The 118,202-nt window shown below is 40.1% G+C and overlaps 4 protein-coding genes and 1 pseudogene across 7 annotated transcripts; 2 read left to right on the forward strand and 3 right to left on the reverse strand.

The window, feature by feature from the left end:
- Positions 1–9,733: 9,733 nt before the first annotated feature.
- On the reverse strand, positions 9,734–11,396 carry LOC118455234 (uncharacterized; annotated as a pseudogene).
- Positions 11,397–51,168: 39,772 nt separating this feature from the next.
- On the reverse strand, positions 51,169–69,428 carry txndc16 (thioredoxin domain containing 16). Of its 2 annotated transcripts, none has more exons than XM_087836514.1 (20): positions 69,010–69,428; positions 67,751–67,921; positions 66,407–66,489; positions 66,251–66,324; positions 65,181–65,255; positions 64,838–64,959; positions 64,256–64,346; positions 62,749–62,917; positions 60,931–61,100; positions 60,787–60,847; positions 60,582–60,696; positions 60,314–60,460; positions 59,915–59,974; positions 59,331–59,529; positions 58,963–59,099; positions 56,813–56,891; positions 56,224–56,365; positions 53,818–54,005; positions 53,503–53,693; positions 51,169–51,753 (listed from the first exon to the last, which is right to left on the reverse strand). In XM_087836514.1, exons 2-20 carry the CDS (start codon positions 67,905–67,907, stop codon positions 51,563–51,565), a joined length of 2,451 nt encoding a protein of 816 aa, XP_087692640.1. In that variant the 5' UTR covers positions 67,908–67,921; positions 69,010–69,428; the 3' UTR covers positions 51,169–51,562. The 2 variants fall into 2 exon arrangements, with proteins under 2 accessions (XP_087692640.1, XP_087692639.1); XM_087836513.1 differs by having other exon boundaries at positions 60,549–60,696.
- Positions 69,429–70,780: 1,352 nt separating this feature from the next.
- gpr137c (G protein-coupled receptor 137c) lies at positions 70,781–85,721 on the forward strand. Its single transcript, XM_006804074.3, has 8 exons — positions 70,781–71,466; positions 78,444–78,493; positions 78,747–78,854; positions 79,007–79,145; positions 79,820–79,969; positions 81,406–81,531; positions 81,623–81,747; positions 81,836–85,721. Exons 1-8 carry the CDS (start codon positions 71,092–71,094, stop codon positions 82,116–82,118), a joined length of 1,356 nt encoding a protein of 451 aa, XP_006804137.1. The 5' UTR covers positions 70,781–71,091; the 3' UTR covers positions 82,119–85,721.
- A 391-nt stretch (positions 85,722–86,112) lies between these two features.
- acp2 (acid phosphatase 2, lysosomal) lies at positions 86,113–98,331 on the reverse strand. The gene is made up of 13 exons (XM_006804071.3): positions 98,158–98,331; positions 96,139–96,234; positions 95,730–95,816; positions 95,411–95,471; positions 95,229–95,320; positions 95,042–95,140; positions 93,620–93,709; positions 92,928–93,011; positions 92,787–92,835; positions 89,764–89,852; positions 89,482–89,588; positions 89,191–89,366; positions 86,113–89,081 (listed from the first exon to the last, which is right to left on the reverse strand). Exons 1-13 carry the CDS (start codon positions 98,245–98,247, stop codon positions 88,936–88,938), a joined length of 1,266 nt encoding a protein of 421 aa, XP_006804134.2. The 5' UTR covers positions 98,248–98,331; the 3' UTR covers positions 86,113–88,935.
- A 5,708-nt stretch (positions 98,332–104,039) lies between these two features.
- On the forward strand, positions 104,040–117,689 carry LOC102787408 (insulin receptor substrate 2-like). Of its 3 annotated transcripts, none has more exons than XM_006804072.3 (3): positions 104,040–106,942; positions 107,128–107,609; positions 114,785–117,689. In XM_006804072.3, exons 1-3 carry the CDS (start codon positions 104,271–104,273, stop codon positions 114,787–114,789), a joined length of 3,159 nt encoding a protein of 1,052 aa, XP_006804135.1. In that variant the 5' UTR covers positions 104,040–104,270; the 3' UTR covers positions 114,790–117,689. The 3 variants fall into 3 exon arrangements, with proteins under 3 accessions (XP_006804135.1, XP_035769425.2, XP_035769424.1); XM_035913532.2 differs by having other exon boundaries at positions 107,131–107,609; XM_035913531.2 differs by lacking the exon at positions 114,785–117,689 and having other exon boundaries at positions 107,128–107,617.
- Positions 117,690–118,202: the final 513 nt, after the last annotated feature.

Genomic DNA, 118,202 nt, shown 5'->3' on the forward strand with positions numbered 1-118,202 from the left:
CTTCGCTGAAAAATAGTTTTCTGCGGTGCCGTGTTTCTCCTTCCTTTGCCAATGCTGCGTTCACTTACGCTCGGATATCTGCGCTTCACTATGAAAACATAATCGTACATTTGATATTTAATTGAATTTTATTGTTTTAGCTTCGGAGTGGTACCTGGGGTGGCCAGTCTGGTTGGGGGGGGCCCCCCCCAGGCCACTCCGCTGGACACGCCACAGCTGGCGTGCAGAGTGAAGCGGAAAAAAAGTGCGAAAGAGAGGGTGAGAGAACGGAAAAAAAAAAAACACAGCTCCCAATAAGGAGCCGGCTCGCGTTGTCACTTCAAAGACCCGGCTCTAAGAGCCGTTTCATTCGCAACCGACACATCACTACTTCCGATGCTTCTTCAGCACAGCCAGCAAAAACTGGTCAGTTGATCTAAGCGACGCAGACAGTGTCCAGGTGCAGTACCTCACAGAGGTAGTGGGGTTGAGACCACTAAAGTCTTTAAAACAATGTTGCGGGGTCCTGTCCTAAACCTCTCCCGAACAAATGCAGGCATAGTCAGGAAGTGTTCAGTCACTTTTATCTGCCAGCCTCCCAGGTGCACAAAAGATCATTTACAAAGAAAATAAACAACTAACTTAGTTCAAAACAAAACAAAAATCTATGTACAGAACGCAATCGGCTGAGCCAGCCGACATGTTACCCTCACTGTAACATCTCTCAGACTGCCCCCGGTGGGCCTCAATGGCCTCCCTCTATATCCCATTGCCCCTCCCACTAGGCATAATAGTCATCCCTCCATCATTTCTTTCACAAAACACTCTTTTTTTCCCTCAACTTCCAGCCGTATTTTTACAATAATTCACAAATACATTTATGGCCACTTTTAGTCATAATAAAAGAAAACCCAAACAAAAAAGAATGCAGAATTCTGGACAGGCGGCCAGTGTTGTGAGGATAAAACAGGAGTAATATGGTCCCTTGAACTATATAGCAACATCTTATGTAATATTCACTACAAAAACACTATGAACATCCTTATCTTGTTGAATAATTATAATTAGGGATGGGTATCCGGTGCCATTATGGCACCAGTTCTGACATAAATGGTAGTAACCAGACCGAAAAGCAGTGCACATTTCGGTGTTTTATTTCGGTGCTTTTTTTCCTGAGATGTCATACACTTTGGATTCCAGCCAATCATTTTACCTTTCCAAGGATAGTAGGCGGGCCCAGGTACGTATGTTCTTTTAGAGCAGAGCTACAGATTAAAAATGCCCAAGGCGAAGTGGTCAAATTCTGGCTGTACTTCACAGCAAAAGATGCAAACTCAGCAGCCTGCAACAAGTGCTTTAAGCTGATACTGTGATACTGTCAAAGGAGGTAACACCTCAAATCTGATGAAACACATGGCGACGTATAGCATTTTGTTAAAAGCCGAGAAATGCGCCGTATTTGATAGCTTGCTGCGAGACCTCACACCGAGCACATCTACTGCTCGTGGGTTGCTTGTTATCGGACCCGGAGTTAGCAACATCCCCCAAAAACCCGAAGAGGAGAGTCCTGGCCCCTAGCCCTGCCAGTGTAGCAGAAATGATGACGGATGATGATGGCAGCAACAGCCGTTGTTCTCTGCGTGAGAAGTTTAATGTTGTTCGTGTGTAATTTACATTGAGTAGGCTAACCACGTTATTAAATTAATGCATGTAAGGTGAACTAGCAAACATCATCATAGCTACATGCGGCTGTCTTCTTGTTTGATGGCAGATACTCCCTTCACCCTGGCCAAAAAGGCTAAAATGACCAAAGAAAAAGTGGAAAACAGCTAAACATGAGAGGTTTTTGGACAAAGTTTGTGGTTTTCCATTGTTTAAGCAATGCTTCCAGCCAAAAGTGATACCATATATGCCCTATAGCTGCAGAAAAGGCTAACATTGTTATCTTTTTACAAAAAAACAGCTAAACATGAGAGGTTTTTGGACAAAGTTTGTGTTTTTTCCATTGTTTAAGCACTGCTTCCAGCCAAGAGTGATGTCATAAATCCTCTATAGCTGCAGAAAAGGCTAACATTGTTATCTTTTTACAAAAAAACTGCTAAACAATTTTGGACCAATTTTGTGTTCTCCATTCTTTAAGCACCGGTTTGAGCACCGTTTAAGCACCGGCACTGTTTCAAAAGTACCGGTTTGGTACTGGTATCGGATAAAACCTAAACGATACCCATCCCTAATTATAATATGTATGATATTCTGACAAGGTTGAAATGTAAATGTAACTGATTTTGTTCAATAATGATTTTCAGTGGGCTTTATTTTTTTATTAGATTTTGATTTCTTTGTTAGTTATTATTTTGTTTTGTTTATGACTTTGAATAAATAAAGTTGGAAGGAAAAAACACCAGTGGTCGTCTAATTTTTCATGTGTCTAAGCGAACACACAAATTCCCTGAGCGGTCCCTTGGACCAGCGGTCCTCAACCCCCGGGCATCGGACCGGTACCGGTCCACGAGTCGTTTGGTACCGGGCCGCGAGAGTTGAGGCTCAGGTGTGAAATGTGTGGTTTTCAGGGTTTTTATCGGTTTTCAGCGTTATTTTGTTATCGTTTTTATCGTTAACTCGGTTTTCCTGGGTCTTTGTGTTCACGTGTGTTATGAATAACTCTTCTATTTTTCAGTAGCGGTACTAGTTTTATTTTGTTGTATTTTTCCGCGTCACCTTAAAGGCCGGTCCGTGAAAATATTGTCGGGCATAAACCGGTCCGTGGCGCAATAAAGGTTGGAGACCGCTGGCTTGGACCACTGTGAGCAACAGCAGACATGTGCACTGTGGTTACGCCAGCATCGAATCCATCCAAGTTACATGGTTTATTAAAATAATCAAATTACAGCATTTACATTTATGTTAGACTACTTTTAATTAACTGCTTTATCCCACTTACAATGAAAATTTAAAAAAAATCTTGTTCGTGACTTGTGTCAACACTGTCGGAAGTAAAAATAACTCGAACTCCAATTTTGAAAACACAACTTTCTTTTTTTTTTTTTTTTTTTTTTAATATATAAAGCTCTGACTTGTATTATGAGTCTGTGGTCTGGGAGAGAGTCCTGTAACTCTGTCTGCAAATTACAGTAAATAATGACCAATGTTGGGCAATTAATTATATAGTTACTTCTTCAAAAAAGTAACTGACTTACGCAAACAACAAAGTTTTTTGCAGCTGTTTACCTAAAAATGCAGCCAAGACGTTTTTTTAAATAAACATTTCAAACTATTTACAGAACAATCAGGTGTTCTGCATCAAACTTGATGCCACACAAATTATTTGTGCCACTCCAAAAAATAATTTCTGTCCACTATGAGATAAAGGAGAACAACAGCCTGATACCTGCAGGCCTGACAACAGGAGATGTGTCACTCCTGTAACACCTGTAACATTCAGCAGTCGCCTCATTGTTCTGACGCACACAACAAAACTATTGACTACACTACACACTAACTACACAGGATTTGCGCTAAACGTCGCAAATCTCTCACATCTCAAAACACCTCCGTCGCTCCTAAAACTTCCCCCTTCCTAAACAACTACATGCCATGTTGCCATATCATTTTTTGATTGGTCGCATAGTACTTTTTTTCTTATAAAAGGCCTATTTTACTGTTTCTTCCCGCAGTAAATATAAACAACGATAGTATTCAGGAAGAAAACCAAACATTGCAGATATTTTTATCATAACTCTGGTTTTACGTGGCCTATCAACACAATTCAAAAACTGGTATAAAGTCCACACTTTTTCCGTCAATTGTTCCGTCTGTCCTGCTCACATCTCCAATGGTTCTACACGTTGTCATTAACGTAGCTTCACTCCACATCAGCCACGCCGCTTTGCTAGCTAAAACACCGGTGTCGGCACATAAGGACGCTGTTATAGCCTGTCAACGACGTTGATTAGCTGCGTATATACGAATGTGAATCGCATTATTGGCTGGAGCAGCCAGTCACTGACTGACTCACACTGCAAAACAGAATGAATTGTTAACGTATTTATTTTAATTTCAATTCAGGTCAGATTTTTGTTTGTGCGCAACGCAGATTTTCTGTGCGCAGAGACCGTGCCAGCAGTGCGCAATTGCGCACGCGCGCAGATTAGAGGGAACATTGGTGGTCGTTATCCTGCTGGGATTTGTGGTTCATGAAATATTTGGTGTTGATTATTGAATTCACTTCTGTTACCTTTTGAAGTTGAGTCAACTTTGGATACCATCAGTGCATCTCTCCGAGTTCTCGAAGACGAGCATTAAGCAGGACCGGAACAAACGTCCCTCGCATACCAAGGGTAAGAAAAAAAACAGCTTTCTTCAGCTGTTTCATTTGTACCTGGTGGTCAGTGGTAGTTCTAGTAAATCAAAGGACTTTCACAGTGTTTTATACTTCTCTTTGTGTTATTTTCAACTGAATTTATATTTCAGGTCCCGTTCATCTTTAAAACACAAGACGAAATGTCTGTAAATTTGAAATATCTAACTTGATTATCTTTATTATTGCTACTTTAAAGTATTTCATCTTATTTTCAAGCTAAATTTTTAAGGTAAATATGTGGTTATTCATCTATGTGTTTGGATGAGAAGTCTTAACATCAGTGCTGTTTTTATGGCAGTAATTGGATCATTTTCTCTAACTTATTATCTTTATGTTTGTCAGAGCTGATTCAGTGATGGAGAAATTTGTGGAGCAGAGCAGAGCTCAATTAGCTAATTTCAAGATACGCATACTGGAGAAAAACCATACTACTGTGATGACTGTGGAAAAAGCTTCACTCACTCAAGTCATTTGAAGATAAACCAGTGCATCCCACGCAGGAGAGAAATGTTAGATCTGCCACAGGTGTACGAGGCATTTCAGCAACCCATCCTCTTTAAAACGTCATCAGAATTCCTGTCCTGCCCTGTAACCTAACCTAACTTATTATCTTTATGTTTGTCAGAGCTGATTCACTGATGGAGGGATTTGTGGAGCAGAGTAACACCAGCAGCCAAATGCTGACAGTGGCAGAGGTAAGTCACTTTAACCTGACACATTAGATAAGAAGACATGGCATTCCAAGAAAGCTGAATAGAAACCTATAGGAGAATCCTGTAAAGATGCCCTAACCCCAAAAAGCCAATCAAAAGGCCAAAACATATATAAATCAAAGCCCTACTTCTGTCACGAATGTGGAAAGAGCTCGCTCAGTCAATTCATTTGAAGATACATCAGTGTACCCACACTGGAGAAAAAGCCCCATTACTGTCATGAGTTCAACAAGAGTTTCAGTCACTCATCAGCGTTGAAGCATCATCAGCGTATCCACTCAGGAGAGAAACGTTAGATCTGTCACAAGTATAGGATGTGTTTCAGCGACCTGCAACATCCCAAAAAGACCTCAGGATGAGAAGGGGGTAGATGTTACTGAAGGACAGCTGGATCTTCCCAGGCAAGATGACAGCAAGCTATTCCTCTGTGAGCTGTGTGGAAAGAGATTCAATAGATTATCACATTTGAAGATACACTGGAGAAAAGCCCTGTTGTGAATGTGGACAGACTTCACTCAATCAAGTCATTTGAAGATACACCAGTGCATCCCACACAGGAGAGAAATGTTAGATCTGCCACAGGTGTACGAGGCATTTCAGCGTACACCTGAAGCGTACAACTTCCATCTGCTTTAAAACGTCATCAGAATTCCTGTTCTGCCCTCTAACATACATCATCATTTCAACAAACGTTTGTTAAAATATTTAATGAAACCATTAAACTCATTTCCAAGCATATTAAAATGTTGGTATTCTAATTTCATTTTCAAATGAAAGCCAATGACAGAGAGATTTTGAAGCACTTACAGAGGTACTTAGAGAGGTAGAATTTTCGGGTATCTGTACTCTACTCGAGTATTTCTTGACAACTTCTACTTTTACTCCCTACATTTTAAAACAAATATCTGTACTTTCTGCTTTAATATACTGCGAGATAGCTTGGCCAAAGTGGCTGAAGAAGGGCAGGAGACAGATGCTGTCCATTTTCAATCATTGCGACCAAAAAATATTTAAAATGGACTCTAAATGGACAGGCGGCCGGTGTAGTGAGGATAAAACAGGAGTAACTTGCTTCCTTCTCTGTGTACCAGTTAAAAGCTGCTGACAAGGATGACTGGCTAATACCAAAGTATGAGTTACAGTAATCCAGTTGAGTTGTAATAAAAGCAAGGATTACTGTTCTGATGTAAAACCCGCTATTTTCTCCAGAATTTTAGAGAAAAAGGGAAGCTTAGAAATACAGTGGGGCAAAAAAGTATTTAGTCAGCCACCGATTGTGCAAGTTCCCCCACTTAAAATGATGACAGAGGTGACCTCTGTCATCATTTTAAGTGGGGGAACTTGCACAATCGGTGGCTGACTAAATACTTTTTTGCCCCACTGTAGGCCTAAAAATTGATAAAACAGAGGGATCCAGGATAGTTTTCATAAACAGAGGTTGAACTGTAGCATGTTTACACAAATAGCAAGAACAGATTGCTATAATAATAACTGAGGTGGAGCAACATCAGTAGAGGATATGGAGGCTTCAGATGACTAACAACCTCATACACAGCAAATCCAGCATGCCCAAATTAACACTGTCAGTTTTGATTTCAACATTATTACAGTGTCTATATGGGTCCACACCAGTGAGTGTTAATTTAACTCTTTTTGGAGAGTTGGTACATTAACTCTGATTTAGTGTTAAATATCAAATGTGTCTGGAGCTGATAATTCAACACTCATTAACACTAACTAGGTGTTAAAGGTTTGTAATAAAATACTCTCACAGAGTATTTTATTTTAACTACAAAAGAGTTATCTTCTAATTAATTCTAAAAGGTGTAAATTTTACTGGTCTGATCTTTTAGAAAAAAACATGAAAACAAGCCGATGTTTTTCTGAAAAACATTTATTTTTATATGCAACACAATTTCAAAACATTTTCTAAAACATGTAAGAATATGGATTAATGTACATGTTCTCGCTTTCATTAGAATATTGTTTATCAAAGGGTCTGACATAGGTGAGCTGGTCAATGCAAATAATAGCATGCTCATTACTCTTTTCTTCAATACAGTTTGCATGAAAGTGTTCATCAAAGTACAAGGTGTTGACAGTACAGCCTATTATGAATTCATGTTGTTCACGTATTATGATATAGCAAATTTTCTTAAAGACTGGTAGATCGCTGGACATTCCAGTACATAAAAACAAGCCAACCTGGTATTCAGTGCTATAATTTCTAACCCAATTTGTAGTTGAAACATTTAATGAATCAACATTTAATGACTCGCACAATAGATAGGGCTGGGCCATATTATACCGTTCACGGTAATACCGGTACAATGTTAGGCAACGATAAGAAAATGAAATATCGCGATAGAATATGGGTCAAACGCACATGCACAGTGCCTTTGTTTTCATACGCACATGGCCGATTGTTGAGTGAAACGGATGAACCGTTGCAAAAATGGTGCAACTTCAGTGATGTGGAACTGGTTTGGTGTTTGTCCGTCAGATACACAACAAAGATTTGGAAGTACAGGGATGCAGCTGATATCAACCCATTTCAAGAACTTGCAAAGGCTGCTGTGTCTGTGTTGTCCTTGCCACACTCAAATGCTGAAGTTGAGAGAGTATTCAGCCAGATGAGTGTGGTAAAAAGCAAACTGAGAAATCGGATGTCCTTGCAGAGCCTTAACTCCATCCTGTACATCCGATATGGACTGAAGCTGTCTGGTGAGGCTTGCTATGAGCACCAGCTGCCTGACAATGTTTTGCAGCTTTTTGGCACATCAGCTGCATACTCATTTAAGTCAAGTGCTACAGTTGCTGAACCTGCAGTAGAGAATCTTGACAAAAATGAGGAAGACCCACTCTTTCTGTGAGCCAGCACAGCCTGGATGTCTGGAAAAACAAACAAACAAACCCAATCAGTCCCCAGCATTTTTTCGCATTGCCACTGTTTATTTCTACTGTCTGTTTTTGGTCCATTTAGATTGCTAATATAGTTTGTTAACAACATGATGGTTAAAAATGTTCTTCTTTTACCTTTATTCTTGTGTGGTTAAAAAGGAAAAAAAAAAAAAGCCAAAAAAAAAAAAAAAAAGTAACTCCGCCAGAGTGCCTATTTTGGGGCACTTTTGCCGGTCCCAAGCCCGGATAAAGGAGGAGGGTGGGAATTATGATATTAAAACAATAATTGCTAAAAGAAATGTAACTTGTAGTTGTAAATATAAATGCATTTAGGATGTTTTTCACTCACTTTATGTCTCGTCCATGGTGCTACTTCTCTCTCCTACAGCGTAGTTTACGAGCATGACCAATTATGCAAATTAGGCGATGACGTCATTTAGCGACTTCTAGGACAGCCAATAGCGATTTTCCTTACTGAGGAGTTGGCAACACTGCTGGGAATAGTCTGGGTCCTAAACTCCCTCCGCTTCTGGTCCCAAAGTCAAACAAACACTGCAGCATCACTGAGAGTAAAAATCTGTCTAAATTCTTTCATCTTTAATAAAATCATCAGCATTGCTGCTTTACTAAATGTAACTATGAAGTTTAACATCCAGGCATCCATGAAAACAGAATTTATTACATTTAACGGAGTCAGAAGTTAGCAGGAAGCTAGTTGAAGTTAGCTCGCTAGGTTCGCTAGTTACCTAAGCATGATATAGCATGTTCTGACTGAGAGATTTCAGAAAAAATTTAAACATGCTCTGCTATTAATTCCAACATAAATGAAGACAGGAAACTAAACAGCAGTGACGTTTGTAGGGTTACTGAAGTTGGGCTAGCTGGTATATAATGATGTGCTACGTGATCGCTAGCAACACAGCTATGTTAGCATAACATAAACAGTGAAGCTGGAGGATGAATGCAATAACACTTTTCCACTCGATAAAAGTTAACGTGAAGGTTCCTGATGGTTAGAGACAAATGCAATCGCATGGCAGGATGCTGTAAATGGACCAAACGTCAGTCAGTCAACTGAGATAATCTATCCACAATACGAAGTTAGTCATTAATATACTGCAACAACATGGGAATAGAGCAGCTGTGATAGAATACAGCATTAATGAATCAATGGTACAGAAGTGGAGGAAGCAAGAAGAATGAGTTGAATAAAGTTTGATTTATCTGACTGCTTTGTTTCACTTAATGTGTCTTATAATCAAGTGCACCTTATGGTCTGAAAAATATGTATTTGACCTTTTTATTTGGCACACTGCAGTTTAATGTTGCAAAGCACCTCTTTTTAACTTCATTGGATATTATACATGGTTATGCTCAGGATATGTCAGCCCATTTCTACTGGAAATGCCTTTTGGTTAAACTTTCAGCAAGGAATTTGCATTTGCACTGTTAAATTTTTATATAGCTTTAATGCATATAAAAAAAACAGCTGCTTGTTTAAGTGAAAATAAATGGATGGTGTGTTTTTGCGCTAGTAAAGTTGTAGAGTTGTATTTTGTCTCGCATCAATTATATTGTCAGTTATATCGTCATCGCAAATTTTCAAATATATATCGTGATAAATATTTTTGGCCATATCGCCCTGCTCTAATTGTAAGTACAAAAAGATGAAAGACATCACTGCTCTCCACATTTTAAATGCAGATTTTTGTTTAGATATAAATCATGTTGAAATTTTAAATGTTAAATGTTTAATCCCTCCTTTAAGTTTGTGGACCTTTTAACGGTCTCGCAGCAGACGTGCTCTAAGTTCCTTGACTCGAGGGATTTCTTTTGTGTTTCCAAAATCAATGTTGTAGATTGTGGTTTGAATGAAGGTGTAGAAACTGGTAAGAGCTTCATCATATGAGAGGCTGAAGACAAAGTGTGCTTTGAATAGCCCATCAAAAGCAGCCACTGAAGTTGGAGCATCACATGGTATAGCTTTCTGGTCTGCAATGATGAAGAACCTCTGAAAGTTCTTCTTTTGCTCACCAATGCAGAGAAGGAAGGGCTGCCTGGTGTCAGCTTTCTCCAGGAAAGTAGTGAGGCTGACGCCTTCCTGGAATTTAAATAGTACATTTCAGTCATGAGTAAAATTTTCTTTTCAACTGTTTGGCTTTCATATAAGGTCTATGGGCCCAAGCAAGTAACCTGTCTTAACACAAATAGATCCAAGTAGAATAAAAAAGAGTAATGCTTTATTTGTTAAGTTCACATTCTTCTGTTTGCAGGAGCCACGAGTGTGCACTGACCCCAGATCTGTCGATTAACTTCTTTTGGAAAGGAAAGCCCTGACAGATTTTATCTCTTCTCATATCTATAGATACAGCATGATTTCATTTTTATCTTGGGGCTTACCATGTTACTAACTTGTGCAGCAAACAGACCAAAAATCATTAATTATAAAAAGTTGTTACAAAAAAATGCTAATAGAGCATACCTTGACAAATCTCACAAGATCATTGGCTGCCTGTGCAGAGCTTTTTTTTGTGAAACACTGTCCAAATTTACCCCAATCATTTGAAGGCTCTGGATCAAAAGATGCCCCTCAACACAAGGACCGGATGGAAGACTTTCTGCGATGACTTTTTGCTTGAAATATGAAGGCCACTTTGTAAGAAATCTTCCAGAGGCTTCATCTCCAAGCATAATTGCAAAACTCTGATCAATCTATTAATAAGACAAAACAGCAACCAAAAACTGGTTACTTAACTGTTCTTGGCTAAATGTTATATTTAGTTTAATATCATGAAATGTCTATAAATATACTCACCAACCCAGGTGTATCAAGGAAATGAGGGAAGACATCCAAGATTGATGATCTTGCATCAAAAGTGGCTCTCATGTTCTCTTTAACCACAGACCTATCTGTTGAGTGTCTAATAACAGACAGAGCCTCTCTGCACTCCTCACCAAAAAACTGTCCACTAACAAACAAAGATTCTCTTCAGGTTTTGGACTGTCCTGAAGTTTGGCCTGGGACACCCACTAGCACCATCATCGATACTGTGTTGGACAGTCTTGAGTCTCCAAGCAAGATAGCCAGTATTGACCTCCGGATCATAATAATGTTCCTGCTCATGCATGCACATCAGTCACACACACAAAAACAAACAAAAAACATACCCAACAAGAAAAATGGAGCAAAGGAATACATATTTAGTACCACTGCATAAATTACAGAGATGTTGCGTTTCAGCGCTAACACTTACGTAACCATTTTTTGAGTACTGATCTTGGAGATATGGAAAAAGTGTTGCAATCCCCAGTGCACAGTTAGTCAGTCCTCATTTCAAAAACAAAAAAAGTGGACTGATTGATTCTTATATAGCGCTTTTCTACTCTCACGGAGTACTCAAAGCACTCTATACAACATGCCTCACTCACCCAATCATACCCATTCTCACAAGCACTTTATCTACACTTAGTGCTTTGTAACAACATTCATACACATTCATACTCCGATGGATGCATCGGAGAGTAAGTTGGGGTTAGTATCTTGCCCAAGGATACTTGACATGCAGACTGGAGGAGCCAGGGATCGAACCACCGACCTTCCAATCAGTAGGTGACCTGCTCTACCTCCTGAGCTACAGCCACCCAAAAAGTGTATTGCTATTCTGCTCACTCAACACTGCTTTTTAAGATCATCAAAGAATTCTTACCCGTGTGATTCCATCATATCTGCAACCAGTATGTTGACCATTTGTCGACAAGTTGGATCTGACAGTGTTTCAGTTTTGTCGTATTCATTGAAAATTTCCTCACCCTTTGGGTTTGACCTCAGGACAGTATACATTTTCTGTTAAAAAAAAAGATTCATACTCATTCATACAGGAAAAGACATAGGGAAACATAGTTAACATTAAAAATGATTTTAATTTTCACACCCAAGCCTCAACTCTCGTGGCCTGGGGGTTGGGGACTTTAATTTTATCCAACTGTTCATTACTTACTTACTCAAGAATAGGCATGTTTTTGGCTTCACAGACACTCCTCTCACAAATTAAAACTAGCTAGTAATTAAGCTGCTACAATTTCAGATCCTAATCCTATAAAAATGGATTTGGAGCTCTACCAATCTGAATTTTCCTACTAGGTGGCGATTTAAAGGATATTTGTTAAAAGCCCCCGAATGTATTACTTTTATGAATATTAAAATAGACATGTATCTGGAATTAAACTTAAATACCTCCTCACATTCAAATATACAGGAAGCGCTTAAAGCTTATATGAGAGGTCACATATTTCATGTGTCTCATATAAAAACAAACACAAAGGGGAGCAGCGTTTTCAATTAGAAAACGATATAAGGCCTTTGGAAATAGATCATTCGAGAACAAAACAAGCAGAATTACTTAGTACCATAAAACAAAAATTAATTTTATGTGATGATATGTCAGAACTAGATATCATTATGATGAATTTGGTTGTAAGGTTGCCAAACTACTATTGTGGCAAATCAAAAAGGAAGATACTGAAAGATACATTTACAGTATTAAAACAGATGATGGCAGAAAGAAATTCAGAATTTCAAAACTATTATCAACCGTTATATACAACTGACCATGACAGTGACCATAATACGTCAATTAACTCCACCAAAGATTTGCACATCTGGTCAATACATGCTAGAGAAAGAAATATCTTGCTGTTAAATTGTTAAAAAAAACAATAAAGCCCCAGGCCCCGATGGATATCCAATTGAATACTTCAAAACCCATTGTGTAACATTGAGGACACTCACAGAAGAACCCGGGCTAACCTCAAAGCACCCAGAGGTGGCAAAGTACAGACTTTGTTTACTTAAGTAGATGTAAAGATACCTGTGTCAAAAAATACTCCAGTAAAAGCTGAAGTACTGAAGCAACTTCTTTACTGTTTACGGCGCTCAATTTTAAATTAGCTGCCACTATAACCCAACTGAATGTTTTAACTCAACTTATTTTATGAGTCCTCTTATCTGTAAGATTTCATTCATGTGGGAGGTGGAATATTTTCTCTGTATGCATGAAAACTAGGTTGAGTTAAGGTAGCGCTATGACCTGAACTGTTACAACCTCAAGTTATCCGCTACAGGTGATCCTGACTCATGAGTTTGTTGCAAAATGCCAACTTCCCTCTGGTAAGTGTCTCTGCACCTGGCCTGTGTGAAACAGATGAGCTAATATCTGGAGCCGAGCCAGCATCCTTCTACGAAAAAGATGAAACTGTGAAATAAGCTATTGTATCGCTCTTTCCTTATGACTTTCTGTAAGGCTATATAACACATAGAGTGTCGGACACTCGATACACAGTCTTGGGGTGTGGGTGTAATCTTATGTGTGGAATTGTGTTAGCACTCACGCCAAGAGTGAGCCTTGTCAGGACCTGTTATAAGAGACTGCGGTCTAAGTGATCCTGGTAAACAAGCTCAACTAGGAACATGCACACAGACAGTGATACTTTGGGAACAAACCCTGAAAGGACTATTTTAAAAAAACAAACAATCAGAAAGTGTCAAAACGAGTTGTTTGAAAAAAGTTCTCTCTCTTCAGCTGTACCACCAAACTAAAATTGCCACTTTAGGACTGTCAGTCGATAGATAAATTCCACTACCAAGCGCTCTAGTCCCCAGATAGGAAATACTTGCCATCCTGATGGTGCCTGGATGCTGCTACAATTTCTTTGTTCATGTTTTTGTGGCCACGCTGAGGTTCAGTGGATTTTACTGATTGCAAGTCACGTCTCCTTTCCGGTCTAAATCTCTGAGGAATGAGGGCTCTAGTGACGCGACAGCAACTGGAAGAAGATTTCCACAGCAAACTGATATTTTAGCTCAGAAGTGAATTATCTTTCAGTTACAGATACGTTGGTTGGTTAATACATCAGCATCTTCAAGGGTAATTATATGAGCAATACTGCAGATTTGTTATTCCATCACATAAATAATCACATTACATGGTAAAAAGATATTTTATTGTAACAAGTACAGCTTGTGGTGTTTTTCCAGTTTCTTGGGGGAAAGTAATTAAAAATAAGTCAGATTTGCTTCAGTTATTTGATTTGAATATGAGATTTTGTTGGAATAAAACTGAGGTTTCCGTAGAAAGAAAGAGAAAAATTTTGCTTTCTTAATTTCAGTGCGAAGCCAAAAAAAGGTCAGAAAAGTTTGCTTGTACACACTCATCCCTGAACCTTGTGTTTCTTTACATTGTATTGTGTAGTCACGTTGTATACTATTGTACAATAGTACAGTAAGTAGCTTTATAAGTGTTAGGCCCTTTTTGGAGTCTTAAAGTATTATTTGTGTCATGAAACGTCTGTGTAAAGCATGCAGGATAGCATCCAAATGCAGACTCATAGGCGAGACTTTAACTAAAAAAAACACAGCTTTTATTGCTGAATGGAAAATACTGCAAAGAAAAACTGGGGAATTACGGGAAACTAAACAAACTGAGAAACACACAGCCATGAGGGAGACTGCGACGCAGGACAGAGGGAGACACAGACATAAATACACACGAGGGCAAATGAGCGAACACAGCAGAAGTTGACATAGACTCACACAATTCGCACAATATGACACCGGAGGAAGGAACGAGATGGACTAGAGAGAAAACAGAAGGCGATAACGGAATAACAAGGGGAGGGTGAGGAAACAGTTAAGGGGGTCGGGACACATAGAGAGAGCGAGGGAGACATGACGGGCTGAGGAAACATGGATGAACATGACCGACACGGGAGACATGGAATGAAAGACTAGGACGGGAAGGGAAACAAGACACAAGGACACACACCAAGAGGGACACAGGGGACAAAGACACAAGGGGACTCTAATAAACAAGGAGCTATAACAGGGCAATATACAATAACCTCAAGACTAACTAAATGAACTTCAATCTAAACCATAAACACAAAATCAGAACAAAATACAAGAAAACTCAAAACGCTGGGTTAAATGACCCAGGACCATGACAATTTGCATAAATTAAGTAATTATGATCTAGTAACACTATATATATATATATATATATATATATATATATATATATATATATATATATATATATATATAAATAATAGTAATAAACATGAAGTCAGGGATCAACCCTAGTAAATATCAAAAACACAATAAAATAATTCTGTAATTGTCTTATCTTATGATGATTTCAGAGGACTTATAAATGATACAGATTTAGTTACTATTTCAGTGCAAAAGCAACCAAAGAGCATTTTCATCACAGATGATCTCCCTGATAGCAGAACATCCGTACAGCCCAGCAACCACCAGAAAACAATCACGTAATGAGACTTTACAATCAGCTCAGAACTGAAACCTGCTATTGCTTCCATGTTTCTGTGTCAGCAAATTATAAAAACATTTTACTGGTGGCAGCCTTTGAACCACCAGCTGCTGTCGGAGTTTGCAAAGATACGTCTGCAGCTACAGTATCACAGCATGGCAGGAAGTGATATAATGAGGTTTAATCTAAGATACGTATTTAGTGCCATGTTGTCCAATCCATCTGAATCATATATCTACAAGCTTGTCAGTTCCAGCGTATTTTTCTATCAGATGCAAAACAATGATGTCAAACATCAACGACCTCAGTCACACGAATAATAATGAAAGCATGACTGTGTTTTTACACTACGTCCACACAGAAAACTGATCAGAAATCAAGAAAATAATCATTAAGGAATTGCAACCAGGAGTATCTTATTGTTGTCCATCCCTTAAACAATATTAAATACAACATTACAAAAAAGCTAAACATGACTTAAAAACTTTATAAATAATCACAAATAAAAGTCAAGATATTCATATAAAATAAAATGATGATTTTAATATTTAAATAATATTGCATTTTGACTTTGATTTACCGTCTTACAGTTGAATATTTTGTAAAACTGACCTACTGAACCATTCGCCTCTGTCAGTGGTGGCTGTGGCTACAATGTAGCTGCCATCACCAGTGTGTGAATGTGTGTGTGAATGGGTGGGTGACTGGATGTGTAAAGTGCTTTGGGGTCCATAGGGACTAGTAAAAGCGCTATACAAATACAGGCCATTTACCATTAATGTGCAGTGTTTACTTTATGCCCAGATCACGCTTTTTATTTTACATATCAATGGTAAGGTGCTTTAAAAGATTCATGCAACCCAAATCCACTTCAGTCAGAGTAGAAATCTTTGGAAATCTTATTTTAGATAGAACATTTTTATTGATTCTGCAATTTCTTTAATTTTGCTGTTGGACATACAGTACACTGAAGTGCCCTTTGTCATACGGCTCCTGGGAGATCATTTCTATAGAACTGAACGCACTCTATTCATGGTTTCCTGCGACTCAGTGACAAGAGAGTTAATTAACCCTGAAAGGGTCCAGTCGATGTCATCCTGTGACCTTAGACAATTCAATTAGGATTTGTCAGGTTATGTAAATGTGTCCATAGCAGCAAAGACAGAACATTAAAGGACTTCAGATTATGTCAAACAAATCAATTTTGTGCACGTGAGTTATGTGGAGATTTTAATGCTTAAATGGACACTGATGTATCAGTTGAATCTATTCACAAAGACAGGCAAATAGAGAGAGATAAATAAAATAGAAATAAGTACATGTAGACTATAATGTTAGTAGGATACATCTAAACTATATTGCCAAACGTATTCACTCATCTGCCTTCACACTTAAGTGGCAATCCTATTCTTAATCCAAGGGGTTTAATATGATGTCGGCCTCGGCTATGTGGGAAGACTTTCCACATGATTTAGAAGTGTTTGTGAGAACCTTTGACCACTCCAGAAGCACATTTGTGAGGTCAGACACTGAAGTTGAATGAGTCAAGTTCTTCCACACTAAACTCACTCATCCATGTTTTTGGACCTTGCTTTGCTCACTGGTGCGGAGTAATGTTGGAACAGTACAGTGAACATCCCCAAACTGTTCACCAAATTATAGGCTTTAATTGCAAATCATTGCAGGTTTTAGAACTCAAGTAGGGATCAAGTGTAGGGACTAACGCGTTATTAAGTAACGCATTACAGTAACTACATTATTATTGTGGTAACGAGCACGGTAACTAGTTATTATGCCAAAATCAGGAACGTGTTAACCCTTTAAGACCTACCATAGAACCAAGTCCACCAGAGCTTACTTTATATTTTTACATGCTGTAGTGCCATTTTTGGGAGCATTTCAAGTTGCTATACATCAATACAACTGTTATAGCCCAAATTTTAATAATATGTATGCATTAAGTCCATAGTAACTACATAAATTGCAAAAAAAGTGCAATAAACTACAAAAAAAATGAAAATCATTTTTGGCATGGGCACTATGAATTCAACCCTCAGGTGAGACATTCAGAGCTAAGCTCTGATGTATAGTCCTGAGTCTTCTGGGGAAGAAAACTTAAACTGAGGTTTGTGAAATTGTGTACACAAATCGCGAAGTGCTGGACCACTGGATAGATTACTTGACTCCTTGTGACTTTATCCAGAGGTGCAAGAGAAGATCAGTCTAATTCACATTAACCAAACTGAATCCAAGACACAGAACTTTTTGACAAAGCCACCTTACACCAACTGAAACTGTTTTACTTTTTAATTGTTCCTGAAGTTCCAGAAATCATGGTCTGTCTTTCAAAAGGACAACTTGTCACATCTGGGATGGCTGGTGTGTTTGAGGAGCAGACCCAGAAGCAGGAAAAATAAGGGACAGAACTGAAGTTAAACAAAAAGTGAGCCTTTAATTCTGGCTGTTAGAAAAACGTAGGAACAAAATGGCAATGGTGAAAACTAAATTATAATCTAAACTGAGAAAGCTAAAGCTAGACAGGGAAAAGTACATACAAACCTAAAACATGTGCATGAAGCTGAGAAAACCTAGACTTGAGATGACATGAAATCCAGGAACATGAGATGAGCTAAACAGACGACCTGACAATGAACAGAGGGAGACAGAGGAGTCAAATACACCGAAGGGTGGAAACACCTGGGGGAACACAATTGACACAAATGAACATGACGCCACGGGGGAAGCAAAACTAAACACACTGAACATGGAACATGACTCTTCGAAGTAAAACAGGAAACATAATGGGACATAGACAAGACAACACGAGCTTGACAGTGTGGAACATATGACAGACTGGAGAGACACATGAGAACAGATAAAGGAGACAAAAGCACAGGCATAACTAAAAGTTCAACATAGAGGAGAAGGCAGACTACACAGTGAACAGGCAAAGACTCAAAACTAAAAGGACCTTGATCATAACATCGACTAGACTAACCCTTAACTAAAAATAACACAGGAACTTAACATATTCAAATATAACCTAAGAAATCAAAAGTGCAAAATAAGCTCAAAAATGCTTGGTCACAGACCCAGCACCCTGACACAAAGCAATCTTTTTCAGATTGCTTTAAAAAGTATGGAGTTTTTTTTTTCAAGACAACTACAGTAAACTATACATTTTTAGAGCAAAACCTGAGCAAAACAACGAGCTCTGATGTAAGCCACAGTCGGACACAAACGGCACGTATGACACTGAAGTCAGGTTTGCAGTCTTGTCATTGCAGTCACAATGTCATTTCTTTTGGATCCTGGGATTCTCTCATCTATTGTGTATAGGAGAAGCTATATACACTAAAGAAAGCAGGGATTCATCAAAGCATTTACCAAGAACAAAACATCCTTCTTATAGGGCATCAGGTCACACTGTGTGTCTTTGAGCTCCGCTTGCAGCAGCAACACTTGAGTGATTTATGTGCACCAATTTACTCTGACCACTTCATCATCTCTGGTATGCAAAGGCACACCTGCATTACCAATCAGGCACCAGCATCCTCAATCGATTGCACACAAACGCGCCATTTCACCGGCCAACAGGTCTTTTTGCAGTTTTTTGGGAAAGACAAAATTGCTTCTTTATTCCCACTTCAGTTCATCATTCCTTATTTATAAATGCACCATATCACGTGTTTCTTGCACGTTAGCTAACCAAGCCACACATCAAGTTATGAGTTTTAAAGTCCTACCGAGTTTGTGATTGCTGGATATGCGTACATTGTAATCGTTCAGTTTGGAGGATAAAAATACTTCTGGAATGCAAGAGAACAAGGAGCGTTTATGGGCCTGTGGGGTGGTATCATGTGGCTTCTTTTCCTGAGTTTTTTTTTTTCTGAAATGGTCAAAAAAACATGCACAGTCATTCCCCACAAATTAACTGATATTTTATTGGAAGAATGTGTGTTAAAAATGTGCTGATTTCACACATACTATTGACCGGGGGAGGGGGATATGTCTGCAACACAGACATGTGGGTGCATGTTTAAACCTCAGTTGGCTCCTCTTAATGTGGAGGAGCCCCTGAAAGGTCAAGATTTTCACCTTGTCTGTCAGGGGGAGCCCAGACAGCCTTCAGAGGAAGCTCATTTTCATCTCTTGCGTCCAAAAGAATGTGTCTCATTTGTTGAGTCAAGACCCAGAGCTCATGGCCATAGGTGAGGGTAAGAGCCAGTAGATCTGCCAGTAAATAGCTACATACTGATGCCTCTGTCAATGTTCCACTTTCTCCTTTCTTAACTGACCAGATTCAGACTGTAATGTTGTATGACAATAATAAAATAAAGGAGTGTCCACATAAAATAAATGTATAGAGATGGGAGTTGAAATTAGACTTGTGCATATTCAAGAGGTTTACATTGCAAAACATGACCACGCATAAGCGCGACATATACATCTGCCTTTGTGCATGCACACAGTTTGGTCATAGTTCCTCACAGATTTTAGGCATCAGGCTCCTGATGCATGCTGGTCACAACATAGGCCAGATTTGAACGTTGACCACACATGTGTTTTGTGTTTTACCTCACTGCAAAAGCCAAACTTTGTCCTCAGGGATAAGAAAAGGTTGACAAAGGCCAAACTAATTATTTTCAAGGAGGTTTCACTTTTTTTGATCTATAGGCAGTTATTTCCGTCACATCTACTGTGAACAATCGGTGGCTATGTAACAATACTAAGGCTGTGCATAATTAAGTAAATATGCAACACTTGTGCTTTTAAAGGTGGTGGTAAGTGGTACAAACTATTTGGTGTGGAACATACTCTAGTACTAAACTTTTTTAAATCAAAATCAAAGAGAGAAAATAATAATTTCCACCAAATCACAGCCGTAAAACCTCAAAAATTGAAAATCTAAGAAAAAAAATTAATATTCAGGTTTGTTTCATGTATTGTATGAATGTGAAGAGCTTGAAAAGTACATTTTTCCAACTGCTCATCACACATGCAATATTTTCACCGGCTCCCGTTTGCAGTCTCATCAGCGAAGCAAATAGTGTCCATCAAAACTGAATTTTATTGCTTAAATAAATAAATCAGTTCTCCATCTCAGAAACTTTGAAGCCTTTTTTTTGAACATTTTTGGAAATGAAATGTGGAAAAATGTGAAAAACATGCACAGAAATTGGTAAATAAAAACACAGTAACCATAAGATTTCAGGTCATTTTGAAATTCTTCTCTAATTTTACTTAACTTAGTGGACCTACAGCTGTAAAACAGGAGGAAATCATCTTTGACTATAATCCACTGAGCTATATGTATTGGAAAAATATTGTCAGTTACTTTTATGTAATCAACCAATAGATTAACTAATCCAGTGGGAATACAGGATTTTGTTGGGTTGCCACTGGCAACGCAGTACATGCTGAAACACAACAATCTAAGCGTGTGAGGTTGAATTGGAATGTAGACACAAACGAGCTCTGACATCATTAAAGTTGCCACACACACGAATTTGACAAGAGAGAGTTGCCCGGGCTTATTAAGGATGACAGGCACAGACACACACACTCACTCACACACACACACTCACACACTGTCTAATCATGAACATAAGCCCCTTAGGACATTCCTGAAGAACAAGAAAAGAGGAGGATGTTTACCAGGCTGTGCATGTGGAAACAGAGAGCGGGACAAAGAGGAGGATTTCTGTCTTGCAGGTATATATATAGCTGGGATATACTAAGAAAAGCTGCAGGGGTCTAGGGCACACACAGAGAACACTATCAATCCCCCCCCTTTCCACCTAAATGCATTCTAATAATATATGAAAGTGCAGTTTTTGTCAGAATATGTAGGACTTGCCTCCATATTGATCCAGCAAAAACCTCTTAATGGGAGCAGATGTTATTAAAAAGAGGTGTGTTACACTAATGCAGCATTTCTATTATAGAAAATGACATGTACTATAAACAAAACATTCATTAATAAATCAAATTCAACCACTTCCTGCTTGGGTTTCATGTTGATGATCCAGTTTCAGGGAAACCTTGCTAAAATCTCTAATGATTGGGTAAAGGTGAAGGGGGGGGGGGCTTCTCTTTTTTGAGGTTGATGCTTTGTTTTGTGGTGGCTTTGGTATTCCTGTGAAATCGCTGGCATTTCTTCCGCCAACAGAAACATCCAAGCTCTAACACATCTGGATTTTCATGTTAGAGTCATAATAAAGAGACACACTGTGGATGTTGGGATTTTTTGGTCTTTCTTGCAGATTTTATGTTCATGAAAACCAGAGGTTTACTTTTTTTTTAAGCAACACAATTTTATTGCAAACAGATTACTGAATCCCAGTGTCCCTGAGTCTAGGGCTTCATTTCAGCTTTTTGTTTTTTTCTGCAGATATTTTTGCGCATGCCAAAAGCTGCCAATGGAAGATTTTGTAACAGCGACAAAGGTCTGTAGCCTTAGGAGCAATCTTGACTCCTGTCAATCAGAAACGAAGAAGGAAATCAAGCAGCATTATTATTAGCAACAATGGCAACTATAAAAGAGGATGGAAGAGGGGACCCAAACTCAGGACAAGTGATGATGCACATCAAGTAAACGATCAACACAGTGAACAATTCTGATAATCTGTTGGGGAAAAGGCATGAATGAGGACAAAAGACTTTAAATGTGAACAAAAGGAAATGCCCGGAAAGCTGCCCAAAGATAAAGTGGTAACTGGAAGGTGAAGAATGGGCGGTGTATATAATCAGGACACTGGGTTACTGAACACAGGCGGTACATAGAAAGGCTGGAGGCACGAGAAGCAATTATTACAGAGTGAAGTAGGAGGCAATTTCAGGAGAAAACGTGGCAACTTTTTACAATTTCAATTGCAGTTTTTAGGTTCAAATCATCACAACATTCATCTCAATGTGCTTCATATTGTATGGTAAAGACATAATAATACAGAGAAACCCCAACAACCATACGACCCTCTAATAGCCAGCACTTTGGTGACAGTGGGAAGGAAAAACTCTTTTAACCTGAACCAGAGGGGCAGCCATCTCCCACGACTGTTTGGAGATGATGGGCACTATGTGCCTCAGCTCTGTAAGTTTATATGGTCTCCCACTTAAACACTTCGAGACTGCAACAATGGCACTTACAGTTGATCCCTGATGGGTCTTGAGGCAGCGTTCTGTGTTGTTGGACTCGGTTGAGTCTTGAGTTTAGTTTTTATTTGTATTTATCTGATGAGAATGACTTTATAGCTGCTTGCAGTTATTATTTACATTTTATCTTACTTCCAGTAACGTTCTTTGTATCTTATTAAACCTTCACCTCTGGTTTCAGTGTTCTTTTGCTGTGTTACATCCTGTGTTAATTTGATAGTCATGTTTTAAGTCCGCATTTGGATCCGCATTCATTACTAATTGCTAATCACAAGCTTGTGCTTACGGACCAACACAAATTAAAGTATAAAATGACCTGTCAGCTGATAACAAGCAAAGAAAAATGGATGTATTTGGCCACTTTGTAATTATAAAACGGATACACTGGCCAGAAGCCTGGATGGTAATATTATGTTTTTCATGCCTGCGTCATAACCAATTTCATTGTGCGGGGAGTGTAACATTCAGGACACTATGTCATCTGGAAAAGAGGCCAATTCTAAACTGTAATTTAGCCACACCACCATTTACAGTCAGTGAAACTAAACTGAGCTCAGCAGTGACGGCTGTGTCTCTGACAGCATATTTTAAAGATTAAACTACAGAACAACAGACAACTGATGCATCACAACTTCACTGCTCTAAATGCTAAAAAAGTGTTGTGCAAAAACAGTTCAGCTAACAAGTTTAGGGGTTTATCTTGGATCCATCTTGGATGACCCTGAGCAGTCATTTTACTCATCCAAGTGGTTTGAAAGTCTTCTTTTGAACAGCATGCCCCTTGTTTTCTTCTGTTTCATGATGGGATTCTTTCCAGAGTCTCTGAGGATGAGCAGGAATGCTGACCTCTGCTCTTCTTCATTTGGGTTTCCTCCTCCCTTGCTTTCCAATGAGTTTCCAATAAAAACACAGGCTTTTTAATCCTCGCTGAATTTGGAGAGCTTCAAGCAGTAGAGGTTTTAATCTGTCATGCTTCATATACTGTTATTGCAGCTGAGGGAGTAACATCAGCCACGAGAAATAAACTGGAGCAATGTAACCAAGAGAACAAAGACACCAAAATGATTGCGATAGTGTCTTTGACCTCCAGTTCTTGGGATAATACGTGGGTTTTCAGTGCTATTTATCATTCTCTTCAGTGGAAGCTCACTATCAAAGGAACAATATGGACATTCAGACCATCAGAATATGGCCTCAGGTCAGACCTCCTGTCTGACAGGGAGCCACGCCAAATTAGACGTCTCTGAAGCAAAACGAATGTAAATGTTTGGAGAAGATAAAAAGGTTACTTCTCCATTTTTAGACTTTATTACAATGATTTACAGGGTTCCTCTTACCTTTCCTGCTTCTTCAAACGTGATGTATAAACTTTCATTAAAGGGCTGATTTGATTTCGAGCAAACCAGCACTTTAATGAAGTGGTCCCTTAGGAACAATAACGGAGATGTCAGATAAAACAAAGGGCCTGAGAGGCTCATAACAGTAAGTTACTCATCAGTAAGGGTTTAGGCTGAAATGTTTCTCATACAGTGTTTTCAGCAAACACTGTACACCACTATAATACTATAATACTCTACAGAAACTATGACTCTATTTAACATTTAAGCAAAACTACAAAGTTTCCATAACCTTAACTAGGCTTCAAATGTTCCTGCTGACTGAGTCTAACCAAACAGTGGCCATCAAAGTGTTGCTTTAATTAAAAAGAGCTGTTATTGAACCCCAGCTGGAAGCGGCAGATGGCCGCCCCTCCCTGAGCCTGGTTCTGCCAGAGGTTTCTTCCTGTTAAAAGGAAGTTTTTCCTTCCCACTGTCGCCAAAGTGCTTGCTCATAGGGGGTCATATGACTCTTACAAAATAAAGCACCTTGAGGCGACTGTTGTTGTGATTTGGTGCTTATAAATAAAATTTAATAAAATTGAATATAATCCACTTAGCAGTTGAGAAGTAATAATAAATATCTGGACATTAAAATTTAGGAATAACAGTATAACAACATTGCTAACACCACCTTACATCTTGGTTCAGCTGCAGGACATAGTACAGAAACACAGGAGCAGATTTTTGGCAGGACACAATAGCTTATTAATGTGTATTCTTTCACATAAACAAAGACATTACCACCATAAATCGATACAGAAAAAATAGAAAAATAGTGCATAAAAATTCACCAGAATGCTGAAAACAAAAATGCTTATGAATTTCACTGTGCTACATCTCACTCTATGCTCCATGCTCAACAAAAATAGTGCTCAGGTTTAGAATAACAGTGTTCTTTCACAGCAGGCTATATAAACATACATCAGTTCTCTTAATCACTTATTGGAGCTTGCAGGGGTTGCACAGGGTGAAAGGCAGGCTAAACCCTGGACAGGATGATAGTAGTCTATAAATATACTGGTTGAATATAAACTTACATTTAGTCATCACAATGTTAGCTTTGGTTATCTAATACATATTTTTTGAGCAAGCAAATGATTTTTTGTTGGTCTCCACAAAACACTGTTTAAGGACTGACTGAAATTATGCTGCAAAATAAAGGCACAAAGGAAGCAAAAAAAAGCAGCCTCCCTGTATAGTGGGAGCAGTAACAGTTCACTTAACAGATCTTGGACCGCATCCCTCTCCCACACATCCTTAAATCACTACGCTGTTTGGGACGGTGACCCCACAGTGATTTCTGTAACACAAGGACATGACATGGACATGCACAAGTAAAGACAACATGCATGTACTCACGCTGTGGGTCTCCCTCAGTGCACTGGCATGCCAATGTGATGACAACTTGGTTTATGAAGGAGTAAAGATCCCAGAATTAGTCAAAGGTAGACAGTCCCAGGGCTTTGTAAGTGGCCTAAAAGGATTTGGAGTTGGCTAACTGAGTGACGTGGGAAAAACTTTAAACTCTGAATACAGGTGTGATACGGTGGTCTCGCCAGTGGATCCTTGGGTGTGAAATAAGTGCAATGTCACAACTGTGTCTCAGCTCTGCGTCAAATCAAAACTGAGAAACCTGTAAGATACAGGGCCAAAATGTAATTAGGCTGGATGAGCTGAATGTCTCAGAGAGTAGGAGAGTCAGTATATCAATAGCGAAACTCTCAAGTCATTGCTTCAGTAGCTGAAGTGCAAGTGACCTCAGCACACTTTGGGGTTGAACTGTTGTCCCACTGAAGAGAAGTTGAGTAAAGCAAAAAGCATTGCCATTAATTGATGCTTGACGTTCAGGCCGTGCTGTCTTTGATTGGCTTTGTTTGTAAGTTCTGCAAAAGATCCAGGAAGTCTGCGTAGAGTCAGCCTTTGACTGCTGATGTCTCCTAGGATCACTTTGCAGACATCACTTCAAATCTTGATTTGTTTAAAGGACTGAAAAAATCAGCCTTTAAAAATATTGTTGGCTATATTTGATATAATTTTTGGGAAGAAGTTTTTTGGGGGGTTTTTTGCTATATTTTCATTGCTGGAGAGGGAGAGAAGACATCTTCATCATCATTTAAAACCCCCAAATATGATTTAAACAGCTAAAGAAAATATAGCTGGAATACTCACCAGTACTACAGAGCCTTTGTAGTGACACTGAGAGCGAAGTGAGGACAGATAGCTGTATTTTATTGGGGAATATCACGTATCTCGCAGAACAGTTGCATGGTGGTTAGCAGTGTTGCCTCACAGCAAGAATATCCCACAAGGTTAGCTTCCCACAGCAAGAAGCTAATACATGTGCATATGAATTTAAACAACAAATTTATAAATACTTGTATAGTTAGTATAATTAGTATAATTGTTTTGTTTTTTATATAAATACTATTTATATGACTACTTTTATTTCAGGTGTCTGTAATATTTAAGGCAGCTCATAAAAATGTCAAGAATTATGGCTAACATGGAGCTAACAGCTGGAATCTTGGGGCTTTCAATTCATTGTAATTACTTTTTCTACCCTCGCAAACAGGATACACAGCACTTGGTTAACGTATAGACTGACATATGTAGACTATGTAGATTGAGCTAGTTACTCAATACAGTAGCTGCATCACCTGTTGTATGCACAAGTTTTACTGATTATAAACGGTCATGTGCAGTAGAGGAGCATTTTTCTGGTGACTGTGCTGTCTCTATTTCTGTTCATCGTGTAAATCTCACTTTCAGTCATTACCTACACTAATACCCTAATGATTCTGCAGTGCTTTGATGTATTAATGATGGGCAACAGGAAGAGTACAGAGCACTAATGATGATGTTGCGGGGAGTTCTGGAAGGACTCACCAACTCCTGAATGTGAATAATGTCAGAGCGATAGTGCTTAACTTGAGAAGGAAGAGGAAAGCTGCGTGACCCATGTTTATCCTGGAACAGGATGTTGATGTGATGGAGGAGAAGTACCTGATTGCCCACATCATCAACAGGCCAGCACAGAGACTATATACAGAAAGGATGAGTGTGCTCTATTTCCTTTGGAAAATGAGATCCTTCAATGTGGAAAGAAAAATGTCAGAGATTTTCTATCAGTTGTGAAGGTCACTAAACAAACTGTCATCAATCACAGATAATGCTGACCACCCTCTGCGTCATTCTGCGTCATTTACTGGACAGGCAGCCTTCTCTAATATTCAGCTCCACTGCCCAAGGACAGATACAGTCAATATTTCACGCCTTTGGAGCTTGGAAAGAAAATCATCTGGACCTCTTTAAGTTAAGAGTGACGTGGACCCCCGATTGATCCTTTACCTTGGCTGATTGTGACCTACACCCATTTTCACACCTTGGCTTGTGTGATTAGGTAGAGGATCAATAGGGGGTCCATGTCCCTCTTGGGGGACCCTCCCATAGGGCTTAAATCTGGGACTCCACCATTTGACCTTTGAACTGAAGAAGCTTCTCGGATGAGAGGTGAAACGTCTTCAAGCAACTTAAAGAAGTCCAGACGCTTTTCCTACCACATCTGTTCTCCCATTAACAAGTATTTCAAACCTGCACTCAGTAATTAACAAACACTAAGACATTTTATTGAACTGTCCTCTTCCCACTGTTATACTGGCCCACTTTAATTTGTCTGTATGTGTCGGCCCTGTGATGGACTGGTAACCAATGTGTACCTTGACTCACAGCCTATGACAGCTGGGACTGGTTCCAAGCCTCTGCAATCTAAGGTTGGATAAGCATGGATAAATTTAAACCTAATGTAACTCTCATCTATTAATTGTCTCAAAATTCCATTAGATTGGATCTCCTAATCAAATAAATATGATTTAAATATGATTTAACAGCTCCCAGATTCCCCTGGAGTTGAACATGGGATGTGTTACCAATTCTAGGCATGCCTGAGCACTTGCTGAAAGGCAACAAAAATATTCTGTATTAGGGTGTTCCTTCTGAAAATCTTTGTGAAAAGCTTTAGACAGCAGCTGCCAGCCAGACTTTCTTCTCTGTGCCACTGACAAACACTGCTTTTGCTTCCCTGTTCTGAACTCAAACACACACACACACACACAATAGAACTTTTGTCAGCTAATCCAGTGGGTGCTAAAAGGTGTTGTATTGTGTGGCTGCCAAGTGCTGGAGAAAGCAGAGCATTTCTTTGTGTTGTGGTGAAACACAAGGATCACGGATGATATTTTACCTCTTAACCAATTCATGCATTTTTGTATTTCCTGACAGTATTCGGCACATTGTTACCATAGATCATCTACCCCTTGTCTACAACTGAACATTGGATGAGTTTGACTCCGAGTACCCGGAGAAAGTAAACTCCACACAGATGGGCACCAGACTGGATTTAAGGGAACTTCTTGCTGTGAGATGACTGCACAATCATGCTGCCCAGTCAGCAGGCTATCCAGTAATAAATAGGAATGGCAGCCAGCATTATTGAGCCCTCTGATATAACCAAGACATGTGAAAACCAGATGAAACAGAACCATTCAAGTCTTATTTTCCTGAGGGCATGTCATTTTTTATGACTGCATCAGCTGATAGATGTTTGGAGATTGTGTTCTGTACTTGTAATCCCCTCTTTGCCATCAACACAAGGGTTGCATCAGAAAGGGCATCAAGCCTAAAAGTCTGCCAACTCAAACATGGGGCTCCATCTGCTGAGGTGATCCCGTATGAAAAAGAAGCTTCCTCTACTTTGTACGGAAATCTGCGTCCACAAGTATTTACCCGTACTGAATCATTATAACCAACATTATATTCATCTTTGAATTCCCCATTCATCATTATATATCAATGCTAATACAAAAAGCGTGGTGGAATATTAGATTTATAATATTTAAAATCATTTGGTCAGAGAAGCGAATCATTAACACCACAAATGGACATTTTGGCCAATAAGTGGAGGATTTATTTTATCCATTTAACCATTAAGACAAATATCATTATGATATAAATCACAATTGTATCTATTGACATTTTCTGTCAGCTGTTTGAAATTAAAGTCTTAAAGCTCTATTTCGTTTTGAAAACATGAAGCATGAAGCATCACATGAGTGATTATCTGCAGCTGAATTCCTGAAAGGAAACCTCCTGAAAAGGTCTGCTTTGAAAAACTGCAGTGCACATTACAAATTTGTTTTGGCCCCAGAACTCTTTAACCATGTTACAGAGATGCTATCACAACTCAAAATAACAACTGTTAAACTAATGTACTACAAAATGTGAAAAATGACCACCCACACTGTATTTGTAACATTACAGGAATAAAAATGCATCAAGTTCTGGAAAGGTGAGAGAGGACTTATGCAAAGCTGAGTTACCGTCTGCCGTATTGTCTCTATTTCTTTGTTTTTCTCTCTATTACTCACCAGACGCTCACACAAAAACACCAGATTTCCTCCTCTGCTCCTCTAAGGCCAGTTATTGTGTTTCTCTTCCCAGAATCGTGTGACACACTCAATAAAAGCTCTTAGATATCTCTCTCTCTTTCTCTCTCTCTCTCTCTCTCTCTCTCTCTCTCTCTCTCTCTCCCCCCCCCCCCCCCCCACACACACACACACACACACACTGAGTATCATATTCATGAGACTAGAGGGGTAGGCACAATCAGATTATGAATGGTGTCAATTACGACAGGTCATCAAAACAATTTAATATTGAAATTTAGAATCTGTGAATTTGTGTTTTTCTTAATTTATTTAATACCTTCTAAGGTAAACACTGCCTTGGTACAGACTGTAATTATTGATAGTTTTTTTTTTTTTTAAAAACTAAAACTAAAAGTTTAATCTAGTAAGGTCTGGTACACTCTTTGTTTTTAAGCTTTTAACAAATACTAGTGGTCAAAATAGGCATGAGTATGTGAGTATGAGGTAAAGGATAAATATCTCACATCAAACCTTCTTGGTCAATGACTGCCATGGTAAAAACTGTCATTATTAACAACAACAAAAAATCACTAAAACTTAAATTAAACCTGGATATGGGTGGTGCTACAGGAACACGTTTACTTCACTAGAAAGGCTTTTTTTTTAAATCACAGAAAGCATATTTATAGATCATGTTTCTTTCAACTTAGTTTATTTTTATATAGTTAATTTTTAAAACTTACAAAATTAGAGCATGGACTGAACATTGAGATGATGTATTATAGAATAGATGGTGTAACTGGTTCCTGCTGTGGACGTGAACTATAAAAGGGCGACCGAAGAGCTGCGGTGCGGGGGGTGTGGCAGACTTCCCGTGCACTTGCCTCAGGTCCAGACGGAGCAGCCGTAGCAATAGCTATTTGGTTAAAAGGTCAGGCATGTGTGTGAAGTGCGGAGCAAGTAGGGGTGAGCTGCCAATTATTTTGGGAAGCCTTCTTTTCTCCTGTGTTTTTAGACCAGGGAGGTCAGACTGTGTTATTTCTTTCTTTTCTTTTCCTTAAACAGGTCAGAGGGGAACCGAAGCCTGGGTTGAGTTTTGTTCTCGTTTGGCTCTCAGTGAAGGCGGTCGATCACTGCAGTTGTGAGGTCTCAGAATCAAAAGAATGACAACACCACGGAACAGAAGTTTGATACCATCATGGGGAGGCTCGCGGCTCTCCAACGGGAGATTGAGAGACCAGCGTCAGAGTGTTAAAGAACAGCTTGAAATTCACCTGAGCTGCTCGCATAAAAGAAAAATCATCAACATCAACATCATAATGCGGACACCACCACGGCGCCAGCTGCAGGCCCAAGGCTGGAGCCGAACAATCACTCCCTGATAACGACTGTGTGATGACTATTCTTCCCATCCCATGCAAGGCCACCTGGGTTGGCTGGAGGACTGTTTACTTGTCTCAGCTGAACTATGGACACGCACGCACAAACACTTAGACTGATAAGCACGCACTCATCCCCCTCCCTTTCCAAACGCCTTCGATGCTTGTTTCCTGCGGGGGAACACGGCGGGTCTGTGTGCCGCGCTGGAATGGTAGTGTTGTGCAGGGCGGCTGCTGTGTTCGCTTCGTATTATTCCTCACCCCCCACCCAATCCTGTGGCTTGTCATGTCTTTCACAAAGTTGTGCTGTGGACATTCATGTGCTTTTTGTGCAGAGGAGTTTTTTTGTTTCCTGTTCTCGTGCTGTCCTTCCATGGAAGCACAGCATGAGTAGAGGTCTCTTTTTTTCCTCTTGTACCTTCCCGTTGTTGTGTACATTTCAGTGTTTTTCTGTAACGCTACCGATCTCCGACTTGTAACCCCATAATGTCTGTGTTATGTGTGTAAGGCCGGGGGGGGGGGCAATAAAGCTTTGATTGATTGATTGATTGATTGGGTTTGTTGTGTTGGCCTTAGCTCACCCCGAAATTATACACTCCAACAAAAGTAGCCATATTCCCCACAACACTAAGTGCCGAGCCCCTGCACAGGTGAATTTGCATACGCACATTAAGAAACAGATAACCCACCAACACAGGCATGTAACAGATGGTGAATTCACAACTATTTCAGAAGCGCATCTTACTGTAGTGAAACATATTCCCCATTGCTGTGTAAGCTATTGTTGTTAATCTAAATGACATTAAGCAATGCTCGCATGGACTGCGGGGGCCTGGCTAGCTACATGATTATTTTCAATGGTGTGGAGCTGAGACTCCTGTCACAGTCTGGCTGAAGCTGACTGTGTGGAGTGAGCAGGAGGACCCAAGTGCAGACACTCAAAAGGAAACTTTGATTTAAATAAGGATGAGCCATTTATTTAAGGCTGACTCCATTAAAGCAAGTACTGAGCAGGCTGCCACGGGAAATGTGAAATTCACAGAGAAACCCAGACACTGACATGACCGCTGCGGCACCAGGCAAACATCCACCTGCTCCACTCCTGCTACACAGGTGAAGATAGAGTTAAGAGCGACAGGACTTAGTGCCGCTGAATCTTTGATTTTATTTGTTTGGTTTGTTTTACTTGCATCTATTTGAAAGAGTGAATGTAAACACAAAACATTATTTTATTTTATATGCTGGAATATGCAGAAAATATGTATAAATGTTAAAGAATTTTTTCAAGTCAAAGACTGTTCTATATAATTTAATTTTTGCTTGACGCAATGTGCATAAAGTTAAAAGATTAAGAGACTTTTTCATTTGATTCAATTATATATGATGGATTATGCAATAGAACTGGGCTGAAAGGTCTATTCCTTTATTACCCATTCAGGTTGTGTATCATGTTTTTAAAAAGTAACTAAGTACACGACTTACAACCTGAATAGGTGATAAAGCGATAGATCCTTCAGCCCAATTCTACTTTTTCTGCATAATCCATCATACAAAATGTAATCAAATGGAAAAGTCTCTTTTTAAAACTTGTTTTATTAGTTTTAATCTTTTAACTTTATGCATCAAGCAAAAATTTAGTTATATGCACCATTCTCTGACTGGAAGAAATTTGTTTAATATTTAAACCTATTTTCTGCACATTCCAGCACATAAAATAAAATATTTTTTTGTGTTTACACTCAGTCTTTCAAATAGATGAAAGTAAAACACAGCAGAAAATAAATAAATTTAAAGACTAGCGGTCCTGTTGCTCTATTTTCACCTGTAAAGCAGGAGTGGGGTAGGCGGAGGTTTACCCTGGTGCAGGTGTGCCGCAGCGGTCAGTGGAAGAATCCGCGAGTTTCTCTGTGAATTTCCCATTACGTCGTAGCTACTCGGTGCTTGCTCGGAAGTTTGGGGTTTTTTTCGGTGTAAAAAGAAGTTTTCTTCCCACGCACAACGGACACTAATGTTTTTGTCACTTTTTATGGAATCAAACTTAAAGTAAGGTCAGTACTTCCACGCTTTAAACGCTGCACGCTCATACTCTCTCCCGCACTCGATATATGATCCATTGTTGATGTTGTCACGAACGTCGCACTTGCTTACGTCACTGTCATGAGACATTCTCGCAAAAAAAATCACGGTTTTAGCAACGCAGTAACGCAGCGTTCCTACGGGAAAGTAACGGTAATCTAATTACCGTTTTTGCAATAGTAATCCCTTACTTTACTCGTTACTTGAAAAAAGTAATCGGATTACAGTATCTTACAGCTCTGCTGGTGACAAACGTAGCCAAAAAGTGTTGGTGAGACAGTTGTTGCTGCCATGCTGCTGGTGCAATTAGGAGCTAAGCTAGGCTAATAGTCACTTTAAACTAGCATGTTACTTTAGACCCCGTGAGTGAATACTATAAACAGCAGAAAGTGTGCTTCTAATAAAGCACTTATAGGTTACACCAACAGAATAAATAATACTGTAGAAGTTAGTCATTAATTGCTACACAAATTAAGCAGGAATAGATATGACAGGTATGACAGTACTACAGTGAGAGCTAGTATAAATACATACAGCTGGCTTTGACTATCAGATATTATACTGAACATTTAATATGCAAACTCCAAGAATGTGACTTACGAGAAATACCACAACAGGAGCCTCTGTCATTCTTACTTGAAGTCATTCAGTCTTCTGGTCTGTCAGCATTTTCTCTAATGCCATCTAAAGACAGTACTTTGCTCTCAGGGCTTGTGAAAAAATCGATACGTACTTACCATGCTTTTACTGCTCAGCTGAAGCTGTGGCTTTTTGTGAAGACCACTGTTTTTGTACAGTGTTGTCACAAGTTTTGATACACTGGTAGGCATATAATTCTATGTGTTATCTCTATGTGATTGGGAGCTATTTAGGTGAATATGGTTATTTTATTGAGAGGCTGTTTTTTTAAAGAATTGGTGTCATGTTCTGCTCATCCACAAGCTTTGTTCCTCTCAAAAGAATCATCCATTCAATTACAGGTTGTGGGGAAGCTGGAGCCTGTTATGGTGAAGTACACCTATGGCCAATTTAGAATCACTTAGCGTTTCTTTAGACAAAAGCTGGAGTACTCAGATAGAACCCACACAGACACAGGGAGAACATGCCAATTCCACACAGAAAGGCATCAGGCTAAATTTGAACCCTTCTAACTGTGAAGTGATAGTGCTGACCACTGCGCCACCATTCCACCATATATAAAATTCAATTAAACAAACATCTTAATTACCACCAATCACATTAATCTTGTATTACTTTCTCTATTTTACATAGATCGACACACTCTGTTTTCCATGCACGTTCCAGGCATCAGCTGCTGTAGTGGTCTCTGTCCAGCTTGTTTTTGATGGTATAGCATTAACCACAAAGTAAACCACTAATTAGGCCATTTCCATGCACATCATCCTCATTAGAAAAAACTCATGCATGAGCGTATCCATGGTCATAATGTAGCAGCCAAATCTATCTTCACATTCTCTCTATTGCACACACACATACAAGCGCAAAAGTAATTGCAGATAACAATAATTAATAACATCAATAGCATCATTCTAGATTTCTGTCTGCATTATGACTAATGCAGTCGACGGCAGGGTTAATGGACACATTTATCTAAGCTAATGCTACAAACTCACATCATCATCTTCAAATATGCTACCAGCTTGCTGCAGTCTACATGGAGGTTTTCACCTTTCCACACTCATTCCTGGCTAAAGAATTGTAAAAGAACCACTAAATATCATTACTTGGGAAAGTGCCCAAAAATAAGTGTGTCAAGCTTGTTGCAAAATACTCACACTGAAAAGTGCTTCAGCAAAAATACTGAGCAAAGGCTGTTGATACTTATGTATATATTATATTTTTGTTGTTGTTTTTTAAATTTAATTTAAACATTTTTACTTTGTCATTATGAGGTATTGGTGTAGAGTTTTGAAAAACCGAAAAAGGGGAAACTGAATTTCATCTATTTTGGAATAAGGCTGCAACTTAAGGGGTGGCTGTAGCTCAGGTGGTAGAGCAGGTCATCTACTGATCGGAAGGTTGGTGGTTCAATCCCTGGCTTCCCCAGTCTGCATGCCAAATATCCTTGGGCAAGATACTAACCCCAAATCGCTCTCCCATGCATCCATCGGAGTGTGAATGTTACTTAGAAAGCACTTAGAAAAATGTGCTTGTGCGAATGGGTGTGAATGGGTTAATGTACAAGTTGTGTACAGCGCTTCGAGTGCTCAGAAAGAGTAGAAAAGCGCTATATAAGAACCAGTCCATTTACCAACGTGACAAAATCCAGAACAAGTAAATCACTGTGAATATTTACCAAATGCACCGTAATTTTATAAATTGCATTTGTTGTGGCCTTCCCGTAAAGGACTATGTAAAAGAAAAAGAGGGGGGAAAGTCAATTACAATAAAATCTGTCATGTTCTGGGTATTTGACCGAGCTTCTTGGGTTTCTTGTGTGTTTTATGATTGTTATGTATTATGATTATGATTTTGATTTGATAAAGACATGAACACCATGTCTTTATCCTGTTTCATGTCTTAATCCTGTCTTCCTTCTCTCACCCCAACCGGTCACAGCAGATAGCCCCGCCCCTCCCTGAGCCTGGTTCTGCCGGAGGTTTCTTCCTGTTAAAAGGGAGTTTTTCCTTCCCACTGTCGCCAAAGTGCTTGCTCATAGGGGATCATATGATTGTTGGGTTTTTCTCTGTATGTATTATTGTAGGATCTACCTTACAATATAAAGCTCCTTGAGGCGACTATTGTTTTGATTTGGCAATATATAAATAAAATTGAATAGAATTGATTGGGGCAGCACAGTGGTATGGTGGTTATCACTGTTGCTGCACAGCAAGAAGGTCCTGAGTTCAATTCCACCATCAGGCTGGGGTCTTTCTGTGTGGAGTTTGCATGTTCTCCCTGTGTGGGTTCCCTCTGGGTACTCTGGCTTCCTCCCACCATCCAAAGACATGCAGTTTGTGGGGATAGGTTAATTGATTAATCCAAACTGCCCATAAGTGTGAATGCGGGAGTGAATGTGAGCGTGAATGGTTGTCTGTCTCTGTGTGTTAGCCCTGCGACAGACTGGCGACCTGTCCAGGGTGTACCCTGCCTCTCGTCCTATGACAGCTGGGATGGTCTCCAGTGTCTGCTCAGTTTATTTTATTTAGTCATTTCTCATTTTGCACTTTGTTTTGTGCCTTTAATAAATGGTTCACCTTTTGTTTAATATTACTTTTTTCTGCAAGTGTCTGCTTTTGGGTCCACTCTACACTCTACACAGTCTGCCAGCTCAGACTGTGACAAAATCACTTGAATGAAAAGACGTGAGTAGTGTGTGGCACGGTTAACTGTCAAAATCTACAGGGGAGATTCAAAATATTATTGAAAAATGAAAGTGGAGTGTTGCCAGAGCAGATGGTTAAAGTTAATACATTCAGGTATTCTAGTGAGCTCTCATGCTAATCTCAGATGCTAATCTGAAAGTTCTTCTGAGCTTGTATTTGGTCAACCTTTATAGAAAAAGTCAGAGTTGCTGTCCCCTCTCTATCATTGTCAGTGCTTTCATTGATCATGTATTAAAGGAGTTAACAACTTTTTTTACCCTCTGAGGAAACTCCTCTGTTACTATGATAAATCCCTAAAGCCTGTTTACTTGCTAAGCTTGCATGTGGTGGTTCCACATAAAGAGCAGATCGTAACTGATCTCACAGCAGTTAAAGCAAAGCCAGCAGCAGCTTGCCTTGCATGCTGGTCTCACATCAATTTAGAGTCAGTGACTAGATGTCAATCCACAATGTGCATGCACTAACCGCCCGAAGAAAGCTGCTGGCCTCTCAGCTTACCCAGCTTAAGTCACTGTTCATGGGAGACAGACACATCCATAAAAAACTACTACAGACACCACTACACTTTCCTATGAGAATGAAATGAGTGTAGCTTTCAGCAACAACAGCCAACTGGAGTTGGCAGCAATGTAAATATTGCAAACAAGCACTGCCTGCCTTGCTTGTCCTCAATGAGACACCACTTGCTCAAATCCAGATTCCTAGCAGTATACTTATTATGCTCTCTTCACCACCTTTTTTCTTTGCTTTGCTTGCTAAAGATAATTTAAAATGCTTGTAGGAGCCATAATTAAATGTATTGAATTTTTTGATGATCACTGGGTTGTCATTTGTTTGGTTGCTATGGTGATGTGTAATGGGAGTCACATGGGTGCTAGCGGTGACATTAAGAGGGCGTTGTCAGTCTGTCATTCACTGGTTTTGATTTTGACAGAGAGGAGGGCTGGGTAGCCGTAGTTTTTGTTGACCACTGCACAACATGTTTCGCCTTGTTACATTAGAGCCTGTGACGTTGTAAGAGTCCAAATCGCGAGATGATCACATTACTCTGTAAACTCGCAAAGCACTTTAATAAACAAGCAAACAATTCCACCTCTCGCATTATTGCGTAAAGTTGACAGCGCGTCAGGCAAATAGGCAGGCTCCATCCCCGGCCTCTAGCGACCCTGGAAGTCGCTACAATGCTGCTGAACCGACTAACCAGTTTTAGAAAATTGTTGCATAGTTGATGTTGTCAGGTTTCTGGGCATTTTGGACAAATCACAGAAACCAAGGTCAGGAAGTACAAGTAATTTATTTCACTGAATGGCCCGCTGCCATAAAAACTGTTCAGAAAAGCTTCCTTTTTTAGTCAATAGAGTATAAAATGACTGTGTAAATATTTGAAGACCTAAATTATTTGTTAAGATGAATGATCTGTTTTATTATTAGCTAAGTCAAGGAGCTTAGTGGTGGGAAAGTCTGTTCTTTTATAAGACAAAAATAGAATTTTACTTCAAAATAATAAAAATCACCTGCATCAATTTGTGGAGTTCTTGCTGAACACAACATGAACTATTAAATTATATTTTCAACAAAGCTTCTCTGAGTTGTCTACAGAGTTAGTCTGCAGAGACAGAAAGAGAACTCACACCTTTATTCAACAGTCATGACTGGGTCAGTGTAATAGGCAAAATAAATCACTCAACTCATTATGTCATTAGTGCGAATTTACTAAAATTGACTCAACAGGGTTACCCCGCCATTCTGTCAGTCTTTTTATGCCTTGGCTTAAAGATCGGAAATGGTGGTAGGTGTTTTCCAGGGTAACATGCGTCACCAGTGACATTGACATTGGAGTTTAAAAATAGAAAAAAACACATACAACACTGATGCATACCTTTGTCATTCCTTAAGAGAGAAAAGAGAATTTCCTTGGAAAACTCATGATAAACATACTAAGTCACAGTATTTGGAATTTCAGTTTATGGTGTGTAATAAAATCGTTCTCAGCAGTCAATTTTATAGGTCTGCACAAAAAGATAGATTACAGAATGAAAATACAAATTTAAATCACAGCCATTCAATAGCCACACCCTGAAGCAGGGGAACCATAGGACAATTTAAACCCAAGAAAACAGTTCTGCTAAGCAGCTGTAACAAAAATACACCCTGGCTCGTTCCTTCGCCCCTGAGGACCCAGGATCTGGCAGATATTCCTGTATTTATTGGAAACAAATCCAAAACAGAACAGAGGAAAAATAAGTGTATGCCAAAGAAAAGTTGCCTTGTAACATCTTTCAGTCTGACCTGACTGTAAGACAAACCATCACTGCATTAAATATGATAATACGTGAGATTAGCACGTGTTAAATGGGTCATGAGGATGACTTTAGGGGGTTGCAACATGAACAATGAACCAGGAAGGAGACACATTTTCTTAAGCCTTTGGGGTATGCCAACATGAAAATGTCTTTCACCTCCCTTGGATGTGTCTTTGTGGACAATAACCAGACCACATATAAAGCTCTGCTTGCCCTGGTTCCAGTTGAAAACTGTAGTTTGACTCCATTTAATGGATGTGTATGAGTACTTGGACCTCTGAGTCCTTGATTGGAGTCTTCTCATCTCCCTTGATCCCAGGACCAGTTTTCTTCATAGCAAAGATAAAACTTGGAGCCTTGCAATTGTGGCCACAAGTAAGGAATGCACACTAATCATGCCATAGATATATAGCAGCATAGAAATTTGAAGTGCATTTTTAAAAGGTAAGCTGTTTTTCTTTAAAAACAAAACAAAACAAGAATGTATGTCATCAGCACACATGAGTCAAACTCACCTCTTTAGTAAAACATGTTGGCATATTCATGAATAAATTAGTAGATTTTTGATAGGCTAACTGATGCCTGGTGATGCTAGCAAACACATAATGAGAACCAGGAAAAATTAATTAATTGTAAATAATTTTATCTTGTGCTTTTTCATCCAACAACAATTTGGTTGGTTGACTGAGTGAAATATCAAATAAAATATAGCATTATGGCATGTGGTTTTGTGGTCTATTTAAACAGGTTTATTTGCTTAACCAATACATCTGTGAAATATGGCTATAAATAAGGCAGAGAGCACATTTAAGAAGTCTTGTAAATGGTTTTTCCAGGCTTTGCTGTCCTTTTGACCGTGAGTGTCTGACGAGGTGGAAAACTCAAATGAGACTGAAAATACTGAAAACAGAAATTTAAAATAAGCCACCAGTTGAAAAAAAGTAATTGTGTAAGGCTAACTAGCCAATTATACCAAATAAACTAAACTAAATAAATAACCACACCTCATCTCCTAATGCATTTACCTGCCCAAGACTACATTTTTTTTCCTCCTTTCTGTCTCAGCCTGTGGACTTTCTGCACTGAGACAGCTCCCTGACCCTACCAAGCTTTACCTGCTACTTATTTTCAATAAACTAAATGCTACACTTCCCAATGGACTGATTTTTGAAAGAAAAAAATATGATATGTTTACATTTTTTATTTGTTATAGTTTTAATCCATATCTAAGATTATTTTTTTAAATGAAGCCATTTTTCACTTCGTGGTGTCAGTTGGATGACTGTACATCCATGCTTTTAGCTCTGAGTGACTGGAGCATGCAGCACTGCACACAGTGGAGACTGCAACAACAACCCTGGGGCAAGGACACACAATAATTGTGTCACATGCTGTTCATTTTTCTTAGTTTATTATAGATTTGCATGCTAAAAATAAATAAGCATACATATCTGAACACATGATGGAAATAATGTGTTTTAATGCAACCTGAAATCTGTGTCCTAATTGAATAGCAGATTATGTAGAACAGAGAAATTCCTGCCTCTGCCAGCAATAAGGGGACAATTGTATTTCTTAAACAAATACATGTATGACAGTCTGACAGAAAACAATTATTTTTTTACTATTTCATCAAAATATTTAAAAAATAATAATTTTTGGTAATACAGTAGATATTTATTTAACTGCATAAATAATAATATATTACAGTTTTTCACACAGGTAAGAGTACAGCAAGCTGCAGGAGGCTGTCGGTGTATTTAAAAGAATAAAAGACAGGCAGTACAGAACAGTATGTTTTAATGTGGTACAAGTTGTGTCTGTGCTTTCCATTCTGTAAAACCACATGCCACAGAAAGAAGCTGTTTTTGGTTCCAGTTCAGGCCCTTAATTGTGATAAAGGCTTTAATGTCATCCAGTGATAATGTTGCAGTAATAAACACTTACTGATTATCACGACTGAGCTTGGGGAGGGGTGATGCGCGTCATCTTGTAGATATGCAGTGTGGTTTTGGCAATGGCATCTGTGTCTGTGAGAACACAGATTATCTGACCTCCCGGAGGAGTTTTTTGTGCAATTGTGGTTGAGATTTAGATACACACAAACTTCGGAGTATATATTCCCAGCCAGATAAACTTTACTCACACACACACAGAACACACAGACTACGATCCCAACACAACTCCTTATCTCTGTAACCTGCAGAACTATGACACACAAATGGACTGGTTCTTATATATAGCGCTTTTCTACTCTATCTGAGCACTCAAAGCGCTTCTTTCACCCAATCACACAAGCACATTTTTAAGTGCTTACTAACTAACATTCATACACATTCACATGGATGCATCGGAGAGCAACATGGGATACAACAAGGATATTTGGCATGCCTGGGATCGGTTAGTAGCTGACTTGTTCTTCCGCCTGAACTACAGCCACCCACAAGCACACTTACATGCTGAAAGCACACATAAATGCTGAAGTCCTGAAAAACAGGACTAATAAAAGTGAATAATGCATGAGCTTTGGTTTGGATATAAAATATACAATCACAGATAACACATCCTATTTCCAACAGACAAGATTAAGCTTATAAAAAGCATCCTCCTCTCTCTTCTTCTGTATTTCTCCGTCTCTATCATTGGATTTTTTCTTTGCCTTTTTACATGCTTACATCTGTCTGTCACTATGCCATAGACTACACATAGCATATCCTGCACTTGTAAACAAGCCAGATTCTTCCTTTACGCGCAAATAGCTGGAACCACAGGCTGTGGTCGATGTTATGCAAACCAGAAAAATACTTTGAAGCAACAGCACATGAAATTAGCCATTTTTTCCTTTACAACTATGGCCTGCTTTTACTCAAAGTACTGTATGGTGATGTGAGCATAAAAAAAAACATGACTTCTTTTAAGTACAACCAAGAGAACAAACAAACACGCAGGCAACATAGAAATGTGGTCTGTGTGTGTGTTTTTAATTTCCACAAATGTAATGATACACACAGTCTGGGGACGCTAATGTCATCACTCGCGTGTGACACGGGGCTGTGTGATTAGACCATAATCTAGTTATATACCTGAAATATGCACGGCCATTTCCTTTTTGAGTGATTATGCTGAGTCACTGTGCCATGCAAAGCTCAAATGTAATTCAGGGAAGTGATACAGACTTCAGATTGGTTTCAAACCTGGTCATCACTGAGTGCTCTACAAAATGAAACCGTCCTCTAACATGTCCCTCCTGAATAAATATGAAAGAAGCAGAGGATTTTTTTTTTAGTTCTAAAACTAACATTATTCAGGCATGTGTGTGTCTGTTGTTTCTTTCTTTGTTTCTTCAGCGTGCAGCCTCTATATATTCACAAAGTATGAATCTTAAGTATGAGCGGACAACTAATGATTTGGAAGAACTAAAAGGGAAAAAAAGGGAGGAGATCTAGTAGGTCGACGTTTTTCACAGTGAGATGTTGTTTTGTTTTTATTTTAAAAGTCTTTCTTTTTGGTCGTTTTCCAAGAAATCATAATCTTGAATGATTAACAGTTCATTTATTTTTTTAACCTCCTAGGACCACATATGTGGACATCACATTTTGGGTTATTTAGACCAAAATACTCAATTTTGCTCTCCTAGGGCCTGATATCCACTTACGAGGACATTATACTGCTACTGTTCTATCAAAATTTTAAACGAATATCCTCATATGTGGCTCTTATTTTTCTTAAAAACCAAAATAAGGTAAAAAAAATAAATAAAAAAAATCTGGTAATTCTTTCTTTTTACATTCATCAGGCCCCAATCAGCCCAAATATCAAAGAGAAATTAAAAATGCATGGTGTGGAAGAGTTCGGGTCTTAGGAGGTTAATGTTCTTAGAAAAGAACAGGCATCCTTAGATAAAATGACCTGCTGATGCTTCAAATACAACATCAGCATGGGGAAGAAAAGTGATTTAAGTGATTTAAGTGAACGTGGCATCGTTGTTGGTGTCAAATGGGCTGGTATTTCAGAAACGACAGATCTCCTGGGATTTTCCTGCAAAAACATCTCAAGGTTTTACAGGGAACTGTCCAAAAAAGAGAAAATATCTGGTGAGCCTCGTTTAAACACCACAGTCTAGCTAAATATTGTTGCTAACCATGTCCATCCCTTTATCACCGCAGTGTACACATATTCTGATGGCTGCCTCCAGCAGGTTAATGTGCTCAAATGACCTCCACAATCACCAGATCATAATCAAATAGAGCATCTTTGGGATGTGATGGAACATGAGATTTGCATCATAGATGTGTAGCCAACAAATCATTAACTACGTGATGCTTTCGTGTCAGTATGGACCAAAATCTGATGTTGAATCTGTTGAATCGATGCCATGAAGAAGTAAGGCAATGCTGAAGGCCAAAGAAGGTCAAATCAAATAACTTTTTTCTCTCACTGATTGAGCTTTAATTTCTTTTTTGTACTTGTTGAATGGGCGGCTGTAGCTCAGGAGGTAGAGTAGGTCATCTACTGAGCCGAAGGTTAGTAGATGCCTGCCTCCCCCAGTCTGCATCCCAAGTATCCTAAGTATCCTACTAACTCAATAACCTTCCCAAAGGAGTGTGAATGTTAGCTAGGAAGCACCGCACATAGAAGAAAGTGCTTGTGTCAATGGGTGAATGTGGCATGTTGTACAAAGCACTTTGAGTGCTCCAGGAGAGTAGACAAGTGCTATATAAGAATCAGTCTGATGTCTTTCTAGTACATTTGTGAACTGCGAAACTGAAGGCTGAATAAAATAACAACAAATCCAAATTGTACTGATTTTAAAAATCTTGGCCAATACCAATATTGTCTTTTCAACTAACAATTCAGCTGTGTTCATTTGTTTATCATGCCACAGTTGAACAAGCACACGATCACTCATACAAATATGTGGAACTGGATCCATATGCAAGGATGGAAAAAAAAACAAAAACTCAAAGGATTTTAACTCACTTTTGAACAACAAGCATTTTCCTGGATACATTCAGTGACAATAGGAAAAGCATAGAAAAAAATCTAAAACCACGGAACACTGGAAACCGTCACAAATTTGTTTTCTCTATCATTTCTCTATCATGTACTGTCACGTTTCTGTTTAAATACTCTCCAAATTCTGTACAGTAAAAAGAAAACAAAGAGATATAAAACAAATCGCCTCATCAGTCCCGTCAGCAGTTTTTAAAATGGTAAATGGCCTGCATTTGTATAGCGCTTTTCTAGTCCCTAAGGACCCCAAAGCACTTCACACTACATTCAGTCATTCACCCATTCACGCCACAGCTGCCCTGGGGCCCACTGACAGAGGCGAGGCTGCCGGACACAGGCGCCACCGGGCCCTCTGACCACCACCAGTAGCCAAACACGGGGTTAGTATCTTGCCCAAGGATATTTGGCAGGAGGCAGCCTGGGATCGAACCACCGACCTTCTGATTAGTGGCTGACCTGCTCTGCCACCTGAGCTACACCTGAGCTACCCATTAGTTAACACTAACAGGGATTTTTCTGATGGTGCTCCTTGAATTATATATGACACATTTCAGTCCAGGTCACTCTCTCACCATCATAAATAACACATGAGCAAGTGTTAATGTTTCCGTTTAACTCGAGTCAGAGGGGAGAATGTGTCATTGATCGAACTTTTGATCCCAATTTCCATGGAAGCATTTCCACAGCAGGAATCAGACCTTTAACCCATCTTATCATACATCATCTTTTCCCTCACAGTACCACTAAATAAGACAGGCGCCCACATTTCAACATTCCACAAACACTCAAAGGGAGAGTCGAACTTGAGCTATGGAGCAACATGTGAAGCCCATTACCAGAGACATACTATAAATATTGAATATTGGCTTTTATAAACATCCAATAATTTATAGAGATTTATTTTCAAGTGATTAAAATCAAGCTGGACTTAATTATTCAGTCATTATTCCTGATTGGATGACTGCAATGAAACAATTAAGTGATCTAACTTGAATCACTCAGATCTCTCCAATGTAGAGGTCAGAGCATTCCTCGTTGCACTGTACAGCATCACTATGATCATCATCACTGTGTTTGGGAGTTTTGCCTTTGGGATGAACCAGTTTTTCTCTGAGTGTTCGGCTGGACGGCTCCTTGGACCCTATTGAGATTAAAGAAATCTACGTCTGCCTGTGGAAAATCACCTCAGTAACACAAAACATGATCAGGCATCAGTAAAAGCTATCAGTTATCAGTCAGTCTTATATGACTGATGAAATAAGAGCACAAGCACATCACACAGCAGTCTTTTTTTAAACTGTGAGACATTATATGTAGTTGTGAAGCATATAGTGACTGATCTAAAGGGCTGCACACTTTGGTAGTGGTTTTGTTGTTGAGGCTGCCCTCTTTGTGACTGACTGGGCTGGTGCATGGCTCGTTCAATGTGTGGCCGTGCCTCTGCAGAATGGCCAGATTATATACTGCAACTTGAGAATCTTGAGAACTGCTCAGTCGGAGGGTTAAGGTTTGACCGTAAAGCTTGGTTGTAGGGTTAAAGTTAGAATTAGGTTTAGGTTAAGAGTTTAGAATTTAGCTGTGATGATCAAACGAAGGGGTAAGAGGCTTGTGTGCACAACATAACGTTAACAAATGTCCTCACAAAGAGAGCTAAACAACTATGCTTGTGGTGTCTGTGGGCCTCCCCTCTACACACAGAGCAGAGCAGGCAGCAGCCACTCTAGGGGAAACACTGGGAACAGAAAATAACTTTTAGCCAAAATATGAGAATCTCTTATTCAAAACTCTGCATTGCACCCACTTAAGTCCTCAGCAATACATCTGTCAAGTCTGAAGTGGATAGGACGGAGAGTGGAGAGATGGGTGGAGAAAGGATCCTAGAAAATCCCAGAAAACAAGAAAGAGTTTAAAACAAACTCATATTGTTCTCCAAAAACATTAGATCATTTCCATTTCCAATCCATCGTATAAATAAATAAACTAACATGCTAATTTCTTCGCTAACGCCCCAAATTAAATTGAACGTCCAGTTTGGAAAGTCCAGGGCCAAGCAGGGACAACATCTATGTCACTGCTGTGACATCACTTTTCTCCCTCAAGGGTCACTCTGTTTTCACATGGTGAATAATGCTTCTCGTGGTGAGTGAACTGCACTGGATGAATGCCCCTTTAACGGCTGCACTGTCATACTATTTTTATTTATTTATTTATATATATATATATATATATATATATATATATATATATATATATATATATATAACACAGCAGGCAAGACCTCAGGTGCAGGCTGTGTAAAGATGCCCCTGATCCAGCACATAACAGCACGGTGTAAGATGCTAGCAGGCAGGGCATACATGGAAGGCCATAACCAAGTGGCCAACAGAGTATACAGAAACATATGTTGGCTGGAAGTGCCGAGGTCAAAATGGGAGACACCCTCTAGGGTGGTTGAGAATGACCGAGCTAAGATCCTGTGGGACTTTCAGATACAGACGAACAAAATGGTGGTGGCTAACCAACCGGACATAGATGTGGTAGACAAGTGGAAGAAGATGGCCATAGTGATAGACGTAGCGATACCGAATGGCTTGAACATCAGGAAGAAGGATCACGAGAAGCTCGAGAAATACCAAGGGCTCGGAGAAGAGCTCCAGGGGCTCCAGCAGATCCCAGGAACAACATCTGAGGTCTTTGTGCAGAAGAGCGCAGTCCTAGGAACAGCTAAGATGCTACGCAGGACCCTCAAGCTTCCAGGCCTCTGGTAGAGGACCCGAGCTTGAAGGATAGACCACCTCTGAAGTGCTGGGTCGAATGCTGGGGGTGGAGAAGCAAGACACTGGGAAAGGCAGTGATTGGCTGGAAGGGGATGGCATTGCCCGGTTGAACGGTACAGAGATCGATCCATTCGCCGCAGTCAACCACACTCATCTCAACTTCGGTGAAGACTGACTCTTAATGTCAGTGAGAGCAAATCATCTGATGATAAGTAACACTTGATTACGCTGTAACATTACACTGGGACTCAGCTGGTCAGTTCTTTGCTTTCTTTCTGAAAAATAAATTTGTCGGAATGACACATGCAGTAGTTTTCTGTGCTCATCTGTTGCTTTAATTAACATGTCTCAATTTAAATTTTAACAATTTGCTAAAATAAAAGGAAGAGCTACCTTAAGCAATAAACACAGCATCCCCTACTTTATGTCCCTCAAGTTTTTCACAATTGCTAAGCAAACCTTTTGAGCAGAAGCAGAAGAGCACCACTGTAAGGCTGCTCTGTGCTACTGCACCGTGAAAGTTGTCAGACGTCAGTTGGGTAACTGAGCATCAAATGAATATAGCAGTCATCTATGAATCTAATTCACTGATCATATCCGTGTTCTTCTATAGAAAATGATCCTTGTTAGCACTAACTACTCGAGAGACGTAAAAATCTGCAGTATAAAGAGCATAAAAATATACCAGTCAAAGGCAACATTGTTATAAAGAGCACAAGAGACGAATCATTCGGTTTGTCACAGATCAAATCGGTGTTATCTGCATTTCCATCAGTGTAAAAGACTCAGCATCTGATTAGAATCAAGTATAGTAACATTTATACATTTAATAAATAATTAATACATGCATGTTCCCATGACAATGGGACTACACTGTTTGCTGTTCATTCACTGATGAGTACAGCAAGCTTCACATATATTCCCAGACCATATCATCCCTTCAAAGATGCTATAAATAAAAGACGGAATGAAAACTGGACTCATGTGGACTTTCCAAGGACAAACTGGTAACTGTACACAGCTATGCTGAAGTAAAAATGCTATTACTAAAACACACATACTGTATTATGTTAGAAGGTGGTTCCCTTCTTACCTGCTGACCTATTGGTTTTCCTCTCATGGTTTGTTTTAACACTGGTTTTGAGTTGATTTGCAGTCAGTTGTTAAGAGTGATGGGAATAACGGCGTTACAAGTAACGGCGTTACTGACGCCGTTACTTTTTTCAGTAATGAGTAATCTAACTAATTACTATTCCTATCGTTACAACGCCGTTACCGTTACTAAGAAGAAAATGTGGTGCGGTCGTGTTACTATTTTTCAACAAACAGACGGTTGAAGCTGTCTTCAGCTTAACGCAGCTTATATCAGTTGCACAGAAGTAGCTGTAAGTAATCTGGGCGCTACAGCTTTAAGCAGCTGCGCGCGCTCCCGCGGGCGGCAATCAATTTCTGCCAGTCGATCACTTTTTGGCACAACAGCTGGAGCTGGGGGGGCAAAACAATCGCATGAGTGCTTCTGTTTGGCTGAGGAACAATAAAGTAGTGGTAAGCCAATCACATGACCATTTCAAAATGACAAAGCAACAAGGTGATAGTTTTTAAATTGTGTTGATGGGCCACATAAAACCAGAGTCATGATAAACAATATATCCGAGTGTTTTTTCCTCAATAGTTTCTTCAGGTTTACTGACAGTAGTGATGGGTCGTTCGCGAACGAAATGGCTCTTAGAGCCGGTTCTTTGAAGTGAACGACGCGAGCCGACTCCTTATCGCGAGCCGTCACGTGGTTTGTTTGTTTTTTTTTTCTTTCTCTCAGCCTCTCTCTCGCACTTTTTTTCTGCTTCACTCAGCACGCGAGCCTTGTGCTTTACGCTGGGCAGAGGGGGGAGGGGCGATAGTTACACTCAGTAGCACAGGAACAGAGCAGGAGGGAGAGAAAGAAAGCCAGGGACAACAACGTCACATTAGAAAGGTATAGTAATCATCCACAACTATTTTCAGTTGCAGATGATAAAGGATTCAGAAAGTTTATTCATGCAGGTCCATATGACAGAGAATATGCATCTTCTTTTTGTTTTCATATTTTAACTTATATTTAATTGTGTTGTGGTTTGCAGTGTTTTGTGTTGTTTCACTTTAAATTTGTAAAAGGAAAAAGCTGAAAATTTAAATAGTTAAAAGTTGAAATGTGAATAGTTGATTTTTGTATTATATGATTTATTTACTACATTTTATGTGGAGTGAATAAATAAAAGTATATTTACGGTGGCCCCTACAGACAAAGCACGTACAAACTTCAAATCACGTACGAACTCTGAAGCACGTACAAGCCCTGAAGCACGTACAAACTCCAAAACATGTAAAAACACGTACAAACTCCAAAACACATAAAAACACGTACAAACTCCAAAACACGTAAAAATACGTAAAAACTCAAAACACGTACAAAAGACAACAGAAGTGCTCCAGGATGCTAGGTGCAGTGTTGAGCTTTTGTTACCTAGTGGTTACACAAGCCAGCAAGTACCAACGACCGGATTTAGTGTGTGGTAGTAACAGGTAAATGAACATTGTTTTTAAATTATTTGAATATATATGAGTGTCTGTGTATAATAATATAATTATGTCTCTAGGGGCCACCGCATATATTTATATATGCTTTTTCTACGTTAGTAATTCCTTTTGTGCATAATTTTATATTATTGTTAATAATAAATAAATTAAAGCAACAAAACAACCTGAAGAGCCGGTTCGAAGCCGAAAGAGCCAGCTCTTTTTAGTGAGTCGAACCAAAAGAGCCGGCTCTTTTTAGTGAGTCGAACCGAAAGAGCCGGTTCTCTAAAAAAGAGCCGGAAATCCCATCACTAAATGACAGCGCTAGCAAGCACTCTCTGCTTATGAGCAAAAAAATTTAAAAAACAAACAAAACAAAAAACAGCCCGTTGGTGTTGGTGGAAGAATGCACCATGTGTTAGGATGCCTGGGTCGTTGACCCAGGGTTTTTGAGTTTATTATATTATTTATCATTTCTAGTCTTTGGTTTCTTTGAGTTCTGTCTTATGGTTTATGTCTCTGTCTTCTCTAGTTGCTCTGTCTCCCTTGTCAGCTGTATCCCCTTGTCAAGTTCGCGCCTCTGTGTATCCTTAGTTGCTATATCCCCGTGTCCAGTCAGTGTCTGTCTGTCCTGGTCCCACGTCTCTGTTCCCTCTGTTGCAGTGCCTGCATGTGAGTCTGTGTCTTTAGTTCAGTCTGTGTTATGTTTCCTGTTTTACTTTGAAAGTCCGTGTCTCATGTATATGCGTCTGGTTTTGCTTCCTTTGTCTCGTTAGGCCTGATTTGCTCCAGCTGTGTTTCCCTCCTGTTACCCATTCCCTGATTGCTCCCCTGTGTATTTAAGCCCTGTGTTTCTCTGTGTCCGTGTCGTGGTCTACCCTCATTTATGCTGTGTGTTCTGTCTGCCTGCTTATGTAACTTTATTTGGATTTTTGTTACGTTTTGCCAGCAATAAAAGCTGAGTTTTAAGATACACTTTTGCCTCCGAGCATCTGCACTTTGGGTCCTCCTTACCACCACTCCTGCCTGCACACAGCCCTAACCTGACACCATGTCGACCAATCAAAAATGATATGGCAACATGACATTTGGATGTTTAGGAAGAGGGGGAAGTTTTAGGAGTGACAGCGAGAGAGAGAGAAAGAAAGAAAGACAGCAGAAAAAGAGAGAGAGAGAGAGTTTTGAGAGATTAGTGACGTTTAGCGTGTTTGTAGTTAGTGTGTTGTCTTATGTAGTGTGTAGTGTTGTGGATAGTTTTGTGTTGTGTGTCAGAACAATACGGTGACTGTTGTCTCCAGGTAGAAACAGGAGTGATACACCTGCTGCTGTCAGACCTGCAGGTATCAGGCTGTGATGTTCTCCTTTATACCGGACAGAAATTTTTAGAGTGGCACAAATAATTTGTGTGGCATCTTATTGAAAAAGGGGTGAAAGGTAAATGGCTGCAAAAAACTTTTGCAAAACTTGTGCATATGATTTTAAAATTGACCATTTATATTTGCATTTAAAGTTATGAAATATGATTCATTAAATATGTTTGTGGTTGTAACAGCAAAAAATATAACTTTTTCAAATCGGATTTTATGTTTTTTGTCTGACTTTAGATCACAGTGTGTCAAAATGAAAACATAACTGTACATAACATAACCAGAGGGTTAAACTTTTTTTTTTGAAGTAACGCAATAGTTATTTTTCAAGTAATTAATTACTTTTAGAATATTGTAACTCAGTTACTAACTTAGTTACTTTTTTGAAGAAGTAACTAGTAACTATAATTAACTACTTTTTCAAGGTAACTTGCCCAGCACTGGTTGTTAAGCTGTAATCAGCTTCTCTGATTACTTGATTGGAGTGCTCTGGGATCTGTATCAGCCAATAGCAGGGACCGAACACTGAAGTTTACATAAAATAAACTAAGCCAAAACAATTAAATGCCTAACCAGCCTATTCCAGGGATCTGTGTCAGCTGATCACTAGGACCATGCACTGAAGTTTTAGATAAAATAAACTAATCAGAAACCATTAAATGCCTAACCAATATGCAAGCTTTAAATCTGCCGTTTATCAGGCATATCAGGCATAGTAGAAACAGTGTGACAAACTGCACACAGAGTTTGTGTGTTTGCTGGTGTTTGTTGAGCTGATAGAAACGCTGAATTTGAAATTAGCTGCAACTAAATAAACATCACTGTCTTCATGCTTCCTCCTCTTCTGCTGCTGCTCGAGCTAGATTCTGACACCTGCACTCCTTCCAGCCCACTTTAACTCCTCAGTATAAACACTACAAATGAAACTGCTGAACCTAATGTAACGAGTCTGTTTTGAAAACGTATGTCGTCGAAAGTACAGATATTTGTTTCACCGCGTAGACGATATGACACGATGATAACATAAGACTGGTTTTTGAGTTAATGAATGGAATGAACACATTTTTATGGATGCGTTCATAAAAACAGTTAAACACACTTTTTGTTTTCCAAAGGTTTATGAGTTACAACGAAATTAAGGGACAGTTTACTGACTGACACATAATTATTTCAGTTAACTGGCATATGAGCAGCTTTAAAAATAAAACCAAACAAAAACAGCCAATCAGATGCATCTACAAAGTTAAGAGTCACAAAATCACAGCAGTAACAAATCAGACAATAAAACAGTCTCAATAAAAAAAATAAAAATAAAAAATAACATCCAGGAACAACTGAAAGGTTTAATGGCCAGCATGTCACATTAAAACACAATGGCAAAAATATTATTATTACTATTATTACATTATTATAATCTTTCATTAAATACTCAGTAACCCAACATTTAAGCTGTATATTATTAATAGAAAAGAAAACTTCAAGATCAGCAGTGTTCTTTCCATCTGATGTTCAGAGCTCAGAGTGAGCGTGACGACTGTCACCTGTCATGTCCTTTACCACTACATGTTCTTTCACATTAACCTCTTCCTCCTCCTCCTTAGGAGTTTGCTGCTGGGCAGAGTCAGGTTCCTGCATGTCCATAATTTTCAAGAAGTCATAGAACTCAAAAGCAGGTGGCCAGCTATCCTCATCCAGCAAACCTACAGAACAAAAATATTTAATTATAATGTGAAGTTTCATACAGAATTAAAATGTAAGATAAATCATATTATTAAAAGCATATTTGTCTTAAGATTAGAAAGTAAAACACAGGAATTTTCACAGGAATGTTGATACCTGGTGTCAGAGTGCTGTAACATCAATTTCTTTTGTGTCTTCTTTACTCATCAGTCATTTTAAATGCCAATAACAATATATCAGCAAATAGCTAATATTGGCTGATATATCAGTCGGGCTTATCTTCTCCAGTCTTCTTGAGTTTATTCTATATAGCCCAGGTTGTCCTGTTTTAGCTCCTTGGTTATTAGGTTTCCCTTGTGTCTTTGTCCTCTGTGTCCCTCTCTGTGTGTCTCTGTTTATGTGTGTGTCCTTGTGTCTTCTTTCCTTTTCTCTTCCCATGTTCTCCTCCTTATGTTTCATTTCATCCCTCCCCATGTTTCCCCAGACCGTCATGTCTCTCCTCTCGCTCTCTGTGTCTCGTCTCCATTATCTGTTCCTGCGTCCCCCTCGTTATCTCCTCCGTTATCTCCCTAATCCATCTTGTTTCCTTGTGTGTCCTTTCCTCTCAGTTCCCGTGTCATGCTATGAGTTAGTCTGTGTCTTAGTGTTTCCTGGTTTATTATGATAGTCTTGCGTTCCATGTTCAGTGTGTTTAGTTTTGCTTCTATTTATTTATTTATAAATAAATATAACTTTATTTCTATAAATAAATTAAATAACATTTTATTTATTTATAGACCATTTTTGTTCCTGAAGTTCAATTTATAATCGTCACAACTTTTTTCACTTTTATAAAATGACTTCAAATAATAATTTTAGGACTCACTCATATATGACAACCATCTCTACCTGTAAACTAAATGCGAGTCTGCAAACATAATACAGGTTTAACAGCATTTCCAAATCGATGATTAGTAAAAATGAATACATTGCAATCCAGCAGAAGAGTTTTGGTTAAAACAAGATTACAGCCAGTCAAAAATAGAACCTTAAGTCCTGCTGCATTAGTAAAAAGGTTGTTAGTCTGCAGTTTGTGTACAGAGAATCAATTAAACGTGGTGCATTTCAGTGATGGAGACCAGCATCTTATCTCGGCTCTTGCCTCTATACACTCCAGAGCTAAAAGAGGACTCCAGATAGTTCGGGTTTCATATCTGAACTACATTCAACAGTTATATTAACAGTTCTCTCACTGATAGAGAAGACTGCTGAATGTGTAGTCAGTCTTTATGGTGGGAATGTGCTGACCACAGGTATTATTTCCATTTAGAAATATGACTAGTACAAGTGATTTCTCAGATTAACTGTTGTATGTAGAAAGGCAAATGTAAATAGACAGAAGGACAGCCTCTTAATTGTAAAGGTCAGTCAACAATCACACACAATGTCTGCTTTTGTCATTGCATCCAGTCTCATTTGATGACTTTGTGCGAGATTTTTGACTAGAATCTACAAACTGCTAAAGGTAAATCTGAGGCATAGTTGAATTGTTTATTATTGATTTTGTTATTGACTGGAAATTCCATCCAGACTGAGGTGACCTAAACATTACCTTAAAGATTTCAATCTTTAAGGTAATCTTGCACATTTCTAATCTCAATTCTGCTTTTAAGAGTGACCGGTTCATTAACTGTCTGTAATAAGGCAGAATTATAGCTGTATAGCATAGCTGTCTTGGAATTTATGGGACTGTAAACTCAGCTTTAAGCTTTCTGTTCTCTCCTCCTTACCTGTTGGTGACTCAGTACCATCCTCGACCCTTTGCAGCCAGTGAAGGACTGAGGAGGCCACTATGGGGGTGTTGGGTGGGTACTGGTATATTTGGTCTCCGGAGGGCAAGTGTGTGAGGACTAGTGCAGGAAGAGGGGGCATAGAGCCTACGTATGACCCCAGGACGGACATACCAGCTGGAGTGCGTCCACTGAAACAAAAATATATAATAATTGTCAAGATAACATGGACAGCATTAACAAAAAAAGTGGGGATTCTGGATTGTTTACATGATGGAAAAATGGAGCAGCAAATAAGCAGAAACAGAAACGTACAGATGGATCCAGCAGGCCAAATATCGCTCCATCGTTTCCCCTCCCGACTCTACTACTGTTCTCATCTCCTTCACCAGCGCCCGGTTCTGCCTCCGCCCAATCTTGTCCTCCTCCTCTCCCACAAACAGAAGGAGTAGGGCTTTGCCCAGCAAGAGGAAGGATGGCAGATTTTCTACAGTCAGCTCAGGCTGGGGATAGAAATCATGAAAAGAGGACGAAGAAGTGCCAAATAACACAATGACTTCAAATATCTGCATTTTCACAAACTCACAGTCATCACACTACAAACCAGATAAAACACAGGCCAGTGAAATAAACAACATCCCAAATGAAAAAGAGAAGGTTTGACTTTAACACAATCACCACAAATCTTGAGTTTCGGCTAATTATCCAAAGTTTACGCATCACTGATTTTTGCTGCACCTGCAACATCCTGAAGAAAACCTGCTTACAAAGGTCAGCACCAAGCATGTTAGAAGCAGCTGTTTACTTCCTGTGAAGAAGACTGCAGCTGGAATTTTAAGAGGGTCTGTCAATTAAATAGTGAGATGGCTGAGCCAATATTAAGTAATAAAGATTTACTAAGCAGAGCACGAGTGCAAGGCTGCGACTGCAAAATAAACGTATCCATGAGAGTGGACGGTACTGCGAGTAATCTGCTGACAATGCACAAATCTGATTTAATGCTGACCTGTACAATCTGCAAAGTAGATATAAAACAAAGCGCCTCATCAGTCCCGTCAGCAGTTTTTAACACTAGCGGGGATTTTTCTGATGGTGCAATTCTCCTTGAATTATATATGACACATTTCAGTCCAGGTCACCCTCTCACCATCATAAATAACACAGAAGCAAGTGTTAATGTCTCCATTTAACTCGATTTATCGAGTCATATTCTGTGATTGATTGGTGTGAGGTCATCAGCACAGCCAGAGGGGAGAATGTGTCATTGACTGGACTTTTGAGCCCAAGCTCCATGGAAGCATTTCCACAGCAGGAATCAGACCCTTAACCCATCTTATCATCCATCAAGGATTACCGAAGCATTACTCTGACCTGGCATGACCTCTGTATTTGGAAAGCCGTAACTAAACCACATGTGAAGCCCAATACCTGAGACTATGATACTATGAACACGCCATAGTGGCTTTTATAAACATCCAAGAATTTATAGCAGTGTATTTTCAAGTGGGATTACGGAGGTCCTCAAAGGCTTTATCAGGCGACACCCTCCAGCTCGCACTGGAACGGTTCGCAGCCAAGTGTGAAGCGGTGGGAATAAGAATCAGCACCTCAAAATCTGAAGCCAAGAAAAGGATGGAGTGCTCACTCTGGGTCAGGGACGAGTTCCTGCCTCTGGGGTGCCTTTGGGGTGGCTGTAGCTCAGGAGGTAGAGCAGGTCACCTACTGATCGGAAGGTTGGTGGTTCGATCCTTGGCTCCTCCAGTCTGCATGTCAAGTATCCTTGGGCAAGATACTAACCCCAAGTTGCTCTCCGATGCATCCATCGGAGTATGAATGTGTGTGAATGTAGTTAGATAGCACTAAGTGTAGATAAAGTGCTTGTGAGAATGGGTGTGATTGGGTGAATGTGGCGTGTTGTATAGAGCGCTTTGAGTACTCCGAGAGAGTAGAAAAGCGCTATATAAGAATCAGTCCATTTACCATTTACCATTCAAGTGGAGGAGTTTAAGCATCTCGGGTACTTGTTCACGAGTGACGGGAGAAGGGAGCGGGAGATCGACAGACGGATTAGTGCGGCTGCAGTGATGCGGACACTGTACTGGTCCGTCGTGGTGAAGAGAGAGCTGAGTGTAAAAGCAAAGCTCTCAGTTTACTGGTCGATCGACGTCCCTACCCTCACCTATGGCCACGAGCTGTGGGTAGTGATCGAAAGAACGAGATCGTGGATAGAAGCAGTGGAAATGAGCTTCCTCCGAAGGGTGGCTGGCTTCTCCTTTAGAGATAGGTGAGAAGTTCAGCCATCCAGAAGGGCCCCAGAGTAGAGCCGCTGCTCCTCCATGAGCAACATGAGCGCTTCCTGGGTGAGGTGTTTTGGGCATCTCCCATTGGGACGAGGCCCCGGGGCAGACCCAGGACACACTGGAGAGATTATATCTCTCGGAAGGCCTGGGAACGCCTTGGTGTTCCCAGGCCAAGATGGAAGAGGTGGCCGTGGAGAGGGAGGTCTGGGCTTCTCTGCTTAAGTTGCTGCCCCCACGACCCGGCCCCAGATAAGAGGAAGAAGACGGATGGATTATAGTGATTAAAATCAAGCTGGACTTAGTTATTCACTCACTATTCCTGACTGGATGATTGCATTGAAACAAGTCATCCAACTTGAATTTGTGACTAGTTTTGCAAAAAATGATAAAGACAAGTGTACACACACACACTATGGTTTACCATTGGGTGGAGCAGCGCAGTGTTAATGTGTGTGAGCAGCTCTTCAGCAGACGAGGAGACAGGCAGTGTGAAAGGATGAGTGTGTGTCCTCCAAGATGGAAACACTAACACTGCGGGAAGGTCTACAGTGTGGTCTGCAGCCCTGCATAGTCACCATGCACGCACGCACACACACACACACAATATAAGTAAAACTAATAAACAATATTTTAAATGGTTAAAGTTCAAATATTAAACATTGGAAACACAGCTAAGTTTTTAATGACAGGTATGTCTAAACCTTTACAAAATGTAACTACAACATTGATTAAAGTGTCTTTCCAAAACCAGGTTGGATTATAGTAGGTACGTGTAGGATTTCCACCCCTCAAAAACAAACTGCTTAACCGTCCATCTCCTAAAGCCTTTAAAAGCAATTGGAAATCCTACATTTCAAAGTTAAGAAAAACAGACAACTCATAGAACTATATTTTGTGCTTTTCAAACTTCAGCTACAGTGTGTTTTTCAAAACGTCCAGTAATTTAGGACTTTAAACTCGAAGAAGCAGTTTGCCAATTTGCCTAAACCTTGAAATGGTAGAGCTCGTACCATTTCTCTGCCAGTTCATCTGTCAGCAGTCCAGTCAGTGCTTCTCCTCTCAGGGACTTTGCTGCTTCGGTAAACGCTGCTAAACATGGCAATAAAGAAAAATTTGGAAAGAAAGAGTAAGTAATACGGGATACTGGAAACACACCGTCTATTTAAAATAACAAAGAGAAAAAGACTAAAATCAACAATGAGCAGACTCTGAACTCATTCGTCTGTGTTGTCCAGAACTGAATGAAAGCACAACAACGAGCTGCATTGTTAGATCAGGTGATATAGTTCCACATTACCATGAACACTCACACTGCAATTTATTTTGACCGATCGCTCAACTGTCGCAGTGGATGCACCAAGCAAGCAGCCTCAGTGATATCAATGTGAAAATCCTGGGTGACTTCCTTCTGGAAGATTATCTTGTTAATAATTTTACCTCCTCATTACGTACGACTCTCAATACTGTAGCTCCTATGAAAAAGAGAGCTTCCCTTCATTGGCTTCCTGTTAAATCCAGAATTGAATTCAAAATCCTGCTCCTCACATACAAGGTCTTAAATAATCAGGCCCCATCTTATCTTAATGACCTTGTAGTACCATATGATCCTATTAGAGCACTTCGCTCTCGCTCTGCAGGCCTACTTGTTGTTCCTAGAGTATTTAAAAGTAGAATGGGAGGCAGAGCCTTCAGTTTTCAGGCCCCTCTTCTGTGGAACCAGCTTCCAGTTTGGATTCGGGAGACAGACACTATCTCTACTTTTAAGATTAGGCTTAAAACTTTCCTTTTTGCTAAAGCATATAGTTAGGGCTGGACCAGGTGACCCTGAATCCTCCCTTAGTTATGCTGCAATAGATGTAGGCTGCCGGGGGATTCCCATGATGCATTGAGTTTTTCCTTTCCAGTCACCTTTCTCACTCACTATGTGTTAACAGACCTCTCTGTATTGAATCATATCTGTTATTAATCTCTGTCTCTCTTCCACAGCATGTCTTTATCCTGTCTTCCTTCTCTTGCCCCAACCAGTCATAGCAGATGGCCGCCCCTCCCTGAGCCTGGTTCTGTTGGAGGTTTCTTCCTGTTGAAAGGGAGTTTTTCCTTCCCACTGTGGCCAAAGTTGGGTTTTTCTCTGTATCTATTATTGTAGGATCTACCTTACAATATAAAGCACCTTGAGATGACTGTTGTTGTGATTTGGTGCTATATAAATAAAACTGAAATTGAATTTATTGTGACAAAGCAGACAGACAAACGCCTTCGATGCTTGTTTCCTACGGGGGAACACGGCGGGTCTGTGTGCCGCGCTGGAATGGTAGCGCTGTGCAGGGCGGCTGCTGTGTTCGCTTCAGATTACTCCTCACCCCCCACCCAATCCTGTGGCTTGTCATGTCTTTCACAAAGTTGTGCTGTGGACATTTATGTGCTTTTTGTGCAGAGGAGTTTTTTTGTTTCCTGTTCTCGTGCTGTCCTACCATGGAAGCACAGCATGAGTAGAGGTCTCTTTTTTTCCTCTTGTACTTTCCCATTGTTGTGTACATTTCTGTGTTTTTCTGTAACGCTACCAATCTCCGACTTGTATCCCCATGTAATGTCTGTGTTGTGTGTGTAAGGTCAGGGGGGGGGTGTCCCATTTCACTGCAGGGCAACCTGCATGTGGCGAATAAAGCTTTGATTGATTGATTGATTGATTGAGACAACTACTTTCCCATTTGGTTGTTTACCACTCCCATTCATATAGTGATCATGTGTAGTGATCTGCCCCTTATTTATCACCCCCACTTTCCAAACACCAAGATAGCAATAGTAAAAACACTCATCTCATTGCTTTAAAACAGGAGTTCACAAACCAACAGAGGTCACAGTAGCTAAATGTATCTTTTATATATTAGCCAGAGTGAGTATTAGCTGATTACACCTACTCTGTTACTGTAAACACAATGCTAACATTGAGATAGCTATGAATGTGAATGAGTACAGACAACAGTGTTAATTCACAGCTACAAAACACCTCCAAGTATTTCTCCTCCACTCCCTTAAAAGTTCTTGTTTTGATTGCAGCTACTGGGAGATCTTCCTAAGCAGTATAACCATAACTAATAGAAGTTTAGCATTTGCACTTTGGCTTCCCTTGCAACAACAATGCACAATAACAACATCTTACCTGTTTGTGTCTGGGCCTCAAACAATCCCACAACTCTGTCAAGCTGGTACCCTGCTAGCTCAGGATGAGGCACTTCCAGAAGGAATGATTGCGCTTCCTCTAGAGTGGACAGACGAACAGGAGAAGCTACACGGCTTCTGGTTAAAAAAATCAAGTCCACACAAACACACGTGTACATGTAAGTAGACTGACATTAAAAAGACAGCGCTACAAAACTAAAAACACCTCTATTTCTATTTCAGGTTAAAGGGAAAGGATTGTACAAGTACACTAACTGCTATTTCAATAACTTAATCAATCCTTGATTTGGACCCGATTGAGGTTAAAGGCTTATATATGACTTCAAAGTTATATTCATGTTTTCTCACATCATGATGAAGCGATGTAGTGACTCACTACCCAGCATTCCTCTGAAGTGGTGGGCCGGATGCTGGGGGTGAAGAAACAAGACACTGGGAAAGGCAGTGATTGGCTGGAAGGGGACAGCACTGCCTGGCTGAGCGGCGCAGAGGTCGGTCCATTCGCTGCAGTCGACCACACTCATCTGAACTTCGTTGACCTCTGAGTCTTAAGGTCAGTGAGAGCAAATCATGTGTTGATGAGTGAATTTTCTATTCATTGTTGCTATTAATCAAGTTTTGAAATAAGTGCAAATGAGGTCTGAATATTACATCTGCCTAGATAACAACCCTTTGTGGTTAAGGCAGAAGGGTAATTCATTCAGTACATGGATTTAGACGACTGTATGTTGGTTCACAAGGGGGTTTCATCTTCTGTGAATTTAGACAAACTGTAAAGCACAATAATAGGAGTCATAACTGACGTGTTACTGCCATCCAAACACTCTTCTGTTCAAATACAGATCTCTGTTTTGACGTCTGCTAAAATAAACAGTGGAAACATAGCCCCCCCCCCCCCCCCCCCCCCCCAAAAAAAAACCCTGCTTGTTTACCTGCAAGTCTCTCTGCAACTTCAATGAAAGAGCTGAGAAAAGCCATTGAAACAGCATCCCCTGGTGGGAGAAAACAGAAACTGCAATTCACTTGCATTTCATGTTCAAGAGGAAAACGGTTTTTTTTTTACATAAAGTATGCCTGGTTCATATAAGAGACATTATATGAAAGAGATGAATTCCAAAACAGTAAATATGGTGGTAGAAGTATAACTTCCAGGGGAGGGAAAAGGCTTCATAAAGACTGTTAGAAGTAAATGAGCAACATTTTTTAGAGTTTTAAATCAGATTTGTCTGATGATTCTATACATGTAGTTTCTCTTTCCTGGTAAATACTGAATTTGTTGTATTAACTGCCTAAAGTGCCAAGACGCCTCTAAAGCAGTGACTCTGTCTTACATTTGAGGTAGAAGAGCACCACTGTGAGGCCACTCTGTGCTACTGCAGTGTGAAAGTTGTCTGACGTCAGTTGGGTAACTGAATCCATGTCCGATAAGGTGCCTCTGTTTTCAAAAACTGCCGCTGCGATTTCATCGTCCAGCTTGCCTGGAGACAGATGCAAACACAAAAAAGTTGAACTCTTGTTCTCATTCTTCCTTTTCTTCACGCTTCTTTCACTCTTGAGTCCCTTTACCAAAATGTGAATCTTCCTCATTGTCATCCACACCTTCGTTGTCTTCTTCATCATCCACCTCCTCCTCCTCTTCATCTTTTTCTTGATCTGCGAACAGCACCAACACCTCATCGAGGCTGTTTAAGGTCAAATACTTTACTTCTAAACTCTGGAGGTGCACACACACAAACAAAAACGTGGGTAAGAATAACAAGTACTCTCATTCTGTGTATTATCTTGTGCCATGTTAGTGTCACACCTTCTCAGGCAGCCTGTAAGCAGCATTGTACTCATCAGGGGTTTTCACTGCAGGGCTCTGCCTGGAAACACACAAACCCATAAAAGAAATGATCTTAATGTCTTCATATCCATGCTCGTACACGTAGCTGAAGCTGTTGCACACCTGTGTACAAGCAGCAGCAGGGCGAGGCCTCGCAGCCTCCAGGCCAGCGTGGTGGCCGTATCGAGGTCCAGGTGCTCAGTTGCGGGATGAGAGAAGAGGAAGACCTGGGGAGTCTGCTGGTAGGGGAACTGGGGGGGCTGGACTGAGGAGGGGTCGTCGTACACCTCGGTCTGGTAAGGAGGAGACACAAAGTGTTAAGAGATTCTACTCATGGTGGTAGGGTGGCTCTTTTGTGCACAACATGCTCATGGTTACTTTTTTTTTGGTATATTTGGTAAGTTGTACGTTGCTTTTTTCTAAAGGTCTACTTACAAAACACAGCTGCAATGACAGCACAATAACCACATGATCTAATATGCTGTGTTCCTGTTAAAAGGGTGTTTTTTCTCCCCGCTGACGCCAAGTGCTTGCTCATAGGTGGTGATCTGATCGTTGGGGTTTTCTCAGTATTACTGGAGGATCTTTAGCTTACAATATAAAGCATTTGTTATGACTTGACACTATAAAACTAAATAAAACTAAATTGACTTGACTTGTGAACTGTGAAGAAGCTTGCGTAGTGAGTCTTATATTGTTATTAAAGCTGCTTTTACAGGAAGCATCGAGTAAGTCCAACTTTTATTCACACCTCAGAAACGTTAGCCTACAGGTAACTGAAAGAAACGTCACGATATGTGACTACTATAAACAAAAAGAACAGGAGGCTGTGTTCTCCTCTTTCTTATGTTCGCTAGCCCCATCAGCAACATCTCCACTTAGAGACACATCAGTAGTTTTGTCTCTTGCATTATTTCATACACTCTTGTTGCTTCTTAATGACTGAACTCCTGAATTTCTTTTTGATCCTGCTCTTTTGTTTTGGACCGCTGAGTTTAACAGGTTAAGAAGCTAAAATAAGGTTTAATTGTCAGTGTCATGAAGGTTGGTCTATTTTACCCTTGCTAAATCACTGTGGTAACTTATGCTGAAGTCCAGCTTCTCACAGAATCTTTCACAATATATTTTAGAGCAGGGATGCCTACTGTGAGGCCCGGGGGCTAGAAATGACCTGCCAAAGTGTCCAATCCGGTCAACTGGAAAATGTACTACGGTGGGGACATCCCTGCTTTAGAGCTATAAAGATTCAGTGCTGAAGAAATACACTTTATACATGAAAGTTGTTAAGCCGTACCTTACTAATCCCACTGATTGAAGCCCAGCCAAAGAGTTACAGCAGCTGGAATTGCACCTAACAGAGATCAGATTAGAAAAGTGATCAGTTACATCTGTTGGCCACTTCTTGCCATTAATCTTCATTTATTAAAATAAATTTCACTTTGACCTGGCAACAAAATAAAGAGTTCTCAATTTTTCCTCTATGAGCTTGTGGGAGAGTGAACACGCTGACTAAATATTTAAATGTATCTGAGGTGTCAGAGCGCTGATGTGCAGCTGTCACATTAGTAACAAACAGCAGGAATGAGAGGGCACTGAGAAATAAAACACTTATACAACTCAAGACAGTATTCTGGGTTTTTTTGGCGTGTTTGTGAAGATCAGAAATTGAGAAGATTAACAACCAACTGCAGCACTGCTGTCTGGTCTTATTTGCATAGATCTGTATCACCAAATGAGCACAGACACTGAGCCTAAAGCAGAAAGAACACTGATAACAACCCTTATCTCTGACTGGGGTTTTGTCAAGTCAGCTAACGCAAAGAAAACTGAACCATGAACTTCACTCTGTTTGCACAACGCCAACAGCTCGATGACATTTTATACGCCAAATAACCTGATGAATTTTGCATGAATTTACAAAGTAATCCTGTACCAGCTTACAACTAGTGGAGCCTCCATGAGCTGCAGGAAGGAGTGGAGGCTTAAGGTGGATAGGGGTTTCCTCATGCGGGTCAAAGGGCAGCGCTCAGAGGTCATTGGGGTCATGAACCCACTGTGAACTCTGCAGTGAAGGAACCACACTCGAGACGAAGGAGACGATTCGTTTACACTGAAAGACACACAGAGACAACTTCCTGAAAACACAGACTAACATCAAACACATTCATACTGTCGGGTCTTTAGTTTAGAACATGAGAAATTACATGAATCCTTTTCTTTGTATCCACACTTGTGTGTTTGTCTATGCATTTCCAGCAGGATGTCAGACTTTTATCACCTGAAAAATTCTACTCACAATACCCGATAATGACAAAGTGAAAAACATTTGATTTATATTTTTGCAAATGCATTGAAAATTAAAAGCAAAACTAAATGTACACAATTTTTCACAGCCTTTGCTCAATACTTTGCTGAAGCACCTTTGGCAAAATTACAGCCTCAAGTATTTTTGAGTATGATGCAACAAGAAACACTTTTTGGGGGGAGTTTCTCCTCTCAGGCAGGATGGGGAGCATTGGTGCACAGCCATCGGGTTAATCGGGTTAAGTCTGAGCTCTGGCCGCCCCCTCGAAGGTATTCACAGAGAGGTCCCGAAGCCACTTCTTTGTTATCTTGGCTGTGTGTTTAGGTTGTTGTCCTGTTGGATGATAACTCAGCAGGTTATCATTAAGGATGTCTCTGTACATAGCTGGTCCCCCAGTTCTTGCTCCAAAAAACCATTCCCACAGCATGATACTGCCACCACCATGCTTCACCGTAAGGATGGTATTGGCCTGGTGATGAGTGGTGCCTGGTTTCCTTCAGACACGGCCCACAGCATTCAGGCCAAATCAAAGTTTAGTCCTTGTTTCATCAGACCAGAGAATTTTGTTTCAGGTGCCTTTTTGCAAACTACACGTAGGCTGTCATGTGTCTCTTACTGAGCAGTGGCTTACATCTCGCCACTTTACCACACGGGCCTGATTACTGGAGTGCTGCATAAGTGGTTGTCTTTCTGGAAGGTTCTCCTGGAGCTCTGTCAGAGCGACTATTGTGTTCTTTGTTACGTCCCTGACTAAGGCTACGTCCACACTAGTCCGGATAGATTTGAAAACTGTGTTTTCGTCTGAAAACGCTCCGCGTCCACACTAGTGTTTTCAGTTTCACAGAGTTCTGCGTCCACATTGAAACGGCCGAAAACGCTTACGTTCCAGTCCTGTTGCATGCGGGAAAAGCAAGACGATTCGATACATACATTTACAAGAAATTCAAGCGAACTAATGTCACTTTGTCATTATGGGGTATTGTGTGTAGAATGTTTTAGTTGAAAACTGAATTTAATCTAACTTGGAAGAAGGCTGTATCATGACAAGATGCTGAACAAGTGAAGCGCTGTGAATACTTCCCAGGTACAAGTGTTGTCATTGACGCCTGCTCTGTACACAAAGAAAGGCCAAAAACAACATACCCTAGGTGCTTCAACACGGGTCCTCCTGTTATGAGAATAAACTGATATTTGGATCCATACACGTAGGCCGTCTCCATAATCGATCTGTGCTCTTAAGAAAAAACAAACAAAGATGATACATTTAATGAATCAATGGGACAATGTGTGTCTTACAAAGTACTATCAAACCTATGAGTAGCTACTAAAAAGTTTACCATCTTTAATTTAGGGCTTGGTGATATGACCTCAAATTAACATCATGATTTTGAATTTTGATCGATGAATGATTATGCATACACATACACAGGCTGGTGACCTGTCGCAGGGCTAACACAGAGAGACGGACAACACTCGCACCTGTGGGCAATGCAGAATCACCGTCTGCTGGAGTTTTACAGTCGGCTCAGTGTTCGAATTACGCTCTGAGTCATGTGACAACACAAACGGTATGTTTTATAGTTTATATAAGTATTGACAGAAATGAAAAACAAAGAAACAAAAATAACAGACACGGGCAAGATTATGATCGTCAGTTTTGATTCCTTTTGAATTAACTGCCCAGCCTTACAGTAATTACTATCCTTCCTGTCCTTCTTCCCATACCTTGTGTTCCCAGACTGCAAACATAACCAAGCACAATGTCTTTCTTCCCTCTGGCTGCCTTTTCCATTGCGAGGAGGTCAGCATCTGTGTGGACATACTTTATCTCATCACGTAGAATGGCGCTGGAAGAGAAAAGCCGTCTTCAGTTAAATGCCAGAAGTACACGTTTGGCTCCCTTCTTTCATTTTTTCCCCCAACAAAGCTCACCAAAAGACAAAAAATAATGAGTGACTTTGGTTCTGGTTCAATCTCAGTGGATCATCTGAATGTATGTGATCCTAAAGGCTTCAAAAGTTAAAGTTTCACAAAGGTCTCTACAACACAGAGCATAAGGCTTACTTACAACAAGACTTCGGAGACTATCGAGTTGACGTCAAAGATAGTGTCCAAATCAAAACTCAAGAACTCCTTACCGCCTCTAGCAACAGAAAGACAAGGGCAGATTCAACGAGATTGCAACCATGCAGACACAAAAACCCTCATGAAGGTTATAATGTTCAGTTTTTATTCTCACTGCTGGTGAAAGTCATTGATGAAACTTTATGGACACTGAATGTTTTTTTAATGTTACAAATTCTAGTTTTAAAGGGAAGCTGTTAAGACGTTTACTGCATTACATTTCAGTTTCCATAATACTTTGTCCACTTCATTACTATATATTAGGGGAGTAGGTAAAAAGGTTGATACAGTAGCATTAATAGTGTATCTCAGTGATGATAGCCGGGATAAAACCTTTTGTGTTGACTGTTAGAAATACAATAAAGTTTTCATTAATATGAGCAGTAACCCTTCCCACATGTAGTTAGAACTTCCTCTGGACTCTGATGCAGAGCTTGTAGGGTGGATGCCAACAGGTGGCAGCAGATATTTTCATACTGAGGAGCAACAGAAATTGAAGTGGGGGAGAGACCAGTTAGATATAGTTTGGTGGAATAACTTTGCCTGTTTAACACGGCCAACACAGTCGGGATCTGATTGCTCGTGGAGTCAGGAATCGGGTTTAAGGGAAGCTACGTCTTTTCTTTCTTGCTGAGTCAGAGATCAAATTCAAACACAGAGCTATATTACACCAATTTTTACATTAAATGTGAACATCACTTCCCAGTGTGAACAAATGCCAGTGAATTAAGTTGGAAATCACAGAGAAAGAGACAATCAGCAGATTTATTATCCTTATTTACAGACTTGAATTGTTATTCTTCCATTTTGTTACTGTAGCTTAGCATGATTCACACTTTAAAATAACTGTCACTTATCGTGTTCTGGCTGCTGTAGGTCCCACTTCACCCACGCTCAGAAACAAGCTATTTTAGTTCACTTTGCCCATCCTTTAAAACATCTTTCTTCTGATTGGCTGCCCCTCCATGTTCTGGTCATTTAAGAATGAACACATACTGAGACTTTACAACCCACCTGAACAAAAAAGCAGTGTGCAGCAGCTGTTCCTCTGCGCAGTACGTGTAAACCAGCTCTTTGTTACAGTTCACCTAAAAAGCAACGACAAAAAAGTGATTCAACATCAACTTCAATGACTGATGAAGCGCAGCGCTCACAGGGGGCTACACTTACCTTACCAACTAGTACTCCATAATCCTGAAGAGCTTCAGCAGACTTCTCCAACTCCACCAGGAACAGAGAGATGGTCGGAGAGACTGGAAACAGAGGAGGCGACAAAGAGAAACGCCTTTCAGACACGGACTGCTTTCCATTAATCTGAATCCACACGTTTTAATGTATGATGAATTTTCTCTTACTCATCTTATGCTACACATTCACATGTATTAAAGATTGAATTTTTTTTTTATTAAACTGAACTTTTAAAAAACTAAACCTTAAAAAAAATGTTGTTTGACATCATTTAATGACTGAATCTCAATCTGTGAACACATTTCAACATTAAATGTGTTTGGATTACAATCAGACTGTCTGTAGCTGCTTTGAAAACATCACTCTAAATACATTTGATTCAGTTTAGAGTCTTAAAGTCATTTCAGCTTCAGCTTCACTCAAATGTACACATCATTTGCAAGATCCAGCGTGTGACCGATTACAGCACAACTAATAATTGATCATTGATCAGTGTGTAACATACAGTAAATGTTTGCAGTACTGCCCACACACAGAGTTAGAGTTGTGGGTTCTACAGAATTGATTGTGAGCTGGTTATGAATAAAAGTGATCACTGTCTCTGTCATTATATATTGATGACTCAATAACTGGGAAAGTGTTCATGTTAAGTACACAAAACAGCAAACTCCCGTAAAACTGGTATTTCCGTGTCTGTAAAAACATAACATGAGCTTTGACAGCAACTTTATTACCTTGCAATTGAATCAAAGCGTCAGTCACCTGGTTCAGGAGGGGAGGAGTCGGAGAGAAACTGTCTCTGTGAACTAAGCCTGCCAGCAGGTCTAGTTCACAGAGTCTGTTACCCTGGCAACTGACTCAGAATTTTATTTAATCGTCTTTCTGGAACAGAAAGCGAGAGTTTCCCTTATTTATGGTGAAAGCAAACCCAGAGATGTTAGCTAATCCTGCTTCCTGGAATAGGGCCCTAGCAGACAGAATGTCACTCACTATTTATGCACAGCCAGAAACAACACATTGATGTTCTGATAGTCATTTTGGTCTTTCTAACCCTCCAGCATCATCTAGAATCTCTGAAAAGCTCTTCTTCATCTCTTCATGTAGAAGAGATGGCTCTCCTGCACAAATGCTGCACAGCTCCTTATTTCAGTAAACTGACGTCACGTCAGCATGGCTGCTAATTTCATTAGCATGTTGAACTCATCAAAATACACTTGTTCAGCACGCTTGCATGTTTCACATCACAAGCCTGATAATGAGGAGTGTGGGACCTATGACAAATGTACAACAGCACAGCTGAGATAGCACGAGCAGTGAGCTGCCTACCTTGATGCTCAAAATAGATGAACATCATCTTCCCAGAATGCAATTTCTCATAAAAGTCCACAGCTGTGTATTCAATCAGGTCTGAAGTGTTGGCCTTGTCTGTGCACCGTCCCGACCTCATCCACAGCAGGAAGACAGCAACACACATCCACATCATGGCTGAGGTGTGTTCTTTGGAAGAAACAATACTATTAAAGGAGCACAGTTTTATCTATCTATCTATCTATCTATACACACACACACACACATATATATATATGTGTGTGTGTGTGAGTGTGTATGTGTATATATATATATATAAGCTGCTTCATTGTTCTAATATATATTTAATTATAGAGTTTGTAGAGTTAATACTCTCAGCTTCTGAAATGTCTAAACTGCGCAGGGGAGCTGTCATATTTGAGTCCTAAACAAGAAACGGGGACGATTTAAGATGGGCTTATGCTGGGCTCACACTGTGCGCTTTTTGGCCCATTTTGAGCCGATTTTTGAGTCGTGCGACCTATTTGGTGATCGGCCCGATTTTGGCCTTCATCGTGCGTCGTGCATCGTGTAGTATACGTGGGATAACGAAAAGCGATTAACACCTCACGACCAGCTCCCGATCATCAATCGCTTGGTCGTGAGGGTGTCACCGAAGCTTCTCACACTGCGCACGCGCAAACACATAAATGTCAGCGAAAAAGACGGCGCATCACGGCAGTGCAGCGTGTGATCTGGACACAAGCGATGGAGGCACTTGTAGAACTTTGGAAAGCTCATCCGAGCCTTTTCGATGTGGCCTCACAAAATTATCACGACCACAACAACCGTGAAAATAGTTGGATAGACATTGCTGCTCAATCAGCTGCCTGATCAGTGTTTTTCATTAGCAATTTAGCAAAGTTGATGGTGGTGGTGTGCGTGTCTGTGTGAGTGAAAGACAGAGAGGGAGAGCGAGCGACAGATTTTCTGTCATAACCTTCATTTTTATGGACGCACAGTGTGAGCACTCAGGTCGCATCAGAGCATAGGGCCGTATAGTGTGAGACCCTGCATCGTGACCTACGAACTTCTAACTTCTGCGAGTCAATCGTACAGTTTGAGCAGGAGCCGAATCGCGCGACTGAAAAAAATCGCACAGTGTATGCCGAGCTTAAGGCTCGTTATTGTTTTATGTGACCCATACCATCTGCTATATGGTTATTATTTCTTGTTCGGCTCAGTCAAATGAACAGCAGCACGCAAGAAGTGACAAAAATAAGCATGCTATCTGTTACCTGAAGAAGCAGACTGCAGGAAAACCTTCAGGCTCAACTTGTTTCTTTACAAGAGGTAAAAACCACAGCTAAAGCATTGATGGAAGGAGAAACATTACAACGATAATTATGAGCAAAAAACTATCTTACAGATATAAAAAGTCCAAAAACACCGCTTTAAGATTTTCTTAAAAGCTAATTCTTTAGCTAGGCTTGTTAGCTGCCTATTGATGGATATTCGTGCTAAGGGCTTTAAATAGCTAACAATTAGCTGATATTAGTTTTAAATTTAGAATATGCATGTCGCTATATGTCCGCGGGGAATGTAGGCCCAAACCAGAACTGTTTCCAAGGTTATTTTTCGCCTTGATACACAATGAAATCTAAGAAAATAGTTCAAGATGTGACTCTCCAATCTTAGCAAAACGCTGTCAAATGCTCCGCGTTACGACGGCACTTCCGGGAAGCGTTTCAAAATAAATCCACAATAATATATTTTTGAAATTTATTTATACGTGCAAGCAAACATGAAAATATAGTATATAAGCCAATAACAAGGACTGTACAGTTATAAAGAGCTTGAACGTCAATATCATGTATTACCAGCTATATTCTTCATCACAGCCTCTATTTCTTGTAATTTTTTAAGCAGTCTCTCAGGAATGGTTCCCCATGCTTCTCGAATGACATTTTAAGCTCTTTCTTGGGATCTTGGCTGTCTTTTGTTCTGCTTTCTGTCAACATTATCCAGCACTGCTTCAATAATATCGAGGCTCAGACTCTGGAGACGAAAAAAAATCAATGACTGATTAGGTTTTTCTATCCAGGTATACTTTTATTGCCTTGGCAGTGTGTTTGGGCTCAGTGTAATGATGGAAAATTAAGCTTCTGCCAATCAGATGCGTTCCTGTTTGTATTGCATGGCGGATCAGAATCTAACGGTACTTTTCGGCGTTCATAATTCAATCAATTTTGATAAGATACCCAACACCACTGGTTGAAATGCACCCCTAAACCTTGGGTGTTGTACCTCTCTTCTAATGACCTCTGTACAAATTGATGATATTGATTAATATTCCTCTGGAAATGGTCAGGGACAAGGACAGGAGTGGAAATAAATGATAATTCAATTTATTTATAAAGAGCTAAATCACAACACAGTCGCCTGAATGCACTTTATAAAAAAAAAGAAAAGGAGCTGTGACTTCTTGAAAACAAAATAGAAAAACAATTACAGGTTGCTCTCTCTTTTTTTAGTTAACGTAAAGCTAGCATATGCGTTTATATTGAAACCACAGACGTTTTGGTGCCTCTGACTTTTTCCTTTACCCAACTTTCAGCCAACAGTATCTATCTGTTATCTATCTATCTGCTTGCGAGAGACACCCACTGGCATCCCTGAACCAAACACATCGTGGAAGGGTTTTGACTTGAGCAAATCACCAATCACACGCGCGCAAGGGGCGGAAACTTCCGCAGCTGACATCATCGTCACCCAATGAAGAAAGGAAGTTCTGGAGGTTGGGCGGCCTGATGAGCCAATGAAGCGGTGTTTTGATAAGGTGGGCGTGCCACTGACGTTCACTTATGGGTGTTCGGAAACCAGCTACAACCTCCGGCTCAGGAGTCAGATGTTTTCCAATAAAACAAGGCTGGTGAGGAGCCAAGATGGCGGCCTGCGAAGAGCCAGTTTCCCTGTTAATTGGGACCGAGGGGGCGGGTCTATATAACTGCATCACAGCTGATCTGGAGGTTTCCCCCCCCCCCTCAAGTTGTTTTTTTGCAGAGAGCAGCTTTGCAGAGAATCACAAGGGGACCTCTCTCTTGTTTTCTTTCTCCTCTGTCTTGTTATTTTAACCTGGCGCTTAAAAAAAAAAAACTAAATCCAGCCTTTTTTTCGTTTTCAGACCCGTAGCGAATTTAAAGCACAGCGCAGTTCCACAATGCCACTTCTTTTCAGAATAAACTGCTTTTCTCGCAATTTTTCACCCGCACCCCCTCGTCTTTTTTGTCACCCACAGTGAATTTAGCTCAGGTCTGACCCACTTTGAAGTGTGTTCGCCTTCACTGCACCTCATGTGTTAGTGCGAGCCGCCGGCGGAGATGTTTTCGGCAGGAGAGGAGGTTCATTCCCAGTTGTTTACCTCACTGAAGGAGTCCTCCGGAGCTGCAGTCTCCCCAGCACTGGAGCTCAGTCTAACTGCCGTCTACACCGTCCTCTACTCCCTCCTGTTTGTTTTCGTCTACCTGCAGCTCTGGCTCATTTTGCACTACGGACACAAGCGTTTCAGCTATCAGAGCGTGTTTCTGTTTCTGTGCCTGCTGTGGGCAGCGCTGCGGACGACGCTGTTCTCTTTCTACTTTAAAAATGTGGTGCAGGCCAACCAGCTGCAGCCTCTGGCCTACTGGCTGCTCTACTGCTGCCCCGTCTGCCTGCAGTTCTTCACCCTCTGCCTGCTCAACCTCTACTTCACACAGGTAAGGGTGTGTGTGTGTGTGATGTACAGGGTTTGTATGAGATACCAGATTTCATAAAACTGCTGACACTGCAGTTTTCCCTTCTTTTGGCCCTAAATGCAAGCATAAGCACTTACAGTTGGTCAGGAATGCCTTTATCCACCTGTCTAGTGCAAATGTCAGTCACAAGGGACTGGAAAAACACATCATCAGTGAAGGATCCAGTGCTCTTAAGGTCTTGTGCTGCCAGTTTGAAAAGTTTTAATAACAGACTATATGGATGTTGCCACTATGATGTCACTAAATCCTGTCTTTGAAGGCTTGAGCTGAAGGACATTGGCATGCTAACTTTTTAAAACACATGTTACAAACACAGGGTGTATATGACCGAGACACTGAGAGGAACTGGACAGTCAAACGGTAGGTAGGCCCAACCTAAAGAGAGCCTTCTGGACTCTAAAGGGGAGCAAAATACATAAAATGAGCATCATGTTGGATTTTCTAAACTAGATATTAACACCGCAAACTCATCCAGAAAAGCCTATTCGGAGTAGCTTGAAGTTCTTTTCTGAACTGAGCGGTTGCTGTTATATTTTAGGCCTGCATATAGAACAAAATGACTGTTTGCACCAGAAATTAGTGAGGGTGGTCTCTACGCTTGGAAAAACCCAGAAACTATTCAAATGGTCATCAAAACAAATCTTTATTGATATATTCTGAAGTGTCAAAACTGGTCATTGAGAGTACAGTGGAGGTCGTCAAATGTCGTCTTTATGGGGGGAAAGAGGTATAACTGTGCTGGACAGCCTAGAAAGAGATTGGGTTTGCCTAAAGACAGAGAGACTTACCAGGTGAACCAGAAAGCACAGATCACAAGACACACCTGTAGAAAGTAAGAGCTACATAGAGAGGACAGGCACAAGGTTAATGGTATGTCAAAGGTTTTACAGCTAATACATCTTCTGTGTGTCATGAATTCAGAGCTGCTTGATAGTTTATCAGATTCAGTAGCTCAGTGTTTGCTTTGTATTTCAATAAACAAGTATCACGTGTTTCACATAGACATACTTGTACATTATGAATACTTTTTAGCGGACCATGCATCAAAGGTGTAGGCAGCAATTAATTCACCTTCAGAGATTCATTGAATGCACGATAAAACGTGCTGGACTCCTGTTGTTTTATATTTCACTCATCTGCCACTTTTGTAGGCGCACCTTACTAGTTCCAGGTTGAATCTTCTTTTGACATTCAGAACTGCCTTAATTCTTTGTGGCGTAGACTCAGCAAAGTGCTGAAAACATTTCTCAGATTGTGTTCCATATTGGCATGATTGCATCACAAAGTTGCTGAAGATTTTGTCTGCTGCAAAGTCATGAGATTCTCTTGTTCTACCGCATCTGAATGGTGCTCCATTGCACTGAGATCTGGTGACGAAGACACAGGTTTAAGAGTATTTCAGCTTTGTGACATAGTTGTCCTATTACAAAGCTTAAAGCATTGTTATTCTGGTGGAAGCAGACATCAGAAGATGTGTACGGTGTGGTCATAAAGGAATGGACATGGTCAGCAACAATACCCAAGTTGGTTGTGGCATTTTTAACAATGCTCCATTGGTACTATGGGGACTAAAGAGTGCCAAGAAAATATCCCCACATCATTAAAACCCCATCACCAGCATGAATGGTTGATACAAGGTAGGATTGAGCCACGTTTTCATGTTGTCTACATCAAATTCAGATCCTGTTATCTTAATGTTGGGGGAAAAGACTGGAGTGGCACTCGGTGTTTGTGCTGGAAAGTCCCAGCAGATCAGCAGCTTCTGAAATATTCAGACCAGCCTATATGGAAACCAAGAATCATGCAGCATTTAAAGTCACTTTCTTTCCCATTCTTAGATACATCCTCACGTTTACACTTTAGTACAGGGGTGGGGAACTCCAGACCTCAAGGGCCGGTGTCCTGCAGGTTTTAGATATCACCCTGGGTCAACACACCTGAATCAAACGACTAGTTCATTACCAGGCCTCTGGAGAACTTCAAGACATGTACAGGAGGTTGTTTAGCTATTTAGATCAGCTGTGTTGGATCAAGGACACATCTAAAACCTGCAGGACACCGGCCCTTGAGGCCTGGAGTTGGACACCCCTGCTTTAGTAGGTCGTCTCGATCGTCATGCATGCCTGTATGCAGTGAGTTGTTGCCATGTGACTGGTGGATGAGAGCAGGTATTCTTATTAAAGTGGCTAATTAGTGTAAATGGTCATTCTCAGATTTAAGAACATTTCTAATTGCAGAAACCTTACATGCAGAAAATGCATGTTCTTGTATATTTGGTTTATTAAGCTTTCTAAATTGTTTTTGTTACTTTTGGAAAAACTAAGGCTTGCAGTTTTAGTTGTTATGCTAATAAGCCTAAACACACTTATGATGAGCTAAGCTAATCAGCTGCTAATTGTAATGTCATACTTGGCCAATACTATTACTGCTACTACTAGAAATAGTAATAGTGGTATTCCATCAATACTTAATGGATGGATATAAAAGTGTCTTCAATCTTATTGAAATATTTGTCATAAAGTGACAGTATCAAAGCTATCACTTTGATATAGCCAGTTTTTCATTACGCGGTGTCTAAAATAGCAGGGGTTCCCTCTAAAAATGTATGTGATAAATAAATATGGCCAGTGTTATCACCGTTGGCCTACATGTTCTGAGCGGACTGGTTTGAAGCAGTTTGGGTTGGTTTTGAAAGCTTTGCAAATAGACTCGGTTCACGTCCTGGAGTGGGAGAAGGTGGATTGCATTTGCTTCTAACCTCCATTAGTGTTTCCTGTGCAGTAAGTGGATTGGACTCAAGAAAATGTCCCTGTTTGCTGTCATGGACGCAGTTGTTTAACACCTGCCCGTGCCAAATGCATCTACGCATGTTGGGATCATCACATGACTGGCCAGCCCAGTGAACAAACATTTCCAGCTTGTGGTTTGACGTCTGGTCAGAAGCACCTCCACACTCTCGGCTGGTTCACTAATGTCTCATTTACATACAGGGAGAGTAAAAAGGAAGCTCATGCAACTGGCTAAGTGGAGGTTTGGTAATGAAACAAATGGTGTCCTATGACTGCTGATTAGTCATTGTTGCTTATGTGTAAATGCACACAAACTATGCTCCTTTCTAATATGAATAAAATTAGCTTTACATTTCCTTGTGTTGAAATAACAAAAGTGAATCATGTCATATAGTTTTGTTTTGCTTTGTCGTTACTATAGATTTAAATCTAAATTTAAATATACCCATGTTGGAATATCATGTGACAGCCCAGCCCAGTGAATGAACATTTCCAGGTCTGGCCAGCATTGAGTAATATATCTGAATCATATGTTCTTATAGTGTATACAGCTCAAACTGAAAGCTCTCTCTGCAGTAAACTATTGCAGGCTCAGTGATAGCAGAAAACACTTTTTGCTCACTTCTTCTGTTTGACCATCATTGTTAAAGCTGCTATAACCAATATCTCTACGCCAGCGGTGGCTCAGCTGGCTTGCATGTAAGCAAAGTTACTCACAGCGATGAAGCATCAAAGAACTCAACTGTGCTTTGTAAAGAATTGACGAATTTTACGAACTTTCAGCTTTATTTGTTTTATTTTTTGTAACAAGCAAAGTGACAGAGTTAGCTGGTAAGAATTGGAATTTGTGGGTTGCGATTGCTTATTGCTTGTTTTCTGCATTAAACTACCTTGTGACAATTTGCATGAATGGATATCAGAAATATGGCTTTGGTTAATATTAACTCCCAGACAAATTTTGTCTTGCGTAAATGGGACAAAAGGCAAAAATGCTGGAAATCAATGGCAGACACTTACTGACACTTACTCAGGGTTAACTGGAAGTGTCTTCACTAACCATGTGATAGTGACTCATAAAGTGTCATTTTGCTGATTATCAAAACCCACAAAAGTATATCGTTTACTGTAAAAACTGTTAAGAAAACTCCACACTTAAAAACGTGAAACAAAATCTTATTGTTATTGACAAATGACCAAACTGATAAATGTCTTGTCAAAAATAATGAAATTATTATTCTTTGAGTCCAGGTATGGACCTCTCAGGGTCGTGACAAATGCCCCAGGGCTACTGTAACATTTGTAATTGAAATATTTAGCATTTTATAGATTTTAAAACTTAAACCTGCTAATATATAATATTCTTATGAAATTATGTAGCATAATAGAAGGAATTCAGATCATCTCGCCATTAAAATGAAGTCCAAATTAAGAATTCTGATCCAGTAATATAATGTTTATATCCCAGCATAGTGAATATTTTAACTTTAGGTATTTTAATTATGTTTTGATGCTAATACTTGTGTATTTCTACTTTTGCAGAGTCATTGCTTTTATTTAAGAGTCTAAATACTACTTCTCCATCTTGCAAAGCAGTTCTTAAACATAAAGCAGTATTTAAACCTGTGTGTTGTGTCACTTTTCATGTTATAACTCCTGTATGAGAGCACAGAGCTGCACACGAGCCTGAAAATTGTACCCAGTATTTTCTATGCCGATAGACTGGCATTCATTTCTCAGCGAATACTCTGACTTAACTTGATTTCGTTTCTGAAAATGCATTAAAAAGAGCTTCATAGTATCATCACAGACCTTGAGATCTGCAGGGCTTTACTATTGAAACACATGACTGATTCTTTCAAACAGTATTCAATGATTTTATTTATTTTTTCCACCTCACTGTTTAATGTTCACTTGCCTCTTTAGCTGAGGTCTGATATATTGTCATGCAACTGCTGTGTGACATGCATGTGTGGAAATAGTGTCTTTCTGATGAGTCAGCTGTGACTCCTGACATGTGATGTACTTCCCATTATTATACATATTTTTTTCTGCTTCCTACAAAAAGTGTAATGTAGTGATGAGTTTCCTATGCTGAGAGAAAACACAGGAACAAATTGAACTAATCTCATTGTCTACTTATTAATAAAGACAAAGTATTGATAAGTGGACATTTTATATAGATAGATTTTTTTAAATTCCATAACATACATGCAGAAACATAGTGCACATAAAGTACACACCCTGGTAGTCATCTGTTGCCTTGATGCTTCATTTCTAGGTTACAAATTACCTCCTCCTGGCCTACATTCTCACACAAAAGGCTCACTGATAATGTCTGTACGTGTCCATGTGTGTGTTTAAACTCAGCGTTGCCTGGGTCAGTGTCCTGTGTGTCCAGTGCAAATGTAACATATAGTAATGTCAGAAATGGATTATGATTTCATTTAACGTTGCTCAAAAGCAAATGTTGGCGTTTCCCTGTTTGTACGTCATAATCGCTGAATAAAGACTTTTTTGCTAAATATCTATGAAAAGGGACTCATTCCAAGGAGCGAGTGAACTTGATCAGTGGATGTCGGTGTTCCAGCTTTTGTACCTTTATGCTGGACTTGGGCACAGGTTAATGTTTTTTAGGCAGCTACTGATAAGATGTTGGCAACAAGGCGGCTGAGAGTCAATAGCTTGTGTAGTGCAGGTCTCAGCAGTTTATTAGCGTGTTTTTATGCTGTGTGCAGCAGTTAGCATAGTATAGCATAGCATAGCATAGCAGCTAATATTATTTTATTTCATTTTTAGCTGTTTTACTGTTTAAAGAATATTCCAAATTTTTATGATGTTACAAAAATATGATTGTCACAGGTGATGAAGTATTTTAACGGGTACCTATGTTTAAAAATAATTTAAAATTAGCTTATAAAATTAGCCAGAGCTGTAAAAGTCAAAGACATGTAGGGGTGGGGGGCTCTTTAACTTTCTGTTGTTGTAGAGAGTAATCGACTAAAGTTAAGCTGGGGCTGGGTCATACTGTCATGCAGTACCAATTTGAACCATAAGAGTTAAACAGGCTAATAATTGGGAGCACATTATGTGCACTGGTGGCACATAAATGTTGGTAGAGAACAAAGAAATATCAAAAGTTAGAAGGAAAAACAGCACACATCACCCTTAGTGGTGAAAATGTTATTAACCTGTGCACACCAACCTGAAGAACTTGTCAATGTTTCGTGTTGCTACTCTCTAAATTATATGATCTGTGTGTTCTGCTGTGTCAATGAAAAATATAAATAAGATGGCTATAGACAAATTTTTCATTTACTCATCTGCGTACAGCAGAGCAGTTGTTGTTATTAGCATTTAGTTTCTGGCTAACATCTAGTTCGCCTTTACAATGTGAATGTTGCAATTTGATAATATTTAAAGCAACATGATAGTCTTGCCAACCAGTAGAGGTTTTGCAAGTGCAGCTGTAATGGCTCTGCTTGTGTCAGAGAACAGTTTTATTGCTCCATAGGGACAGTCTGTGACAATCAGTGAGTCATAAAAGGCCCAAAGATACAGAAATGTAATTTCTAAAATCAACAATATATAAAAGAAAAGCACACAATGTGATCCTGTCTAACCTTCAGCTAGAAAGTCCAAATTATGTCTTACTAGAGAAGCTAACAGTGGACATATGGCAAGATTAAAAGACTTGCCATATGTCCATATATCTGTTAGTGGTTTCTGTGGAAGTAACATCTTTGCCCCTATAATGTTTTTCTTTATCTTTGTCTCTATCAGCCAAAAGGTGTCACTATAACTGCTCTAAACTCTGTTTTAGACAGTTTACTTTTTTCTTGGCTCTATATAATATAATTGACAGTGGGTATCCCTAATATGGCTGGGTCAGGCATAGATGTCTAGCTGTGAGCACCGAAGCCCCACCTACCTGTTGTTTAAATCATTTATTTGCAATCATTGGGGCAGCAAAATGAGAGGAAAGTCAGCTTGAGGGGCTAAACTGAGACATTGGCTGAACTGAGGGGGCTACAGCATGCAAAGCTATTATACTAAATGTCAATGATAACAGTATGGACTGGAAGTACACTGTTAATGTACAGTATCTGCCCTATAATTGTAATAAAAGTGATATCATTGTCTCTTTCTCAGGTGATGTTTAAAGCTAAAGCCAAGTATTCACCAGAGCTCACAAAGTACAAGTAAGTCTCTTTTTAATCTGTAATATTTCTGTTTTTAAGTAAACTGCATTTAGTTATGAAGTATTAATTTTAACCTTAATTATTAGGCTAGAGTCTCTTTTGTCTTTCTTATTCTTTACACACACACACACGTGCGCGCAGATGGATGGCAGCTTCAACACTATGAATATTAATAAGTTGTTGTGTGTGAATAAAGTCACATTTTTGGCCGTCCTTTTACTGCCTGTCTGTATTTGTCTGTTTCCCTCTCCAGGGTTCCCCTACGTTTGTTCTTCCTGTGCCTCAGTATATTTTTCCTGGTGGTGAATTTGACTTGTGCACTGTTAGTGCAAGGAGCTCTTGAACGCTCTGAATCCCCGAGGTACACAAAAACCTTTAATCAAAACAAAACAGTCAATTGAATGTTTTCTACTTACTTGAAAATAACGGAGAAAAAATTCATTCATAGCACAGTTTTAATTCTGAATTTTATCCCAGTATTGAAAGACATTAGCATAACCTCTGTGTTTCCAGTGATGGGAGTGTCAGACATGCAGTCTTGGCCCGGGTCCTGATCAACGACAGTCTGTTTGTGCTGTGTGCCATATCTCTGGCTGTGTGCATCTTCAAGATCGCCAAGATGTCATCTGCCAACGTTTATCTCGAGTCCAAGGTAGAAGGAAAACAAAGAAAAGAAAAAAGCATGAATTGTTCAGCTGCTTTTCCTTTAGATACTGATATTACTTTCTTCTAATCAGTAAATACAGTTAATACTCAACAACGTGAGATATTAGGAATTAATAATTTTGATGCTGATCATTCAGTGTCTTCAGATCATCCACTTTCCAACAGCACTGTGTTTGGGAAGTGAAGAAAACTGTAACCTGCATATTTTCGTCCCATCTGCAGGAGTCTGCCATTGTTTTTATGATATAAACTGTCTTTATAAAGTAAAAAACAATTTATCAGGGAAAAAAAAATATTATCAGCTATTCTGCAACCAGCCACATGGGGGCGATTGAGATATTTTATCCTCCTTTCCCAAAAGTCCCAAAATTTGAAATGATTTTACACTACCAAAGTATAAAAACTATAAAGTAACCTTTACACAGGGAATAGTGAATGAATGAACAAGATGCTTCTCTGGACGCAACCTTAGAAATCCAATGAGAAAATATCATATCTCTCCTATAATTCAATCTTTGGCTGTAGTCAGACATTTCTGTCATGCTAAAGCATCTGTTGTACTGGTGGATCACATCGGTGGCCCACATCTGACAATACATTACAGGAAAGCTGGCCGGCTGATGCGTGAGCTTGTAATAAGCACAGAAATTCTTCCTTTAGGGTACATCCGTGTGCCAAGCGACAGCCATCGGTGCCATGGTGATTCTCCTCTTCATGTCCAGAGCCTGTTATAATCTGGTGGTGGTGGCCCTGACCCCACAGGACCGATTCAGTCCCTTTAATTATGGCTGGTACAGTGTTTCTGATCAGGTACTGTATCATGTGTGTTAAGTTATAGATATATTGTGTGCGTGTGTGTGTGTGTGTGTGTGTGTGTGTGTGTGTGCAGACAGTCCATCTAAGGAGATTTGGGAAGATGATACTTAATGGGGTAAAGGGCTTTGTTTGCTATAAATAACTATGTGTCTGTGTGAACTGACCTACATCTGAGTTCAGGCTTTGAGATGGACAGAGATTTTTAAATCATTCCATTGTGTATTTTGTGGGCAGGTGCTACACACGACAAACAGTAACAGATCTCTAACAGGAGTGTAATCTGATATTATTTCTTTAATTTGGCAGTCCGATATTCTTCTGTCCCCTTGTGTAGCGTCTGAACACTTTCAGTTTACATCACAAGAAGATATACGCATACACATAACAGACAACAATTGTGTGAATATTATTATTATTATTATTAATGATAATGATAATAATATGTATTATTTATTTTGGTATTTCTGTCTATGAAGATTATTTGCCACTAAATTACTAGCCAAACTATTCGATAAGTGTGTACTAAGTACAGCCCACCTGATATAAACCAAACCAGTACTTGTTTCAGCTATTATTTTCTCATTAGTTTTAAACATGTGCATTGCTGTCAATGATGATCAAGGTTGCCCTCTGGTGGATACAGCATGGAACATCAACAGTCAAAACATGGTTGAAGGGTTTTGTTTTGTTTTGGGGGTTTTTTTTGGGGGGGGGGGGGGGGGGGTTGTGGGGTGTGGTGGTGGTTCACCTCTTTTCTTTTCTTTTCTTTTTTTATATTATAAATGCTGATAATGATAGATTAGCATCTCACCTAATCTTGGCTGACAATATCATCCCATATTGGGTGCTAGAGGCTTTGCATGATTCATGAGTGGTATTTGTCTGATAGAAATATGCTGTTTTAACCTCGGTCTCTTTAAGTTCCACGAGACCCCACCCATCTGTTCTAATATTACGTAAACAAGGAAAATAATATTTTTTAAACCTATGTTAATGAGATAATTACTTAATAAAATTAAAACCTACTATTTTAGCTTGAGCTAGGAATTAACTAGCTTAGCTTAGCATACAAACTGAAAGGAATAGAAACTTGAGGTTTGGTAATTTGGTAAATATTTTTAACTTTTTTTTTCTTTCTACAAAAAAGGTACATGTGTAAATTTGTAGGTAGTTGGAAGCCATATTTTTAAATATATAAAGGCTAGCAGTTTCTCCGTGCTCCCAGTATTTAGGCTAAGCTGTGATAATTGCTACATGACGCTAGCTACAAACTGGAACTTTTGTAGCTAGGGTCCTCGGCCTTCTTTATTATTTGGATATTTTAAGGGTTTTTAAAAAAAAAAAAAAAGTAAATTTTTTCAGTTATTTACTGCTTTCAATATGTTATAGGTCAAAGAAAATATCTGTAATGCAGTGTGTTCTTGTTAAAGGCTGACGTACAGGAGATCAGCGGTGAAGCCTACATTGTGTTTGGGATCATTCTGTTCTTCTGGGAGTTACTGCCTACCAGCTTAGTGGTGGTTTTCTTTAGAGTCCAGAGACCCAACCAAAACCTGGTAAACTAAGAAGTTAAAAATACTGTCTCATGTGAACTTTTTCAAAAGTTGTAAATTTGAGACAAAACTTAAATATGTCTGCATCTCTCAGGCTCCAGGAGGCATGATCAACAGCCATAGTTTCAGCTCCAGGGCTTATTTCTTTGACAATCCCCGGCGGTACGACAGCGATGACGACCTGTCCAGAAGCATCAATAACAGGACTGATCGGGCCAGGTGGGCATGAACATTTGAAGTTAAAAGACACCATTTTTAAATCATGTTAAGCTCGTCATTTAAAAAATGTGTTCTGTCCCATCCTCAGTCTCTTGTCCACCACACCCCAACCAGGAGCATCTAGTTGGTATGGCTCCATCCAATGTAATGCACCTTTAGCAGCAGGGGTGTCATCTGCCCAGCAGCCACCATCTTCCACTGCGCCGCTCCTTTTTGCCTATGGAAACATCCAGAGTCACCATCACCACCATCACAACTACTACTCCACCCCCCAGAACAACTACCACCATCACCATCACAGTAACTATTATTCTACGCCACAGAATTATCACTGCGGATCACAGACATATTTCACCACCCCACAGAATTAAGCTGGAGTGGTCATAAAGATTAAAAAAAGAAAAAGGGGGGAAAAAAAGAAAGAAGAGGGACTAATTACTTAAAATGTTGTTTTGTTTTGTTTTTTTTCCCTTGTCTGCATTCTGCTTAACAAACAGCGTCATAGCTTGTACTTGTACAAAAAAATTTCTCTGGACCAAATTGTGCATCATAATTGGTTCGCCAAATAATTTTGGAGAAATGTGGGGGTATAAGGTTGGCACACCATGACTACTTGCTTTTTGAAAGCCATCTTTAAACAGGAACCATGGAACAATTTGCAGCACTAGTGGCTAATATGCCTACAAATGAAGATGCTTTTTTGCTGTTTAATATTTTGGTCAATAACTTTTTGAGATTGGAACCAATCATCAACTGGAAAAATCATCACCCTTTCCTGGTAAATTCCACTCAGACACTATTCATTTTGGCATATGTACGATAATCAAGCAGGTATGTAAGCTAAAGTGGCTAATCATGAATCTGCAACAGTATGACAGTGACGAGTTCGGACGTCTTGTCAAATTATTGTTTGGATCATGTGACGTTTTTGCAATAGAATCGTAAAAATGCAATTATTTTAATTGGCAGTAGGCTAAGTTGGGAAAGGGCACAGCACTGCAGGTGGGCTTTTTCAAAAGAAGAACCTCTATGTTCTCCAATTCAGTATTCAGTTATCGCACATTAACACCTCTTTGCACTTTTCTGAAAGTGAAATATTTCTTAAGCGTTATTAAATAAATGGCTACGCAAACACAACAAGAGTCATCAGCTGTAGCCATAGCTAAAACCTTTTGACAAGCTAGCTGCAGGAGAGAACGGTGTGGCTAGCAGCTAACAAGGAAAAAAATATTTTGTGTGCCTGCCACTGTGTACTGATGTAGTTACATTTAAAAAAAAAAAAAAAAAAAAGAAAGAAAGATGAAGCTAATAAAAAGTTTAATTATCATTCCTTGTTTTATTTGCCACGCAGATGGTTCACCTGAATGCAAAAACAGCCTAATCAAATTAAACTGGCCAGTGCTATTTGGCTAATGGACTATGAACAGAAACCAGAAATCTTGTAAGCCTACACATTCCTACATATGCATATGCATACTTTTTTTTTTTTTTTTTGCAGAGATTTGTTCCCACAATTGAGATCTGGGAATGGTTTTTCACAATCCTCTTATGCTATAGAGAATGTTCTTGGGAAAGTTCAACCCTTTGTCATAATACCATTATAAGCTAGGCCATTAAAATCTAACCCTTTAAACATAGGAGTAACTCTTCACTATGAAAACTAAATTATGTACTTTTGCAAAAGACTCTTAAGATCTAGTTTTGACAGGAATTAGCGTTTGCTAATTTGCCAGTGACTGTTGATTCAGCGAGTGCTAGGTCATACCGAGTGCTGACACTTTTGTTAATCTGTTTAGCAAGAAAATTAGCAGAGACCAAGAAAATGCAGGAAGCTAATGATTCCTTAGCTTCATGTGTTTTCATAACCAAGTCCTTCACCAAACAGATTGGTAGGAATCTGTTTTTAAAGGCAAATTTATTACTTTTGTTAAAATGTTTCCGTTAAATTGTACCACACAAACAGAAAGGTGTACAAAAACTATCAAAACCTTGCTACTTTAAGCTGCTGAACCACTTCTTTACTGGCACGTAATGTTGGTTGGGTCAAATAAGTTTACAGTTTTCAAAACTTGCAAAATACTGTTACATTTAAAGGTACTTTTTGTCATTACCCTCTGAAAAGTTAAATCAGCACTTTCACCACCAGGAGGCAGCATTTTAACAACAGGTGTACTGAATTAGGTTCACATTTCTGTTTAGCCACACCCTTGTGTCCTCAAGAGGCATCTAGATTGCCATTAAAACAAATGCATACTTAATGACTTGGCTGATTGACTCAGAGCGCCCTCTTATGTTTGACATTGGTATTACAAAATATGGGCTAGTTCAACTTGGCTGATATTACTTCAACACAAGTCACATATGTTGTGGACATGAAGTCATAGATTGATTCTTTAACTTGTAATAGGCCCTCTTTTTTTTTTTTTTTTTTTTTTTTAACGAGTTATATGTCCACGAAAAAAACCCCAAAACAGTCAGATTTATATGTAGCAGCTGTATGGGTATCAATCTCAACAGAATCAGCTCAGTTGAGGAAGACTGTTTAACAGATTATTGCTCGAGCCAGACTTCAACAAAATCTGCTTGGCTTCTAGAGAATGCCGATGTTGATGAAACTGCTGATGTTAGATATAAATATTTAACAGCTACATCCAGGCAACCTTGGACAAAATCATAAAATGGAAATTTGTGAAAATGTAAGACTGGAGCAAAAATTCTATCACATATTCTTATGTGAGATAGTGAATACACTGTCAAGAATTAAAATATATCATAGCTTCATCTCAATCACAATCTCACATCATACATAGGAGATTATATCATCAATATGTGGCCTACATCCAATATTGGACTATAACTTGGCCCTTACTGTTCGTTTGGAAGGGAAAGGTTCGGTGAAACGTGACCAAAAACTTTTATGGTACCTAATTCTGCGAGCTGTGAGGCGACGATTTGCACTTAGAAAAGAAGTTCACCTTCAATTTAAAAAAAAAAAAAAAAAAAAAAAAAAAGCTTTTCAGGGCCTGAATGTAGGTTTTTCTTCTCAAACCTTGTATTTTCTTCAGTAATCATCTTTATTCTGTATTTTACTATTTATCCTTTTGGAAAGGAAAACATCAATGTGCCATCACATGTCGTCATATCTAATAGTTTCATTCCTTAAGGAAAATATTTTTGCACAAAAGAAAAGGTTGAATGATGTTGTTAATTGTGTCTGGCTATGTAATTTCTAATTCGTGTGTGAAGTAATTTGAGTCTGTGTGTGATCTTATGCTTTTCTACATTACTGTTTATTCTACATTAATTTTTACTGTCTAACAGATTATGCAGTTAATTTTTTTGCCCCATTGTTCTTCATGTTTCAAATGTTCCAAATCTCATAACAGACTGCAGCCTGTAAGCTTCACTTTTAATGGAACCTCTTTGCTTTATGACCCAGGTCACAAATCAGAATCCCTCAATCTCTTCTGACTGAAAGAAAAAATGTTTCCACATGGTTTTGGAACACTTCAACAGACTTGTAAATGACCATGCAAACTTCATACCACCAAACGGGGGGTGGAAGCAAGAAAGTGTCTATGTTTGGTTCACTTTTGTGGAACAAATTAGCAATAAAATCATTTCAATTGCATTTCATGCTTTCCATCACTTCTTCAGCAGGTTATACTGGATATTCTAAAACACAATGAAAGAAATGAAGTTCTCATTTTTCTTTTTGGCCCAGCTGTTCATCTGCAGTGGAGAATGCATGTTTCTGAAACGGTGCACAACAACTCAGTTTCCTATTTTCGTTTGAAGCTAGTAATACTTGTGTAAAAATGGTGTTTGCTCTTCCTGCTACAAAAAAGCAGTGATAACTGTTTCATGTTATGAATTGTTTCATCTGTGGCCATAATGAATGTAACCTACTGTGCAAGAGATCACTAATGATGTATGCAGGAAAAACACTACCATGTTTGAATAAAGGCCTACTACACTGTTTTTATGATGGAAATCGTTCATGTATAGAAAGTCCTCATTATGTTTGCTAACATGGATCTGACCAGTTCTGACTTCGCCTACGAGTACACACAGCAGATCATGAGGCTGAATTGACCAGCTAACAAGATTATGGAAATGATCCGAACTGAAGGTGAGATGCTAGCTATTCCTCAGAGAGCTGCAAGATGTAGCACCAGAAAACATATTTATTCAGCAGTTGACAAAGTGTTAATTTAAAAAACAAAAACAAAGGGGAAATCTTCCAAAACAGCTTTGATTTCTGATTAGATTTAAGTCTCATTTTCCCTGGAATATGTAATTTCTTTTCATGTTGTGCACACAAAAAATAACAGCACATTTTGGCTCATTTAGCAAATGTCCATTTTTTATTTATTTTTAAACTGATTTGCGATGATAATTGCAAAATGCAAGTTCAAAGTACACATCCTCGTGGCTCAGACTTAAATTTGGTTCCTGAATTTACTTATGCAAAACAGACTGCAAATATAACATGGGCATAGTCAGTGTTACATCACCTATTGGTTACTGAAGTCTCATTGTTTAACCCAGTGTATTTTCACTCAGCTGCCTTAACCTCCTAAGACCCGAACTCTTCCACAGCATACATTTTTAATTTCTCTTTGATATTGGGGCCCGATGAATGTAAAAACAAAGAATTACCAGATTTTTACATTTTTACTCATTGATTAGTGTGTAATTATGTCTCCCAACAAACTAATGCATTCTCATAAACTTAGGATTAATCAATTAAAAAGACACAGGAGTGAGCACAGATTTATCAAAGTTGCCATGCTGCCCCACCATCTGGAATAAAGGAACCAACATGGACATCGCTGTTCCACCTGACTGCGTTTTAAGTATGTCACTGGAAAACAGCCATATATGTAGTTCACCTTGTAAGTTATTCTTAATTTAAAGATCACAAATTGTAGGGTCTACCTTACAGTATAAAGCACCTTGAGGCGACTGTTGTTGTGATTTGTCGCTGTATATAATTAAAATTGAATTGAATTATAAACTAAGATTATGCCAGCAACCAGTTCAAAACTAGGGTTATGCAAGAAAACAGAATTTAGTTGACTGCTATCTACTGACATCTAGTGGTGAGATTTTACACACTGTATTTCTAAAGGCACTTTTCCATTAGTACCTACTTAGATGGACTTGCCACGACTCAACTGGTTTTGCATTACAACCCAGTGTGCGTGCTTGTTGTTGTAGAAATGCGTTTGGGCGTCCATAATGTAATTAATACGTAACATGAATGCTATAACAAAGGTGGGTGGGGTGGAAGCTCTGGCCATCTTTTATATGCAGCCTGAAAAATCTCATCCAAAACAGGGTGTTTTCTTTTAGTAAAACATTGCGAGATACCATTAATGGGTTTTAATGACTTAAAGTATTAAAAAATAAGGCAGAGAGTCAAAGATGCATTTCCAGTGTTCCCAAGTTCCGACATTTTCATAAATGGATCGATTAAAAACGAAGCTAGGGGGGCAAAAAACCCCACTCAGATTACACCTTTAACAAAAACAAAACAAAACATAAAAACCCCAAAACCCTAATGATTCTTCTTGGTAATTCCAAGAATACTATTTTGGTTTCTTGCTGCAAAGAGATTAAACATTGGGCTTAAGCCAAGCTGCCAATGTGCTTGGCAGCATTCAGTGACAGACCTCCCTTTATTAAATCAAACACAGATGGAAGATTTAAAATTACAAACAGCATAAAAAACACCATATTATTAAAAACATACAAGGCATCTTGATCATTAGGTGCTGGAGTCAAAACAGATCCAAAGCTGAAATGAATCAACATTACCCCCAGTGTGCAAAAGCAACACATACACACACTGAGAGGCAGATGTATGAAAGCATTGGTACAAACACACAGGTTTGCAGTTAGAAATATCCAGGAGAATGCAATGATATAATTACAAGAAGACATATGCTGGATTAAACCTCTTTAGTAAATTAATAGAACCAAATGCTGCAGCTTTTACCCCATCCAGTGTTAACTGATCTGCAAAGCACCATGCAAATGCCAAAGCAAACAGATAAGTGCACCTCCACACCTCAACAGTCATCAAGTTGTCACGTTTAACACAGAGAAACAGGTTGTTAAGTAAGACTTGCACTAATATTGTGCAAGATTAATTACTTTCCATCAGGATATATTTTGGATTTATTCAGCGGCACATACTTGCAGTACTGCTCAGATTCACACTTGTGAAGCATGATGCTGTGAATGGGCTGTATTGCTGCCACCTTTGAGAACTGTAATCATTATGCAGTATGTTGCTTGACTAAGTTTAACAAAGGCTAATAAACTCTTTGTGAACTGGCTGAAGGGCTAATGGAGACCAAATGTATGACTACATGAAATGACTGTGTAAGGCATATATTTTCCCAGTGTGGCACTTGGTGAATCTGAACGTACTCTAAACAAGCAAGTGGGGTTATGTAACATGTGATGTGCTGGAGAGGAGCTGACAAGACATGGTTAGCTTACCTAGCAGTTAGTCATGATGCTACAGTGCGTAAACTGCCCATTATGGTTGCTGTATTGGTAGTGTTATGCGCAAACTGTGGCGCGACCACAGCCCTGTCACTGTGTATACTAGATGGGTGTGCACTGCTGTGTGCACTGCTGTTTGTGAGGGCAACTATGGTAGGTGTGATGGGTCCTTACCATTAACCATGTAATGCCACGTCACCGCGGGGTTATTAAGTGAGTGAGCAGCAGCATCTGTAAATGAGTCATTTTGCAAATGCCCAGAATGAGGCCGCGCACTGATTGACCTATTGAAGAAAAAAACTTTTTTCACAGCACAGCTGTTGTCTTTTTAACTGCTATTATAAAAATCTGGATTCTTAAAATGCAACACCCAACCCCATCCTCCACACGTTTCATTAAAATCTACTCATTTACTTTCAATTAAAAAATCTATATTTTCAGTCTTTAGCAATAAAAATGTAAATTAAAAAAAAAAGTTTTTTCAAGGAATGTCAAAACCAATGACGTTCTCCGCTTTCATCTCGAGATCTAAAGTCTTGCTGAGTTGTTCTCTGGGTTGAGTTTGAAATCTTCTGCGAGCGGGTGGGTTAGAGTTCAAAGTTCATCGTCATCGCTGGTCTCCCAAGATGCACGATTTGGAGATCTCCGAGGAAGGAGTTTGTGCTTCTGTCAGGAATCCTCTCCGCCTTCCTGGTTGATCACATGCTGGTATCCCCGGCTGTTTATTGGATCCTTGTGCCGACAAAGAACGCCGACGAGGATGACAATGAGGACGAGGAGCACACATCCGGTCACAGCCAGGCTGGTGATGACCACTGCAAATATGAAGAAGAATGCAAAAATGGTGCAAAACTGTTTTAGTCTATATTTTTTTAAATGTTTACAGTCAAGTGTGTCATGTTTTATTATGTGTGAAGTGCTCACGTTTATCTGTGTGTTTTGAAGGGAGCTGACACTCTTTGTCTCTGTCGTCTGAGATGAAGACCTTTGTAATCGTTACAAACTCATCCAGGGGGCAGTCAAGGGAGCAGCCCGGTAACTGAAGCGGGTACGGGTGCACGTTGGTGTCGTTCCGGTAAAACATGGACACTGAAGCAGAGCTGCGTGGACACGAGACAGAGACTTTTACAATTCAAAGTCCCATCATCCCACTTAAATCTACTGTTATCAACTCAATGGAGTCTGTTTGACTGTGATGCTTGCGTGTGTGTTTACCCGTTGTCTTCCCTGTAGAGCTCAATCATGAGACAGGAGGCATATGGCGGCTGTATTCCATTAAATACGCTCAAGCTGGCCAGCAGAGCGGCTACAGTGGTGTCATGCTGTGAGGCACACAGACACACGCATATAAAGAATAGTATAGGACAGCTTAAGCTAGCTTATTTAGCTTAGCAAAAACCAGAAACAGGGAGACTGCTAACATGGCTCAGTCAAAAAACAAAACAATCTTTTACCAACAATTCAAAAAGTTACTGATAAGTCTTCAAACTAGCTCACCGCTGAGAGCATCATCATTTTCAGCTGCTGTTTTGGGTCTGGAACGGCCATCTTGGAAAGATTCTTCACAATTTCACCCAGCAGCATCCCTGAAAGACAGACAGCAGATACAATTATCCCTTTAATCCTGTAGCCATGAATGACAGCTCGAATCATTTTAATACTGTTAATAAATCTCCTGAAAAAACAAACCAGCATTTGCAATTATTGCTCTTTCCAGTGAGTGCTGTGTGCATTTCTTCTTCAGTCACCTTTCTCACTCACTATGTGAAAATAGACGCTCTGCATTGAATCATCTCTTTTATTAAATGTGTCTCTCTTCCACAGCATGTCTTTATCCTGTCTTCCTTCTCTCTCCCCAACCGGTCGCAGCAGATGGCCCCGCCCCTCCCTCAGCCTGGTTCTGCTGGAAGTTTCTTCCTGTTAAAAGGGAGTTTTTCCTTCCCACTGTCACCAAAGTGCTTGCTCATAGGGGGTCATATGCTTGTTGGGTTTTCTCTGTATGTATTATTGTAGGGTCTACCTTACTATATAAAGCGCCTTGAGGTGGCTGTTATTTTGACTTGGTGCTGTATAAATAAATTGAACAGAAAAAAGACTTTGTGTAACACAGATCCATTGTTATTCAAAAAATGATTAAAAAGGACAACATGCGCCTTCAGACATGAACACACTGCAGATCATCATCAAGCCGTCACAAATACTCCCTTTAGTGTTGGTTTTTTTCACCTACTCTTAACATATTTCTACATATATAAAAACCATGAGAAAATCAACAGCACCGCTGTTTTTAATTTATCACATTCATAATGCTACTCTAACCTACTGCCAGATTAACCCTAGAACACCAACGTCAGGTGACTTATCCCACAAATTAAATTCTAAAAAACACTGAGAGCTGGGCTGTAAACAACCACAGGCTGACTCTGTATGAAAGCAGAAATCTTCATTATATCTAATCTAAAAGTGTGATCGACAGTCGTGTCTCTATAACTCAGTGCTACATGTTTGTTACCAGAGAGTAAGAGCACATTACGTACTGTTTTTGTAGCATGCTCTTATCTTAGGCTACGTCCACACGTACACGGGTATTTTTGAAAACTGAGATTTTCCGTTTTCATTTTAAAAAATAATCCCGTCCACACGTAAAGGCAGAAATGAAGGAAAACGCTGCTAGGAACATGCCAAAGCAACAGGTGGCGATATATTCCTAACCGTGCAGAAATGTTGGCCAATCTGAAGTCTAGAAGCCTCGGTGGGAAAGAGTAAACAAAGCTGGGGCATAGAAGCAGAACCGAGTCGTATGTGTGGAGGGACAGTAACTGTGTGTGTATGTGTAAGCATTTAAACACTGCAGAGAGAACAATTAACAGTAACAGTGTTGTAGAAATTCATTTCACCGAAACAATAACGTGGCGCACAGTGTGACGTCAAAAAAGGCGCACACCTTTGACACTGCGTTTTCTCCGTTTTTCTCGTCCACACGTAAATGCAAAAACTGAGTTTTCAAAAATATCCACCCTGGCCGGAGTTTTTAAAAATCTCCGTTTTCAGTGACCAAAAACGCCGTTTACGTGTGGACGAAAGGTGCAAACGCATAGAAAAATCTGCGTTTTCAAAAATACCCGGGTACGTGTGGACGTAGCCTTAATCACATTTCCGTTTTTGAATTTTACAGAAACTGCACGTTTCACATATGCAAAAGTAATACAGAAGACCCATGCCAAGTCACGGTGCAGAGTTCACAGATTTCTCCTTAGAAATGAACTAATTACTGTTCTTAGAAACAGAATTCACAAATATACTCCAAAATTTGTTTTATGGCTTTCTTTGTGTCAATATATCATTTTTCATGTGTATTAATGCTAAATTATTAATACTATATTTATATTTTAGTACTGTGGAGCGAACACAAAGCAACTGTAATACCACTGTACTCAGAGGCGGGAGTTTTAAAAGTATCCAATCCAAGAGTGCTATTTATCTGTACTTACTGCAGATGGAGTCCAGTATTCCTGCATCAAAGCCAGTGTTGGGTGTAATGTGTTACTAAGTAACGCGTTACTGTAATTAAATTACTTTTCCACTGAAAAAGTAGAGTAACTAATTACTGTTCATTTTTAGGTATTTTAATTACAGTTACTTACAATGTACTTGCGTTACATTGTAAAACAATTAAACTCGCTGAAAATCATTATTTAATTTCAATAATTTATCTTCTAAACGTAGAAGTAAACTCTGCCGCTTTAACATCGTTGCAGTGCAGGTGCGCGTCATTTCGCGCCAGTTTGCTGCACAGTCGTATTCTAAAGCGGAAGATGTCGCACTCGGCTGAAGCGAGTGGCTGTTTTTTGAAATGGACATATTCCCGTCTCTTCACTTTTCTGAAACAAGCAGACAAGAATATTACAGTAATATGTAAGCTATGTCCTGGGGAGAAAAAACTATCGGCCGCTGTTAATAGCACGAGTAATCTACTGAAGCGCCTGACACGAGAGCACAGACGAACACTTCTGAGTGATTCTTGTTCATCATCCATGGATAACACCGCGGCAACTCCTGCTAAGCAGGCAAAACCTGATTTTACTTCAGCAGCACAGAAAGCGTCTGAAGGTGAGCATTGCAGGCTACATTGTGGAAGAGATGCTACCGCTGCGTACTGTAGAGTCTCCGTCTTTAAAAAAAAATGTATTTATTATTTAAAGAGTTTAATTTCTATTGTTTGCCCACTCAAGGTGTATAGGGATTTTAAGAAGTATTTAGTTAAATTACTTATTTAGTAATTAAGTTACTTTTCTGACACAGTAATTAAATACGTATTTTAAATAAAATATTGACTAAGTAATTAGTAATTAATTACTTTTTTACAGTAACTTACCCAACACTGATCATAACAAGTGTTCTCATGTTTTTCATTTCGTTCTTCTAAAAACTCTAACAAGACACCCAAACACAAACACATACAGCTGACGCTGAAACCTAACAAATTTAGTTTTGGTAGTCACACACACACAGACACACACCTCCCTGCAGCCGACTCTTCTCCTGCTGTTCATGCACCGCAAATATGACCTGCAAACATGTCACATTAGATAATATTAGTAAATATCAGTACTGAGATCAGAAACTTTAAATAAAAGCTGAGATGGAACCACAGCTTTTACCTGAAATCCAAAGTCTTTGAGCTTTCGGAGCTTCTTCATAACGTCAGGCGAGACCCAATCAGGAGCCGTCATGTTGTGCTGAGACTTTGGGGGGGGGGGGGGGGGGGGGGGGGCAAACACAGACAGACATAAAGACGAGTTTTTTCACACTTTCCTACTTAGTTACTCAGCGGCTGCACTCTGTGTCCCAGCTGTACTCTGCTCAAATGAAATTTAACACCATTTGGTGTATAAATGGCACCTTTTACTTTATTCTCATTAAAAGTAAAAGTGTGAACAGTGTAACAGTGGCACGCCACTGCTCATGCGGTCCACCTAAAGTCAGGCTGAAATGCAGGAAGTGAGACAAGAAAAATGTGAAACTGCTGTGAGCAGCACTTTGCTGTTCCTCAAACATTGTGTTACCCAGACTGTTCATCGTTTCCTCAAAATGGTCAGTTGAGTTATTAGAATAAAACTCATGTGACATATGAGATTTGTCCTGACTAGCACGGTGCTGTTATTTTGAAACTAAAGCAACGCGACGGCCTCTTTTAGCTGCATATCTGACAGCAGTAGAAAACATTGGATCATTTAAAACTGGGTCTATTCTGCTCTGACATGTTGTTGCTGTAAATAAAAACTCAACAAACCGGCTGACGGAGAATTTGGCTTTCCCTTGGTGTTTTTAGTGTGTGTGTGTGCGTTCTTACCTCACAGAAGAGTGTGTCATACACACTCCAGACAGTTTCCACAGTGGTGTCCTTCAGCCCCGTTTTGTTCCTCACCAACTCTATGATATCCTGAAGAGAAGAACAAAGCAGACTCGTGAACAGTGTACCTCCAACTCTTACTCTTTATTCTCCAAAAAGTCATTTACAGTCATGTGAAAAAGAACATTTTCACAGTATTGTATGCATTCTTTTAAAAACCAAGTACACCCATGATTCAGTAGCTTTTAGACTGGAAGTAATCATTTTCTGTACGACTTTGTCTCTCTTTGGGTCGCCGTTCTTTACAACATTGCTTCCGTTCATTTTGTTTGTGGATATTTGCAAAGCTCTCTTAAAACCCTTTGAGGTCTTATTTCAGCCAGTTTGAGGTCTGGACTTTGACTGGGACTTTATCAACGCATTGATTCTTTTGTTTGTCAGGATTGTTAGTGTGCCTGGGATAATTGTACTGTAACAAGACCTGTTTCAGCCAAGCTCTGGAGTACTTTGGTACACAAAGAAGTTCTTGGTCCCAGGTCCTCTGGCTGGAAAACAAGCCCAAATCATCACCCCTCCACCACCATGCTTAACAGTTGATATGAGGTATTTCTGCTGATATACTGTGTTTGGTTTTTGTCAAACATGGTGCTGTGCATTATGGCCAAACATCTTCATTTAGTACTTTGGTCAAAGCTTTGTGATGTATTTAAACACAGTGTTGCAAACCTAAGTCATGCTGCCATGTCAGGAGGTTTTCTTCAAGCAACCTTTCCAAATAAGCCGTACTTGTTCAGTCATTTTCATGACCATTTTTCTACCGTCCTGAACTTTAACATTTAACATGCTAACTGAATTTGTTAGCGAATTTGCTGGGAAGATTCCAGCATTTTGTTAAAATAGCTAAAATGCTCCAGATCATTCAACTGCCAAAACCTCTGCTTTTATAGGGGAGATCACACTTGATTAAGTGCAATTCATGAGCAGCGCCGAGCTGCTGCTAATCCTCTCAATTTCCATGAAAGCCATAAGAATGCACTTGCATGACTGAAAAGCAGGCTTTCACTTTTTCTCTAACAAAACTAAAATATAAATCATTTAGGAAAACTACACTTAAAGAAAACAAACAAAAAAAAACATATACAGTCGATTTTTACATGCTTAAAGGTGATTGGCCAATGATCTGTTTTAAGGACAGGTGTGGCTCATTTTCACAGCATTCGATGAGAGAAAACGTCTAAAGTTAATTTCATTTGTTTAATTTCCTTATATTTACAATTAGCTATCATTATATAAGCATAAAAACATGAAACTGAGTGCATTTCTAAACAGTTAATACATTACTATTTCTATTAAATCTCTTGAATTAAAGCTGAGTCTGACCCAACAGTAACAGACAGATATACTAAAGAAGAGAAGCGGTACCTGGTATGTTGCAGTAACGTTTAAAAACTCCTCCGTGTGTTCGGTTTCATTCATCAGCTGCTGGTAACGAGGACAGTCTTTCAAAGGAAATGAGAGAAGCTAAAAAACAAAAAAGACATATTTCAGACACCGACTAGCTTTTCGCAAACATAAACAACTTCAAACAGCAGTGACTTCATGCACTAACCCTCTCTTCACTTTGCGGCACAGTGTGGACAGGGATCGGCTGCCACTTCAGGTTAGGGTTGAAGACCTGCTGGCCGCTGGGAGGATAGAGACCTGGATGAGGGGGGGAAAAAATATGGCACGCCAAATGAGAAGAGTACCAGAAACAGCAGTATGAATATTAGAAAGAAGAGGTCTTCGGACCTGCGAGGTTGGCCTCGGCACTCATAAGGGTGCGATCGTAGTCTGTACTGCGAACTAAGATCTGAAGACAAAAGGCATTAAGCATGTTAAGATGTATTATAGTTGAAATTTAGGATATCAACAGTCAAAAGTTAAATATTAAGAAACAAACTGCACAAAAACAGAGGCACTCTTCCGTCATATTACAGGAATTTGTGCGCTGGTGCGAACTCTGAAGAGGCCTCTTCTGTCAAATATTAACCAGAGTCACAGTTTGACTATAAAAGCTTCATGACGACTTGTCATGTGGACTAAAAGCGAAAAGTAGGCTCTATCTCACCTCGTGCCGGTTGTAGGATGCATTGAGGAAGTTTTCGTATCGAGTCCTCAGAAACTGGCCCAGCTCAAAGTGCTGCTGCATCCCTATCTACAACGACAAATATGAAATAAGTTACACTCTGGCTAAAGTAGCAGAACTGTAAAATCATGCAGTATGTTAAAAATCAGAGTAGTGTGGGCCAGCTGGTTGGTGTTGCTCAGGAGCCTGGCTGCAACATTTTGCATGACCTGTATTTATCTCATTTATCTTTTATTTGTTGTACAAACTTGGAAAACAGTAATCTAGCTTGTACCCTGAACACATTTTTCTGTATCAGCTTTAGCTGTGTGACAGCTCTACTACACATAATACTGCCTGCTGTAGTAAATGTAGATTTAACAGTTTACATAAAAAGAAGTCTTGGTTATACCTGTGACAGCTGACCAAAGCCCTGCGGCCAGTCGCTCTCTTGGTGGGGGTCGGTGGGATAGGCTTTGACTGGTGATCTGTCGCCATGCCGAAACAACTGGAGAGGACAGAAGTCAAAGAAAGAGTGTCATGAAAAACTGGCATTTAAAACATATATTTTAATATTTTCAAATATTCAAAGCTGCACAAAGCGTGCTCTGTGTATCATTTATACGCACACTGAAAGCCTGACAAACCATGAAATATTATTTTCCATCTTCATAAACGTATTTTTAAAGTCTACCAAAGGTGCTTTGCATGAATTAAAACGAAACAAGCTCTTACTCTTGGTGGTTCTGAAACTGTAAATCAGTAAACAGGTAGAAAATGTGTGTGCTTGGGTTTTTTTAGGAAAAATATTTGCCCAACAGTGCACAACACTGTTTGCAACATCTGCAGCTTATCTTGCATATACTGACGACAAAACCTTTGTTCTACTTTTAACAGTATCACTGGTGGACATAACACCCAGTCAGCAGACACCTGAAACTGCTTAGCAAACACTATAATGTCAAACCATTAGGACAAATGGCTTTAACACCAGTTCCCTAAAAACAGCACGGATAACGACTAAATGCAGTTTGTGTCATATTTAATAATAAGAAGGCTACAGTGAAACCTGTATTTATGAAGCAGGTCTTTTATGAACACTAACATTGGTATGAGAGTTCATTACGATCAGTTTCAAGCGAAGGAGATCCTATTACAAGCAGTTCCACCCAAACATCCTACAGTACACATCAAATGGTTTTAAATTTCAGCTTTCAAACCACTCTAGAGATCTGCTGCTTTCTAGTTTACACAAGTGTCCCAACTCTATTTGAAGAGTGGATTATCCCTTTCTAATCTTATCTGTTCTACAATACAGTCTTGGCTCTCCGTGTAAGTTTCTAAGATTGAGTCCAGGTATATCCTGATCTCCTATTTCACACTAATGCCTGGAAAAACCCATTGGGAACATGTGACTTGGAGCTCTCCCCAATACACAAAGTGTTAAAAAAAAACAGGCAACTTTCCCTTTTCAGTTGGTAGTCTTAGACATGCAAAAAAAAAAAAAAAAAAAAAAGAGATCCTAATGTGCACCATCCATAGAGCAAGCGAAACACATATGGACTGGAAGACAACAGAAAACAGTACATCTTGCAGTGTATAGCTCATTGTTGCCTCTTGAAGACAATAACTTCCTTATCCTTAAACACTTTGTTTTTCTTTAATGAGGCATGCTGGTGTTCCCGATCGTCTGTAAATATTGGCTCTTTTGTAGTTTGTGCATCTGTTCTTTGACTATTGGGCTCATTCTACACTATCATCACTGTGACCTACATTTACACATTAATTGTTCAGGTTTTTTTTTAGTGTTTGTACTATTGGCCAAACAATCACCTGACAGGACCAATTATAACAGTGTGTATCGACAGAGCTCATTAAGTTCGCTAAGTTGTCACGTCAGAGAGGTAAGGCCGGTCATGCAGCTTCTTGTGCCAGCAGTGACATTAACATTACAGCCCACAACACCTCAGGTTTCTTACTAAAGTAACGGTAGACACTTGCTAACAGAGTTAGCATGTAGTGAGGATTCCTGTAGTGGTTTCGTCTGAAGTCAGTGCACACCGTGCCATTTGACAATTTCTAATACTTTGAAGTTGACATATTCCTTCAGTGTGCAGTGTTAGAACGGGTTAGCATTGCAGCCTTCTAGTTCAATACGATACTAGCTACTGGTGAGAGGCAAAACACTTAACCTACCTACTAATTTCCTAATGATAATTATTCGTAAATGTATTATTTATATGCCGATGTTTCTAAAAGACTCCAAAGACTTCTGCCAGATGTCATTCCTAGGCAGAAAACCATAAATGTTGACAAGTAACCGATGGTTACAGAAAACCTCATAAATTATAAATGTAGTTCCGCAACCGTCTACACACTGTGGAATTCCGCACAGCTTTCGCGGCGTTTCAGCACCTTCAACGTTACTCACCACAGTCGTATACACTAGTTTTCTTTCTGCCGCGGCTCGTCCACACACACAGGTCAGTGTGAAAACAAAGAGCACCGCAGCTGGCACCATGTTTCTGTCTGTGTCAGCAGAGCGCTAACCTGTCTTGGCTTCAGCGGCTAACTGGCTCGATTTCCTCTCTTGTGCGCGCTGGGTCAAGTCAGCAGCAGACTCGAATTACATCGGAAGTCGTAAAATAAACTGGCAATATTTCTAACGGAAATTAAATTTGAAAAGAGGAACCATTGAGGTGGGCGTATTTCTGCTATTTTCATATGTATTCATAAAACCGACGATGATATTTTTCATCCACAGTTGCTCCATAATTACTGGGTCAGATTTTATTTCGAAACGATAAACGGAAGTGACAGAGCAGCAATTTTAAATTGTTATTGATCCCTTTATCCCTGGTCCTAAAGTGTATATTTATTTTCTTACTCTTCTTATATTTATTGTTTGTTTACTTGCACTGCTGTAACTGGAGCCTCGTTGTCTCGTCTGTCTACTGGACTGTATGTAGCGGAGATGACAATAAAGTTTACTTTGACTTCAGCAGCGAGGAAGCGCACCGAGGGCTCTCGCGCTCACTTTTCGCATACAGACTTTCGAAAAAACATCGGTGCAAATTATAAGTCTGTATCATAATGTCTGGTGTTTTCGTGTTTGTTGGTTTGTTTTTATTTTGTTTTATTTTGCGAGTTGGTTATTAGATGCTGCTCCAGCCAGCCAGAGAATCCCCCGCCGCACCGCCCTCTCCCCCCTGTGCACCTCGCAAACGGAGGGCGCCCTTACTCCCAGCAAATGGGCGATAGAAAACCGATCGGTGCCTATGCCATCCCCAGTATGCGCTGGCATGACGTCGGGGCAGCATGAGTACGAGCATTTTTTAAAAAAAAAATTATTGTTGTTTTTTTTTTTTTGCCGATGCCGTGATGCTGCCCCGGGCAACCGCCCGTGTCGCCCGTATCAAAAACCGCTACTGGATAAAGTACAGTATCACCGCGAATATGGTGACATTTCTTAGGTATATTTAGATTTAGTATACATAATGAGTTTCAGTGATATAAATAGATTATATAATTTTTTATACAATTTATATATTAGATTATTTTACATTATACAGTTTGCTGTACGTTGTGTTTTTTAACAGCTTTAACGAAGGAATTTATAGCTTTACATAAATAGAACTGAGCGCAGGGAACTTGGAAATGCAACGTGGAAGTCAAATGCAGGAGTTACATTAATATTTGTTTGTTTGTTTATTTGTTCATTATTAGATTTTGTGTGTAACAGGAGTTTTTGTCTTTTCCTAAGATTGTTATTCAGTTGCGCCATTCTCATTTTCATGCTGGCGTGAAACGCATGATTGACTGTTTTAGTCCCTTTCACTTAGTTGAAAACAAAAATAAGAAAACAATCATGCTAATTTGGCTCAAAATTTCACAATGTTCATGATTTCAAGTTTGTGTTTGATAGCAATTACTTAAAAAATTATAACATAATAAATTAGATGAATTCTATTTTTTAAAAAGTTGAGACTACATTTTCCAGTCACCGAGTTTCATGTTGTGTGGCAGTTTTCCTTCTCAGGCACTAGATGTCACTGTTGAGCTAGTTGCAAACCGTCCGACACGTTACTCTGACAGGAGACTTCCTGCTCTGCAGAATTACATAAGCTGTAAGGTGTAAAGGTTATTTCAAAATATTGTTGATATAAAAAGCTGCCTTATTTTTATTTTATTACACACATACTTTATGTAAAGGTCATACACTGTAATCAGTGTATTACTAAGGCATTTGTTTCATCCATTTGAGGAGTGTGTTAATTAAAAGGTAATAAAGTTGAAAATGAATCAAGTACAATTTAAAGGATAATATGTTGAGTTATTTCATTTTTTGAAACATTTATAAAATAAAGATGCAAATCATGTCTTTGTTCATAATTTACTAATTATTTACTTTCCATCTGTCTTACAGGTAGCCCAGGGCAATAGGTCACTGTTATTTTACATAAGCATCAGTCAGGAAAGTGTGGAAGATTTTAAATGGCTTTATGTGCAGGAAACCAGTAAACATTGGAAACCTTTGATTTGGAGTTGAGCCTTCTGCCTGAGCCCGACTGTGAAAAGCAGCTTTGTTGGCAGCAAGAAGTGCAAAGCTCAAAGATGTTTACACCACAGCTACCGATCTTCAGGAGGGCTCAAATAGCTGGAGGGCTTTCTTTATCTTTTGTCATCATACAATAGTAAAGTAAAATTAGGGCTTTAAAATTGTGCAAATTAACAGGTATTTATTTGTTGGTTTAGTTGTCTATAAAATACTTGTAGGAAGCTGTACCAGTACAAACATGACAGTACAACAGAAGAGTAGGAAGAAAATTGTAACATAAACAACAATTATGCATTACACTTCATGTTCAAGATTGTTACAAATTGCTTTGTGGATTTGCTTCTGAAGAACTCCTATGTTGGCACAGCAGTTGAGGAGGAGGGAAGGAGTCCATAGAGCACACGGTTATAGTAAACCAGCTGATAAGAGAGACTCAGGGGAGCACAGGGGATGTGTCAGTACTGTAGCTAGATCTTTCCAATGCCCATGGATTGATCCCATACAAATTAATGGAAAGATCCCTGTCCAGCTGTTATACTTTTAAGAAGATCCAAAGTCTCATCCTTTACTATTACAACAATTTTTATCTGAGGGCATCTTCAAGGACAGTAACATCATGGCACTGGTTGGAAAGGCATCATAACTGCCTGTAGTTCTCAATTCACCTGTTTGTGTGGGCCACAAACTTGATCGTCAAGTTGGCTGAGGTGGTGCCAAAAGGCCAGTGTCCAAGTAAGGGAGCCGCCAACCTCCAGTTAGAGGATTAATTTATGACCTGATTGCCACAATAAATATTTTGGGTGAATATATTTGATATTTATGTAACTACACAAGTCTTTGCAATTCTTCAGACAGAAAGGTGAAAATGTCCATTCGTACAGCAAGCTGGAGAGATGATAAAGACAGGCAGCACATTATGTTTGAGGTCTAATTTGTCCTGTTTAACAGTGAAAAAAGATGTTTTTGTATGTTTTTGTATGTTTGTGTCAGTGTGGCGGTGGTGGGGGCACAGTCTCTGCTTGCCTTTCAGTAAAGTCACCACATGGTACTGATTAAAAGGGCTAAATATAAAGCTTTGTACTGATCTGGTATCACACTCCCTTCAGTCTTCCATTTGCCACCGTTTTACTTTACTAATAGTGCAACTATGACTATTAACACTGGATTTTACTGGTTTAAAAAAATGTAAAAATAAACGTTTATTATAAGAAACTTTATTTTGATCTACTGTAAAAAAAAAAAAATCATATTTTCACCCAAAGAATTCAGAATAATTAATATTATCACAATAGCTACAGAAAACATGAGGAACAATAACTTTAGTATCAATTAAACTTTGTTTCTGATGTGTTTGGCAAATGAATTACAATCAGAATTTGAGTATAGGGATGTGTAGGCTGTGGATGTTTACTAAAAAGACACTCTGTTTTATCCCTAATGTTGTCAATACTGGCAGTTGAAAACCCTATAATTACTAAGTAAGGGGTCTTTGAGTTGTATCGGGACCATTTAAAGTCTTTTTTGGTCTAGAATAAAGTTCACTGAGCCGGAAAGAATCCTCAAACGTCCTACGTTAATGACATTATTACTTTATTGTTATCATACTCTGCTTTCATGACAAAACAGGCAGCTTGTTTTTAACATGAAGTGAAAGTTACTGAGCTGAGACATAAACTGAAAGCGAAATAGGAGCAAGCGAGTTAAAACTGTAAACCACACCTTTGGCACGTTGTTTACATGTATAGTATTCACTCAGTCAGTATCATTAAGGTTTTTATTCCTCATTAGAACATTATTTTGAAACACAACTAATGATGGGTTGTAAAATCATTTAGATAAAAGGGAAACCTATCAAATATTTACCCAGAGCACGCTTTCTGAAGTTGTCTACGGTGAGTTATGAGAAAACGTGAATTAGGGGCATAAATCATTCTTCATGTTTCTTTATGTCATAATCGCATTACGCTGAATATAGTTTTGCTATTCAAACTATGATATATCCATTAGTACTGAGGCCTAAAAGGTGCATCAGACAAAACTAATAAAATCAAAATTTAGGCTTTGGATTATGATACTTGGAGAAGGTGTAAAATTGGTGTTACTGCATTTTTAACTGAGCTTACACTAAAGATGGAAGAGACCACGAGTCGTACAGAGGTTTAAAAAAACATCCAAATGAGTGCTTAAATAAACCCTGTACGTGTCATTCCCATCAACAGCAAAACAACTGTATTCGGCACCCTTCCCTTCATGTTGTCGCCAAGGCTGCCAGTCAAATGTCAACAACAGTCCCATTTGTTGCTGCCTGCAGCTGTTTCTATCTGTGGGCCAACGTCAAAGTCCTGGTGGAGGTGTTTATGTTTTTGCTCTTATCTCAGATTATAGGTGGTAGCTGAAAACACATGCAGAAAAATAAGGAAATCACACATCAACAACAGCAATAATAATAATGTGAACAATGGTGATTAGAGGAGGATTAGCCTTAATCTTAAGCATCTTTGTGTTTGCTTATAGCGGGCAGATATGCTCATTAAGAGGAGGGGTACCCTCCAGTCACACTGACACCTCAGAGATGGACGTGTAATCTGCTTGTTGGCAGATTATAAATATAAAAAAAACAATCCCAGGGTATTGTTTCAGTGGGAACGACGCGCCCTCGTTGATCTCACTAATGATCATTAAGATCACAGGAAGAATTACTGACAAAATTACCGAGATTATCTGATGAACAGATGCCTGTGAGCTTCCTGCTGCCATCTGAGGGGCCCTTCACAGCCGAATGTTGTGTGCAGGTTTGCTCCTGTTCGTACACTTTATAAATATGATCCTGGGAAAGTTTTGCTTTGTTTTCCCCGAATCACATGCTGTGCAGTGAGCCCATGAAAACAGACGATGGCAGCATTTCCGCAGAATTTGCTCGCACATAAGCCTCTGAGGTGTTTACTTCAGCCTTTCCTACTATTCTCTGTGAGATAGCTGTTTTTCCATTCAGTGTGAACATTTTGGAAATAAAGTACAACATAAGCATAAAGGAATACCGAACCCAAGACTAAAAAAAAAAGAAAAGAATTCCCCACAATTCTCATTCTCTTCTTTTTCATTCCCCATCATTTATAAAAAAGATCGTTTTTAAAGAGCCAATCACCCTAATTATCACCGAATATAGTCGGGCAGTTGGATGTGAGCATAAATGGAGATGCGCTCAAATAGGAAACACGAGGTTCCAGTTGGATAGGAATACCCACAGGTATAAAAATAGGCCACAACACTCCTTATATAATAAGTGGGACGTCAGGCTTGTTTACAGCGTCCCCGCTTGAGAAATAAAGGGTTACAATCCAGCATTATGCTGCACATTTCAAATCCCCCATTAATCCAAACGGGCTCAATTGGCCTGCCAATCACATCGACAAACATGGATATATTTTGAAGTGAGGTGTTGGTGTTTTAAAAGAAAAACAGAAAAGAAGAACGAAAACACCCCGGAGGGGGCGGGATGAGGTAGTGGGGGTGCATGACGCTTTCGTTTTACAGTGGGAAATAGGAATTCACGTTCCTCAATGGACTCGCTGGTATTTTCGTTTTCTACGTGAGAGAGGTTGCTGTTGGAGAAGCAGGGAGGGAGGTGGGGTTTGCTTGTTTCAAGTGAGTAAAACAGCCAATAGTCGGCGACGCTTTGGCGTGACGGACAGGCACGGCCCCTGCAGGACGCCCCGCCCCCTTATGACTCTGTGTTTTATTCTGTTTTTAGAGCAGCAGCGTCACATGTTGTTTTTCTCCTGGATCGGATCAGTCTGGTCCCCACTGCACTGTTGCTTCTGCCGTGGCGGACATATCCTGCAATGGATTAGAGATTTTTTTTAGCGGTTAGTATTATATATTTATAAATAATTTCTTTATTTTGCGTTTTGCTGTGAGTTTCGAACAAAAAAAAAAAAACAAGAGGAATTTGCCGATCTGGACTTGAAAAGAAAAGCGGAGGGAAAATGGCAAGTCCTCCGGCGACGGGAGGACACCTGTTATCTAATGGGACGAATGGGGTGAAGAAGTGCGGATACCTGAGGAAGCAGAAGCACGGACACAGGCGATTTTTTGTGCTCCGGGAGCCGATCGAGCGCTGCCCGGCCCGCCTGGAGTATTATGAGAGCGAGAAGAAATGGAGAAACAAGTCCGCCGCGAAACGGGTTATAACTTTGGACTCCTGTCTGTGCGTAAACAAACGCGCCGACGCCAAACACAAGCACCTCATCGCCCTCTACACCAAGGACGAATACTTCGCCGTAGCTGCAGACAACGAGCAGGAGCAGGAGAGCTGGTACAGGGTTTTGACTGATTTAATAGCTGAGGGGAAAGTGTATGACAGTCCTGCTTCCACCTCCTCTCTAGTTGGCTTTGAAGAGGCCAGTTATGGACTCCTCACTCCGGCAACACCTACCTACAAGGAGGTATGGCAGGTCAACTTGAAATCCAAAGGTTTAGGTCAGGTGAAGAACCTCACTGGAGTGTACAGGCTGTGTTTGTCCAGCAGGACCATCAGCTTTGTGAAACTGAACTCTGAAACAGCTGCTGTCAGTTTACAGCTCATGAATATCAGGAGATGTGGCCACTCAGACAGCTTCTTTTTCATAGAGGTTGGCCGCTCTGCGGTCACGGGGCCCGGGGAGTTCTGGATGCAGGCGGAGGACTCTGTGGTGGCACAGAACATCCACGAAACGATCCTGGATGCCATGAAGGCCATGAAGGAGCTGTCTGAGTTCAGGCCGAGGAGCAAAAGCCAGTCTGCTAGCACCAACCCCATCTCTGTGCCCACGCGGCGCAACCTGAACAATCCCCCCCCAAGTCAGACGGGCCTGGTGAGGAGATCCAGAACCGACAGCATGGCAGCCACATCCCCAGGAAGGAAGGTCACGCCCTGTCGGATAAGAACGTCCAGCGAGGGAGACGGAAGTGTGACCCGGCCTGTGTCAATGTCCATATCTGTACACGGGAGTCCCACCAGTCCAAACTCTGGGAATCCCCTGAACAGATCCCACACCCTCAGCAATGGGCGCACCTGCAGGATGCTGGAGTCCACATACAACCTCCATCACAGCCGCTCGATGCCAGTGTCCAACTCCCCTCCCGCTGTCTCCAGCCCCATTAGCATGTCTCCACGAGGGGGGGGCAGGATCTCCACTCCTGACAAAGCTAGGCGCCCCTTCAGCTGCAGTGCCTCCATTTCGGGCTCTCTCAGCGATACTGGCTTCATGCTGTGTGATGATTACAGTTCCAGTCCAGGTGAACTCCGGTTCCTCCCCCTTACTCGCAGTGACACCCCCGATTCCCTGTCTAGCACTCCTCCTTCCCGTGACACTAGTGACCCCTGTGGCTACATGATAATGGAGGGAGTAAATGGGAGCAGGTGCAACAGGGGTGAGAGTCTGGCTTACAGGAAAAGAACACACTCCCTCACCACACCGCGTCAACAGAGGGTGGTGGCACCGTTGTCCTCAGCCTCTCTGGATGAGTACACGCTTATGAAGATGACCCACGGACAGAACTCCCACTCTGCCTCACCCAAAGTGTGCTACCCGGAGGATTACGGTGATATTGAAATCGGTTCATCCAGAAGCTCCAGCAGCAACCTTGGTGACGATGGCTATATGCCCATGACACCAGGTATTGCACCTCAGTCTGGCAAGGCAGACAACTACGTGCCTATGAGCCCCATGTGCGTCTCAGCACCGAAGCAGATTGTGAACCCTAGGGTGCATCCTCAGGCGGCTGCCAGTGGCAGCTACAAGACCAACTCCCCTTCCTCCAGTTCCCTAGAAGACAACGGATACATGAGAATGTGGTGTGGCGCTAAATCCTCCATCGAAAGCCCAGATCGGCATGGTGAATACATGAACATGTCCCCTGGAAACCCACCTCCTCTCCAGACTCCACCAGATTACTGCTTGGGCCTGCTGGCTGCTGAACCCACATCAGTTAGATCAGCATATCAGACCGGCTCCCTCACACTACCTGCTAAACTGCAGGCCTCCAAGAATGAAGATAACAGCCAGTATGTGCTGATGAGTCCCCAGAGTTTGAGGCAGAGACCTGGGGAGTCTGACTATTATTCAGTGATGCAACCCAGTGCAGCTCACTCCTCACCGCTGTGCCCCTCAGCACCCTCCCCAATCAGACACAGCCGGGCTGAGAACCTCTCCTACAGGGGGAGGCTGGGCAGGCCTAACAGGCTGTCTCTGGACACACTCAGAACCCTGCCCAGCATGAATGAACATCCCCTCCCAGGGGAGCCCAGGAGCCCTGGGGAGTACATTAACATCGACTTCAGTGGTGCCAGATTCTCTCCGCCCTCTGTCGTATCCACAGAGAGCCAGTCTTCATCATTGGGCTCCAGCGGTGGGGGTCCTGGGAGGTCATCTCTAGCAGACTACATAAACCTGGAGCTGGGATCACACTCGCCCAAGGATGCTGACACTCCTGCTGAGCGCTTGGACACACTCCCAGAGCTAACCTTGTGCCCCTGCTCGGAGGAGGATGGCGTATACCATGTGGATAGTGAGAAAGACTCCCAGGGCCTCAGTGATGAGGTGAAAAATGATTACACTGAGATGACATTTGGGATGACCAGTTTGCCCCCACAGCTCGTACCTCTGAACGCAGTAAGGTGTGTGTCTGTTTGTTGTGTTTTATCACTAATTATTATTTATTTAAAGTATTTGGTTGTGTGTTTTGGTGAAAATCCTGGTTCACTGCAGGTGGCAACAAAACATCATTTAAATTTAAGTTTAAGTTAGTTTTAGTCACATTGTTAGTTACTTTTATCTTAATTTCTCTGCTTCTGTTTTCCAGTAGTCAGGGCAGCAGAGAGAAGATGCGCTCCATGGAAGACCAGGGTATTCCAGAGCACATCGGGGTCTTCCTGCTCGGTCCAAACTCCTCCTCCACAGTGGACCCTGACTGCTCTGCCAAGGTAATCAGGGCAAATCCACAGGGACGCCGGCGCCACAGCTCTGAAACGTTCTCATCTACTGCCACTGTGACCCCGGTCTTCGCATCCTTTGCTCGTGGCGACGCCGTGAAGAGGCACAGCTCGGTGGAGAACATCTCGTCACGGAGCAGCGAGGGTTCTGACGAGGAGTACGGCAGCCCTGAGAACCGGCAGAGCTCAGCGGGTTACCCCAATGGACTCAACTATATTGCCTTGAACCTAGAGAAGTGTGAGGACCTGGTCAGCTTCAAACCCACCAGCAGCTGCAAAGGGGGCATCAATGGATTGCACAGCTCACCATATGTCTGCCTGGGATTCAAGGAGGCTGCAACCACTGCCAAAGGTGGGTGAGGTTTATGTCACATACTGCTGAATAAAATATCCAAATAGTCAGATTTTAGCACAGGGAATGAAGGGTTTCAGGAATGTGGGAGGCATCTCTTTAATTAAAAAGAAAGCGGTACTGCACAGATGAAAAATTTGTGAGAAAAAAAAATATGAGAGACTTGAATTTCCTCTAGATTCAAATTCAAACTGGCCCTCAACAGCTGATGCTGCCTTCAAGTGCTCCTTTTAAGCTTCTACTTTTGAGTTCTTCTGTGAGTAGTTAATCTCTTTGTGCTTAAATGTTAGGGTGCTACTGGGAATTGGGAGTGTTCACATAAAGCGAGGAAAGCAGCAGCAATTTTAAAGATACTCTTAACTGCTTTTAAGATCACTAACAGAGAATTTGCAGTATTTCCCACAACATGTGAACACACCATGTGACTGCTATGAAACGTGACCAGGCTGAGGGTTGTGAAGTAAACAAGCACCGTGACAGAGCAGGATGCTGCCTCGCTGTTGCTGTCGTGGGCTGAAGATACCGAAAATACAAGCTCAGTTCCACCGACGCTTATAAAGAGTGGAAGTTTGTTGCAAAAATGGGCAGAAATTACAAATTAGAGATTCATTTTAAACCTCATGCAAAAAAATTCCAGAGCAACTAATAAGTCATTAAATATTTATCTGTGAAGTGTATGTAACTGGTTTACTGTGGATGGTTATTAGCAGGCATAACCCAGTTGTCGATGTCACGGGAATCCTAGTGGAGGCTTCCTGTCAGCCGTAATGTCTCTCTGAGCCGCAGGCATTTCCGGCTGTTGTTTTTCAGTTGGGTAGGCATTAGGATGTGTTGCACATCAATGTGACCTCTACAGACCCCTTATTCCCACCATCCTGTGATCAATACTGCGTCCCAGAATATCCCAGTGAGCAAAACAAAAGCCCCAGTGTGGGGCAGTAGACGAAAGGATCATGGGGGAAGCAAACAAAAAGTGCTGTGGAGTGGGGGGCAGCACAGTTTTGACTTTATAGCTAAGTGTGACTCTTTGACCCCCTTGCCGTCCAACTGAGACATGCAGCAGCTCACATGTGCTTGCGAGCACGTAGAGGTCGGAGGGGGTGGAGGGATGTTGTACCCCCCAATGTGAGGCCCAGTGTAAGTGGATATATGTGCATGTCCTTGTGAGCAATGACTAGGGGAAAAACAACAAAGCAGGGCCATCAGGTAACTGGATGTCATGGGCTGCATTCCTGGCTGAGCTGGTTAGAAAAAGTTGCTGTGAGAGGGGGTTTGTTTTTCTCTGGCTCCAGGCCGATTGAACAGACGGTGGCTTTTATTTTACCACAAGCCCCCCCTTATGTGAGGAGGTTTGATTTTTAGGATGTAGAAATGGGTAGTGGGGGGGGGGTTCTGTTAAGTTATTAGTATTTGGAGAGTCAGTGGCGCTCTGGTAAATAAAGCGGAATGTAACAATACCGAGACAGTGACATGTTTGTTTTTGTCTCTGCAGGCTTGCACGTGTCCCCAACTCATGTTTTTGACAAGTGCTAATATTTTTATGACACTAATAAAGCTTTTGAATTGACCATGGAGAGGCAGGGGACAGGGGGAGGGAACATACATGTGGACTCTAGCACGTACACATAGGGTGTTTTTTTTGTTTTTTTTTTTCTGTTTCTTCTTCTTTTTTTCCCTTTTTTTTTTCCCAGTGGTGGAGCCTGTATCCGTGAATGCTTGGCAAAGATGTGCACAGAGAGAGAGAGTGTGTAGGCTGTGTTGTTTTCCAGTGCTGCCTGCCTGTTTGCGGGAGAGCGAGTAAATGCGTGCATAATGGGGCAGGATGGCACGTGCACTCCGCTGCCCTTCTGCCTCATTAGTCTGTTCACTTAGAAGAAGTAAGCAGAGAGAGAGAGAAGGAGGCGGGGGCGGCAGAGTGCTCGGTAGGAAGGGGAGGGGAGGCTTTCTGGCTTTTTAAAGGAACAAATAAACTCATCTGCGAGGCCCCTCTTCCACTGAGGTACATTCTGGGAGAGCGGGAGCCCTTGTTTACCCGGTTCCTCTGCTGCGCGGTGAAGCAGGGTGAAGGAGGTCAGAGCATTCTGCAAGGGAGGATTTTGGCACCTTGCCCCGCTGGCGGAGGGCTTTGATCCCGTGTTTATAGGGACGGCCCACTGGGCTCCTGGACCGTGTGCCACTCTGACCCAAAAGTCTGCAGGTTTTCATTACAGCCAAACACCCCTGCTGATTAATTTTACACTCGCAGGTAAATGCAGTTTGGCCCGGTGGGTAACTTTCACTCTAAAGTGAGGATTAAAGCAACTAAACACCCAAATAGCTCCTCCTTCCATGTGACAGCCTTGCATTTTGAAAAAAAACGTGACGTGCTGCTTCCTGGTTTGTTGTTTTTTTCTTGTTTGTTTTTCTCTATGCTCCACCTCCAGTGAGCTTAAACGCCTGGCATAAGTGTCAGGAGTTTGTTTACCTCCTGCTTTGTCAGGGAGCCAGGCCATGTGACTCGGAGGCGGTGTGTACTGCCGCGCTTACCCAAGTTGGCTGTCTCCACTTGCGGCCCTTGCTAGCCGCAGCTCAGCCAGGTGGATGTTCTGTACCAGACTCAGATTAGCCAAGTCAGCCGTCTCTGTTTCCACCACCTCTGACTAATACCTTTATCTGACGGCACCAATCAGCTCCTGCTTCCTGTGATGATTGAAGAGATCATTCCTAATGCTGTATTGATATGATTGTCCTTCACTAGACTCACGGCTGTACGTTTTGTTTAAGCATTGAGGGGAACACATTAGGCAGTGGGTTTGGAGCTGATCTGTTTGACTGTCAGACACTTTCCTTAAAATCAGGTGAATTTTGCATCTTGTTTGCAGAAAGTGGTGATGCAAGCATCTTTATGTAAAAAACAGGCATCAGGAATGGATGAAGTGCATTCTGTATCACTTTTTGGGGGAATAACCTGCTTAAATGCTCATGGTGCAGATGTGTTTGTGTTCACGTTGGACACTTTGCATGCATTCAAGACAAGAGATCCATATTTTGGGCTGAGGCAAAACGACTGCAGTGATCACAAAAGCATAATTTCCAAAATGTTGTTAAAGGTGAAGTTTGCCCTTCTTGCAGCTGCTAACCAAGCCATGCACTGTTGCCTCTGAAACCTCAGCTCCTTGTTGCTATTTCCAGTCTGGAAAGTGCAGAATCAGAATCTGCTTTATTGAGTGCACATGTGTATGTGTATGCATACAAGGAACTGAGCATTCAGAATTCTTTCTCTGCTGTTAATATACTTATCAGAATAGACATAACAGTCATCTGTACAGTTGTATCAAATTACAACATAGCAGCTCACCATTCTGATGAGTTTCTGACATGCACAATTTAACTTTCAAACCCAAAAGCAGCATCCATCTCTGTATACTTTATTATCAGCTTGGACTGTGACATAACAATCTTGAGCTCCCTTGAGCTTCAAAAAAGCTAGTGTTTAGCAAGAGATTTCTGAAATGTATCCAAAACAGAACTGCAATAGCCAGATCAAGGGAAGCTATATAGTAATGGCGTATGAAATGATGTCATCTGGTCTTAAAATACACGGTACAGCTTTGGTTTGCACAAGTGATATTGTGTGTGTGTGTGTGTGTGTGTGTACTGGATGAATTAAAGAGGTCCAGGAATGGAGCTCTGTGGAACACTTGTAATAATAGCAAGGTAATTTGGTCTGAAACCTTTGGAACACTACTGCTAGAAAGACACTTATTGAAAACAGAAATAGTTAGCAAACTAGTGAAACTTTCCAAAAACTGGAAACGTGCACGTGTTATAAATCTATACCTAGAATAGCGGTGTTTATCTGTGGGCTTCAATTTTAACTAAACATTAGCAGAAGGTGGGAAATAGACTGAGGCCTAAGGGGGCTACAAGTCCAAAAGGAGCCCTGCTGTGTCACTTCAAGTCCCTCCTGAGTGCTAGTGGCAGATGGCCATTTTCCGGAGTGCGCATGGGTTTGTTAAAGGGGGGGGGTTAAACACCTGCCATCCTGTTCTTTCTTTACACACTGTCATTACACTGATTTCCCTTACACATGCATACAAACTACCTGGTAAACATACATATATCCTGATATATTTCTCTCTGCAGTGCACACCCAAACTCCAAACCGGTTAACCCCCCCACCCCCAACCCAGACCATCTGCTGCGCCCACAGGCTACAGAGTGTATCAGTTCTGTGTGTGTGTGTGTGTGTGTGTGTGAGATTAGAGACATCCGCGTCCATCTCCTCAAATCCCACTTCCCCCCCTGACGTCATTCGGTTGGTTGTATTGTGAGTGATGTCATTGCAAAGTGCATGCAGTGGGTAAATGCACCCACTGCATGCACTGTGTATCTGTTACACAAGTTTCCACTGATTCGTGTCCTTGATGTCAGAGGGGGAAGCAAGCAAAAGCGGTCTAAGTTGCCCAGCCATGCATTACTAAGTTACTCAGAGCATGCCCAGTAGACCAGGTTGTTATTCAGTTCCCAAAATAAGGGCTGAGATTTGTGTTATGCGTCACAAGATGAATGGTAAGGGGGGGGGAAGTATCTTATTTTGCTTTTTTGCTAAAAATGGGTTTTTGTACAAGAAATTCAAACTCCATATCGAAATATTAAAGCTGTGTAGCAACTTGATGGCACAATTACTAGCAGATAAATTGTGCATTTGATGGTTGCATTGGAACTACTGCATCCTCTTTAAATGTTTACCCCAACAAAGAGCTCTGTTTGGATTTTACAGCCACATTAAAAAAAAAAATTTTTTTGCGATATGTGGATTTACTCCTAAAGATGACACCTGATTGTACCCATTAGCCTGATTGCACAATCCATTCTTGCTATACCCTGACCCTTGAACACATACGCATGCCGGCTGTTAAATAGTTTATTTACACCTGCGTCAGAGGAAAACTGAAGTTGGGATCTTACTAAAATAACAAAGAACGGCAAACAACCAAAGCAGGAACTCCAGAGATGCCATGTTACATGATATATGGAGAACAAACACGTAATGCCAAAGGCTCCTGTGTCAGAGTTTCCAATGGTGTGTGTGTGTGTGTGTGTGTGTGTGTGTGTGTGTGTGTGTGTGTGTGTGTGTGTGTGTGTGTGTGTGTGTGTGTGTGTGTGTGTGTGTGTGTGTGTTTGTGTCACAGCTCAGTGAGAAGGAGGGGGGCTAAAGTAGGCCGGGATGTTCCAGACAGAAGCGCTAGCTGCTAGATAACTGCGTGGCCAGCGTTCCCCACATTTAGCCAGCCACGGCTCCAGATGAGATTATAGCCTCTGCGGGCAAGATTAGACGGCCAAGGGTAGATCAGCAAGAGCCGGTGGATGCTCCATGGAGAGGAGCTGGGGAATGTGTAATGTAAGGTGTGGGCATTTAGGATGTTTTGTCCGAATTTGAACATGTTTATAAAGCTGAATTCAACAGAAATCTGACCCTGACTGTAAAATTATCTCGTCATTATAGTCAATCTCTGAAAAATCTTATAAGATCGAGGGACTTATCTTTGGATTTAGTGATTAACATCTCTAACATCCTCCTCAGCTACACTATCATCTTATGGGGCCTAAAATATCTTCAAAAGATCTAAATGTGTGGTTCTGTGAAAGAGAACTGGGCTGCTTGTTTATAAGAGCGCTGAATGACAGATCCAAAAATGGCAGCTTTTCAGGAACTAACAAAAACAGCCTGATCGCTGCGCATATTTGAGGTCGTTCAGCTGGCTTTTTTTTTTCTTCCCCAGGGTTTCATCAGCCTTACAGTGCTAAAGTTTTCTTAGCTCAAACTGTTTAAGGACATTGATGCTCCCTGTCTTTTTCAGCTCCTACCGTTGCTGCATTTCCACAGAAAGAAAACACAAAATGTTCCATTCTTATCGTCTATTGCAGCATAAATGCAGATACAGTTTCTTTCCGTTTGTTTAATATTAGAGATGCTGCTGTACCGCTTGTAGCTGCGCTCAGCGTGTGTCCAGAGCAGCATGACAGGAACACCCACCCCCTCCTCATCTTTCTGCATCCTAGATTATGTAATTATGCTTGCTGTGGATGAGCCCCTTTGCCCCACCACACACAAACTGTCCTTCAAGTCTTTCCCAGGCTAAACAGCTGGTGTGTTAAGATCAGAACATTACTATCCAATAAGGCCCAACATACACACAAACACACTTTTAGCACCTTCAGCTGCAGGATACTTTTTATTGGACAAAAGATCTTCATATTTAGTCAGTAGCAGTTCCAGAAATGTGAGGTCAAAATGACAAAACATTAGCTCTGTGGATAAGAGGCATAGCTTCAAATACCAAAGTGCCTTTAAATCAATAACCGGGCTAGAGTCAGATTATAAAACATGTGTGATATTGATGTAAAAAAACCAAATGTGTTGTTGTTGTTGTGGATGTGTAAAACTATATGTTCAGAACTGTCCCGTGTGTGTGGCACCCACTTGATATTTAAGCTGTTTTTCCCTGTGCCTCCTTGTTATTGTGACACACAAAACCCTAATCTGAGCCTGTGAATGAGTTCACTCTGTACAGTACATGTGTACCTTACAGAGTGAACACTGTTCTCTCAGAGGCCCTCATGTCTGTTGCCTCAAGAGAGCTGCTTAATTGGCACCAGTGTTGTTTGTGGGGAAACTATCAGACTACTAACATGGGTCATTTCCTTTTAGGATGACTGTTACAGTTTTCTAGTTAAAAAACTTGTGTTTTGGATTGTCGAAGAACCCGATTTGTCAAGTCAATGGATGTTTTGCAGCATTAAAGGTGCAATGTGGGTCTTTTTTGCCACTAGTGGTGCTATAGAGCAGCGTTTGGCCAGCTGACCTTACAGGTGCTTTATGAAAAAACAGTTCTTAGACCTTGGATGATATTCACACAAGATTTAGTCATTTTGTTTCCAAACAAAGAAAATTGAGGCTTTAAGTCTCCATTCATTAAACTGCTTAAAGTGAGGCTTATTTGCGTGGATTTACATGCCACGAATTTGAGTGTGCTTTGCTTGACAGTTGGATGCAAATGACCAGATATGCATATGATCGTTAGAGGGTGCAAGTTGAGGTGTACTAGTTTATTTGGCTTAACCAGTGTAAGAATGAAAATGTTAAATATTTTTATTAACTGTTGTTTTCTCTCTCTTGTAATCTCTTCCAGACTGAAGGACTTGATCTGTCCTCTGACTTGGCATCTTGACTGACCTGCTGCTCAAAAGGAAGAGAGAAAAAACCCCAGAAAAAAACCAACAAAAACCCAAACTTTGCCCTTTTATGGGGCTCTGCAGCCCGAAAAGACTGTGTGGACCCTCTGCATCACAAACACACACTTGGGACACAAGCAGATCACCATCTATGCATGTCATGGATTTGCTGATGGCAGGGCAGGTGTGTTTGTGTGGATGGGTGTGTTAATGTGTTGTGAATCGGTGTGTCTCCTGCACTTTTAGAGGCCATTTCTCCTGTGACCCAGTTTTTGGCACAAGCACAGAAGCAAAGATAGTCAGACAATAACAGAAGTCTAATGGTACCCAAATACTATTTATTTACTTGAGGGTAGTTTTATGACTGCCTGCATGTGTGTGCGTGTTTCTGACAAAAAGTACGACCAACAGTTATGCCAGTGAACAATGAAACCTAGAAATGGCCAAGGGAGAGAGGATACTAAGGTACACTGAGTATACTTAGATTAGATACTTTATTTATTTTTGGATGATGAATGTCTGAAAAGACCTACACAATGCCTTAATGTCTATACTGTCCTTATGTTTTCTATGAAATAAGTGATAAATATTCTATTATTGTATGTTTGTTTGGACCTACATCTCTATATTGTTATTCTCTTGTGGAAAGTAAAATGCCTAGTTTACCATTAAATCTATATATTATTTAAGAAATGTACAGTACTGTGGGGCTGCTTGAGAGCTGATTTATTGTATTGATATTAAAGTATTTTCTTAATTAATAATTTCTTATTAATTGTACCTTAGTTTATTTTTTGTCCAATCAGAAGTGCTGGACTAAAAGAAATATATTTCTAAATGTCTTCAAGAGTTATGCATGTCTATATAACTCAGCTCAGACCCCCACAACACCAGGCATCTGAATGCACTGTACCTCCCACAGCTCCTCAGTCACTTGAGCCTGAAAACCTCACACACTCCTACCTTCAAACCTACGGCCTGCTGTTTAGCTCGATGCAGGCCGCCCTGCTGTGATATCGTTTGACTGTACAATTGTCTAGGCGAGGTGATAACGGAGGGGTGGAGCCAACGATAGCTGTTGAGGTTGGGGAGCGCAGTTGAGCCAATATCTGGTCGGCAAGGGAGAGCTGAAGAAAAGGGGAACGGGGCACCGAGGGGGAGGAGGGCTGGGCAGCAAAGAAAATGTAGCACAACAGAGGCCCACAGCCACATGTGACACCCCCACGGAGGCTCACGGAAGAGTCAGCTGTCTGGAAAATATGATTACATGGCAGACAGTATAACGGAATTAGAGCTAGCATAAGAATCTATATAAGGTTACAAATTAAAGCAAGCCGTTGTAATTGAATTATTATGTAATAATTATTTCGTGACAGGATAATGCATTAGCCCAAGCAAAGAAGAGTAGAAGTCAGCAATAGTAATAAATATAATGATAACTAAATGGACATAACAAAGATGTATCACACAAATGTGTCTATTTAACGTTTGCTACTATTAGTTACCATTAGCCTGTGGCTAACTGTGACCCCCCCCATTAGCAACTGTTTATTCCAGACCAAATTATGTATGAACTCCTAAGAGAGCAATCTGTATGTGTATGTTTTTCTGTTTCTGAACATGCTAACATACTGTGTAAAGCTAATAAGTCTAAAGAAATTTCAGAATTAAGCAAACTGGCTAATGTTATCAAAAGCTAGGTAATGCTAGGACTGTTAGCAAATGTTGCTAATGTTAACTCGTAGACACAAAACCTTTAACTTTACTGTTTGCAATATTCACAGTTTAATTTGCTAGAGGAAAAATGTGTTATTTCCTCTTTAGAAAAACTGGCTTGTTTTTAATTTGATGAATCCAGTTGGGGGAAAATTATTAAAAGAAAAAACAAATCTGAATCAAGACTCTTTCTGTGAACCTCCAAAATGGCCGCTAGGGTATTTGTTTTCAAGGTAAATTTAAAGCACTCTATCGGTATCCTAACTGTGGTCTTTGTGCCATCTGCTGTGGCAACTCCAACTGGCTCTCTACCCCTTTAGTGTACAGTAGATTGTAAAATTTTATGTCTGAATGTATCGTTGAGCTGGTGGAAACACCTCAGAAACAATGTGCAAATGGTTTTGACAAGAGTGAAATAATATTGGAGCTTTACCACACTAAGTCGTGGTATCTATTTATCTTCATAATCTTGAATGTGTATATTATGTATATAGAGTTTAACTAAAGAAAACAAATCTATTGGATATACATAGAGTACTTAGATTTAAAATATGTTGCGATGATATTCCTCTGTAAAGACTTTGGCTACCGATTTTTAAAGAGGGGGTGGGGGCGATTTGGGAAATACAGTTTATTTTATTCTTTTCTCCCTCACAGTGACTATATGGGAAAAAAATTCTCTTTGTCTATTTTACTATAGAAATCTCTTTGCCTTGTTGACACACTTTACCTAATGGCATATGCAATAGTGACATGAATAAAATCTAGTTTACAACTGTGGAACCAAATGTAATGTTGCATTTCTTTTTCTTTATTGTGATGAGCAGGAGCTGCTTAGCTCCTTGTACATTTCTCTTTCTGCCAAGTGTTTTTGTTTTTCCATGGCTGGGAACTCTGTTCACGACATGTCTAAATGCGCTTTCCCCATTTCTGTGTCCATAGACAGATTTTTCTTTATCCACTCATCTTTGATTCACTCAGTTTGAATGTGTTGTCTTCCAGTGTACATAATTCAATATACTGTTTATTGTGATGCACACAAGAGATGATTATAATGATTTATAAATTTTGGTAGTCGAGTATTGCTTTTGTCTGTATTAATTATGAATAGCAAACCTAAGGAAATAAATGAATTTATTTAAAGAGCTACTGTTTTTGCCCTTATTTTTTCATTACCATAAGTTATATTTCTTGCAAACTACATCATAACAATAATTACTAATTTCTTTTTGTTTCATATGTTTAATACATAACAAGTGGAACATTTTAAAGGCACCAAAAACAAAGTGTACAAGACAATGGCATCATTATAAAGCCAAACTGCACAGCAATATCTGTTTACATCTACAGTTTGCTAGCTAACAAGCTAGCAATATCTGTTTACATCTACAGTTTGCTAGCTAACAAGCTAGCAATATCTGTTTACATCTACAGTTTGCTAGCTAACAAGCTGATAATAAAACTAAGACAGGCTGCAGCAGCAAAAGAAGTGTCTGTTTGATTGCTTATGATTTGTAAGAACAACATTACACCCACACTCACAACAGTACTTTTTAAAGCACGGTATTCCCAATTCAATTTAGAAAATATCCCTGTCTATATGAAAACACAAACGTCAAATCCTGTCAAAGGCATGCCAAAGAAACAAGTTGTGATATA

The sequence above is a fragment of the Neolamprologus brichardi genome, chromosome 23, assembly GCF_056152115.1.
Source record: "Neolamprologus brichardi isolate AB-2024 chromosome 23, ASM5615211v1, whole genome shotgun sequence".
NCBI classification, from domain to species: Eukaryota; Metazoa; Chordata; class Actinopteri; order Cichliformes; family Cichlidae; genus Neolamprologus; species Neolamprologus brichardi.

What these genes read in the sequence shown, in the direction of transcription:
- txndc16 (XM_087836513.1), bottom strand. Translation starts at nt 67,907, where the DNA reads ATGATGTGGATGTGTGTTGCTGTCTTCCTGCTGTGGATGAGGTCGGGA. An exon ending in TTGGCCTGCTGGATCCATCT is followed by an intron (nt 53,694 to 53,817) that starts GTACGTTTCTGT and finishes TTTTTGTTTCAG; the next exon opens with TGGACGCACTCCAGCTGGTA. An exon ending in TGGTACTGAGTCACCAACAG is followed by an intron (nt 51,754 to 53,502) that starts GTAAGGAGGAGA and finishes TTTGTTCTGTAG; the next exon opens with GTTTGCTGGATGAGGATAGC.
- gpr137c (XM_006804074.3), top strand. Translation starts at nt 71,092, where the DNA reads ATGTTTTCGGCAGGAGAGGAGGTTCATTCCCAGTTGTTTACCTCACTG. An exon ending in ACGTTTATCTCGAGTCCAAG is followed by an intron (nt 79,146 to 79,819) that starts GTAGAAGGAAAA and finishes TTCTTCCTTTAG; the next exon opens with GGTACATCCGTGTGCCAAGC. An exon ending in AGAGACCCAACCAAAACCTG is followed by an intron (nt 81,532 to 81,622) that starts GTAAACTAAGAA and finishes TGCATCTCTCAG; the next exon opens with GCTCCAGGAGGCATGATCAA.
- acp2 (XM_006804071.3), bottom strand. Translation starts at nt 98,247, where the DNA reads ATGGTGCCAGCTGCGGTGCTCTTTGTTTTCACACTGACCTGTGTGTGT. An exon ending in TGCCGAGGCCAACCTCGCAG is followed by an intron (nt 95,321 to 95,410) that starts GTCCGAAGACCT and finishes CCCCTCATCCAG; the next exon opens with GTCTCTATCCTCCCAGCGGC. An exon ending in ATGACACACTCTTCTGTGAG is followed by an intron (nt 93,012 to 93,619) that starts GTAAGAACGCAC and finishes CCCCCCCCAAAG; the next exon opens with TCTCAGCACAACATGACGGC.
- LOC102787408 (XM_035913531.2), top strand. Translation starts at nt 104,271, where the DNA reads ATGGCAAGTCCTCCGGCGACGGGAGGACACCTGTTATCTAATGGGACG. An exon ending in GTACCTCTGAACGCAGTAAG is followed by an intron (nt 106,943 to 107,127) that starts GTGTGTGTCTGT and finishes TCTGTTTTCCAG; the next exon opens with TAGTCAGGGCAGCAGAGAGA.